Source organism: Chiloscyllium plagiosum, unplaced genomic scaffold (assembly GCF_037043375.1).
Source record: "Chiloscyllium plagiosum isolate Xiang-an unplaced genomic scaffold, Cpla_swu_hap1 HiC_scaffold_48, whole genome shotgun sequence".
In the NCBI taxonomy this organism is placed as follows: Eukaryota; Metazoa; Chordata; class Chondrichthyes; order Orectolobiformes; family Hemiscylliidae; genus Chiloscyllium; species Chiloscyllium plagiosum.
In genome coordinates, this window is record NW_028270186.1 from 21,357,501 (window position 1) to 21,486,027 (window position 128,527).

The following is a 128,527-nucleotide window of genomic DNA, read 5'->3' on the forward strand; positions in this document are numbered from 1 at the left end:
ATAAAGGAAATTAAGGAAGACCGATGTAATTGTCCATACATGGAACGCTGGTCAAAAAATTGGAGAATATATATGAAAAAAGACACAAAAGAGAACCAAAGATAAAATTGACAGCAATGTATAATTGATAGTAAGAGACTATATTAAAATGATGAAAGAAGAAAACATTTCGCAAGATGGTCGTGGGCTCTCTGTAAACATGAGACTTGAGAGTAAATATTGGAAAGCATGAAAAGACAGGTGAATTGAATTGATATTTTCGATCAGCCTTCCCTCTATTGGACCGAAATTACATTGAATAAATAACAATGAAATAATAAGAGAAGACATTGAGCAATTCAGAAAAGGTGCAAAGACCAGTTCCATGGCACAGAGGTAAAAATTACGTGTGAAATAGATAATGTATTGTTTTAAGTATTCACGTTATCCTTGTTCTGGGGAGGTCCAATGTTATTAGAAGATAGCTATTGTGACTCGTTCATTCCAAAAGGGAGACATAAATTTGCAAGTTAGTGTACAGTTGGCTCCAAACAGCCGATAGGATTCTCTGACATGGAAAGTGTATTTGACAATTGACATAAAGATCAAAATAGTTAATGTTTGGAGGGATATGGCCAAGCGTTGGCAGGTAGGAGTAATTTAGTTTGAGATGATGGTCGGTGTGGGCTGGTTGGACTGAAGGACATTTTTCTCTGCTGTATAACACAATGTATCAATCACATGTAGTGCTTTGTGATGGGAACTGATGTTGTGGTCAGAGTGACTGAATGGATGGACTGAATATTGACTTGTAGAAGAGACTTCATCATAATGTATTGCCGAAATTAGCCTCTCAAATTACAGTTGTTCATATGGATTTATAATTGGCTGGCCACAAGTAGAAATGTATGTTCAATTGTGTATTTCTCATTGTAGCAAGACATAATGAGTTACTTGTGCAGGAAATGGGATCCCAACTGCTTATAATCTATATAAGTGAAGAGATGAACACAGCAACAATACAATAGTCAAATTTCCTGCTGACTGAAAGTTGATCGTGTGAAGAGGATATAAGAAGGCTAAAAAGAAGTGCAGATAGGCAACATGAATAGGCAATGATATGGGAAATCGCATACAATATTCAAAATTTGTGGTTGTCAAATTTAGCAAGAGGTATACAAAGAACTGCGCATTTTCCGAATGCTTAGAGCTTGCAGGACACTGAGAGGCAGATAGTGGTGATTGTCCTCATTTACGAACCACAAATTGTTCATGTGCGTTTACCACATGTATTTTCGGAATGATGGTGATATATCATCTGCACTGGTCGCATTTGTTTGTTTTGCGTGTGTGAATATTATGGATGAAAGAGACAAAGGACTGTTTTAAATCACTGAAATTTAAGAGGTGGCTGAAAGTAACAAACCTGGCAGGCATTGCAGGTATTGTCCAAACAATACTTTTGAACAGACATCACTTGAACTTTGAGTTGCAGATGATTTGTATGCAAGCAGCTATAGAGATACAGCTTTCTCTGGCAATCAGAAGTCCATTGATTTCTGGACGAGTGACCATTTGTAAATTGCAGAGATCTTTTGTCTGTCAACAAAGTTGTAACTGATTCGAATGTGTTGATCCTCTTGGGGCTAGGAAGAAATCGCAAAGGACAGTTCTTCACCAGCTCAGAGAAGACGTTTTTAATTACTACTACCACAATTCACTGGAAATCCGAGGACAATAAGTAATATTTTTTGCAATAATTGCTTTAAACTCTGAGTTTAGCTGACGAATCAGAGAAGTTTCAATAAGTGATCTGGCTACCTTGTTTCTGTTACCAAGCAGTGAAAGCATTAAGGTGAAGATAGCTGTAGAAATACGCTGGACAGCAGAAGAGTCATACTCGTCATCGCACAACACATGTGAGATCAAAAACAACTGGACTGTAATATCCGTTCACTAGCTATTTCTGAAAACTATGTGTTCTGTTGTGAATGTAAACCTAAATTTATAAATTGTTAATACGAGATTATAGTGTTCATTCGTCATCTTAAGTACTGACTGCGTATAAATTTTACCTGTAACTTGCATCCATTTCATAGAATGCATGCAGTACAGATGGACGCAATGCTATTTACTGACCGTTCAAAGTGCCTCCTGTCACCTTTCCATAGCTTAATCCACATGCACATTCCTGGATTAGACTCGGAAATTTAGAGTGGTCAATCTACCGAAACTGTACATCTTTCCAGTGTGGGAGCAAACCAAGCACCCATGCAACCACATATAAATTCCACACTGACACTCATGCAAGGCTGGAATTGAACCTGCATTCCTGGTATTGTAAGACAGGTAATGTGCTGCGCAGGGCACCCCGTTATGAAACAACACTCCCTTTCACAAGAGAAACTTTGTCAGTGATTTATAATAGGAAAAAGTGAGGATTGCAGATTCTGGAGATCAGAGTCGAGAATGGGGAACTGGAAAAGCACAGCATATCAGGCAGAATCCGAAGAGCAGGAGAATCGACGTTTCATGCACAAGCGCTTCATCAGGATGTTTTATATTAACCTGGGTTTGAAAATCAGGCAAACTGGGTAACATTTCGTATGTTCCAACATCTTTAAATCGTATGTTGACACTGTGAACAGGGGAGTTTCATTGCCAGTGAATGTGACACATTATATACTGAATCCTATTGCATCATGTTGAAATCTGTAGTTATACAGAGCATTGATGAGACTACACTATGATACTGGGCTCATATTGTTAACATTGTTCAAGGCAGGAGTAAATGCAAAGAATACCACTTAATAAGTTTTATCATATTAATACCGAAAAAGAGTGGATTATCCATTTTGGACACATCTTGTACACTAAAAACTTAATTGTTGCAGTAAGATATGATATAATTCTGAGATTTATGACATTCTGGCGTCTTGATTGAAACATGCACTATCCTTGACGGCAGTTTAGAGGAATAAAGGTGAAGAGAATATTTTCACTTACAGGCACTTCTGCAGCCTAAATGACTATGTTCTACAAATTAGGGTTTCACCTATTTAAAGAAAAATAAATGGTGTTAACCCTCTTAACTCGTTAATATTTGGATTTGTCTTTCTGAAGATATGGTGAAAGTGAATTCCTTAACTGTGGATAAAATCTCGTCAAACAAGTGGAGACAATAACGTTGATTTAAGTTACAACCAGATCAGCCATATACCGAATGAATGACAGAGCAGCCTGCACGATCTGAATATAATGGGGCTGATTCCGATTCCTATGTCTTTAAATTCCAAGGGACAATTTGATCTCGGATCATTTTAAAAATTGACAGGATATTTTATGTTTTTTTTTATTTTCAGAACACACCTTGCAAAAATTGCTTGATATCGCAGGCAGTTGTTTCATTTTCTCTCCATGTAAAGCATCATTTCAATTTGCAAGTATCAGTTCATGTTGACAATCTGTTTCTCTGCTTTTCAGTTTCATACTGTTTATGGAACTTGCAAAGGACAATGGATTCATCGCCATTCCTTGCAGAACAGAACATCTTATTTCCTGTCAAGCAGATTGTGTACAGTTAAAGCCATTTCACTCTGTGTTGTTTTTGGATTAACGATCAGTTCATTTTAACATATCCTTCTATCGCATATTTTTGTCATAACTCATGAAGGTTTCATAAATAAGAATAAACTACAATCACTCTATTAGTTCTCTTCACTCATTATCATGTTCAAACAAATAAATTAAGGTGAACGCTACCTTCTACAGGCTCTCAAAACATCACCATGAATGACCCTGAACATAAGAGAATCAGCTTTCACTGTCTAGGCCTTGTATAGTATACAATTACAATCTGAAAACGTTTCACTTTATTCTGTTAATGTGTGTTTCATGGATGTATGACATTTCACACAGATTTTGCAAAGTGTAAGTTGTGATCAAACAGAGCCAATGAGAGTGTTGCATTGTTGTCACAGTGAGTGGTTTCACAAAGAGTTCGGTTGTTTCTCTCTTTCTTTTACAGTTAATTTAGTGGCGATTTTGATCTTGTCCCGTGGAAAATGTGGTCTATCAACATGTACTACTCGCTACCTGGTGGCTATGGCAATGGCGGATTTTCTATTCATTATTACAGAGGTCATACTGTGGCGGGTCACTTATTTTTATTTCCCATCGTCTTTACTTCTCATTACACCTGTGTGCAGTGTTGTCCATGCTCTACGTCGGGCAACTGAGGAATGGTCAGTCTGGTTCACGGTTACTTTCACCTTTGATCGATTTGTCGCCATTTGTTGTCAGTGTCTAAGGGCAAAGTATTGCACTGAGAGAACTGCAGGTCGAGTTCTAGCAATAACTGGTGTTCTCTTCTGTTTAAAAAGCATACCGCACTACTTTATACAGGAACCGGGATATATAATTGACAATGTGCCATGGCTCTGTTACGTAAAACCAAGCTATTATACTGATCACAGTTGGATATTCTTTAATTATTTCAATATGGTTTCAACTCCATTGCTCCCATTTGTTTTAATTTTGTTGCTGAACGCTTTGACTATTAGACACATATTAGTAAGTAATCGCATCCGCAAGAGACTGAGAGGTCAGAATAACAAAGATAAACATAATGACGCAGAAATGGAGAGCAGGAGGAGGTCTGTGGTTTTACTATTCAGCATATCGATCAGCTTCATTTTGCTATGGTTGGTGCATGTTATAGATTTCTTATATTATAGCACAACAGGAAAAAGTACAAGAGATTATAACAATACTGAATTCATATTACAAAGAGTTGGATTCATGTTACGCAGTTTGAGTTGTTGCACGAACACATTTATTTATGGAGCAACTCAGTCCAAATTCAGAATGCAGCTCAAGAGTGCAATACAATATCCCGTGAAAGCAGTGCTTCATCTCATTAAGAAATAGAACAATTGAAAGAAGCCTAGAGACATATTCTAGTGCTTTTAGTCTATTACTTTCAAACATGTCACAAACTCTCAATTAAATGTATGACAAAGAGTTCTGCAAATCCATTAAAATATGATTGGCGACCTGATGATACTCATCGAACCTTTCTGTGAGAACTTCCAAAAACTCCAGTAATTTTGAAGATACAAATTTCATTTTGGAAATCCATGCCATGTCTTTCTGATCAATATGTCGTTTTTTATGTGACTACTGATTCTTTCCTCAATTAAAATTTCTGTAAGTTTCTGAAGTTTATTAAATTATCCGGCCTGTAACTTATGATCTCACATTTGCATTTTTTCTTGAACAAGGCAGCTGAAATATTCCACTCTTTTGACACATCTCCCATATCTGTGGAATATCAAAAGTTCTGTGGCGTAATCCTTTCAGTCTACTTACGTTTATTCAAAATCCTTGAATGATTGTTTCCTGAAACAAATGTGTTGTCAATTTTGCGCATATTTTTCTGTCCAACACTTCCTTCTCATCAAATTTTATCCATTCATGATAAATTGTTTCCTCCAGTTACGAGGGCTTAGTTAGCATCTCTGTCTTTGATAAGTAGTCGTGCAACAGTTCACATAGCATGAAAACGAATGGTGACATTCTTAAAAAGCAAACGTTTCTTTTCAAATCAGACAAGCACTGAATCACAGAAAAAGATAACTCTAGTTACACGCTGACCATTACAAATCTCCCTTTAAGGATAGCTGTATGCTTTTACTGAAGTGTAAAACCATCCTTAACTGAAATCCAGCAATGCTAATCCAATCTTCTAATTGCAACTGAAAGTCTAATTTGATCCTCATGGCAGCTTCCATACGAATTGAAATGAATCAAATGCTAAATGTAACGGCTAAAGCGAATCAAACAACAAACTTATTTGTAATTTTATCCAATATCCAAAACATAAAAACTCAGTCAACATCTTCCTGGCCCTCAACTTAACGTTTATGTTTATTCAATTGGTAATTCTAAATCTATGTGAAATGTAATGTTAACTGTGAGCAGAACTCAATTCCTAATTATTCCCCTTAAACTAGTTATTTCATTGCGCATGCATTTTGGAAGTCTAATCTGTAATTGATTATGAAACGTTAATATTTACTCTAGCCTTCACTAAATGTGATTCATCCCTCAAGCGATCGGCCTGCAAGTCTGACTATGAACAGCAAAATTAGATTTCAGTGCAATGTACACAGACGAGATATTGAGACACTGTCATTCAGAATAAATATGATATTTTCTCTCATCTGCCTGTCAGTTATTTGCTAATGACGAGGCGAATGTGTGGTGGCTGGTAGCGACTGTGGGGATAGAGCTGGAAAAAATATGCATTGTCTGGATTTCACTTCTGTAGATGAGATCACATTGCACAGACTGCACCCTGCTCCACTCACTGCAACCCCACGTTCCGGGTTGTTTCACTTTCTCAAGGAGTGACAGGATTTTGCATGCATTGCAACATGGACTCCTTCCCATGTGAAGCAACTGAAATGCACACCATGTATATGGAACAGTGATGAAGATGGAATGGAGTGACGGGTTAAATGTAAAATAGAATAGCTGAGGTGTTTTGAAGGTGATTGAGAAGCTTTTTAGACAAGCAACAGAGTTAGTTCTAGATTTGGCTTGAATGCCCGAGAGACGTTTGATCACGCATTATGTTTAGAAAGTGAGGTCTGCAGATGCTGGAGATCAGAGCTGAAAATGTGTTGCTGGAAAAGCGCAGCAGGTCAGGCAGCATCCAGGGAACAGGAGAGTCGACGTTTCAGGCATAAGCCCTTCTTCAGGGCTTATGCTTTCCTGAAGAAGGGCTTATGCCCGAAACGTCGATTCTCCTGTTCCCTGGATGCTGCCTGACCTGCTGCGCTTTTCCAGCAACACATTTTCAGCACGCATTATGTGTCCAGACTACAGCAAATATACTTGCAATGTGAGATGGAAGAGTGAAGATTTAACGGTTCCCCTTTTCCCACTCCAGTCATGTGGTCCTGCCTGAAGGACTTTGTCTGAAGGCAGAAGTTCACTTGTCATTTCTATTCTTATGGAATAAAGCAGAACAGACGATAACTTTGTGACTACCTCAATGAATTCGAATAAGAAATGACCTTCCCTGCATAGAGCCATATTGCCTATCACTAATAAGTTTTGTTTCCAAATGGGAGTATATCCTATCCCTCAATATCTTCTTCAGCAGCTTCCCTACCACTGCGTGAGGCTCAAGGGTTTACATTGCCTCGATTATCCCTGGTACACTTCTTAAACAGGTGGAACACTTGAGCAACCTTCCAGTCCTCGGGGACATCACACGTGTTCAATGATGCTGCAACACACTCTGTTACGGCCTCAACCCTGTTCTCTCTGATTTCCATCAACAACTTGAAATAGTTTCTATCCAGGCCTGGAGACTTGTCCATCTTAATACCTTTTAGAACACCAACCATCTCCTTCCTCCTTAAGCCGACTTATTAAATTAATCAAACATCTATCCCTAATCTCAACATCTGCCATGTCCCACTCCTCGGCGAATACTGATGCAAAAGTATTCTTTTCGAATCTCACCAATTTTCTCTGACTTCACAGATAACTTTCCTTCTTTGTCCTTGAGTGGGAAATGCTTTCACTACTTACCATCTTTATGCTTATGTATGAATAAAATGCTTTGCAATTTTCTTTAAACCTGTTTGCTAATGTTATTTCAGGATCCCTTTTAGGCATCTTCATTCCTCATTTCAAATTGGTCCAACATTCCTTTATTCTTCCAAAGCCTAGTCACTGTTCAGTCGCCTAGACTGTTTCCTTTTGCCTCTTGGCTAGTTTCAGAATTTAACCTGTCATCCATGGTTCCCTTACCTTACCATTTGTATTCCTCATTTTCACAGAAACGTATCTCTCCTATTCTCAAAGTAACTTCTCTTTAAAAGCCTGCACCATATCACGTGAGGATTTACCTTCTAACCGCTGCTCCCAATACTGGAGACACGGATGGATGAATTGACCCATACAGCCACATTCCAGGTGTGATAGCAATTCCTCGGGAAGGAGTTATCTCCTGAAGGAGTTCAGCGCTGTCAGTTTGCTAATCTGCGATCGGGTGTGCAATAGACTCCTGCCTTCAGTTGGACAGGAGTAATTGTATTTATTGATCATTCATTTTGTTGTCAAACGCGACATTTCAAGAACTGTTGTTATTGGTTAAGTGTCAGGGCTATTCATATGGCTCTTCCACTTCTCCTGTCATTCAAAGATTTCAAGTAAAGAATTAATTCCTCTGTTTAACATGACATTTGTTCATTTGTTTGTGCCTGGACAAAGTCAGAGTGGGCATCAGGGGAATGTGAAATGGAGTCACGTTCTAATACACCTGATGAGCTGAAAAAAGTGAAAAGGCCTCCAAGCCAGTGTCTCAGCAGGTCATCCCCTCGATACAGTGACCGCCTGATGCAGCCACTCGCTGACATGAATTCTCTGAAATGAGTCTCACTTTGAATGAAAGAATGAAGAAGTGGTGATTCACAGTCTCATTGTCTATCACTGTGTGCATCCCTCTTGTGTTTAATATGATGTGGAGGAGCCAGGTTTGGACTGGATTGGTCCAGGTTAATAATCACAACACCAGATTATAGTCCATCAGGTTTATCTGGAAGCTCAGTAGTTTTCGAGTACTGCTCCTTCATCCCCTAAAGATTGTTCGAGAATGTGCCTTAATAGAAGTTCTGGCATTTACATCTTAATGAACTGAAGCATGCAACCCGTTGAAAAGATGAAAGACTCGGCACAAAGCTAGATTTAGAAAAACTCAGCCGGCCAGGCAGCATCCAAGGAACAGAAAAATCGACGTTTCGGGCTAAAGCAATCTTTCAGCTCTAATTTGCAGTACTCATTTTTTTCCTGACCGACCTGGATTTGTACAATACATCATTTCAGTTCCATGAAACTCTGTATTTTTCATATCTACTTGATGATGGAGCAGTGCTCCAAAAGCTAGTGCTTCAAAATTAACCTGCTTCACAATAATTTTGTGTTGTGTAACTTTTAACATTGTTTACTGTGAAACAATGCCCTCCTCCTTCTGGCTGACAAGACCTACTGCACAAGTAAATAATATATTTTCGGCAGAGAGCATGAAAAGCAGGGAACTCTCATTGATCAACCAGTCCTCCAGTGGGTTCTTCATCAATGCCTAACTTCATTGATGAGCCACTCCCCGGGGAATGCGGCAACACCCATCAAACTTTTTGCAAGGTTGTGAAGGTTTGTAGCTCAGGTTGAGGTTTAGGGTGTAGGTTTGCTCGCTGAGCTGTAGGTTTGATATCCAGACGTTTCATTACCTGACGAGGTAACATCATCAGTGGCGACCTGCAAGTGAAGCGAAGCTGTTGTTTCCTGCTTTCTATTTATATCTTTTTATGAAAGATATCTTATTAAAGATATAAATGGAAAGCAGGAGATAACAGCTGAATATCAAACGTCTGGATATTAAACCTACAGTTCAGCGAGTAAACCTACACCCTAAACCCATAAAAATGGGTCATAATAGGCCATTAAGGATTCATGATGGGACTCAAAATAACGGGTAATAAATGAAATCGCAATGGCCATATAACTCAACATTTCCCATTCCAACTTTTTTTTGTCATGAGAACTATACTTAGCTCCTCTTGCAAACATTGAATGTTTTGCCCCGACTGCTTTCTATTGCTCAGAAGTCAACAGGCTCCTGCACTCTCTCTTTGGAGACATTTCCCCTCATTTCATTCCGCCCCCATATTCTTCCACTATGATCCACCAGTTCTGCACTTTCCCCTCCTGGTCATCAGGAACACCCTTCCTGCATTTACGTTTAGAACAAGTTCCATCAAACGCATGATACATTATCATTAAGGTATTTACCTGTTGGCAATATGAAAACAGCAAGAAAACTCGGAAAGGTTAAATTAACAAATGTATTGGGTTAATAGATAAATCTGCGTAAAAGGATGTGACAGCAATTTTCTAACTATTGTCTGAGGTTAGTCTGAGTCACTGTATAAAGTACAGTAATGGTGCAGGAACTGAGAAGCTGCAGCACAAAACTCACTTCCTGCAGCTTATATGGGCAGATGCAGAGACGGTATCAGCATGGAGTCCAACCGCCAGCATTTGGAATAATACACATGCAATGAATCTAACTTGCAACATAAAAACCAGCAGAGATTTCCAAACACTGTTTCCCCTTTACTGACTCGAATACGGTGTTTCAGTCTCACAATGCTTATATCTTACACATTATGGAATATAAGCTAATGGTCAGCGTCTACTCTGTCAGAAACCCGTGAGTAACAGCCTCATATATTGAAACTGCCCGTGTGTATCTGGTGCAGGTTAGATTCATCCAAGTGTGTGTGTGTGTGTGTGTGTGTGTGTGTGTGTGTGTGTGTGTGTGTGTGTGTGTGTGTGTGTGTGTGTGTGTGTGTGTGTGTGTGTGTGTGTGTGTGTGTGTGTGTGTGTGTGTGTGTGTGTGTGTGTGTGTGTGTGTGTGAGAGAGAGAGAGAGGGAGGGAGAGAGAGAGAAAGAGAGAAAGAATTGGAAAATACAATGCATAGAATATTTAAAATACTTCATAATACCGAAGAAAGGGGTGAGTTTCAGTGCTCAGAGAATCAGACAGGGATTTGGGTGAAAAGGGGACTGACAGTGGAGCTGAGAGGTGGCGGACCTGGGAGTAATTGGAAGCCAGGCTTCAGAATGGAGCAGCGTGTGACAGAGGGGCTCAGGTCAGAAATCCTGTTGTTCTGGGCGTGGTACAGGAATGTCTGGTGATAGCAGAACTGCAAATGGTAGGGGAGTACGGAGCTAGAAAAGTGTTGCAAATGCAAGCAGGGCTCTCAGCGAAGTGGATTTACAGATTGAAAATGCAGCGTGGACGAAGATAAGTAGGATTATTCAGCTAATTTATTAAGCTGCAGGGGAGAATGTAAGGAGAGGGAGTCTAGTTAAAGGGACGTTTTGAGTAGCAGAGGGAAGTGTGCAATCTTAGAAAGTTAGTTCCCTTGAATTTGCATCGCTAAGATCTCTCATACAGATGCAATGTTTCACACAGATTTTCTTGGTACAAGTTTGGGCTAATAAGGAAAGGACGTAAAGAAAATCACACCATTAATCACAAAATGAAAAAAAATATTGAGTCAAGAATTCAGACTCAGAAATGTACAGTTGGGAGACGTTATATTTCAAATCTGATCAGATTTTTCATGCTATTTCAATGAGACAAACATTGCTCTGTAGCTGACCGAGATTTAGACATTTTCCACTTACTGACCGGCATAGCAAAAACATTCCGTGTTTTTGCACTCCCTTTGTCTAAATCCATGCATGTAACGTAGGCAGCAGACGTCAGTCCTAAAGTTTTCTTTTCATCAATTCATAATTACACAGAGGCAGTTACTACACTATGATATCATTTTAAGTCTGAATTCATGTGTAGGTCAGACCAAATAACAATGGCAGATTTCCTTCCACAAAGGACAACAGTGAATCACATGGGTTGTCATCCAACAATTGGTGATGGACTCGTAGCCATCATTAGACTCTAAATTCCTAGATTTTCATCTCGTTGAGTTCAAATCGCACTATGTGTAAAGGTAGGCCTTGAATCGTTGATGAAAAATGTGTTGCTAGAAAAGCACAGCAGGTCAGGCAGCATCCAAGGAGCAGGAGAATCGATGTTTCAGGCATAAGCCCTTCTCCAGGACCTGGGTCACAGGAACAACCATTAAGTGATATGACCACTAACACGTCATGTCCCATTTACTAACAAAACATAAATCGAAATTATCACTCTCCAAAGCGCACTGCAGAAGAGAGATTGCTGCCAGGCCATGGCAGTACAGATCATTGGACATCTGTCCAAATACTAAATAAATAACGTATCACATTTAAATAACTCCTGGGCATCTTTCCACAAAGTCATCTGATATCCGATGAAAGACAAATTAAATCAGAGGTCTCGTTAGTTTTTCTGACTTGCCAGTTTCATAAAGTTCACCAGAAGTATACTTCTCAACACAGGAATGCCTAATTTCCTGCTCAGTGTTCAAAAATATACATAAAACGGCATGGAACATTGGTTGGGACAAGCGCCCAAGTATTGTTCAGAATGCCTTGACAGAAAGTTAAACACGGGAGATTGATGAGGATGGTGCACAAGACCCCAGAGTTATTGATATGAAGAGAAGTTTCAGAGACTGGACTAGTTTCTGTTTCTCGGTGTAGCAGAAGACCGGGGTATCGCCCACTGCTTAAAGAAATAACGGGAGTGAGATAGTAACTGGAATCATTAAAATATTTTCGGTTAAAATACCTACGTTTTTGATAGGGGGCATGGTGGCACAGTGGCAGAGTGATTAGCACTACTGCCTCACAGCGCCAGAGACCGGGGTTCAATTCCTGCCTCAGGCAACTGTCTGTGTGGAGTTTGCACATTCTCCCCGTGTCTGCGTTGGTTTCCTCCTGCAGTCCAAAGATGTGCAGGTTAGGTGAATTGGCCATGCTAAATTGCCTGTAGTGTTAGGTGAAGGCGTAAATGTAGGGGAATGGGTCTGGGTGGGTTGCTCTTCGGAGGGTTGGTGTAGACTTGTTGGGCTGAAGGGCCTTTTTCCACACTGTAAGTAATCTAATCTATTAAAATATAGTTTTTCAGCGATCAAGATAGTGATCAAGGAATCTGTGAATAATCTGCAGATAATTTGCAAATCACACAAAGTAGTGGCGGGATTGTGGTTGGAAAAGTGGGCATGTTGTGTTCATTAATGTTGACAGAAGTATCTAGATGGGACAATTGATAAAAGCATTTAGGAAGCAGAAGGTGAAACGAAAGCGGGAGAATATCTTAATTCCTGAACAGGCAGCATCCGAGAGCAAGGGAGTTGGCGTTTCGGGCAGCAGCCCGAAACATTGACTCTCCTGCTCCTCTGATGCTGCCTGAATGGCTGTGCTTTTCCCAAACTGCACTTTTCAACTCTGATCTCCAGCTTCTGCTGTCCTCACTTTCTAGTAATATCTTAGTTCCTGCAGAATTCATTGCCGTACCAATGTGCACCCATACGACGAGCAGACGTTTTCTAATGCTGCAGCATGGGTTCACTGCAGAGTCAGAGAATGAGTGGAAAGAATCGAAAAATCACTGAGGCTCAATCGTATCAACACCAGCAAGGAGAGTGGCAGAACGAATGATCAGGCAAACACTATGGTTAGCAATCAATAGCTATATGGGAAACTTACCAGGGACGGCAACAAAAGCCAGGATGGGAAGGAAATGTACTGGTCAGGAAAGTAAAACTTTAGAACCAGTATTCTGATACAGGCTCCGAAGGAAGAATGTAATGAGACCAGAATTACCCCTATTCAGTTGATAGTACATTCCAAACACTTTTTCTCAGATTCGGATCTCCACCCTCCCTTTCTCTGGAGCTGCTAAAGGTGATGCTCTCGCTGTCACTCTGCGATAACACGCTGAAACCCATCTCTTAAGGAAGAGGGAAACCCTCCAGTGACACAATTAGGATCCACGGAGGCTGACATTGATCACTTACAAAAGGGGATTTCGGTCACAGCAAACATTGCATTTCAGACCTGTATTTACATCAAAAAGCATAAAAACTCCTACTCCTGAAATACATAAAATTTCACAGCATGCAAGCAGACCGAATGGCTTACCTGCTGGTCAACAGTTATGCCTGTATGGCAGAAAGTTCTTATCAATATATTACTAAATGAGCTTTTTATCTCTCCCTCTGTATCTTCCTTTCTCTCCCTCACCTGTGCATGAATGTTTCTGCTGTCTCTGAAAATGTGTTACCATCATTTGATGGCAACTAAATGTCAGCTAAACCACCTCACATTAATTGGAATTATTTCTCTCTCATTGAAAACAGCAACGTACGTGTCAATTTCTTCAAAGTCAGACCTGAGTTTCATTGTAACTGTACTCGTATAATGTAGCATTTACCAGATATACGGTGATTCAATGTTCCGCACTGATACATCACAGCGCCAGAGATACGGGTTCTGAACCAGCCTTGGGTAACTATCTGCGTGGAGCTTGCACGTTTCCCCGTGTCTTTGTGGGTTACCTTTGGGTCCTCCGGTTCCATCCCTCAATCCAAAGAAGTGCAAGTTAGGTGACTTAGCCGTGCTAATTTGTCCAAAGTGTTCAGGGATAAGTAGGCTAGTTGTATTGGTCTGGGCTACATGTACAGTGACAGGGTAGGGGAAATGGGTGTGGAGGGTTTACTCTTCGATTGGTTGGTGTGGATTTGCTGGACGCGTGCCGCAAACTGTCAGGAATTCTATGTTCAGAAGTTCACAGTCGATACAAGAAATGATTGGCACAAGGAGAGATAGCAATTGGGTTTAGAGAGAGAGAGAGAGAGAGAGAGAGAGAGATCTTCTCTTCTGATTCTTTCAGAGATCGATAACTGAAACATTGCTGTATCAAGCCTCCACCAATAGCACACCTGTCTCGAAAATTAAATGTGTTGCTTCTCTCTCTGGAAGAAACTTCCCCTTTCGTGAAGGGAATTCAGTTGTACTGAAGATAATGCAAACTTGATAGTTCACTCTGCTTAGATTCGCAATTTGGATTCTGCCATGGTCATTGATAGATAATATTCACAGGAGGTTGACAATTTACTCGTAAAAATGAGTATCAGTTAATATCGTCCCTTTGTTCAGCAAAAAAATGCTATTTCAACCAAAGTTAAAATTAATTGCGATGGTCTCACGAATGCACCAGCAATGAGCAAGAGGAAGCCTCTCGGCTCTTTAGGCCTTCTCCAGACTTCAATAAGATAGTGGCTTATCTAATTTATAACTCAATTCTGCACTCCTGCGGTGCCCAGATGACATTTCATTGCCATTGTCATTGAGACCTCACTCCCTCTGCCGTGCAAACGTTGGAAGATTTTGCTTCCACTCACGTTTGAGGAAAGAATTGCACGAGTGTTCCAGCCTGGAGAGAGAGAAGAATGTTTCCTCGCCTCAGTCTTAAATGGTCAAGTCCTCCTTTTGAACGTGGACCCTGGTACTAGATTTCATCATAAGCGGAAATATCATCTCCCAGCCAACACATTCCGCTCTGCTCAGGATCATGTGCATTTCTGTTATGTCACCATTTATTTTCCTGAACCACAACGACACAGGTCCGTTTGCTTTTCCTGATATGGAAAACAGATCATTTGATTGTTGTCACAAATATTAGATATGGAGGTGCCACAGTTTTCTTCTCAACAGCAACCACACAGATAGCCAAAGTTGTACTGCATCCACCTTTTCCCTACTATCAACGGTTAACTTGATTCCAGTAGAAAATTTATTTTTCGGAGAACACGGCTCAAGTTGGATTGTTTTGACTCGTACCTGCATTAAATTTATGATATTGCTTAGTTACAGTCTCGTTTCTAGACCAGTATGAATTAACATTGATGCTTGAACCCCGCTTCTACAGTCTTCGGTTCCTTCATTTTTTTCACTTAGGAATTGCTTTCGTGTGTTCAAGTGTACTGAAGACTGGCAGATTGCATTGGTTCTACATCAGCAGTCAAACCCCATGCCTGACAAATTCATATTCTCTCTCTCTCTTTCACTGATACAATGTAAGTCATTAAGGACTGAGATGGCAAGAAATATCATGACTGAGGGAATTGGTCGCCTGTGGAATTCTCTGCCAGAAAAGTTTAGAATAAGAGTGCGTATGTCTTGGAGAAGGCTGAAATACGCTTCTTGTGGTCTTGGAGATCGTTGGGTAAGAGGGAGAACATGCGAACATGGGACGGAGTTGATCGTTGAGCCAGAAACATATGGAATGGCAGAGCAGGTTTGAAGGTCTGAGGCGCTTGCGCCTATTCCTATGTTCAATGTATTTGTTTCTGGTAATTGGGTATCCCAATTGTTTATCGAGTAATTAGTCTGAGTTTATTCGAAACTATCTTTGATATTGTTTTTAATCTTGTCACTAAAAAAGGTTCGAATCAATCTCAGCAAATATAAGAATCAAGCATACTTATGGCACTGTCCACTTACATTTTGTCAACAGGAATATAATTCTGTGAACAATTGACTGAATGCAGTAGGGCTACGGATGGATGGTTGCATTTTTCTATATTATCATAGTCCTCCATGGGTGAATGCATTTCTCTTTATTTCAGTATTCAATACCCCACTGTGTATCCTCAGACTGTGACCCTTGGTTTGTACTCCTTGATCATTGGTAACATCCGTCCTGCATTTACCTGATTTGTTCCGATCGGAATTTTGTAACTTTCTATGAGATCACCCCTTCATTCGTATAAAGTGCAATGAATATAGTCGTCAGTGAATTCTTCATTCATTTGTCCTGCCATCGCAGGGGTCACGCTGCTAAATCTTTGTTGATGTCCACCTATCCTCCACAAATCACTCCTCAGATAAGGGTAACATAATGTGGGCGGCACGGTGGCACAGTGGTTAGCACTGCTGCCTCGCAGCGCCAGAGACCCGGGTTCAATTCCCGACTCAGGCGACTGACTGTGTGGAGTTTGCATGTTCTCCCCGTGTCTGCGTGGGTTTCCTCCGGGTGCTCCGGTTTCCTCCCACAGTCACAAAGATGTGCAGGTTAGGTGAATTGGCCATACTAAATTGCCCGTAGTGTTAGGCAAGGGGTAAATGTAGGGGTATGGGTGGGTTTCGCTTCGGCGGGTCGGTGTGGACTTGTTGGGCCGAAGGGCCTGTTTCCACACTGTAATCTAATCTAATCTAATCTAATCTAATGTGCAACATTGTACAACTGCAGCAAGACATCCCCGCTCTGTACTTTAATCCTCTTACGATGAAGGTCAACGTACCTTCATCACAACCCGCTGCTCCTATAATGCTGACTTCAGCCCCAGATGTAAGAGGGGCATCCTGGTCTTCGTGCAGATCATTATTTCCAAAGCTATGACCGCTCAGATAATAATATGCCTTCCTGTTTTTTCATCTAAAACCTCACATTGAACCATATTATACCTTCCCCGCTGCGATGCATTCCCCCTCCTCCTCACACAAACCGGACAGAAGTATCTCTGTATCATTCTCATAACTTTGTATTGTCTGAAAATTGGTGAAATGGTTTTGAGATCTTGCCTCTAATCATGAACGATTAATGTGAACAGTTTAGTTTCTAACACTTGCCCCGGGAAATCCGGCACTGATCCAGGCGTAATGTCACTCAAAACCAACTGCAACACAGAAAATGATTGGATCATTCCCACTCTTTGTTCCCTATGTGCCAGTCCATTCTCTACCCATGTCAGTGCACAACACGGGTTTCAATGTTAAATCCCAGCCATTTCTTGGGAACTTATCGAATACCTTCTCAAAGAAATAGCTTTCCGTTAGCATCTCTAATAGTTGCATACTTAAAATAAAGCTCCTGTGGATGTGCCAAGTGTGATTGCCGTTTTGAAAATTCGTGCTGATTCTGTTGGATTCTTTAAATTTTCAAGGTGTTCTTCTCTTAAAACATTTATCGTGGACTCTAGCCTGTTCCCTCATGACTGATATCATGAGGGATATGATATCAGGCTGTCCCCCAGCCTAACAGATCGATAATTCCCTGTTTTCAGCCTATCTTCTTTAAAAAAAGGAGTGTTTACTTGACCTCACCTCCAATATTTGGGAAACTTTCCAGAGCCTACGTCTTCTAATATGACCACCAGCACGGGATTTCCAGAACCTTAACAACTCATAAGGGGATGCAGATTAATGTGCTGACAATAATAAAAAAAAGGATAACTTGATGTTACTTGAATTGTAGAAGAACTCCATAAACAATGCGGAATAATTTCATAATGCATATTTTTACTTATGGTGTGCTCATCAAGTAAGTACACGAGTCTGAGGGGGGAATTCACTGGGACTCATTAGACAGTTGGGACTTGTATCGATTGAATGTTGGGACCTATCCCAACTGAATAAATCTTGTCTCACACGAATTTAGAATATCGTCTTTGTGCACTAATGCTGGTGGAGGACGTTGTCCCCAAATGCCAGGAGTACTGAGGATAACAATTAGTGACCTCTGCTGGGCAGACTGAGTTAGGATTATTGTCTTGCGATACTATCATTCAGGCATCCACTCTCATTGCATTTCCCTGTTGCACCATCACCCTTCCCAGTATTCAGGGCTAAATACCAGTTTGTTATGGAATAGACCGAACCACACAAGATATGTCAAGGAGATAGCCTGAACTAGAACTTCGACTTGAAGACACGTGCCAGGCCCTGGACTGATTTAATTGGTCCCTCATTCGTATTTAAGCAAAATACACTTCTAAACTATGTTATGATTATTCTTATCTTTCTAAATTATAGTGAGTCCAGGGCTAAACTGCTCAATCTTTCATTGAAAGGCAAGTTTTCAACTCGACAGTCAATTGTGTAACTCTTCCTCGGATTGTCTCGAACAAACAAGATGAACGCTGATGGGAATGTTGGAGACCATAATGTTTGCACAGTCTCATTAAGTTATATTAGTAACGAATGTTGCAGTCGTGTGTAGCTTCAAATTCACAAATGGATTCAGTGTTCGTGCTCACAAGGAGTGATTTGGAGGTAATAATTAGGAAAGTGATTAAAACGCTTGAAAACGGCGATCTCAGCTTCGCGAGCATTATTTTGGGGAAGACCGGTAATTATCCAGGACACCCGTCATTTTGATAATTTACAAAGTGACAGAACAGACAGAGATGCTTGTAAGGCTCAAATTTGATCCTGGCCACTTGAAGTCAGGCGCTTTTCTATTGAATACTGACACTGAGGGAGAATTTTTAATTCAGTATCAGAAATACGACATCTCTGAGGATTGATTCCTGAGTGGGTCCACATGATCCATCACTTTATTTACATCAGAGTAAAAATCATGATGTAGTTTTTGTTTATGTAAGCAATCGTAATGGTCAGGGGAATACTAGTGATAATAGAGTCAATAAAGAGTAGGTCTGTTTCAAGTATATCATTTCATTTACGCGGAAGGTTGGCATTGTAGGCGGGAACAGCTCCCCTTTTTTTCCCACACGGACATGGGAAGACCACTTATCCGTCAAGCAGAGGACATTTTCTACCCTCTTCTGGCAGCGGTTGGTGTTCTTGGTAAGCCCTGATTTCAGCAATGAATCGTATAAATTTGACATTGTGTCTGGAAGGATTCCTGCTTGTATTCATAAACACGTTGTACATTTTTCTTTCTCTCCATTGAAAGCAGTTGCATGACACTTCCCATAGCTGTTGATTATAGAAAGAGTGCATATTTTCTTATTAGCAACCATCAATGCTTGCTTTCTCAATGTTTTATTCTGTATTACAATTTTGTGAACATGAATTCTCCAGTTTAAAACTCTGCATCAGATTCCAATGTCTATTATAAACATTATTTTTGGAACAGATCTGTCTTGTCAGTGATGGAGTTAATGAATGGATGTTGATGCCGTGCCAATGAAGTAGGCTTCTTCACCCTGCATAGTAAAATTTGTTGAGTGTTGTGGAACTGCACTCGTCCAGGCAAGTGCGAAGTATTACATCACACTCCTGGCTTATTTTTTGTTGATGGCAGACATAGTTTGTGGAGTCAGGAGTCTGTTATTCAGTGATGGATTCCAAATTTCTGATGTTCACTTTTCGTACTGGACTTTGACTTAAGAACAGAAGAAATAAGCCACTCAGCTACTTGATAAGAACATGGCTGATCCTTTTGTGGACTCAGTTCCCCTTACCCGCCCATGCACCAGAACTCGGAATTCCTGTACCCTTCAAAAGTCTAACTTAATTTGCTTAAGAAAACAATTAACGATGTGGCCTCAATTGCCTCACTCGACATGGCAATTCCACAGGTCGAAATAATACGTGTCGTCCAGTTCAGTGTCTGACCACTGACCACCCGCAGGCCATTGATACTGGAGTAATTCAGAGAAATAACTGGGATAATGAGCTAATATGTGGATTCTCTCATACTGGACCTGGTATTTGGCTGAGACATATGTGGTGACGATGTGTTTTCTTCTCACCTTTCATCATTGCTCAAAAAGTCATTTCTTTTGGAGAGTGTAATGACCAATGATCAAATGACCATGATTAACTGCATTATTCTAAAGGGATACCTGATGTAATACCGTTCTCTCACCCTTTGTGTTTATCTGAGCTGCAGAATTATAGCAGGCAAAAGGGATTCCCTCAGTTTTCAAAAATCGGCGACATGGAAGGGTTGGGGGAAAGGGCCTGTTTCCACATTGTAAATGTCTATGACTCAATGCCTGTATGAAATGTATCGATAGATCAAGTGTCGCAAATTTGCGACGTTGACATTCATCAATAAACATTTGAAAGGCCAAAGTGTCATGAATACACCCGCTTGAGATACTTGAGGTTCGTAGGATAACGGAACTTTGTGCACAAATGATTCTGCAGGAAATGACAGCATAAATAATAGGAGCAACAATTGGACATCTGCCCCATTAAGCCTGCGGTGCCATTCAATCAGATCATGGTTCTTTTTTGTTCGTGGACACAGCTCCACTTACCTGCAAGCTCACCATCGCTATTCATTCAGTTACTGTTCAAACGTCCATCTGTCTTTGCCATAAAAACATTCAAAAATGTGCCCTCAACTGTTTCACTAGGCAGGGAATTCCACAGATTCACAATCCTTTGGAGAAGAAATGTCTTCTCACTTTATTCCCCAATCTGCTTGTCCGTATTTTGAATGACTTCTCCCACTGAAAGCAACCTCCCTACCTGCTTCTATATTGTCTGTTCCCTTCCCAATATTACATGCTTCTGTAAGATCCGACCTCATTATTTTAAATTCCAATGATTATAGATCAAGCTACTCACTTTCTGCACATAAGCCAACTCTGGAATCTTCTGAATGAAAGTCTTCTGCACTCTTCCTGTGCCATTATGCCCTTTCTCAATTAAGGTGACCATACCTGTGCACAGTACTCCAGTTGTAGCCTCACCAGCAATCTGTACAGCTACAGCATAACCTGTTCGCTTTTAAACACCATCTTTGTAGTAATGAAGAAAAATATTCAATTTCCCTTCTTAAATTACTTGCTGTTACTGAAAACCACCATTTTGTGATTCATGCATAGGCATGCATAGGTCCTTCAGCATAGCACTATGCTGCAATTAGTCATTTTACTCAGAAATAAATAAAGTATTTTGCCACTTTCCCGAACAAAGCGGGTGAGCTCACGTGTACCAATATTGCACTCCATTGGCGAGACAATTGCCCACTCAATCAGCATTGCCAAAACCCTCTCCTGTCTTCCACTGTCCTCTGCACATTTCTTCTACTATTCATCTTAGTGTCACCTGCGAACTTTCACACACTAGGATTGGCCCTGAAATCCCAATCATTCACGGAAATTGTGAATAATTGCGATCCAACACTGGTCCCTGAGAGAAAGCACCAGCCACTGATCTTTAACTAGGAAACACCCATTTATACCGACTCATTGCTTTCTGTTAGTTCACCAAACTTCTAACTATGCTAATCCAGTAACACACTGACTCTTGATCTTATGCAGAAGCTTTTTGTGTGGCACCTGTTGAAATCCTTCTGGATCACCATATCCACCAGTTCCACCACACCCATAATATCTTCAAAGAATAACTGTAAAGCAGTTAAACATCACTTAACTTTCATGAACTCATGCTGCTTCTGTCAGATGGGGCAATTACGGTCCAGATGTTCGTCTATTCTTTTCCTCAATGAATGATTCGGACGTTTTCCTTGTGACAGATGTTAAGCTAACGGGACGATGCTTTTCCCCCTTTGTCTGCCTCTTTTGTTAAACAGTGGACTCACATTTTCTATTTTACAAACTGTCAGAATCGGCCTAGAGTCCAACAGATTATTACTAAATTACTAGAAGCGCATTTGTTATTTCGCCTACTATCTCTTCTAATACCCGAGATGCATTCTGTTGGGGTGAGGAGACTTGTCTATCTTTAGCTTGATGAACACTTCTGGTTTAGTGATAATGATCTTTTCTGCATCCTAACCTGCCATCACATCCTTATCATCAATTATTACCATTTTGTTGTGTCTTCAGCTGTGAACACCGACAGAAAACAACTGTTCAACCTATCGGCCATTTCTGCATTTCCCATTTTTACATCCCCACTTCTATCCTCTGAACGACAAACGCTTACCTTAGCCAGTTGCTTTTGTGTCATGTAATTGTGGGAAGTTCTGCTCACATGCTTTCGATATTCTGTGCGATTTTACTCTCGTACAATATCTGACCTTTCTTTATGCCTTTGTTTTTGTTAATTTCTGTTGACTTTTGAAGATTTACCAATCGTATAGTTTCTCAGTAATCTTAGTCACTTTGTGTGCATTAACTTTCCATTTGATACCTTCATTCATTTCTTTAGTTTTCCATATTTAATTACCGCTTTTCTGACAGTCCTTACTTTCTTTAGTATGTACTTTGTTGAGCACTGTGAAAAATTGCTTTGGAAGTCCTCCATTGTTCCTCAGTTGTCCTACCATATAGCCTTTGCTCCCATTCTGCCTTAATCAATTCCTCCCTCATCCCATTGTTATCTTCTTTGTTTAAGCACAAGGAATTGGTATTGGATTTCACCTTCTCAGCCTTCACCTGTATTTTATTTAAATTCGCTTGTTAATGCTTCTTCTGAGAGGATCCCTAACTATGACATCGTTAATTATTCCTGCGTCATTACACATGGCCAGATCTAGGATACCTTCCTTCCTCATAGGTTCGCATCCATACTGTTCGATGAAACGAGCACGGATGCATTCTATTAAATCTTCATAGAATACAGTCAATATGTAGATTCAAATGTCCAATGGTAATTGCCGTACCATTTTTATATTGATCAGTTATTTCTTTGTTATTGTTCGTCCGTTATGATGCTATATTTTGGTGGTCCATAGATTAAAAATCGCAAGGGATAACAGTCACTGACAAGCTAATCCACTGGCAAAGTTTCTGCCATTTTCTCCATAGAAATTGTACTGCGCTGATAGCATCCTTAAATATCAGAACTACACAACTTCTGTTTCATTCCCCTCTGTTCTTCCGAATAGTCTGATACCTTTGAATGTTTGACTCCCAGTCATGGCCACCCTACAACCATGTCTCTGCAATGGCCACAGAATTATGCATATTCACGATGATTTATATCGTCAACTCGTTTCCCTTGTTTAGAATGCTGTGGTGCTGCTGGATTTGATATGGCTGCGATTCCCTGAGTCATGGTCAGAACGCAACTGAGAGCACCAGTTGGCTATTGGGATAACCTTACAGGACTCCTGTTCCACCCTGCCTCGCCAAATGCTTGCATTCGCTGGGCACCCAATCACTATCCTCCTGTATCCTTTTAAACCGAGGATAACTACTACCTTGTACGTGCCATTCACATAAATCCCGTCCTCCCAGGTGCTCCTCGATGCCTCCAGACCTCGCCCAAGCTCCCTAACCAGGCACTTGGGGTGTAGGCATGCAAAGAACGACCTGCACACCAGTTGATCTTCGATGCAATCAGAACGGAAAAGCTCCTAAATGTCACAGCTGGAGCATACTGCTTGAAGGAGCTAGCCTTTTGTTAACCTAAAAAATTACTCTCGAAAAATAATGAATCGTGGTATCAATGAAACATACTAACAGTTAATATTAAGTCTGGTCATTTGAGCAGGTGATTTATCTGGAATAAGAAAATGAAAGATATCTACTCAAAACTCCAAAGGCCAGTAAATTACTGACTTTCCACTCTGGATCCTCACGCTTCCTCGGACCAGAAGCTGTTCAGGCTTGTCATTCTCTAATCGCGCCCTTGTTGTTGCCATATAGAAACTGTTGTTGTGATATCACGCAGGATCAAAGGAATTTAAATTACTCAAGGAATATAAGGCAGGGTGGGAACTGGGAATGGTTAAACATTACTGAAGAAGAATTTGCTGGACTAGAAAAACAGTTTCTTCTCAATAGTCTGTATAAGATGAAGATCCAAAATATATGCTTAACTCTGTTCAGGTACTGCTCTCAATATAAGAAGTGAAACTGGCATTCTTAATGCAGAATCAATCAATTACTTTGCGATTTCTTGAGCTGATCAGGAATAAAAACAAAAGTTTCTTTCTCTGTTGCAGTTAATGTTGTGGCTATTGCGATCTTATGCCAGGGAAGGTGTGGTCTTCTCGTCGTCATCTCAGACCCCGTGTTGAACTGGATAGGTACCATTTATTTCCCACTCTCATTCCTGAACATCACCACCGTTTGCTCTTTAGTAATATTTTTGCTATATGCGACCCGAGTGATATCTGTTTGGCTCACTGTGGCTTTCACATTAGATCGATTTGTAGCCATATGTTGGGAGAAATTGAAAACAAAATATTGCACTGGAAAAACAGCAGCTACGATCATTGGAGCAATATGTGTTCTGGGCTGTTTGGAGGCTATCCCTTGGTACTTTGTATCTGAACCACAATACACGATTGATAATGTTCCATGGAAGTGTGTTTTTAAACTGAGTTTCTATACATCGTCGAATTGGATTGCCTTTGACATGTTCCACCTAATTTTAACACCCAGTATCCCGTTCTTTCTTATATTTCTGCTCAACGTTCTGACAGTCAGACGAATTTTAGTGGCAAGTAGAGTCCGCTCTGGATTTTCGAACAGGAAGATCGGAGAAAACCAGAAAGATCCAGAGATGGAGAGCAGAAAGAAGTCAATCATTTTGCTCTTCAGTATATCCAGTAGTTTCATACTGTTGTGGGCAACGCAGGTTCAGTTCTGCATTTATCGCAGAATTACAAAAACACATTCGTACTCCCACTCAAATGACCTCTATGCTATCGAATCTGTGGCGACTATGCTGCAACTCCTTAGTACGTGCACTAACACATGCATTTATGTACTAACTCAGTCTAAATTCCGAGAGCAGTTGACGAATATGGTGAAATGCCCCCTTAATATAATCACTAAGTTAATGAAATAATCAAAATCGCTCAAACGTTTCAAACACTTACACCAAGGCTTATTTCATTCCACACCCACTGGACTAAAAATATACTTTTCAACTGAAGCCATGAGTCATGCAATGATATTATAGCTCTATCTAATACAGGTTAATCCAAATTCTCATTAAATGGTTTGCATGCCAATTCATAACATTAGGTTTTGTTAAAGATACAGCATTAACTCGGTATGCTGTGCATGAAAAAAACACTGCCCTGCGCTCAAAGTAACATCGGAAATCATCAACAACAAAAACACATCTCCGCAAAAACACAGCAGTTTTTCCTTTTCTGAGTCTGCAAAGAAAAAAAGAGTCAAAGTTTCTCTCGACATATCCTGCAAAAACCTGCTCTGCATTTCCAGCAATTTCTGTTTTTGATTGCTAACATCTGTAATCGTTTGGAGTTTTTTTTTGGTTTGTTTCATGGAAACTATTCGAATTCCTAACAGCCGTGAACAATTTTGGGTGTGCGACACGATAGGAACAAAAAATACAGATGAAACTCTCGTACACATAGCAACAAGGATAAATATATTGGAGAAATCGCACAGGCATATCAGCAACCTGCACACAGGCAGGAAAAACTATTAACTAAAGAAATCGCGGGTGGAAGGAAATAGGAAAATTTCAGGCTGAAAGTAAGATTTATAATTAGAGTTGTAGCAGAAACTGGAAGGGAATAACGAGAGGCACAAAGTTTACTGAAGCCAAAAGGATGTAGACGCTTTGGAGAAGGTGCAGAGAAAGTCTACGAGAATGTTGCCTGTTATGGAAGGTGCTAGCTATGAAGAGAGGTTGAGTAGGTTAGGTTTATTTTCACTCGAATAAAAGGAGATTGTGGGGGTCCTGATTGAGGTTTACAAAATCATGAAGGGTATAGACAGGATGGATAGAAACACGCTTTTTCGCGGGCTGAAGGATTCAATAAAGAGAGGTCATGCTTTCAAGGTGAGAGGTGGAACGTTTAAGGGGGATACACGCGACAAGTACTTAACACAGAGGGTGATGGGCGTTTGAAACGCGTTGCTGGCAGAGGTGGTAGAGGCAGGCACCGTAGATTCACTTAAGATGTGTCTGGACAGATGCATGAGTAGGTGGGGAGCAGAGGGATACAAATGCTTAGGAATTGACCGACAGGTTTAGACAGTACATTTGGATCGGTTCAGACTTGGAGGGCAGAAGGGCCTGTTCCTGGCCTGTAAATTTTCTTTGTTCTTTGTTCTATTATTTGAACTGCAGAAAAGATACGATATGGGGACATTCAAGCAGTTCACAATTAAGAGAAATAATAAGACAGCGTTGAAATCATATATTGATGCACAGAAATGGATGACCGAGAAAGGAACAGAAAGGTGACAGAGTAAATTAGAATGATAACTCCTCCACAAGATAACGAGGGAATGGATGTACAGAATGCATGCTCCTTCGTGACTTTCATCTCCTCTATCCAGTTGTATAATTTTGATTTTTCACTGTGATTTTCCTTGGGTTAATCTACTTATCCTAACTGAGGCGCGCGTTTCTACAGCAGCGCCGAAAAGGTCTTGGAAAAGACCAGGCCAGCCCGAGCATCACAAGCCCAAAGAGGTGGTGCGAGAGACCCTTGGTGTGGATGGCCATTATATGGACCATCGGTGACAGCAGGAATGGTCGGCGGCGAGAGTAGGACCAGGCCGCCTCCAGCAACAGCGGGAGCAGGAACAGGTTGTCAGAGTGGTGGGGCCAAGGTTGAGACTGGAAGGGTTGGGGAGGGGGAACGGAAGCAAACCGATCATGACGAGACGCTTATGGACTACGCTGCTAAACATTTAACTATGTATCTTTGTTTTTCAACATTTTAGAGAAAAAAACCGATTACTTTTGTTTTACTTTGTTTCTTTAGTTATTTTATTTGTTCGTAAGATTCTGTGCCTCTGCATCTTTTTACCTATGAAAGCGCCAAAAGTGGCGACCTGTAAAACATTTAGAGTACTCACCTGTTTGCATATAACATTAAAACTGAAACTAATTCTATTTTTGTAAGTATGCCTCAGTTGTATATTTCCTAAAGATGAACAGAAACGCTGCCCTTGAAAGTATGTTAAAAATGAAAGGAAGTCTATATGTGTCTGAGCGAAAGGAAACCATTAAGTCATTCGACTCCGCTCCAGCAATCATGATAATCATGGCTCATCCTATCTTCGTTAATTCTACATCTCTGCTTGTTGCAGCTGCTGAAGTCAAGTTTCCTCCTGACATTTTAGGCATGAACATGAAGAACAACGGTAAGAATGGTGGTAATACAGGTTTCTTACAGAGAGTATTGGGGCTTCTTTTGGAAATGACACATTTCACGTGAAACACAAGAAACTGGAAGGGTTTATGAGAGAACTTTCAAGGATCGCAAACCCAACATTTTCCTTTTGTCCAAGCTCAGGTAATGATGTGCTTCAGGAAATGGGATGAATTGTGTGAAGACTTGCAAGTAGAGTAAACCTAATGTAAAACTGAAGGGTGAGTTTGCGTGTTGTACAGGCTATTACAAATACGTTTAATACAGACCGCTTAAGATACATGCACAGATATATTCAATGAATATTAACAGGAGAAAATTAAAAGAAAAATAAAGTCTGAAAATTCAACAACTTGAGCAGGGAAAGACAAATATTTCTCATACAGTTGTGAAAGGACAGTACTGTCAATAGTTAGTGGCTCTAAGTTTTAAAGAATCGTTGTATCCAATGAGCAATATTAATTCTACTAAAAGAAATATTCACAATTATTGCATACCCTTTTTTTTTAATCCTGTGGTTTCTGTCATCTACGTGGTGTGGGAATTATAACCCTTTATTAGAAGAGTCGATGCAGAGAAAAATGAAGAAATGATAGAGCAGCTATCATGACAGAAGTGTGATATGGGAAATGTGTCCATACACTGAAAAAATAGTAAAAGGGCATGCTGCAAATTGTAACAAACTTCCGTCCAGTAGTGGCAGTTTGAAGAAATTACAATAGGAAATTATACATACTTCAGAGTTTTGATATTTCTACGTTGATATTTCAATGGAATACCAAACCAATCGAGGTAACATATTATGGCTATGAAAACATTTAGTGAATAGTGCAATTCAACTTACTGAACATGAATACACTTCATTACTGAGGTATTATATTATCAACGATTATGGGTGGATTTCCAGACGATAAACAGGGTTTAGGAAAAAAAAGGCCAATTCAAGCATGACAGCAAACATTTAACGTTGTGTCACAAGCTCGGGGAATTTTTACTTTAATACTTTAACTCTGTAACGATTACGGAGATTGGACTTCCTACTGGACATTTTTCAAGTTCTACATATTAAATCAAGTGTATGTATAAGTCTTTGTTAAGGCAGTTGGCATATTTGCCTATATTAGCCATGGCACAGAATTTAAGAGCAGGGAGGTAATGTAAGGACTTATAAAAATGTTCTTAGACCACAGCTAGAATTTCATACGCACTTCTCGATTCCAAATTATAGGGTCATCAGACCATATATTTAGCAGCAGACTTAACCCATTTTTCTGCTCGGACATTGGCAACATTGATTGCTTTTGAAAAATTGCATTCTCCGGCGTTACCCCCTTTGTGGAGGAGCACTGGAATGCTCCACAGGAGTTTAACCAACATGTTGTCGCTCCTATAATGGTCTGTAGTGGACCAGACTAAGGTGTAGTGTTCTGAAAGCTTCTGATTTCAAATGAACCTGTCGGAAAATAATCTGCAACTTCTGACCTTGTCCATCACAGTCCAATGCCGGCATCTCCCTAACACAAATAACATATATGAACAAACACTGGTTCATCACAGAACAGTCCAGCACAGGAACGGTGCCTTTAGCAACGAGGCTGTGCTGAACATGATGTAAACTGAACCTAATCCCGTCTGTCTGCGCTTGGTCTACATTTCTCCAAACCTTGCATATTCATGTACTTATCTCAATGTCTTTTAAATTCCCTTACTGTACCTTCCTCCACCACCACTCTGGTACTGAGTTCCACACTCCAAACACTATCAGTGCAAAGTAAACTTACACTGCAATTTTCATTTAAACTTTCTCCATCTCACCTTAAATATATGCCCCGAATACAACAATTTTGAAATCTGGGAATAGAATTCTGTCTATTAACCCTATCAGTGCATCTCATAATTTGATAGATGTCTATCAAGTGTTAGTTTGCTTGCTGTGCTTGGACGTTCATTTCCAGGTTGAACCTCCACGCACAGCGAGCAAACTTACATCCAAAACCTCAACCTGAGCTACAAATCTTCTCAAAATTCTATCAAATCTGCCACTGCCTTCACGGCTTAAGAGGAAACACCCAAGTTTTTGCAGCCTTTCTTTTCAGCTCATACCTTCTAATCCAGGCAGCATTCTGGTAAACCTCCTTTGCACAATCTCCAAGCATCCAATATGCTTCCTGTGATGTGATATGCAGAAAGATTGAATGCAATACACTAACTGTGGTCTAACCAAAGTCTTAAAGGTTCCAGCATAACATTACGATTCTTGTACTTAATTCCAAGACTAAGAAAGGCAAGCATGTGATACACCTTCCTAACCACCCTGTCTACTTACGTGGCTACTTTCAGGGAACTATGGACTTAAACACCGAAATCCTTTTGCATATTAATGCAGTTTAGAATCCTGCCATGAACAGTGTACTTATCTTTAACATTTGATCTCCCAAAGTGCAGCACGTCACACTTACCCGGATTAAACTCTGCCTGATGTTTCTCTGCACATATCTACATCGAATCTATAACACACTATGTGGTCACAATTGCAATTTTGCGTTCAGTTCTGTTCAACAAAGTTCAAAAAGCATATAGATGCTTTGGAGAGGGTAAAGAGAAGGTTTACCAGGATGTTGTCTGGTATGGAAGAGTTTGACCATTGTGACAGATTGGATATACTGTCCGTTTTATTGGAATTCAGGAGGTTGAAGGCCGACCTCATAGAAGTTGAGAAGGTTATGAATGGCATGGATACAATGGAAATCATGGGATCTTTTGGCAGGGCGGAAGGGTCAATTACTCGGGGAGACAGCTTTGATGGGCGGGGGAGTCTGGGTCTTGGTCAGAAGCGTAAATGAGATGTGCGAGGCACATTTTCAGAGTGGCTAGTGCCTGGAACGCACTTCCAGAGGAGGTGGGGAATCAGCCACTATGGACGAAGACGTGAATGGAAGAGAGTGTCAGGATAACGGATCTTGAAAATATAGACTGTTTTTGTATGGAAGTGAAAAATGTGTCAGTGATGGCTTGGAGGTTCAAAGTAATGGTTCCTGTGCTGTACTTTCTTTCTTCTTTGTAATAAATCTACAATGACCCAAATAAGTGCACCAAGGACAAGGGTACTTATGCGGTGAGATAGTGAGTGAATCTTCTTTGACACTGTCCTCATCAAACTTTCCAGATCAGTATCAACGTCACATTAAAAACAGATTATATTTTCTTGACACTCACTTCATCAAATACTATTACGATACACTGGGTTGGACACAATATATATTACCTCTACAATGTCCTCAACGAACACTCCAATTACAGGGACAGATGTAGTTGGTATAGATAAAAGCAGTCTCATCGCCGTCCCTATCAAATACAACCAGTAGTGGATAGCACAGGGTTCGATGGACAGTAAACTTGTCTCCATGCTGATGCATTCAACCAACTGAGTACAGGGACAACACGATATTAGAAACAGAGAAAATCTCCCTCTGCACTGTCCCCATTGAAGACTGCCATTAATGGGACAGTACGGCTAAAACTGTTTCAATAATCTCCTCATCACATTCACCGAGTATAGGCAGAGTAGGAGATTACAAGCAGTGTACAATTTGGTCTACAGTGTCCTCAGTAAACATTCCCAGGATTCATGAAATGCCAGGTTAGAACCAGATAAAAGCACTTTCCAAAACACAACTCTTCTCGGCCTCCATTTTTGCAGCAACAGCTGTAGTGGTCAGACTGAGAAACGGGGACTGCCTTTCACAACTTATCTCGTGAATAGGCAGAGTGAACTAATCTCGGCCCTATCCCCTCCCCGATTATTATCTTAATCCTCATGCAAGTGCAGAACCCTTTGATTTTTCTTTCCCTAATTCTTCCCATCAAGGCGTATTCATGTCCGCTCCTTGCTCTCCTCTGTCCATTTTTGAGTTCTTTATTAATTAAACTGTAATCCTCTAATGCTGTGCCAAATCTTTGCTCCCTGAACGTTAAGTAAGCTTTCCTCTTCCTCTTGACGAGAAGGTATTCTTATTTTATCATTCAATGATCCTTCACCCTACGATTCCTTGCCTGTCTCAGTGAGACAAAGTTATACAACATTCGCAATGAGCGCTCCTTAAACAGACTCCATATTTCTGTTGTGCATTTCCCGTAGAATAGTTGCCCCAAGTTTACACTCCACAGTTCCTGTCGGATGTCAGTATAATTGCATTCCTCCAGTTAAATAACTTCCCATACTGTCTGTTTCTATTCCTCTCCTTGGCTATGGTCAAGGTTAGGCAGTTGCGGTCACTTTCACTGAACTGTCTCCCCTGAAGTGATCTGGCAACTAGCTTGGCTCGTTGTCTTGCACAAAATTCAAAATGGCCTCCCCCGAGTCGGCCTATCGACATAGTGAGTCCAGAATCCTTCCTGCCACACCTGACAAAATCGGCCCCGTCCAGACCATTTGAATGAAGGATGTTCCAAATAATTTTGGGTAAGATAAAGACATCCAGAACAACAACTCTGTTACATCGGCAGCTTTCCAATATCTGTTTTTCGACCGAGCACGAGTACGCTTTGTTGGGAATGATTGGTGAAAGTTCTGCACTTGCATGAGGAAGAGAAAATGATCAGAGAGAGGGTAGGGTCGGTCAGGCATAGTGGAGGGAACCTGCCCCTGCAGACTGAAGAGTTAGGTGAGGCAATAAGTGAGGATTTTTTCCTTCTGTCTTTACTAGAGCGAGGGAGTTTTTGATAGCAAGCACACAGTGGAACATGTTAGTATGCTTGGACAGACTGATATTAAAAACGTGGATGTGGTGGAAATTCTGGGAAGCTGAATATAGATAAGTAAACTGCAACAGAACAATATATCCAATGTGACTTCAGGAAGTGAGGAACGGGATTGCCTTTTGACTCCTCAGTCTCCACGGGAGATGATTAGATTACTTACACTGTGGAAACAGGCCCTGCAGCACAACAAGTCCACACCAACCCGCCGAAGCACAACCCACCGAGACCCATTCCCCTACATTTACCACTTCACCTAACACTACGGGCAATTAAGCATGACCAATTCACATAACCTGCACATCTTTGGACTGTGGGAGGAAACCGGAGCTCCCGGAGGAAACCCACGCAGACACGGGGAGAATGTGTAAACTCCACACAGTCAGTCGCCTGAGGCGGGAATTAAACCCGGGTCTCTGGCGCTGTGAGGTAGCAGTGCTAACCACTGTGCCACTGTGCCGCCCACAAAGTAGCAGATGATTAGAAAGAGGCGAATTTGTTCTGGAAAAGGACTAAGGAAATTCGTGGAAATTACAGGCCATTCAAACTTACGTTTGTGGAAAGCAAAATTCTGGAAAAGATTTTGAAAGAACGGATTTTTATGACTAATTGGAAAGGCAAAGTTTGATTAAAGATAGTCAGCATGGTTTTGTGAATGGGAGGTAATGCCTCAGGAGCTGTTCTGAGTTATTTGCGGATGTTACAAGACAACTTGATCAAGGTCGAGCAGTGAATATGGTATATTTGCATTTTAATAAGGTATTTGAAAAGGTTCCCCATGGAAGACTCATCCAGACGGTTAGGAGATATGGGATACAGGGACATTTGGCTGTCTGCATACAGAATTGGCTGGCGTAATGAAGACTGCGCACGCTGTTGCATGGGAAGTATTCTGCCTGGACTTCGGTGACCAGTGGTGTTCAGTAGCGAGGTGTTCTCGTCGTCTGTTCTTTCCAAATTTTATAATTGACTTGGTTGGAAACGTGGAAGGTTGGGCTAGAACCAAAACAGAAAATGCTGGAAAATCTCGCAGGTCTGGCAGCATCTGTAAGCACAGAGTCCAACTGACCCTTTGTCAAAGGTTAGGCTAGTACATTTGCTGATGATGTAAAGGTCGGCAGTGTTGTAGATAGTGTCGAGGGCTGTTGCTGGCTACAACAATACTTTGAGAGGATGCAGAGCTGTGCTGTGAACTGCCTGATGGAGTTCAACTCGGATAAATGCGATGTGATTCATTTTGGGAGGTTAAATTTGAATGCTGAATACAAGGATAAAGACAGGGTTCTTGGCAGTGTGGAGGAATCTCTTAAGGTTGCCATCCAATTTGACAGAGTTGTTAAGAGGTGGAAGATATTTTGACTGCCATTAACAGGGAGATTGAGTTTAAAGGACATGAGGTTTTGCTGCAGCTTTATAAAATCCTGGCAAATTTAGAGCAAATTTGGAGCATTGTGTCTAGTTCAGGTCGCCTCATTACAGGAGGAATGTCTATGCTTTAGATAGGGTGCAGAGGAGATTTATCAGGATGCCGCCTGCTTTGGAGGGTTTCAATTCCGAAGAGAGATTGTGTGAACTAGGGTTTTCACCCTGGATGGAAGACGGAAGAGCGTTGACTTGATAGAGGTGTACAATGTAATGAGAGTCAGAAGCGATTGCCAGAGACTTTTCACCAGGGCAAAAAAAGACTGTCACGATAGCTCATAATATTAAGATGATTTGAGGAATTTATAGAGAGATGATAGAGGCAGGTTCTTTCTGCAGAGTGGCCAGTGCTTGGAAGAGTCGGAGGCTTTTGGAATATGGACGGCAGCAATTTGAGGGGCATGTCGGTTAGATTGAGCCCAGATTAAGACAAATGCTCAATAAAACATCGTGGCCCAAAGGACCTGTACTGTGCTGTATTTTTTTTTTATGATTGGTATGACCCTATGAAGCACCGAAGTTCGGAGGGAGCTTGGTGTGGATGTCCACCAGTGGCTTCTGGTAGTCTCACAAGGAGACAAAATGATTTACCTGGCATATGGGATGTAACATTTAAAATAGTGCATCAGAGCGCAGTGCAGGCCCTCCCACTCTCGATGTAGTGCCTCCCTGTGAAACCAAGCTGAAGCCCATCTAACTGACACTACTCTATTCTCATCCATACGCATATCCAATGGACATTTAAATGCCCGTAGATTTGGTGAGTCTACAATTGTTGCAGGCAGTGTGTTCCATGCCCCTATGTCTCTCTGAGTAAAGACACTGTCTCCAACATCTGTCCTACATTTATCTCCCCTCAATCTGAAGCTATGCCCCCTCGTACTATCCACTACTGTCCTAGGAAAAGGTCTCTCATTGTTCACCTGATCTAAATCTCTGATCATCTTCCACTTCTCAGTTAAGTCACAATTCAACGTTCTTCTATCCGACAAAAACAGCCTCAAGTCTCTCAACCTTCCCTCCATACCAGGCAACTATGGTAAGTCTTCTCTGGACTTTTTCCAAAGCTTCCACATCCTTCCTATAATGCAGTGACCAGAACTGCATGCAATACTCCGCGTGCGGCTGCAAAAAACGTTTGTACAGATGCAGAATGAAACCTCATCCATCTACTATTAAAAGCTAACATACCATATGCCTTCTTAACATCAACCTGTTTGGCAACTTTGAGGGATCAATGTACATGGATCTCTCTGCTCATCTACACTACCAAGAATCTTGTCATTCGCCCAGTACTTTGCATTCCTGTTACTGCTTAAAAAGTAAATCAACTCACACTTTTCTGCATAAAATCCATTTTCCATCTTTCAGCCCAGCTCTGCAACTTATCGCTGTCCCTTTTGTAACCTACAACATCTTTCTGCACTATCTACAACTGTACCGAACTTAGTATCATCTGCAAATTTACTAATCATTTATTAGCCAAGACATCGCATTTCGCAGTGGGAACGCTTTGTTGAGCTTTGTATGAAACATTGCTTAGAAGACAAATCTAGAGTGTTACGTGCATTTCTGGAATCTATATTCTGGAGGAATGCGAGGAAGCGATGTGGGTGTGTGCTCAGGAGAATTACAATGATAGTTTGATTGAATGAATGGTCGATTTATAGTTATTATATTACCAAGATAGATTGAAAAGTGTTGTTCAGCTTGCTATGCAAGGAGATCATAGCATGCAAAATGCTTCACAATAGCAGGACAGAGTGCAGAATGCCATGTTATCATCACATAGAATGTGCAGAGACAGATGGGAAAACATAAAAACGTTGCAGAAGTTCCACTAAAAGTCCGATAACAGCTGTGAAGAATCAATTCTTGAATCGATTCGTACATGTGTACAAACGTTTGTATCTTCTGCCTAACAGAAGAGGGTGGAAGAGAACAGATCGGGGAGGGCGGGGATTATAATTAATTTGGAGGAATTAAGGACCGCAGTTGCTGACTATCAGAGTCGAGAATGTGGTGCTGGAAGAGGACAACGGGTCAGGCAGCATCTGAGGAGTTGGAGAGTCGACATTTCGGACACTCACCCTTCATCAGGAATGACATTCAAGGACTTATGCCCGAAACGTCGTTTCTCCCGCTCCTCCAATGCTGCCTGATCTGCGATGCTTTGTCCAGCACCATAGTCTCGATATTTAATTAAATTGTTTTCTTTCCGGATGTAGCAGGAAGTATGAATGGGTTCAACAGGCAGAAGGCTGTTTTCCTGATGACCTGGGCTCTGTTCACGTCTGCCTGCAATTTAGTGCGATGTTGAGCAGACAGACTGGTTTCTTTACTGAATTTAGATAAATTCGTAAGAATCGTTGTGGACATGCCAAATTTCTTAGTCTCCAGGGAAAGTAGAGACGTTGCTATTCTTTCGAGCTTTGCTTTGACATGCTTGCACCAGGACGATTATTACTCCCAAGCTCTTGACCCATCGACCATCCCCAGCTCAGCACCATATGTGACAACACTGGCGCTCTTCACTCTACTTCCTGAAGTCAGTCACCAGATCCTTCCCTTTGCTGATACTGATGGAGAAAATGCTGGCTTTGCACTATGCTGCTAAGCACTCAATCATTTTTTCTGCATTCCGTCTCGTCTTTTTTTTGCTATCATCAGCAAACTGGTAAATGAAGTTAGAGCAGACACTGACCACACATTTGAGAGTGCAGAAGAAGTATTCTATGAGGGCGAGTTCGCAACGTTGCAGGGCATGGCTGTTAATATTAATTGCGGAGGCAGTGTATTTGCATCTTCTTCCGGATTGTGGATTTATAGATCCAACAGCGATCACTCAGGCCCTTTGGTCGAAACTGGTATTTGCCAACCAAAATGTCCACCTATGCAAACCGAATTTCCTTACACTTATCTCATATCCTTCTAAACCTTTCTTTTTCATGCATTTGTCCAAATCCCTTTTAAAAGTTCTTTGTGTACCAGTCAACAACTTGCGCTGGCAGTTCATTCTATATGGGTACCACTCCTTGTGTAAAACCGTTTCCAATCAGGTTCACTTTTACTATTTCCCATCTAACCTTAAACTAATGTCCTGTAGTCCTTGATTCCCCAAACCTGGGGAAAAGACTGAGTGCATTCATCCTATCCATGCCTTTTATGATCTTATATACCTCTATAAGATTTCCTACGCTCTGAAGAAATAAGTCCTAACTTGTCCTAACTGTCCCTATAAGTCAGACTACTGAGACAAGATAACGTCCTTGGAAATTTGTTCTTCAGGATTTCCAGTTTAGGAACTTCCTTCTTATAACAAGGTGATCAAAAATGAATGCAATACACCATTCAGACTGACCAAATCCCTGCACAACTGCAACAAAACTTCTGAACTTTGACACTCAATGCCCAAAGAAAAGAATGTTTCCCCTTGATAGAGGAATTTGATAAGGTGGGTTGGGAGTGGCTTTAAGGAAAGGGATTGGCATTTTCACGGGACTGGGGAAAAATGTTTCCGTTCAGTAGGAATTAGAAACTCAGTGACTGGCAGGGTGGATGAGGCAACATCCCTAAACACATTGAGGAAATATATAGATATACACTTGCGAAGCCAAGCCAATGGGCAAGGTTTTCCGAATGGAATTAGAAAAGTAAGGTGGTTGTTATTGTTTTGCACAGTCTAATAGGCTGAATGGATTAGTTACTGTTTTACCGTGTTGTGGAGCTCTGTATCCAAAATACTTTCTCTGTCCACCTTTTGCAAGGACTTTCAAGTCTCCTCCGGCAGAGGGCGTGGTTATTTGCTGATGAAGTCAATCTCACAAAATGGATTGAAACTTGGGAAGTCTTCATCTCGTGAGATCATCTCTCATATGTACTTGAATTCGATTTTCAAGCGCCTTTACAGATCCGGTGGCACTAGCACCACCCTCCCCCACCAAAGCATGCCATCACCAGCCCAACCCACTCCTCCCGTCTACCCCTTGCCTTCTGATCACATTCTCGAGATCGCAAAACACTTCGGATACATCTTCATCGCTAACCAGCAGACGACAAAATGTTAGATGCAGACCCAACGAGTCTGCTTCATCATCGAAAGGATAATTTGACAAAGCTCAACTCACTCAACTCACTGTTTAGTCTGTACTTCTTTATTCCATTTCTGATTTGAAATATCTATCTGTATTACCCTTGAAAATGCTCCATGAACAATCTAAACTGCTCTGTACAGTAAAGACTTTCACAAATTCATTAACCTCTGAGCAACGAAATTCGTCTTCATCTCTATCTTAGAATTTGCTCACTGCTCATCGACCTTCCATCAAGGGGAAGCAATCACTCTTTATTTTGTATGTCATACTCCCTTGTGAGAACCTCAATATTATTCTCTGTTAGTTTTCTACATTCCAATGACTGCACACACAAACTTTCCAAGGTATCCTCATAACGAGTTCGGATTACTTCAGGCAGTGAATTGTTGAAATCCTCCAAAATAATTACCTCTATAAGAGCATCATAGGTATGTTCGTTTTTGAAAGCTCTTGACCACCTATCGAAATTACTCTGTTTGATACTTTCAAACTCAAAATAGGTGTGACCAAGGACCCTCCTTCGATTCCTGAAACGTTGTCTGTAGGCTTCTTGTACAAGTTCTTAAAATGGCTTTTTCCACCACCACATATGTCCCGGATATCCCATCTGATAGTGATGCGAATACCTCATCAGCTCTACCTCAAGTTTCGTTTGGATCAACAAAACCCACGTTGCCATTGGCCGCTATATCTGTTTAGCCACCTTTTCAAATGAGACTAAAAAGTGTTCCACATTTTTTCTCATCAAATTTAGGCAATGCTTGAACATACTTAAACAAATTCTCACTAGGCTTCTGACGAGCAGGGGCTTGCTCATCCTCACTCTTTTCCTCACTAAGCCTACCCTCAGCGTTTTATCTCCAGCCTTTTTAGCCAACTTTCCTTATTAAGTGTCAGTCTTTGAACTTCAAAAGCTCTCTCTTTTTCTTTCTCTGCTCTCTCTTGATTCCCTCTCTGCTGCTCTCTCTTTTTCCTTCTGTTCTGTTGCTCTCTCATTTTCCCTCTCTTCTGCTTTTAATCATAACTCAAACTGTTTCATTTCTGCCGCCCTTTCACTACCTCTCGCCTCAAACGCAAGCTACTTCATTTGCAATCAAATTCTTGCCATCTCTATAGATTCTGGTGGTTTCTCCGGCAAGTTTAAATGCTGAGGTACTGTAATTATCTCTCCTTTCCTCACAAAAGCCGACAGTTCCAATTCCAGCTTCTCTGCTAATTTCTGCAGCTTGGTCTTATATTCACTTTTTCCAAAACTTCCAAAGTCACCGCATTCACATCCAGAAAACCTTTGGCGACTGAAACAGCCATTGCTATCCCAAACTTTGTCTACCCAACCAAACAACCACCCGAAATAAAGATACTAGCACCTACCTCTCGCTGTTTAATGTCCTGAAAAGAGCCCCCAATCTGTTAAAGACTAGGCCAGACCACTCAAAAAGTTCGTAAACTGATAGCCCAGACCATGGCTTTGCAATTTGTTTCATGAAGCGTACAGTGAAAATTACCCTGTTAAGATAGCGAGCTTAACCACCAGGCCTAAAATAGACAAATATGTATTCACAAAACTGTATAATGAAACACGAAGAACAGAATAAAGAACCCCTTCAGAACTCCATCCAACCAAACTAGACTTAAGTATGCTGTTCTGAATATACCCAACAGTCCATATAAGAAAACCTCATTTAAACAGAGTACAAAAAAGGTTCAGATGCTTAGAGGATGAGGTTAGAAGGGCAGAACAGAATGTTTCCACACAGCTCACTGCTGAACTCCCAACCGTCACTTCTAAAACATGACGACTTTGGCCTGGAGTTTCATCTGCTTACACATAACCAGAAGGCCTCTCAAAACCATTTATATCTCTGTTCCAAACCAGCCTGATCGGAACTTGTCCTGGTTTATTACGCATCTGAAAAATCATCAAGTACAGAGTATCCTTGAGGCAAGGAACAGCTTTTAGGAAATGTATCACTAGCTTTGCGACAGACTGAAGTTAATTCCTTTGAATGCTCAGAAATTCTACTTTATATCTCACAAGGTAAGGAACTAACATGCAAACAAATAAATGATATTGCATCTTGTTCAAATGCAAAAGGAGTAGTGATATTGCACACCAAGAAAGATTGCACATGAATGTTTCTTCGAAAGGAATTGAATAAGTGCGTTAAACATAATTATTTTGAATAGATACCTTTGAGCTGGCAACTATGAATCAGAGAAAGTGATAACTAACCTATTACAACGGGGCTCTTCTGCAAATGTTACAGTGTTAGAGATATGCATTGGAGTAAAATGGAATTCCAGCCTATCGAGTCTTCTGAAATCATTAAAAAAGATACACCGAAAACTACCTAATCCCGTTTCCAGCTTCTCGTCACAGCCTGGTCTGTCTTGATCTTGGAGAACTGAAAGCTTTTAAGTTAAAGCGTAATTACGTTTGTTATATAGGAGCAAACTTAGTGCATTCGCCCCATTGAAGGAATTTTCAGAACTGAAAGAGAACAGAGATCCAGTGAGGGGCGGGCCGGTGAGGTCAAAGATGGCTGCTCCTGGTCTAAGTGCAGAAATCCGGGAATTTTTTTTTCTGTGCTTGCGACCTAGCACGCCAGTAATATGTATCTCCATTTCAAACTCCTGGTAGGGCGAGGATTCGGAACGGTGCTGGTACACAGAGGGACGTCAATGAGACCAAGGAATCATGGGTGAAACAGACGGAGAGGACGTATTGGTGAAACCACGGTGGAATAATTCTAGTGCAGCAAAGGAAATGGCAGAATGAGCTGACTAGCGGGAACACAGACCCGTTGTGGCCATTCCCCACAGAAATAGAGACACCGTTTTTGATCCTGGTCGAGTTCCAAAGGACTATGGGTGTGTGTGTATGCGTGTGTGAGTGGGCGGGGGGCGGCGGGGGGAGTGGTGACGAGCAGCAACCGCCCATAAAGATCCGCCTCATCTTCCGTTCTGCTGCACGAGGAGAAGTGCAAAAAAGTTTGAAAAAGGTGATCCAAATGTATTGGGAACAGATAGGCATTTCCATGCTTACAAACTGGATCCCAGCAAGTTATAATGCCTCCTTGGTAATAAGGTCAAGGTGGTCTCAGAGAAGTTACAGGATATTCTAAGGGAGTGGGGAGTTGGGGGGACGGTGTGAGATGAATAGCCAGTGGTGGGGGGAACGCATTAGCATTGACAATACGTTTAGAAATTCAAGGACGAGGCCGCAAAAGCGTGTTAGCAACGTCGACCAACAGTTGCATCCCAAAGGGTGTGATTTCAGATGCCTCCTTTCCATTTCTCAAACAGTGCCTCCTTCTGAATTTCCTCAAGTGAAACTGCCATCCCCACATGTCCAGGCTGTACACTCCAAATCATAATCCTCGCCTCGACATCCATTAAAAATCCTTATAAATCGAGCTGTTTCATTCCTCTTTCGTGCACTGGATGTGGAGACAGCATTTCCCTGGCTTTTATGTGCCGAGACATCCTGGTGTTGGAAATCTCAATCTAATGTCCACTTGCCTTTCAGCCTCCCACCCCCCACCGCCAAGTTAAACAGTGCCTCATTTTCCAATCTCTCTTTTGGCACGTTCTCTTAATCCGCTAATGGACTTTCTCTCCAATATCATTCCAAAAAAGCCTTACCCAGAACTGCACATAGAATTCCCAGAAGAACGGATTGGTATGGAGAGTTCGGGCGAGGCAATAATCTTTGTTCGTAATCTATCTTCACTGCAAATGTCACAATAGCAATTCATCACAAAGTGTAAGCACATGCAAATGAAAATAAATAAAAGCGTACAAAGGACAGTTCGACTGAACTATTCATGTTGATTCTTTATGACAGTCCGAATATATATAAATTTGATTCAATGCCGTTCTGATACATTGTGAGAGAGATGTATTTTTAAATTTGCAGTATGCTGTTAGTTGCAGCCTTGCCACTCACAAAAAGAAGCTTTCTGAAAGAGAAAGGAAAGGTCAAAATGCAGACAGTTGTGCAAAATGCAGAACTGATTTGCGAATGACAAATGTTCTCCGAAATCCTTGCTTTTGAGAATAATGTAAAGATTGGAAAACTGGGCTGGAAGGTGCAATAATTTCGGAGCAATGAGCAGTTTAAGTGACCCAAAGAGATTGAAAAGTCACTTCAGACGTGGGTTTAAAACGAGCCACTCCTCACCCACATCTGTGGTATCAATGTCATTGGGAACTGTTTTCGCCGTGGGTTACCCATTCGGGTGAAGCTTTTACCAATTCTTATCCTTGGGATGAACACATGAGATTCATAGTGATCATGTTGAGATGATGCGCAGTTCTCCGTCAGAGCGATGGTTGAGGTGAATGCAGTGGCACGGGAAGGAGATGCGTGGGTGTGTTAGAGGCAGACAATTTGATATTCTGATCCTGGGCTTAGTGAAGAACGGCAATCACAGGGTTGAAGAGTAGGGAAGGGGGCTGTGCTTTTCTGGGGTCCGGGGTGAGGGGCAAGTTAGCAGAAGGGACAGAGGTGCTGAACGAGAGTGTGCGCAAAGGTTTGCGTTGTCAAGGTTCGGGGCTCCCATATGTCGGATTTGGAGGGGCAGTCACAAAGTCGGAGGGTGAGGTGGTGGATTCATTTGGAAGGCACAGTCGAGAGCTAGGGTATGTCTAATGGGATGGACATAAAAACGCATGCAGGAGGCAGTCGGGACAGTTCAATGTTTGAGTTGGCATAGGGATAGCCACAGGAAGAGTCTCAAAGATGGAGAATGGCAAAGGGAATTGTGAGAGAGTCCAGAGTGCTTCGGGGTTTTAGGTACATAGAAAGAAGGCATAAAGTGGATTCAAATATGTCAAAGTTGATGGTGGGGTCAGAGTACTGAGGGCGAAGAGACAGGAACCCATCTCAAAGGCCAAAAGCTCCATGTTGAGTGGTTTGATGCAAATGCTGGGGTAGTTCCTGTAGTAACCCACATCCAATGGGTTTCCATTGACCTAAGATTTCTGCAAGAGACAAAGCGAAAGGAAAGAGGCAAATGCAGGCAGCGTCACTGACGATTTTCTGGGAGACGGTTTGCACTGGTGATGAGGGGGAGCAAAGGCTCCTGCAGATGTCACAGAAGTGGGACCATCAGCGCCAGAGGGAATGACCATGGAGATATGCCAATACAGAACTTGTTGGTGACCACGATGCTCAACTGTGGGTTTGTTAGCAATGCCTGGAAACATCACATTTCTACAGCTATCATGTGTGAAGTTATCACCAGTGTCCACTTTCATTGTGCCCATTAACTGATTTTGCCCATTTCACCAGGAAGGGAGGGCAGTCGGGAGGTGACAAGACAAGTTCACGTGCTACACTGTTCCTCGGTTTCCGAGTACCAATTGTCACTGACTGGACTCCTAAATATGAGCGCCCCCTTGGAATGATCCAATCACTTTTAAATAGTGATGGATTTCCCCTTCCGAAGGTAGAAACTGTTGCACAGCCGCAGAAGATTGATGCTGATCTGTTTTCCTTATTCGGAGATTGATTGCACCAATCATGGCTCTTATTGCTGAAATGTCAAGTCCAATGAATATATCCTAGAGTTATACAGCAAACGAACAGGCTGTTCAGCCAATCTCATCCATGGCAAAATAGTTTCTTAATTACAACCAAGTTATTGGCCATGCTAAATTGCCCCTAGTGTTAGGTGAAGGGGTAAACATAGGGGAATGGACCTGGGTGGGTTGCCCTTCGGAGGGTCGGTGTGGACTTGTTGGGCCGAAGGACCTGTTTCCATACTGTAAGTAATCTAATCTAATCTAATCTAATCTGCCTGTAGCTAGCATGTAACATTTTAACCCTTTCCTAATAAATACCGTATCAGATCGTACAGTAAATTTTGGTGTCAGGCTGCAGCCCATAAATATTCCATATTCTACACAATGAATGGTAGTGAATTACTTCACACTGGGTTTGCCTTCCATCGATGAAATTCATGAGGAAAGTCTCCATTTTTAAGAATGGAAATAGGGAAATCCCCGGCAATTACAGACCAGTAAGTCTCACGTCTGTCATCTGCAAAGTGTTAGAAAGGATTCTGAGAGATAGGATTTATGACCACCTGGAAGAGCATGGCTTGATTAAATGCAGTCAACATGGCTTTGTGAGGGGCAGGTCATGCCTCACAAACCTTATCGAGTTCTTTCAGGATGTGATTAGAAAAGTTGATGAGGGTCGAGCTGTGGATGTGGTGTATATGGACTTCAGCAAGGCATTTGATAAGGTTCCCCATGGTAGGCTCATTCAGGAGATCAGGAGGAATGGGATACAAGGGAACTTAGCTGTCTGGATACAGAATTGGCTGGCCAACAGAAGACAGCTAGTGGTAGTAGAAGGAAAATATTCTGCCAGGAAGTCTATGGTGAGTGGTGTTCCACAGGGATCTGTCCTTGGGCTTGTACTGTTTGTAATTTTTATTAATGACTTGGATGAGGGGATTGAAGGATGGGTCAGCAAGTTTGCAGATGACACAAATGTTGGAGGTGTCGTTGACAGTATAGAGGGCTGTTGTAGCCTGCAGGGGGACATTGACAGGATGCAGAGGTGGGCTGAGAGGTGGCAGTCAGAGTTCAACCTGGATAAATGCGAGGTGATGCATTTTGGAATGTCGAATTTGAGAGCTGAATACAGGATTAAGGATAGGACTTTTGGCAGTGTGGAGGAACAGAGGGATCGTGGTGTGCAGGTACATAGTTCCCTTAAAATGGCCACCCAAGTGGACAGGGTTGTAAAGAAAGCATATGGTGTTTTGGCTTTCATGAACAGGGGGATTGAGTTTAAGAGTCATGAGATCTTGTTGCAGCTCTATTAAACTTTGGTTAGACCGCACTTGGAATACTGCGTCCAGTTCTGGTCGCACTATTATAGGAAAGATGTGGATGCTTTGGAGAGGGTTCAGAGGATGTTTACCAGGATGCTGCCTGGACTGGAGGGCTAATCTTATGAAGAGAGGTTGACTGAGCTCGGACTTTTTTCATTGGAGAAAAGGAGGAGGAGAGGGGACCTAATTGGGGTATACAAGATAATGAGGGGCATAGATAGAGTCAATAGCCAGAGACTATTTCCCAGGGCAGAAATGACGAACACGAGGGGTCATAGATTTAAGCTGGTTGGAGGAAAGTATAGAGGGAATGTCAGAGGCGGGTTCTTTACACAGAGAGTTGCGAGAGCATGAAATGCGTTGCCAGCACCAGTTGTGGAAGCAAGGTCATTGGGGACATTTAAGAGACTACTGGACATGCATATGGTCATAGAAATTTGAGGGTGCATACATGAGGATCAGTGGTCGGCACAACATCGTGGGCTGAAGGGCCTGTTCTGTGCTGTACTGTTCTATGTTCTATGTTCTAATATTCTAAAATAGACACAGGTTCAAAAAAGATTGAAAGCATGTTCACTGAAAGTTCAACAGTTGAATGCAGAGACTCTAGCCCACAGATACTCCCTGTCCTGGGAAAGCGTGCCATTTGCTCTGTGTGGTTGACTACACAGTTGTGTTTCTTTTCTTGTCACCTTTGTGGGCTTGCTCACAGAAATTGGAATTCAGTGCTTTGATAGAGTATGCAGGTATGGTTGGACATATCAAGGAAAATGGAGACTTTCCTCATGAATTTCATCGATGGAAGGCAAACCCAGTGTGAAGTAATTCACTACCATTCATTGTGTAGAATATGGAATATTTATGGGCTGCAGCCTGACACCAAAATTTACTGTACGATCTGATACGGTATTTTTTAGGAAAGGGTTAAAACGTTAAATGCTAGCTACAGGCAGATTAGATTAGATTAGATTAGATTAGATTAGATTAGATTAGATTAGATTAGATTAGATTACTTACAGTAAGGAAACAGGTCCTTCGGCCCAACAAGTCCACACTGACTCTCCGAAGGGCAACCCATCCAGACCCATTCCCCTACATTTACCCCTTCACCTAACACTACGGGCAATTTAACATGGCTAATTCACCTAACCTGTACATGTTTGTACTGTGGGAGGAAACCAGAGCTGAAAATGTGTTGCTGGAAAAGCGCAGCAGGTCAGGCAGCATCCAAGGAACAGGAGAATCGACATTTCGGGCATAAGCCCTTCTTCAGATTTGCAGATGCAGCAAAGCAAATTGAAAATTGTCCTTCATTGTGAGAGGGCTATATTCACAGGAGTCCAGAACAATAAGATCGGGGATTCTTCTAACAATGTCTAATGTTAAAACAGGATATTTATTCTAATGTGAACAATATTTCAGAAGACGGGGTAAGTCCAGATGTTGGGATCACGGTTTATTAATCGTGGAAAGAGATTTTGTACTGAGCTGAGGAGCAGTTTCTTCAACCAGAGAGAGGTAGATCTTTCAAATCCCTTCACACAGACAGCGGTTCAGGTCAAAACATTGAATGTGTTCAAGAAAGAGGAATGAACAATGAAGCAGTGTAAAGAAGGAATATGGAACTGATTTGAATGATCAGCCTTGATCACATTGAATGGGTTTGAGGATCAAATTGACTATTGCTGCATTCATTTTCTATGTTTTTGCCAGAAAATGTTGCTTTCACAACATTTACTGCCTCCTGCATCTGAATGTTGATTGTGAAGCTTTGAGGCTGGTGGATCACAGTGTGTGCCATGATATTTATCTTGCCTTGCCAAACTGCAAATTAGTAATTAAGCCGAATTCTCTGTTTCACGTCAGATAGTCTGAATTCGACCCAATGTGACGTTTGCCTCCCAACATCATAGATTGTTTTCTGAAGGAACTGCTTACTTGGCATCTTGTTGAGTGCTTCTTTTCAAAAATCCAAATGCACACTTCACCCCAATATCCACTGTGATAAACAACATTCTCAATAGTGTCGGGTTTCAAATGTATTCCAAGTGACACCAGTTTTAGAAAGCATTTTGCATCTACCTCATGGCAGTCTAACGTTTCAAACATCAAGCATCAATCACCAATAATTTAAATGCTTTGCGTTTTTGGATTTAATTTAATACTTCAAAGGATCAGGCTTGAAGCAAAATAAACTTTCTTCATGCACTGTATTTAAAATGCAGATGGAATAAAATAAAACAAATGAGCAGCTTAGCTGCAGTTCTATAGAAATACTTAGCGAAATAAGTAAGGAAATAATTCCACAGAGGCCTGTTTCTGTCACCAAGCCACACTTAATTCTCATTTCCACGGCACTTGCCACTGATCTGGCGTCCTCAGAACCAGCTTTCAGAATGCACAGATCCTCTGACACCCCTCAAACATTCCAGAAGATTCCCCTGGCCTCGGAAACGCCAATAGCCATGCGACTGATGCAGCTACCACCCCCACGCTGATTGATGATGTCACTTCTGCCCCCATCATGGCCACTAGCACAGCCACTTCCGGCCCTCACATCATCGCCGATGCCACACGCTCAGTGACTTCCGCCACCCCTACTGCCGTGTCTGCCACAACTTCCGACCCCACCAGCGCCACTCACCTGTATTCTGCTGACACGCCCCCCACAGACCCCACTGTCACTATCCCCATCCCCCAGAACCCCGAGGGGAACACTACCCCTGCTCATGCCTCCACCCCCATTCCCCCCACCATCACACCCACTCCAGGTACTGGCTCCGACCCCACTCCCAGCTCCACACCCACACACCAGATCCCAGCTCCCAGCCCTGCCGAGTTTTCACCATCCCTCCAGACTTCCCACTCACTGAGGACGAACGATCAGTCCTCAGCAAAGGACTCACCTTCATTCCCCACCGTCCACACATCAATGAACTTAATACACGCCGTGACATCGAACACTTCTTCCATCGCCTCCACCTCCAAGCTTACTTTCACAATCAGGACTCCCGCCCACCTTCTGAGGACCCCTTCGCCCACCTCCAACACACTGCATCCATCTGGATAACCCGCGCTGGCCTATTACCTGCCCTCAACCTCTTCATTTCCAACTGCCGCCAGGACATTAACGGCTCAACCTATCGACCCCCCTCCCCCACTCCAACCTCTCACCCTCACAACGCGCAACCCTCCAATCCCTCTGCTCTAATCTCAACCTCACCATTAAGCCAGCGGATAAAGGGGGCGCAGTGGTAGTTTGGCGCACTGACCTCTACACCGCTGAAACCAAACGCCAACTCGAGGACACCTCTTCCTACTGCCCCTCGACCATGACCCCACCCCCCATCACCAAACCATAATCTCCCAGACCATACAGAACCTCATCACCTCAGGAGATCTCCCACCCACAGCTTCCAACCTCATAGTCCGGGAACCCCTGTCCAGTTCTACCTCCTTCCCAAAATCCACAAGCCTGACCACCCCAGCCGACCCATTGTCTCAGCATGCTCCTGCCCCACTGAACTCATTTCTACCTACCTCAACACTGTCCTATCCCCCCAGTCCAGGAACTCCCCACATACGATCAAGACACCACCCACGCCCTCCACCTCCTCCAAGACTTCCGTTTCCCCGGCCCCCAACGCCTCATCTTCACCATGGATATCCAATCCCTCTACACCTTCATCCGCCATGACCAGGGCCTCCAAGCCCTCCGTTTTTTCCTCTCCAGACGTCCCCAACATTACCCTTCCACCGACACTCTCATTCGTTTGGCCGAACTGGTCCTCACCCTTAACAATTTCTCCTTTGAATCCTCCCACTGCCTCTAGACCAAAGGGGTAGCCATGGGCACACCTATGGGCCCCAGCTATGCCTGTCTCTTTGTTGGCTACGTAGAACAGTTGATCTTCCGTAATTACACCAGCACCACTCCCCACCTCTTCCTCCGTTACATTGATGACTGCATTGGCGCCACCTCGTGCTCCCGCAAGGAGGTTGAGCAATTCATCAACTTCACCAACACATTCCACCCTGACCTTAAATTTATCTGGACCATCTCTGACACCTTCCTCCCCTTCCTGGACCTCTCCATCTCCATTAGTGACGACCGACTTGACACTGACATTTTTTACAAACCCACCGACTCCCACAGCTACCTGGATTACACCTCTTCCCACCCTATCTCTTGCAAAAATGCCATCCCGTATTCCCAATTCCTCCACCTCCGCCGTATCTGCTCCCAGGAGGACCAGTTCCACCATAGAACACACCAGATGGCCTCCATCTTTAGAGACCGCAATTTCCCTTCCCACGTGGTTAAAGATGCCCTCCAACGCATCTCATCCACATCCCGCACCTCCGCCCTCAGACCGCACCCCTCCAACCGTAACAAGGACAGAACGCCTCTGGTGCTCACCTTCCACCCTACAAACCTCCGCATAGACCAAATCATCCACCGACGTTTCCGCCACCTCCAAAAAGACCCCACCACCAGGGATATATTTCCCTCCCCACCCCTTTCCGCCTTCCGCAAAGACCGTTCCCTCCGTGACTACCTGGTCAGGTCCACGCCCCCCTACGACCCACCCTCCCATCCTGGCACTTTCCCCTGCCACCGAAGGAACTGGAGCCTTCCACATCCATCAAAGTTTTACCTGCACATCCACTAATATCATTTATTGTATCCGTTGCTCCCGATGTGGTCTCCTCTACATTGGGGAGACTGGGCGCCTCCTAGCAGAGCACTTTAGGGAACATCTCCGGGACACCCGCACCAATCAACCAAACCGCCTCGTGGCCCAACATTTCAACTCCCCCTCCCACTCTGCCGAGGACATGGAGGTCCTTGGCCTCCTTCACCGCCGCTCCCTCACCACCAGACGCCTGGAGGAAGAACGCCTCATCTTCCGCCTCGGAACACTTCAACCCCAGGGCATCAATGTGGACTTCAACAGCTTCCTCATTTCCCCTTCCCCCACCTCATCCTAGTTTCAAACTTCCAGCTCCGCACTGTCCCCTTGACTTGTCCGGACTTGTCCGACCTGCCTAGCGCATTTTCTACCTATCCACTCCACCCTCTCCTCCCTGACCTATCACCTTCATCTCCTCCCCCACTCACCTATTGTACTCTATGCTACTTTCTCCCCACCCCCCCCCTCCTCTAGCTTATTCTCCACGCTTCAGGCTCTCTGCCTTTATTCCTGATGAAGGGCTTTTGCCCGAAACGTCGATTTTGCTGCTCGTCAGATGCTGCCTGAATTGTTGTGCTCTTCCAGCACCACTGATCCAGAATCTGGTTTCCAGCATCTACCTCTGACACTCCTATTTACGCTTGTGAGGAGGGCTCCCAGATTGGACCAGGATTACAGTCCCAGTTAGGGAAATCATATTCGATGAAGTCTAACTGGCTGAACTTGCTACATCACTACATCCCTCCCCCTTTAATTCAGAGGACGTATATGTGTTAATTTTCTTGTATCCAATTTTGGGGTGTTCTCATACTGGACATGAGTCCTCTGAGTCTGCTTCAGTAACGGGTGCTGTATGTCACACTGATGACTGCCTCTTACAGCTGGAATGTATTGGAAGAAATCCATCCTGTTCTTCAAGCACTAAAGGCATTGAGGGTGCGACATCCGCTGTGTGCATCTCAGATTCCGAGGTTACTTTGACTTTCGGCAGAGAATGAGAACCCATAGTTTCTGACCTCGTTTCTTGTTGTTCTGAGGGACCGTGTATGTTTTGTTCCTGCACTGTTTGCGAGAGAACAGCTTTGTTGTAATCCATGCGCTGAGGACTGACTCAGGTACCTGATTTTAGTAATTAGGCCAGACACTCTTAAAGGATTTCAAGAAAGTTGCCTCGACGCTAGCTTTGCTACTTGTTTTAAGCACATGCAGTGTGCACATTTCAGGAGAGATGCAACTGGTCAAACCACTGAGTTTCAAACAAACCTAAATTTATTTACAAGATTACAGAATTAAACACAAACAAAAAAAAACAGAATACCGAATACCTTGGCATATTTGAAAACCTAACAGATCATCCCAACTTCATAATGCAGTTCGAAATACTTGCAACAATCCCCATAAACACTCCTTGGGAGAAAAGGTAAAGACAGACACATGGTCTTACAGGAGTGATGTCAGAGAGACAGGTGGCAACATGGTATACCCTACTCCATTTAGCTGTTTCTTGGATGAGCAACCTCAAACACTGCTACTTGCTAACCAAACAAACAAGACAAAAGCTAAACTGGGAGAACAGGTCACCGATCCCTACACCCAATCATTCAATGTTTTTAGACTTGAAAGTCTTTTTTCTTGAGGCAGTATCTGTTAGCTATCGTCAAACTGGCCCTAAAATCCATTAAACCCCAAATTTATCATAACCTGTGTCTTTGTGGTATCTTGAGAAAAATAACAAGGACAACACAACCTTGTTAACCAGCGGCATCATCAGACGCATTAAAAAAAAACTATTAATGTCCAAAGGTGGCTTCATTTGAATACCCCTTGAACTCAAGTTGTTAATACATTAGAACACTCATATACATTGCATTGACATTGGGGCGGCACAGTGGCTCAGTGATTAGCACTGCTGCCTCGCAGCACGAAAGACCCAGGTTTGATTCCAGCCTCGGGTGACTGTCTGTGTGGAGTTTGTACATTTTCTGTGTCTGCGTGGGTTTCTTCGGGGTGCTTCGGTTTCCTCCCACAGTCCAAAGAGACGTGTGGGTCAGGTGAATTTGCCACGCTAAATTGCCCATAGTGATAGGTGCATCGGTAGGGAGTAGGTGAATGGGTCTGGGTGGGTTACTCTTCGGAGGGTCGGTGGGGACTTGTTGAGCCGAAGTGCCTGTTTCTACACCGTGAGGAATCTATCTAAGAATCTATCTATCTAATAATCATACAAACACGCACTCTTACATTACGTTTCAGTCTGTTTTACTCCTGCCACCAAGCACCTCAGTTTCTCATTCAAGTCTCGACAATATGTTGTCATTCAAGCTTTCTTGTACTTACACATTCAAAATTTACAAGTAAATAGCTGTGACAACAAGCTCCATCTAAACAGTCTGGCATATCTGTCCTTCTATAGTCTTCACAATCGTCAATGGGATATGGTCACTATATATGCATGACTGATGACATAAAGATTGAAGTGTTGTAACGCCAAGACGTGACAGGTTTAGGACAGATATTAGGGGAAGTTCCTTAACTCAGAGAGTAGAATGGGCGTGTAACGGTCAGCCTACAACGGTAGTAGGTTCCCCAACGTTAAGGGCATTTAAGTGGGCATCAGACATGCATATGGATAATAATGGAACAGTGCAAGTTAGATGGGCATCAGATTATTTTCACAATTTGGCGCAACATCTAGGGCTGAAGGGTCTGTACTGTACTGCAATGTTCTATGTTCTATGTTCTAACACCAAGACCAAATTTTGGTTCATAACTGTCAAATTTTTCTGCAAATGAATGTTCAATTTCCTGCAGAAATAAGTGGAGAAATGGTGCACTGAGAACAACCTAGCTCTCAATGCCAGCAAAACCAAGGAAATCATTATTGACTTTTGGCAGCATGTTACTCATGCCCCCCTTTACATTTTAGCACAGAGGTGGAACAAGTGGAGAGTGTCAATTGGTCAATGGTCATCCACAACAAGTTTTATTGGACTCTTCATGTAGACGTTCTAGTTTCAAAAGCCTAACAATGTCTCTTCTTCCTCTGGCAGCTGAGGAAATTTGACATGAAGGTGAATACCCATGCCAACTTTTATAAGTGTGCCTTCGAGAGCATTCTGACTGGATGTATCACTACCTCGTATGGCAACTGTAGCATTCAAGATCAGAGATAGTTACAGAGAGTGGTGAACTCGGCCCAAACAATCACAAAGGCAGATTCTACAGATGGATTCTGTAGAATCCATCTACCAGGCCCACTGTCAAGGAAAGGCCGCCAGCATTTTCAAAAATCCATCCCAACCTGGCAATACTTTTCTACAACCTCTGCCATCGGGAAGAAGATACGAACGCCTGAACACACGCACCAGCCGGTTTCAAAACAGTTTCTACACAACTGTTGTAAGAATACTGAATGGACTCACTAACTCTTAACATTTGCCTGTACCTGTGATTTTGTTTTTGCCACTTTTTACCTATTATTTACTTATCAATGCTACTTAACTCTGTGATCTGCCTATATTGCTTGAAATGTTTTCATTGTTCTTCAGTACACGTGACATTAAATTCAATTCAATTCAATTCTATAGTCTTTCTATCTTCTCATCGTCTTCCTGCAAGAGCACAACACTGCTAGCCACATCACTTGCATTGATAGCCATCTAGAATGGGTTTGCTTAATTAGGTATGGCTAACACTGGGGTAATGGTCAATACTACTTTCAGGCTGCCAAATGCCTTGTGACAGTCCGCTGTCCACTAAAACTCTTGCCTGTCTTTAGCAATTCAGTGAGTGGAGAAACCACATTGGTAAAATCCCGTATGATCTTTCAATAGAATCCACTCAATCCTCGGCACCATAAGGACTGCTGTTTAGTTGATCTTATGGGAAGCTTCCCAATTATCTTCGAATGTGCATTCCGTGGAGCCGTTTGTCCATATCCAATAACATGGCTCAGGAAGGTGACTTGGATTGTGGAAAATTCACTTTAAGCTAACTTTATCATCAATTCTGCCTTCCTGATCGATCGAACAAGTTTTATAAATGTTGAAAGTGTTTCTTTCATGTATGAGTAAAAATCGTAAGGTCATCAATTTTTTTTCATTAGATTAGATTACTTACAGCGTGGAAACAGGCCCTTTAGCCCAACAAGTCCACATCGACCTGCCGAAACACAACCCACCCAGACCCATTCCCCTACATTTACCCCTTCACGTAACACTACGGGCAACTTATCATGGCCAATTCACCTAACCTGCACATTTTTGGATTGTGGGAGGAAACCGGAGCACATCCACACAGACATAGGGAGAATGCGCAACACTCCACACAGAGTCGCCTGAGGTGGGAATTGAATCCAGATCCCTGGCACTGGGAGGCAACAGTGCTAACCACTGTGCCACCATGCCGCCTTAATACATACAACATAATTGAGTAATGCAGCAATGACCTTACTGGTGAGTCTCTGTAATGTGGCTGGTGCATTTTGCATACCATAGGCATGACTTAATTGAGAGAGTCACTTTGGCGCTATGAAAGCCACAATTATCTTTGCTCTTTCTGACAGTCAGTCTTTGTTACTGTATTGTCTATAGTTCACACATAATCGTTGGGTATGATCTGGTTTTGTCATCATTACTATGGGCGACCTCCAATCACTGTAACTTACTTCGATTATGTCGTCTTGGAGCAGGTATTCAATTTCCTTTTGAACCTTTGCCAACATTACAGCTTATGCCTAGAGGGATGTTGTTTAATCAGAACAGCATGTCCTATCTTTAAATCGTGCATAATTAGGAAAGTACTGCCCAGCTTATTTCTGCACATTGATAGTCAGAACTCTTCCAGGTCATTTTGATTTTCCTTTGGAAGGTAGCTTAATAATTTATCCTAATCTTTGACAAATTTTCATTATCCATTTTAACTTGAGAAGCGTCCAATTTAGAATTTTCTGATCCTTGTTATTCACTCTGACTTGAAACCAACGATGCATTCTTCTTTGGCTTTCCTTTCCTGTCTTTCGAGCATGATCACATGACACACTTTGCGAGATTACATTCTGTCTGGAGTCCTTATCAAATAGTTTACTTATTAAATTTCCTTTCCACTTGATAAGGTCCACTAAATCTTGCTTTGAAAGGTTCACCTATCACTGGAAGGAAAACTCAAACCTTAACCTCGGTAGCAATATTACAAGTTTTTGACTTCTTGTCTGCTTCCTGTTTCATGATATGATGTGAGAGTTTTAAATTCTGTCGAGCTGACTCCGCCACTGTATTTCATTGCTCCCAAAATTTTACATTTAGTCCAAATATGTAGTCTCTGAATTCTGACCTACAAGTTTCTCCTTAATCAAATTCAGTGGTCCTCTCTCTTCCTGCCCGTAAACCAATTCAAATAGACTGAATTTTGTTGAGTCATTGATGCATCTCTGACCAAAAAAATTACAAAAGCAATTCCCTCATCCAGTCATCTGGATATTCTTGACTTTCAGCACTCAACATGGACTGTAATGTCTGACATCACCTTCCTAATGTTCCCTGTAATTCTCGGTGGTATGCAATAGATTTTGAATTATTTTATGTCTAAGCTCTACGTTACTACCTTGAATAATTTCGATATAAAATTTGACCCTTGATCTTATTGAATCTCTATGAGTAGTCCATATCTCTTGAAACTTTGAGTAAGTCCTCCACAGTCCTTTTATCTGTGATTTCGCAGAATGGATGAGACTCTGAAAATTTGGTGGATAAGTCCATTATTTTTATCAATTACTGATTCCCACCTTTTGTTGAGGTAGGGGTTCTACACAAACAATTAAGACTCTTTAAAATGTTCCTCAAATGCAGAAGTATGTATTGAAGATGCATGTTTTATTACTGCCTGCAATTTTCCAATGAGCTGACAGGTGTGACATATCAAGCAAATGTCAACTGCATCTTTGTGCCGTCGAGGCCATGAAAAGTATTTTTGAGTTTTAGCATGGGTTTTTCTCACTCCTTAATGATCCCCTCGGCGTTGCTCATGTGTTATTCACAACACCTTTTTGTAACCCAGTCACAGTATGATTCATGGACCTCTGCCCATTTCTCAGCTGCCAAAAGATATGATGCCCTTCATTTCTCATGAAGACATTATTTTTAAGATACTAACATTCAGAGATGCATTCGAATTCTTTTTCAGCGTATGGCTTTTGATACAATTGCTTTAAATTTTCATTTTTCTCCCATAGCTCCGTTAATTTATTTAATCTAATGATGCCTGCCTTGTAATCTATTTTGTCTCCAACATCTGATCAATTATAGTTGAAATGACTGATAATTATGAATTAGTTCATAAAGCAAAGCTTGGATTCCAAGATCAATTTCAGTACATGAAATGGTGGAAAAGAGAAATCCTCACGTGGCAAGAGAAAAGTAGATCTTGGTGACGATCATAAGGATAACTTAGGATAAGTTGAAAAGAAACCTTTTCAAGAAAAGCGAAGTTAAAAAGCTCTGGTGTTTTCATTGATGGGTCTCTGCAAATTCCATTGCAACTTTCTTATCTGTATTATTTAATCTGTCTTATTTCACCTGGTGAGTTTGTGACCTCATCACCACACAGTCCATAAAAAAATCCCAGGATACGTGTCCTCAATACTTCAGTTCCCTGAGCTTTTACTGGCTTTTCAACCATGGTCGGCAGCACTCCAACATATGAACCAGCTATACCATTGCCAAGGAGAATTCTACTACTGGAGCTGAGAGTTTGTCCAGTACTCCTGCCATTACTTTTACGCTGTTCACTGGACACCCTAGCCTCACTCTGAATAATTAAGAGCTTCATGTTTCACTGTAAATTCCCGTTGATAGCACGTTTTCTGGCAATAGCCCTTTAGAAGTATGCATCTCCTCATCTTTACAAGTCAGAGACTAAATGAAGTCTTTGTCTCTTAGAATTGTAATCTCTTTGAATGCTGGTCCTGGCCTATGTGAGTAAACGTTACCTTTGCAGGTATATGGTTTAAGAAGCGAGTCAAAGTTAGAGTGGTGCTAGAAAACCACAGCAGGTCAGGCAGCATCTGATGAGCAGAAAAATCGACGTTTTGGGCAAACGCCCTTTATCAGGCTTTTTTTGTTTCTGACATCCGGGTTCTCAGTACTCTTGACGTTTCGGGCATAAGCCCTTCTTCAGGATTCCTGAAGAAGGGCTTATGCCCGAAACATCGATTCTCCTGTTCCCTGGATGCTACCTGACCTGCTGCGCTTTTCCAGCAACACATTTTCAGCTCTGATCTCCAGCATCTGCAGACCTCACTTTCTCCTTCTCAGTACTCTTCTAAATCCAACAAGATTAATTCAGTTTAGAATACTGCATTGCAGCGAAATCACCAGAGCATTTTAACATCTCTTTCCCCTTCACGGGTTTTCTTTTTAACCTGTGGTAAGTCATCCTTATGTTTTTTTTTACTGAAATCTACCTTTGCTTTTCCATCCGAGGATTTCTCTTTTCTCCAATTTCAATCCGTCACAGATTTAAAATGATGCTTGAAATGAAACTTTGATTGATGAACCAATTCATAATCGTCAGCCATATCAGCTGCTAATGTTGTGGTTTTAACATGAGTTCTCATTGCCTCACTTAGCTTACCTTCTGTCTTCACCTCCATCATTTTAAGCCGTGTTTCCTGTCTGAGTACCAATGTCGGAAGTTCAAACTCTTGCTCCTTTTTCTTTTTGTTCTGCTATGGCCTTTCGTTTTTTTCCTCATTCTTCTGATTTTAATCGTAATTCAATCAGTTTCAATGTGTCTTCTCTTTCTATTTCCTTTGCATCTAACTCAAGCTGCTTCATTTTCAATTAAATTTTAGCAATCGCCAATGTTTCAGATGGCGTTTCCAGCAACTTTAAATGCTGAGCTGTTGCTTTATTAACTCCATTCTTTTTTTCGGAGACACAGTCAAATTCAACTATAACAAGCTTGCCAACTCCAGAAGTTTTTCCTTCTTCACCTTTTCTAAAGCCCCCGAAGTCACTTCTTCTCTCCTAGAAATTTCTTAGTGACTGAAAGAAACATTACTACACCAAGCACTGCTCAAACAAAACAAATACCATAACCGTAACAAAATACATAAATACCTAACAGTTGCTGCCTTTAAGCCCAACATCCCTAATCCCAAATTGGGACTACAGAACAAATCACACAAATCCCTTGTGGACCACACCATCCCCCTTCAACACATTTTAAGAAGATAAGCCAGACTCTAACTTTCATAGTTGTTTTAACCACGTGTAAGATTAATATTCCAGGAGTGATGTAGCTGGTCAAAACAACCAGGTTAAACAAAACAGAATTTATTTACAAAATAGCAAACGAAACATAAACAAAAAAAAGTATAAAGTGAATTAACGTATCGGAAAACCCAACTGACTCTATCCCAACTTAATGATACTATTCCAATGTCCTACAATATCCCGTTAAATGCACCTTTGGCAAGAAAAGGTAAAATCAAACTCTGGATCTTACAGGAGGGATAACAGAGAAGGAGTCAGCCAGAAAACCGCTGTTGAGTCCAGAAATCTTTTTATTCAGTAGAGTTTCATTGACCAGTAGCTTCAAACTAAACCAAACTATATAAAAAACTGAGATCGAAGACCTGGCAACTCGCCCTTTCATTGTACAAGTGTTTTTATTTAAAAAAAAACTATAAACGCCTCCTCTGATTGTTGACTTAGGCCGTTTCAGTTAGCCATTTTAAAGTAGCCAGTACCCCTGTGCTTCTGACCAGCCCCGAAAAATAACAAGGGCAAAATAATTTTATTTACGGGGCAGCACCATCTCAAACTGAATTAACCAGGAAGGTCAGATTATAACAGTATGCAGCAAAGAAAGCTCTCTCAAGGAGCTGGACAGATGTGATAATTAGTGACTCAACAGTCTCAGCAAGATGGAAGTAATCTCTGTAATGAATATGAAAACATGTTTAGATATTGATGTGAATGAAAGTGCCTAAAATATTGCAAGTGGTGCTGCTTGAAGACAAATTGCAAATAACCTTTGAGGATCTGGATCGGGTTAATCAGTTCCTTAGGGTATACATATACTAACTGAAATCTAAATTTAACACACCACACCTTTAGGCTAAACCTGTCGTAATTTTTTTTCAAAATGACAAAAGAAATTCAAGTGTGATCATAGGTTCCCATCGGAGATAACACACAACATAAAGTATCACCTCTGAACTGGCTCATCAACAGTTGCAGGAAGATTTCTTCAAATCCGAAAGATTTCCAGCAGCAGGGAGAGATTGTTTCATCAACAAGAATGGTCGCAAAAGTGTATTACACTATTCTTGCTATTGTTGGTATTCCTGGTAGGTGTTGTAACAATCTACTTTGTATAATTCAGTGCATTGAATCATAGTCATTTTCACTCTCGGACTGATAATTTGTTTATTTACATTCAGGAAATTAAATGGCAATTGCAAGAAATAGTGTCCTCATTTCTTAAGTTTCAAGTGTATTGTTTATCGTTCAGGAGACTCGACAGTAATGTGCAGCATTGCCTCTTTTTTCTGTATTGTACAGGATGTGCTTGCATTGACACCTCATTGACAGAGTTTGGCTGAACATCAGTACTGCTTTGTCAAAAAAAACTGTTCAGCAAGATTGATCTCTCAGTGGAATTGCAAAGCTTGCGATCGCTGAAGTGGGTTTTATAACAATTACTTTATAGTCACATCAAATATTTCCAATGCCTTGATCTGAATGAAATTTGACCAGACGTAACATATACAAAACTTGGTTGAGAACGTGGTTATGGAGAGATAGTGAAGGTCAGCATGGATAGCTTTGAATACCCCGTGACTGAGTCAGTGGATGCGTGGGGACATGTGTGAGGACAGATAGCTGGGATGAGTGCTGAGCACAAGGTTCCAATTAAAATGTAAAATTGAAATTAAAAGTGTATTGTTCAAATTACTTGAACTCAAATTGACGTGTTAGTTGTGGTATGTATAATATGCGGCACACATTTAACAGGACAATTATTGACAGTGCAGTGGCAACAGTGCCCCCAAATTGGTTCAAACAAGTTTAACAAACATGATGTTTCTCACCCTTCCCATTGTTGCTGTTCAATTTGATGTTCTCAGAATGCTGTTGGTTCACGTAAAGTTCCTCCCAGATCGTATGTTTTGGAATATGATTTTGTGCTTAGTTAGCACTGTGTATTTGGTTAACACTGCTGTCTCACAGCACCAGAGTCCCAGGTACAATTGTAGCCTTGGCCAACTGCACAGAGTTTGCACATTTGCCAGTTGTCCGCATTGGCTTTCACTGTGTGCTCTACTTTCCTCCCACAATCCAAATACGTGCAGATTAGATGGATTGGCCATGGTGGTTGCAGGATTAAGGAGATAGGATGAGGAATGTGTCTGAGTGGTTTGTTCTTTGCAGGTTCAATGTTTCAAATGGCCTCTATCTCCACCATAGGGGTTCTATTATTCTATTAATTTATTATTATTATTATTTTTATTGCTTCGATGTTGCTGCCAATGATTTTGGTGTGACATTTTGTCGTTGAAGACGCTGGCTATATTTGTAGACCGATTTACAGTGAGACTCACGGTGTTAGAACACGACTGTGGGAGGAAACCGGCGCACCCACAGGAAACTCACGCAGACACGTGGAGAATGTGCAAACTCCACCCAGTCAGTCGCCTGAGGCAGGAATGAACCCAGGTCTCTGGCGCTGTGAGGCAGCAGTGCTAACCACTGTGCTACTGTGCTGCCCACATATGATATTTTATTTCATCATATTCGGATCACTGTACATTGTAAGGTTGTTTATTGAAGATTACATTTAGGTGCTGAGTCAGCCAAAACATTGGTTGATTACTGAAGAATCTAAATTATTTTGGGATGGGAGTGAAGAAGTATTCAAATTACTTGCTGCTGTCCGCTAGCATGTGGAAGTTGATAAAATGTTTGTACTGACGGTAAGGCTAAGCTGAACATGGTCACATTACATTGCCACCACATGTTGCATCAATAGTGCCGTGTGGCCATGTCTGGCTTAGCTGTATTTTACATGACAGGAGTTAAACCATTAATAACAATCATTGATACAATAACATTCTGTTTATTCAATTCCACAATGAAAGAAAATGATTTGTTGGAGTGTTGGGTGGAAGCTTTCATTTGGCAGCAGATAAGACTTTGGAGGATTCAGAGAACATGCACTATTGCCATAAAGCCAGAGGTTATTATAATACTCAAGCCTGACCTTTCTGGGATACTAGTCTTCTTTCATGCCTCTCTTGGAGTCCTTTATTCTGCCCTTGAAGTTTAGTCTTTACTTCCCTAGAGGATCTCTAAAATTAGAACAACAGTTAGTATGGGTTACTAAATGAAGGTGAACAACATTCCACAGTGCCTTTCTGTGTGTCAAAGCATCTCTGATTTCAGAATGTAACAATTTGTGAACAACTGAATGAAATAGAATTTCGGACCCCAGAAGTAAGCAGGACCAAGAATCATCGTGTGATACGCTTATATAGCATTTTTATATCTATTCTGCCCAATAGTGCAGTCGTCAAAGTGGATTGGTCACACAATGGACTGCAGCTGGGAAATTGTCTCAGTTTATTCAATTTTCTGGCACTACATTTACAATGTAGTATATTCCATTGGTGACAAACGGATGTCCTTTTTTTAATGACAAAACGAAACAGCACAGCAACAACGTTGTTTCAATGAAATGTAATACAGCCATGTTTTCTCCAAAAGTATGTGGTACATAGCAACTTCAATCTAATACTTGCACATTAATAAGAATGGACATAAAGCTGGAAATATTGACAGTATTTCATATCTGTGTCTGATTAGATTCTGATAAACTATTTTCAAATCAGGAAATCATAACGCTTCCACAGTTATTTTCCACTGATTGTTGTGGTTCTCTGTGATGTGGGTCCTCCTGGTGAAGTTCGTTTGATGAGAATTGTGCATCAACCAGTATTAAGACAATATATAAAAAATGAAAATGAGAATATTAATGGGAATAAAAATGACTTTTAACGAATGTTCGGGTTTAGTGCTTGTAATATAATTTCTGGATTATTAATGGAATTGATGAACATTTTATGGAATCAACAGTGCAGAACACAGAACATTAATATAACATTTTAATGTAACCTACGCATCTCTGCCATTCCTATTTGTTCCAAGCTGTAATGCATATTTCATATTCATAAACTCCAGTCGTGGTCTTTCTCATTTGTTGAAGTTTCATGCCCAACATGAGAGCTGTACTTAACATTCTCTCAGCGAAATTCAAGAGCAATGCAAGTTTGTCCATGTGTGTCGAACATGTAAATGAGCTATGTTTTCTGCAACATATTGAGTCGATTCTGCCCGCCACCTTCGTACTTCATGTCACTAACACTACATTTGAAAGTTCACAAGTTAAATTTTCAGAATTGTTAGCTTTTCACTTTATTTAATGTGATAATGGCAAACATGTTGACTCTGCCCTGGTCTTCAAACTTTGTCAGAACCTTTTTTTTTGGGTAATACGATCTCTGACCTGTGAATACCATCGCATGTTAACTGTAAATTGTGACATACTCAGGCTTGATTTACTGGAATTGACAGATAGATTGATAAACTGAACCTCAACCAGCTGCACTTGTTTTTTTTTTACAGTTTTGTTTCATTGCTGAAAAAAATGCTTCGCTCATAGACATGAACATTTTTAACATATATTCACAACTAGGAGTCGTTGTAAAACTGGGCTCAATCAAATTCTAACATTTTTTCATTTCCCGCTGAATTTGGTTCCAGCAGTTTTAAGTGAATCGGCTAAGCCACCATTGTTGTCTGCAGGAGTTCGTCAGGGTATGTCCTAGAGCATAACATCTCTAGTGAGCTCATCACTGTCCTTTCTTCCAGCATCATTTTCAAAGTGATATTTCCTAGCGATTGTGCATAGATAATGAAGATGTCTCTATCCATATACAGTAACATAACATCTATTTGGGCTGAATGTAACATTCACATGTGACAGAGTCACACATTGACCAGCTTCAAATTGTTAGAATCTACCAGTTTGCTATTGGCTTGCTATGACATTGCCATCACTGAGTGCCTGACCATCCATACTCCGAGCCAATCATTGAAAGGAAAATAAACTGATTCAGCCGTATCTGTGCTGTGCACACAGGTGTGCATCAGACACTAATTTTCAGTGGCAAGGAACCTCTGCCTGCTGATAAATTCATTTCCACTACCAGGAAAGCATAACTCAAGAACTGAATGCTGTTCATTTTCCTGGATGATTGCAGCTCCAACAACAGTCATGAAGCTGGACATTCTACAAGGCAAGTTGTCAATTGACTAGGGTGCCATCCACTACAGTTGGTACTCACACATTTCACCAACAGCACTAACGACTATCAATTAATAGCAACTATAAGATGCAAAGCAGTAACACACCAAGTCCCTTCTGACATCACCTCGGACAACCATGACCTCCAGCACATAAAAGAATAAAAATAACAGATGCATAGAAACAACATCACATACAAGCTCCCATTCAAACCAGATTTCATTCTGACTTAGATTTATATCATTGTTTCATCACTGCTGCTGAGCAGAAATTCCAAAAACGGTTTTCTGCATCCCAGTTAATGCAAGTGGTCAGAAAGTCAGATGTCCATTGCCATCACGTAGGTGTTTAGAACTGAGCAGCGATCACTGGCCTAACATCAAAGCTCACTTTCCAAGAACAAGATTTAAAATGTTCACTATTTGCAAATAAGACAGAGGATATTTCTGAATCTGAGTGTGATTTAACGTCCATGTGTAGTGCTGAGGTCTTCCCAAATTCAAGGCGTCAGCTATCCCAGAGAATAGTCTGTGTCATGAGTTATTTTGCATGATGCACTGAATTTCCGAACTCTTGCTGGTCTGAAAGCCAGGATACGCATCCTTTCATTCTGCGTTGTCAGTGCTGCTGTGTGTACTTGGTTTTCCATACTCGAATAGTCAATTTGACTGGAAAATCTTATGACTTTGAAAGCAAGCCCATTTTGTGAATCTCATATCAGTGTCTACAATTGTTGTGGCACTCTAAGCTGTGAAGGCTAGGCAACAGAAAACGGAAATTTTGTAAACCATATCTGTGTTAGGTGCTTCCTATTCTTTGTTTTGCCAATTCATTTTGCCTCGAATGTTGTCATCTGAAGGGCAATTCAAGCCAGTCAAAACAAACTATAAAACAGAGGAACTCAGCTATTGCATACACCAGAAGTAACCCACTACTCATGTTGTACACGATATCTGTAATTTAAAAGAATACAATGGATTCCTTCTGTGAAGGTTTTCTGCTGTGTTTCAATTTTTTAAAAAAATTTATGTGACACTGAACAACAATGTTTATGCTAAAATCCATCACTTACAGTCTGGTTCAGGTACAGAGAATACATTATCTGTAACTTCAAGTCTATCTTACTTTTCTATCTCTTACAGTTAATCTAGTGGCGTTTGTATTTTTGTCTGGGGGTAAGTGTGGGCTTTCTACCTGCACCACTCGATATTTGGTGGCTATGGCAGCATCAGATCTTCTGTTCATTGTCTTCGACGTCATACTTGGTCAGTTCAGTTACTATTATTATCCACGGTGTTTCCTTGACATCACTCCTGTTTGTACTATTATTTATGCCCTGAATCGTTCATCTATTGACTGTTCTGTCTGGTTAACTGTCGCTTTCTCTTTTGATCGTTTTGTTGCCATTTGCATTCATCAAATGAAAACTAATTATTGCACTGAGAAAACGGCGATGAAAGTAATAACAACAATATGCATTTTCTTCGTTTTAAAGAATATTCCTATTTACTTTCGATTTGAGCCTAAAATGTTTATCAACAATGTTCCATGGTACTGTTCTAACAGGGAAAGTTATCATTATCACCCTCAATGGGTTAGTTTTCGATATTTTGAAAAATTTCTAACACCAATTTTGCCATTTGCTTTCATTCTCTTGCTCAATGCTCTGACAGTGAGACACATCTTTGAGGCAATAAAGGTGCGTCAGGGAGTCAGGGATCAGAGAAAAACAGAGAATGATCCAGAGATAGAGAGCAGAAAGAACTCTGTGATTTTATTGTTTGCCATATCAGGCAGCTTCCTACTTCTCTGGTTGATGTATATTTTGTATTTCTTTGATGTCTCTTATCACTTGGATTATGCTGCTTATGATCTCTTTGAACAAGTCGCATATATGCTACGAAACTTAAGTTGTTGCACAAATGCATTTATTTATGTGGTGACACAAAATAATTTCAGACACCAGATAAAGAATGCTGCAAAATATCCATTTGTAAAAATGTATCAGTTGGTGTTTAAATCCAAGTGACTGAGAGTCAACATTTGATGCAGCTTATAATGGAACGAGGTGTCCAGGTGAGGAACTGAACGAACAGAAAAGGAGAACACGCAATTTGTCAGTACTTGTCTTCAGTTGGGCGAAGAATGAATCTGAGGAGAAAGAAACGAGAGAATTAAATGAAGTATAAAGCTACTACATGAAGAACAGTTAGTAAAAAGGTGAACAGCAGCAAGTATAACTGAATGTGGTATCAGATATTTCAATAATAGAATTCTTGCCATGCAATCAGTTGTCAGAGAACGAACAAGATACAGAAAAAAAACTGACCCAAAGCAAAGTATCATTGTTCACTGCAGGCAAGAGTTGAACAGGCAAATCCAGGATTATCTTCACTCATTCTTGCTGAATTGTCTGATCCAAACATCTATACGAATACAAAAAGAAAGCAGAACACACATCTGTTATAAAAATGTTAAAAATGCATGTGCAGAGACTGCAACCATTCCGGTGATTGACAACGTATTTTCAGTAATAATTTACTTTGTATGTTTGCACTCGATTCACGCTGGCTCTGGATGAAATCAGAAGGACATTCACACCATCACAAAGACGTATTGTTTGAATCGTCAAACCAGCTCCTGACATCGTTTTTGCCTCATAATCGATTATTCAGTAATTAATTCCAGCTGTCCGAAATCCACTGCATGTATCACAACATTCCTGCAACTTATTGATACAGGCATGGAGCACTACTCTGTCTTTTGGTCCTTCTCGAGTAGAATCTTCTGCAGCTGCACTCTGATATCATTGCCCCAGTGTGACATTGCTGCTTCGTTAAAAAGGTTATGTTGTCCTTAGTTTTTTTTTCAAGAGTGATTTTAAAAGACATGGGTTTCGATTTGACTGAGTACGGGACATAACAGATCCTGCCAAAGGAAACAATAGGAAAATGGTTTTTAGCTGTTTTTTTCAAACTCTTATACAATGAAAGGGAAGTGAACAGTTCTCTTAGTTCAGGGATTTTTCCAAATGGTTTTTGATTTTAGCTGGGCATCCAGAGGAGCTACAACAGCAGGAAGAGTGTCCATCCTTCAGCAAATGGAACATAGCTGATCCTCTCTCTCGCTGAAATCTACCCTGTCAGAAACTGTGCCTGAATTTAACTTGTTTTCACCAAGGAGCATGTTTATGGGAATGTCGCAGGAAATTGGAACAGCTCCTTTGTTAAGTTACGGGGGATGTCATGTCGTTTGGGTTTTCAAATTGCTGTTATTCTAAATTATGTTTTCTTTTGTTTGAGTTTTCTTCGGTGGTATGTAAATAAGTTTGGCGACATTAAGTGCCAAGTGTTTTGGTATACTGTATCAATCTTGGGATAGCAACCTTACATCTGCCTAAAACAACGGGAAAATCTAGGGTCAGAGCTAACTTCTTAAAATGTCTTGAGGATGTCTGGCCTTTTCTGTAACACCAGGCAGCAGGGATGTGGACATGGCATCCTGAAGACATGTTTATCAACTTGGAAATGCCAGCCCCGTTACTCTACAGGAAGTCTCCTTTCCTGATGAACGGCTTTTGCTCGAAACATCGATCTTCCTGCTCCTCGGATGCTGCCTGGCCTGTTATGCTTTTCCAGCACCACTCTGATCTAAACTCTGGTTTCCAGCGTATGCAATCCTCGCTTTTGCCAATTGATTTTAATCTTACTGCGAATCCTCTACCTTGAAGAAGTTCTCCTCCTCTCTCCACAAGAATCTCAGTGAGTCTCTCTCTCACTGCAACCCCCAGGTCATCTCCTTATTCAAAAATCCCTGAAGGGCTTTTGCCCAAAACGGCGATTTTCCTGCTCCTCGGATACTGCCTGACCTGCTGTGCTTTTCCAGCACCACTCTGATCTAAACTCAAGAATCCTTCATGAGTTCAGCATGTCTACTGTTCTTCTTAAATTAGAAAAAAATTGAAAGAACTGCAGATTTCAGAAATCAAAAACAAAAGAAAAGCCAAAATTACTGAGCCTGTGACACATAACATAGTTCTGAAGAAGGGCCATGATGTGAATCATTATCTCTGCGTTCTCTCCACAGATGCAGCCAGACGTGCTGATCTTTTCGAGTAATTTCTGATTTTTGCCTCCTCCCACATTCCTCTCCAGCTGTGATACACATAGATCTGTCCTGACTCCTCTGATGAATCATCTGCATCACAATTCTACAAACCAACACCATCTCAAAGGACTCCTGAACAGCTTGGCTTTCACATGTTCCTTATTTGCCTGCACACTGACTATGGATTCACTTTTCCCAAAATGTGAGATGTACTAGTTCCAGGCTTTCTAGATGGCCCATAGTTACTCCAATTATGAAAACTGGAGCCCCAGTGCATGCAGGCGGTGACGTTTCATGCAGATAGGTTTTGCGCGAACACCTTGCCCATTTCCGTAACTTGCATTTCACAGACTGACCTTTTCTTTTTGATTTGAAAGTTATTGAACAGCTCATCAGTTGCTCCAAAAAATTTCCTTCCATTGCTCCAGAATAAAAATATTTCATTCCCTCTTTCACACAAACTACGATTACTGAACCATTCTCTGAGAGATAATTGCTTGAAGCTATGTGAATACCTTGTTGCGTTTGTGCTGTACTAATTTCATTGCACAAAATGCAGGTTAAATGCACTTGACAAGCTTTGCTACCTGCCATTTCGAACTTGCAGAGGGAAATAGATAGACAACATTCTGATACTAAATCTGCACGCAGCCTGCCGTGGGAATGTTGAGTACTTCAAAAAAAAACTTGCACTTTATACAATTTGTACTGTGCCTGTCTTGGGAAAGTCTGATCGTGAAAGTGCGGGTGGAGTTTTATTCTGTAGTCAAAAAATGTTGTACTTTGCAGGCAGTGCTATGCCCGAAATGTCGATTCTCCGGATCCCTGGATGCTGCCTGACCTGCAGCACTGTTCCAGCAACACATTTTCAGCTTATTATCTAAGGAAATCTAACATGCTCACTCTATTCTTGGCCCCTGCATGATCCACCAGCGTGAATTTTCCAGCAGGACATAGCTTCTCTAACTTTCTAGGACACAGTGCAGTAATAATATTCTGTGATCAGTCTAGCTATCTTACAATTCTTGGGTAAGTTACCTTTTATTGGTGTTGATTATCTGACCATTTCTTTGCCATGGGATAACCACACATGTCTTAGGATAATTATTGCCACCATGCCCCCCTCATCTGACAGAAAAATCATTCTTGCTGAGAACAAATGCATCTTATTCTCGAAAACAGAACACTAATATTATTGGCAACAGATGGATTTGCAACCTGATGTTATCCATTTAATGTCATTAGGCCCGAGGCATCATGAGTACAAGTTGAATAACGGGGAAAACTCATGTCTGTATTTCATTGAAAGCTAGAATACAAATAAACTTTTGTAAACCAACAGTTGGTGAGAACATTAAAAAATGTAAATACACGAGAAAGCATCACATTCAGAATGCAGGTTTTATGAGCAAACCCAGCATTTATTTGTCATTCCTCATGGTACTCAAGGTGGTATCACTAGGCTACATTATTTTTCATTGTAATGCATGCCAGAAAAAATACTCCAAAGGTAGTACAGTTGTGAAGGAATTCTGAGCTAGCTATATGGAGGGGAGAGTTTGAACAGGAAGCAACAAAATACTTACACATTTCCTGAGGTTATATCACAGAAATCTACTGAAAGGTTAAGCCAATCTTCCAATCAAGCTTGCTCCATCATTCTCTCTCTCACAAGGTCAGAACTGGGGATTTTCACTGATGGTTGTACCACGTTCAGCACTATTCACAACTCCTTAAATACTTTATTCAAATATAGCAAGAACGGGATGATATCCAAATAAAAAATGTGCTTGACAAGAGCATAGAACATAGAACATTACAGCGCAGTGCTGGCCCTTCAGTACTCGATGTTGCACTGACCTGTGAAACCAATCTGAAGCTGATCTATCCAACACTAATCCATTTTCATTTTGTATGCTTACCAAATGACCATTTAAATGCTGCTAAAGTTGGCGAGTCTGCGACTGTTGCAGGCAGGGCTCTTACTACTGTCTGAGTGAAGAAACTACTTCTGACCTCTGTCGTATATCTATCACCCCGCAATATAAAGTTGTGTCCACTCGTTCTACCCATCACCATCCGAGGAACACGTCTCTCTCTGTCCACCCTGCCTAATCCTCAGATTATCTTCTCTGTCTCTATTAAGTCATCTCTCAATCTTTTTCTTCCCATCGAAATCAGCCTCAAGTTCCTCAGCCTTTCTGTATCAGACATTCCCTCCATAACAAGTAACATCCTGGTAACTCTCCACTAGACCCTTTCCACATTCTTCCAATAATACGGTAACCACATTACTCCAAGTGCGGCAGTTTTGTACAGCTGCAAAATGACCTCATGGCTCCGAAACTCAACCATTCTACCAATAAAAGCTGACACACTGTGTATCTTCTTAACAACCCTATCCACCTGGGATCTATGTAAATGGACACTGAGAGCTGTCTGCTTACCCATACTGCCAAGAATCTTATGATTCACCCAATACTCTGTGTTCCTGTTACTCATTCCAAAGCAAATTACCTCAACCTTTTCTGCATTAAACTCATTTTCCCACTTCTCGGCCCAGCTCTGCAGCTTATGTGTGAACCTCTGTAACCTGCAACATCCTTCGGTGATGTCCACAACTCCACTGACCTCAGTGTCATGCACAAACTTCCTAACCAATCCCTCTACGCCGTCATCCAGGATATTTATAAAAATGACATACAGCAACGCCTCCAAAACAGATTCCTGTGGGAAGTCACAAGCAACTGAACAGTGGAATGAGAAGTTTCCATCAACCATAGCCTCCGTCTTCTTTCAGCTAGCTATTTTCTGATCAAAACCATTAAATCACCCTCAATCCCATACATCCACATTTTCTGCAATAGCCTACCATGGGGAACCTTATCAAACGCTTTCTTGAAATCCATATACACTACGTTAACCGGTTTACATGCATTCACCTGCTTGGTCGCCTTCTGAAAAACTTAATAAGCGTGGGCGACACGGTGGCACAGTGGTTAGCACTGCTGCCTCACAGCGCCAGAGACCCGGGTTCAATTCCCGCCTCAGGCGACTGACTGTGTGGAGTTTGCACGTTCTCCCCGTGTCTGCGTGGGTTTCCTCCGGGTGCTCCGGTTTCCTCCCACAGTCCAAAGATGTGCAGGGTCAGGTGAATTGGCCATGCTAAATTGCCCATAGTGTTAGGTAAGGGGTAAATGTAGGGGTATGGGTGGGTTTCGCTTCGGCGGGTCGGTGTGGACTTGTTGGGCCGAAGGGCCTGTTTCCACACTGTAATCTAATCTAAAATCTAAAATCTTTGTGAGGCACGACCTACACTTGACAAAACCGTGTTAACTATCCCTAATCAAATTAATTGTTTACAGATTGATTATAAATCTTATCTCTTATAATCCTTTCCCACACTTTACCCACAACTGAAGAAAGGTTCACTGGTCTATAATTACTAGGATTGTCCCTACGCCCCTTTATCATCAAGGGGATAACATTTGCTGTCCTCTAGTCTCCTGGCACTATTCCTATAGACAATTATGAAATAAAGATCAAAGTCAAAGATTCTGCAATTTTCTCTCTAGATTCCCAAAGAATCCAAAGATAAATAGCATCTGGCCCAAGGGACTTATCTATTTTTACACTCTCTAGAATTGCTAACACCTCCTCCTTACGACCCCCAATCCTATCCAGTCTAATGGCCTGTATCTCAGTATTATCCTCAACAATATTATAATTTTCCAGTGTGACGAAAAATATTCATTTAGCGACTCTCCTATCTCCTCCCACTCCACACACCATTCCCCACTGTTGTGTTTGTCCCTATTCTTACTCTTGTTATTCTTTTATTCCTGACATACCTACAGAAAACTTCAGGGTTTTCTTTGATCCTGCCTGACGAAGACTTCTCCTGTCATCTCCTTGCTCTTTTCAACTCTGATCCTTACTGGCTGACTATTGACACATGAGTGTCCTAACTGGGCCTTCATGTCTCATCCTCGCATAAGTCTCATTCTTTCTCTTGAGATTCAACTTCTTTAGTTAAACCACATTTCCTTCACTTGACCATCTCCTCTCTGTCTGACAGGTTTATACTTATCAAGGACACTCAGTAACTGTTCCTTGAACAAGCTCCACATTTCAATTGTGCTAATCCACTGCAGCTTTCCCCATTCGATGCATCCGAAATCTTGCCTAATCTTATCATAATTGTCTTTCCCCCAGCTTTAACTCCTGCTCTGTGGTACATACCTACTCTTTTCCATCGCTAAAATAAGTGTAATCAAATTGTGGTAACAATCACCAAAGTGCTCACTTATGTCCAAACCTAACACCTCACCTGGTTCATTACCCACTGCCAAATCCAATGTGGTTTTGCCTCTTATTCACCTATCGACAAACTGTGTCAGGAAACACTCCTGAACACATTGGACAAAAACTGACCCACCTAATGTACCACAAGCACAGCATTTCCAGTTAATATTTAGAAATTTAAAATCCTCCTTAAAAAAAAATTACTGGCCAGTTTCGCTCCCATCCACAATCATCTTTGCAATCCTTTTCTCTACATCACTAGAAATTTTTGGATGCCTTTAGAAATCTTCTAACAGGGTGATCTGTCCTTTCCTGGAAAAGTGCAAGGCAATGGACATCACCAACAAAAGAAAATCTGTCCTCTATCCATTGGCTTCGAATAGCAATAGCATCACCAAATCTTCATTGAAGTTCACAGTGCCAAAGTGCTAGGGATTATGATTGCCGAGCAACTGACCTGAATCAATCACGCAAGTGCCAGGGCGAGAAGCATAAGTCCGAGGCTGGGAGGTCTATGGAGAGCAACTCGCCATCTGACTCCGCAAGATCTGCCCATAATCTAAAAGGTTTGAGCCAGGTTTGAGGTGGATTATTTGCCAGTTGCCTCTATGAGCGCAGTTCCCCAACAGCCTAAATCCTTGACAGTACATTTGACAAAACCACTCACGCAATTGATATTACAGACGTCACCTTCAATATTCATGCCCTCCACTTTGATACTTAGGCAGCAGTGTGTTACATCTACAAGATAAACTGCAGCCTCAACAAGGCTCCCCAGATAGCACCATCTGAGCGCACAAAGCCTGCTACCCACAATCACAACAGCAGCAAAGAAAAGGGAGCACTGTCTTCAAGTTCGTTACCAAGAAACATCGTATTCCCAGTTGGAACTGCACTGGCAAATATTTTGGGACAACTGTTCAGCAACATGTTCAAGGACTGTTATAGACTGAAAAGGAATGCTGGCCTAGTCAATAACACTAACATGCCAGAAATTAATACAAAATAAAAAGGACGATTTGATTGTGATCTGTGAAGTTTTTCATTTCCTTCCCGTCATTATTGAGGAACCATTTGTAGAAAACTAAGCTTGTCGAACTCAAGATTAACGCTGTTCATTGACCGACTCCCCACACTATCAAGTGAAGGAAATTTGAAAGAGCTGATGACATACAATATAAATATTCTCCCAAAAATTCCTCTTAAATGGATGCAAGGTGGAAATCCACCAGGTCCAGATTAGATGCTCATAAGAAGTTCCCCGTTTCCTATTCAATTGCTATAGAGCACTTCTTATGATTAAGTAGGTAACTTGGTATAACGTTGCTTATTCCACACAAGTACTCAGATGGTGAGTCATTTCTATTTCAGTTCAGTGCTGTGTTACAATTTCATTGCTTCTACAATATTATTCTTAATAGGAAAATCCATTAATTCAATCTAAGTCAGAATCTCTGAGGAGATGTTACTGTACAGTTTTATTTGAAAAAAAAACATGATTCTATAACTTCTCTGAAAAGTGAGAAAAAAACCACGTTAGTGTACGGTTTCAAGCATTTGCTTTTTTTTTCAAAAGAGAAAATTGCATTTCCTTCAACAGTAACTGGTAATTTATGTGTTACTTTATACATTTCATAATCATCCCACACTCAACATGGCATCGATGTACTTAAGGATTTCTTCTTGTCCTCGAGATTTGATTGTGGAAAGTTTAAACTAGTTTTGCAAGGGGGACTAGAACCCCAAGCAGTCGTGGGATGAGAGAATTGGTTGATGTGGTAGTGATAGAGAACAACTTAAATAGGCGAGGCAAGCAAGAGCATGACAGAGAAGAAGGGAAGATGGTGAACTGAGCGGCATTTATTTCCCACCATTCGGTCTTGCTCAGTTTTGTTCTCTATGTGTCTCTGTCTCTCTTTCAGTCTTTCTCTCTCTCTCTCTCTCTCACTCACTCTCTTTCCATTTTGCTTCATCGCTCTCTCTTTCTCTCAATCTATATCTCACACAAATCGCACCACGCTAATCTCAAAGAGCTGAAACCAGTACATCTAAGGGAAAGTTTTAACTTCCACCAGGTCCTTTGCCGGGACAGGTCTCAGACCTTTAGAATGTCATTATCAGAATGTTGAAGAAAAGGGGCTGCTTTCAGGCTCCCGAAAAGCCACTGGATATTTATATTTTGCACGCTTCAGGACACAATCACAAGAATCCAAACCTATGGGGGGATGGAGAGAAGGACAAAACAGTACTTTATATGGCACGTGTGCCACATGGCTGGACAATGGGCTCCAGTTATTATGGGTACAGATAATGCATGAGGCAGGATGGCTAACTGCATTAATTTGATTCAATTAAAATCAGGCCCAGTGGGCAGTTGTTGTTTAGTCACTGTCTTTGAAATTGTTAACCCTCATGGACATGATGGATAGGGTAGTGGAAGCTTGTTTTTGCAGGTTTATTCCTGGTGCTGTCACACGTCAGCATATGCAACCTTGCACAGAATGGATCTTAGCTTCCTTCATGCCATGCTCTCCTCAGTCATGTCCAGTTAGGTTGCCATAGTCACTTGGTAACTTCACCTAGCTCCAGTGGAACATTCAAGTAGGGCATGCGGGCCCACAGTATGTCAAGAACAGCCAACCTTTATTTGTGCCTGCTTGTAATAGAGGAAGCGCAGTGGCCAATGTACCCACAGCAAGTTCCTGTAAACATCAATTAGACTTTTTCCATCCCATTTTTTGGGATTTGGGTTGGACCCTATATTTATTGCCCCTTGAGGCACAATCTTTAACTGCTGCCGTTGATGTGGTGTAGGGACACAGTGCCATTAGGGAGTGAGCTGCTGGATCTTGACACAGTGACACTGATAAAATGGCAGATAAATCTCCAAGTGGGGATGGTGAGTGGCTCAGATGGGACCTTACAGGGGGTGGGGTTCACTGATATATCCTGCTTTTGACCTTCTCCTTGGAAGTGGTCGTGGGTTTGGAAAGTGCTGACTAAGGATCATTGTTGTATTTCTGCTGTGCATCTTGGCAGTGAAACACACCACTGCTACTGGGTGTTTGCGAATGTGGTGCAAATCAAGCGGTCTGTTTTGCCCCAATTGGAGTTAAGCCCTTGTGTGTTGTTGGAGCTACGCCCATCCGGGACAAGTGGGGAGCATTCCCTCACACTCCTGATTTGTGCCATGTCGATGGCAGGACACGATTGGGGAGTTAGAAAGTGAGTTCCTCGCTGCAGGATTCCCAGCTTCTGACCTGCTCTTGTAGCCATTTGTTTATATGAGCTGGATGAGTTCAGTGTCTTGTCAATTCTATCATCGATCTGACGGGTAGAGTGCGCTGGTGACCAAATGCAATTGTTCTGAGGGCTATCAGTGCTGTGTAAGTTGCCAATTTTTATCACTAAGATGCTTAATTATGCCCACAGTCTGACACAAATAAACGATCAGACTTCAGGTTTCATCAATAGAACCACTGCAAAATTTTGTTTTAATTAAGAAACATATCCTTTTCTATGTGACAGCATAGAATCTAAATTATTCTTGTGCAAGTAAAATGATATTTCCCTCTAAATCCCAAACACATGCAACACACAGCAACATGCACACGTGCACATCCACACACTCACTCACTCATGTATACACACACATACATTCACAAATCCAATGGTCAAGACACAGGTCTCTGTCAAAATGTAATGTGCAGAAAAAATTAGTACAGAGGCAAATTTGTGGATTATGAGTCGGATTGCAAGATTGGAATTAGATGACTTTTGCACACTCCTTCTGGCTTTAAGTGGCACTGTCAGATTGTTGACATCATGTCAGTAGCCGGACAGTTGGAACGAGGTCTTGACTTCAGATAGATGTTCTTCCTTGCCAAGCATTTCAGAGCTCCACTCACAGAAAATTTTAACTAAAGAAAAAGAGCAAGAGAAACCTGTAGCAACTTCAAGACAAAAGTAGTCCCTCTGCGGTTTCTGTTTCCAAAAAAAAAGTATTCAGTTTATCCGAGAACAGCATGACCTTGTGTTGCCAAAATGTATACAGTTTAGTATAATCGAGGTAACGAATTGATTCTATAGAATGTAACATAACAGCACTCAATCCAGAGCATATTGTGAAAATGAGCATTCACTGGGATTCTATTCCCAAATGCAAAGTGCGTAATCCTGGCAGTGCTAATCGCCAGGATATTAACAAATGTGATACTGATTTGAAAAGTGGTTGATGGTCACGTGCCTGACTGCATTAATTCCCATCTGTTCTGTTGCAGTAATCGTTTCATGCTGCTGATTTTCCAAGCTATCATGCAAAGGTTGGGACTGCCGAGAATATACCATGACATTACCATTGTCAAAGAGGTGTGAGGCGTGGTTGCCCAGCTCTGTCGTACAGATTTGGCAATTATGGTGGACAAGATCCGGGAGAAACAAAATATAAAATGTGTCTGGGGAGGATTGACGGCACCTGTTACAAACTGCACCCACAGTAATTCTAATCCGGCTGGGGTGACACCTCTGTCGGGGTTAGGTAACAGAGAGCGGAGTGTGAGTGTCATCAGCGGGTAGGGGAGCTCACTGCATTGGTAATTAAGGGTCACAGACTGGAGGGACATGGGCTAAAATCCCATGCCCCCACAGCTGGGAAATGTTTTGTTCAGTTTCACAACAAGAAATGCTTAAGAAAGAGAGAGAGAGAGAGAGAGAGAGAGAGAGAGAGAGAGAGAGAGAGAGAGAGAGAGAGAAAGAGAGAGACAGAGACAGAGCAGAATTCACATTTTGGCTGAGTCATTCATAGTTAATTGTGTAATGTCAGCATGACTGAGGCTGCACCTTTACTCAAAGTCAAGGGCAGTATGTGATTTATTCACTGCCCTTTCACGGAAGCAGAGAGGATGGCAATGGACAAGCTTTGCCATGTGGAACTCGCCCCATGTACGTGCATTTGACCCATATCCTTCTTAACAGTTCCTCTTCATGTACCCATGTAGTTGCCTTTTATATATAGTAATGTTACACTCCTCCACCACTTTCTCTGATAGATGATTCCATTCATGCACCACTCTCTGCATGGAAAGGTTGCCCAAGATGCCTTATAAATCTTTCCCTTCTCATTTTAAACCTGGCCCTCTCGTTTTGGACTTCTCTCCGCTGTGAAGACGACCTTTGGCTATTAATATCCCTCATGATTTCATAAACATTTATAAGGTCGCCGTTAGCCTCCAAAGTTTCTTTAGTCAGGTGGTGGTAAATCTTTTGAATTCATTGAGAGATAAGACTGTGCAGCCCAGGTCAATGACTATATTAAAACAGAGATAGATAAGTTCATGAATGCGAACGGGATCCAAGTTTCGGGGAGAAAGCGGGAAAATAGTGTTGAAAAACCTATTTGCCATGATTAAATACTGAAGAGGACCCGTTGGACCGAAATGCCTAATGCCAGCTCCTATGTCATTATGGTCATATCATTTTATGGTCCCAGTCTCTCCAGTCTTTCTCTAGAACTCAAATCCTCCAGAATCAGTAACATCCATGAAACCTTTCCATGTTAACGACGCCCTTCCTGTAGGAGGGAGAGCAGAACAGTACACAGGACTACAAAAAGTAGCCTTATCAATGTCCTGGGAGCAGGATAATCGACATTTAGAACATAAGCTCTTCATCAGGATTCCTCGAAATGTCGATTCGCCTGATATCTGATCTGCTGTGCTTTTCCAGCACCATACTTTTCGACTCTGATCGGCTGTCCACACTTTCTCCCTTGCCAATGCCCTGTACAGCCGCAATGTGATGTCTCAACTCCTATACTCTGTACTTAGCAAAGAAAAAAGAATGCCAAATATCTTCTTCCCTGTCTATGTGTGATGCAAATTTCAAGGAACTATGTACCTGAACCCGTAAGTTTCTTTGTACAGCCAGACTCCCCAGGGCCTGTGTCCCCACTCCCCTGTGTCAGTCCTGCCAGTCCTTCCCAACATCTCGCACTTCTCTGCATGAAACTCCATCTGCCACTCTTCAGCTCATTATGCATACAGCTCCACCTACTCCTGAACACTGTGCCATTAAGTCCAAGGTGTCAAAGAGGTGAATTTATTAATATTTTCCAAATTTTTTGAGAGGGTAAACCATGAGGAAACCTTCCTTCAGGATCTGAGTCTCATACTATCAGTGTTTGAAACACATACCAAGGGCAAAACTGAGAGGAACGGGGTCGAAGTGCAGGCAAGACAATAAATTCTTTTCAGGGTCAAAGGTCAGAATTGTGGAGCGGCCAGAAGCCTTGCAGTCTGGGTAGTTAGATAAACTTGACGATACAATGGATGTGCTCCGATGCCGCCAATGATGGTCATTGTGTTGTTTGTTTAAACTCCAGGCGTGAGGCTTTGGTGCGCCTCTCTTTGCTTTGGTGAACAGACTCGTACAGAGCAGCTTGACAACATGCATCACTTGCACTGGGCACATTAAGCTTGTTTTGGTGCCTTTTATATCCGATGCTACTTCTTGGCACACGGTTGCCAGTCGACTCCAGGCAAAAGCAGAGCAGTGTTCAATCAAGCACGGTAAGGATTAAATGATGAACACTAGGACTATGGAAAGTACAGAGGGATCTTGGTGTACGTGAACATCTCTCCCTGAAGGTAGCAGGACAGGAGAGATAAAGAGTTTCAGAAGGATTATGGGATACTTTCCTTCAGTAACCAAGACATCGAGTTTAAGAGGTGAGTTTGGCTGGCAACCTTATACAAAGTCGGTGTGGCCACTCAACAAGAGTATTCTGGAATTTACATAATAGGAGGGATGTGACAGTACCGGCAGAGAAGGCAGAGGGAGATTTAACAGGATGTCGTCTGGTGCTGGAGAGTTTCAGTTATCAAAGAGAGATTGTGGAATATTTCCCTTAGGGCAGTGGAGTTTGACAGGGGATGTGACTGAAATAGATAAAATGAAGTGGACCATCGATAGGGTAGATAGGAAGGACGTTTTTCCCCTTGGTGTAGGGTTCAGTGATTTGGAGAAGGGGGCAGATGATGGGGGGATTCTGGAACTTGCTCATATTAAGTGGGGGGGGGGGGCAGTGAAGAGGCAGAACTTTGAAGGAGGATTTAGTTGTGGCACTTGCCATGCCAAGGATATGTGCCACATGCTGTAGAAACGGGGATTGGAATATGGAGGTGGTTGGCACAGACACGATATGCTGAAGGGTATTTCACTGTGCTATGGACCACTGTTTGCCTCCTTGGGTATCTCCATTTAGTCCCCTATCCAACTGGGAGTGAGAAATCCACAGACACACGTCGCTGGGATTCAAAGACATATCCACTACTTCCTCCCAGAAGTGTAGCTCTGGAGTCACATGTAGGCCAGACAAGGTAAGGATGGAATATTTTCTTTTCTAAACGGGCGTGGGTGAACCCAATTAGGTTTTTACGCCAACTGATGATCCACTCAACTGCCGTCATTACTGAGATTCAGTTTATATTCCAGGTTTCTGAATCGTTTCCCATTCCATTCCAAGGGCTGAGTTTAGATTTGATCCCGTGTCATTGGAACATTGGCCGACATCCCCACCATTCCCCATTGAATTCCTCCAATCGAATCATTTTTGTAAATTTTTTGGGCAGAAACAAAGTCTTCAGTCACGGTGGAGATGTGCCTTGATTCCAAAACTGTCTCTCCAACATGGAGCCTCTTATCATCTCTCTAATCGAGAACCCTGAGTTTCGGGGTGCTCAAGGAGATTGATCACAATCAGATTGAATGATGGGACAGGCTCAAGGTTTTGGCAAATGACTGAATCCTTCTCCAATTTGGCCCCTGGCTTCCCCTCTTTCGATGTATGGGTTTGGTCCGGGATCTGTGTTCTGTTGCAAGCTGATCTGCTCTTCTCTTTTGGCAGCTTCTCCTTGATAATGCACGAGACAGTGGCACGCTCGAGTTCCCAATGTGATGTGTTGTACATGAATTATATCTTCAAGGAGGAGTGGGATGGAACTTGCCTGACAAATGGGCACTGTGTTGGCATTAGCACCGCAGGTGGGCACGCAGGCTAGACCAGAAGGAATATGGGCTCAGCACATCTTTGTGCCTATTCAGGACAAGTTTGTAACACTTGGCTAGGGAGGTGGAGAGTGGCTCAACGGTTTGGTGAATGACTGAATCCTTCACTTGTTTGGCCCGAGTTCCCCTTTTCCGATGGAGGTGTTTGGGCTGGGATCTGTGATCTGTTGTAAGCTTATCTGCTCTTCTCTTTTGGCAGCTTCTCCTCAGTAATGAACAAGACAGTGGCATGCTTGACTTTCCAATGCGATGTGTTACACATGTATCATATCTCATTATCTGAGAAGAGTGGGATGGAATTTGGAACAACCTCGGCTGACTGAGGAGAACGATCATCATCCCCCTGCTGGCCAGACTGAGCGAAGATAATACTCTAGCGATCACACCACTCATTAGCATTTGAATTCCAAAATGAAACAGTCTGAACAGTTTCAAAATATGGATGCAAAAGACAGGGAATGGTCACTCCTCAAAGTGGAAGTTGCATGACATCAGGTTATAGTTCATACAGTTCATTTGAAATCATAACATTTTGGAGCGCTGCCTCTTCGTTCCCTTATCTTGTTTAAGGATTAGCATTCCAAAAGCGTGCGACTTGAAATAAATCTGTTGGATTATGACCTCGTGTTGTATGACTTCTGAACTTGTCCACCCAGTCCAAAAGCAGCATGTCCACATCATTATTTGTCATACTAACAGATACATATTTATAAGCTGAATATATGAGGCTGCCACCCACGAGATCACCACAGAGTAGACGCTGATCATTACTTTATATTTCCTAATGTGGACGATATAAACTTTGTGAGACTGAAATATCTTATTAGAGTCACTAAAAGACAAACGGTGCTTGGAAATTTCTGACCGTATTTTGTTGCAAAATAGATGCGTGTGTGTGTGTGTGTATGTGTGAGAGAGTGAGAGAGAGAGCGCGCGAGACAGAGCGCGAGAAAATTGGAAAATACAATATATAGAACATTTAGTATAGTTTATAATACTGAAGTGGGGGTGAGATTCAGTGCTGACAGAGAATCGGGGAGGGATTTGGGGAAAACGTGAATGGCAGTGGAGCTGAGAGGTAACGGGACTTGGGAGTGCTTGGAAGCCAGGATTCACAAAAGAGCAGGGAGTGACAGAGGTCAGAAGTTCCTGAGACTGATGGGGGTGCTAGAGTATGTAGTGTGACAACAGAACTGCAAGTCGTAGGGTAGTACGGAGTTAGAACGGAGCTGCAAGTACCAGAGGTGCATGAAATAACAGCAGTGATGAGGAACTAGCGAGTGAAAAAAGGAGAGTGGACGAAGATGAGTAGAATTACTCAGCTATGGTATTTAGCTTCAGAGGAGTGTGTAAGGAGATGTAGTGTGGAGTTCGAGGGAAGTATGAGGTAGCGGATGATTATGTAGTGAGAGGGGAATGTTCAGTCTCAGAAAAGTTAATTCCCTTGAATTCCATGCTTACATTCAAATCGATAAGATCTCTCAAACTGACTCAACGCTCCACACAAATTTTCTTGTTGGGAGAAATACGCTATAAATAAGGAAGAAAGAAAAGAAAATGAAGGAAATTACAGACCATTAAGCACAAAATGGGAAATGAAATGGTATGGACAATTTGTTGGACCAACCGCTAGAGCCTTGCTCGGAATCTACTGAGAGGAGGAAGCACAGTGGAAAGAGTGCAGAGGAGATTGATCAAGATGATGCTTGGAACTATAGAGTTTTTGATGTGAAGTGAGGTTTCATAAACTGGACTAAGTATTTTGCTTATAGCAGCTGAAGACTGAGGTGTTGACCACTGCTCAACAAAATAAGGAGGGTGCAATAGTAATTTGGATCATTAAAATATTATCGATTATTAAAATATAGTCTTTCAGTGATCAAGAAAGTGACAGGGCATCTGTGAATAACCTGTAGGATACTTTCAAACACAAAACAGTGGCTGGATTCTGGTTGGAAAAGTTGGGTGAGGATGTGGTGTTAATTAATATGGAGTGAAGCGGCATGGTGGCTCATGGCGCCAGGGACCTGGGTTCAATTCCCTCCTTGGCCAACTGCCTGCACGGAGTTTGCACATTCTCCCCGTGTCCGTGTGGGCTTCATCCGTGTGCTCCGGTTTCCTCTCACAATCCAAAGAATGACTAGGGTAGGAATAGGTCCAGTCAAGGATAGTAGTGGGAAGTTGCGTGTGGAGGCTGAAGAGATTGGGGAGACACTGAAGGAATACTTTTCGTCAGTATTCAATCAGGAACAGGACATTGTCGTCGATGTGAATACTGAGTCACAATTAAGTAGAATGGATGGCTTTGAGGTATGTCGAGAAGAGGTGTTGGAAATTCTGGAAAGGGTGAAAATAGATAAGTCCCCTGGGCCTGATGGCATTTATCCTAGGATTCTCTGGGAAGCAAGGGAGGAGATTGCAGAGCCATTGGCCTTGATTTTTATGTCCTCGTTGTCTACAGGAGGAGTGCCAGAAGATTGGAGGCGAGCAAATGTGGTTCCCTTGTTCAAGAAGGGGAGTAGGGATAACCCTAGTAACTATAGGCCGGTGAGTCTCACTTCTGTTGTGGGCAAAATCTTAGAGAGAATTGTAAGGGATAGGATTTATGAACATCTGGATAGGAATAATGTGATCAAGGATAGTCAGCATGGTTTTGTGAAGGGCAGGTCGTGCCTCACAAACCTTATTGAATTCTTTGAGAAGGTGACTAAGGAGGTGGACGAGGGGAAAGCGGTAGATGCGGTGTATATGGATTTTAGTAAGGCGTTTGATAAGGTTCCCCATGGTAGACTACTGCAAAAAATACGGAGGTATGGCATTGAGGGTGAGTTGGAGGTTTGGATTAGGAGTTGGCTGGCTGGAAGAAGACAGAGGGTAGTAGCTGATGGCAAAGGTTCATCTTGGAGTGCTGTCACTAGCGGTGTTCCGCAAGGATCTGTTTTGGGACCATTGCTGTTTGTCATTTTTATAAATGACCTGGAGGAGGGGTTAGAAGGTTGGGTGAGCAAGTTTGCGGATGATACGAAAGTCGGAGGAGTTGTAGACAGTGAGGAAGGATGTGGCAGGTTACAGCGGGATATAGATAAGCTGCAGAACTGGGCAGAAAGGTGGCAAATGGAGTTCAATGTAGCTAAGTGTGAGGTGATTCACTTTGGTAAGAGTAATAAAAAGATGGCGTACTGGGCTAACGGTCGGATACTTGGTAGTGTGGATGAGCAGAGGGATCTTGGTGTCCATGTACACAAATCTATGCAAGTTGCCACCCAGGTAAATAGTGCGGTGAAGAAGGCATATGGCGTACTGGCTTTTATTGGTAGAGGAATTGAGTTCCGGAGTACTGAGGTCATGTTGCAGTTGTATAAGACTCTGGTGCGGCCACATCTGGAGTATTGTGTGCAGTTTTGGTCGCCATACTATAGGAAGGATGTGGAGGCACTGGAACGGGTGCAGAGGAGGTTTACCAGGATGTTGCCTGGTATGGTAGAAATATCGTATGAGGAAAGGCTGAGGCACTTGGGATTGTTTTCATTGGAGAAAAGAAGGTTTAGGGGTGACTTGATAGAGGTGCACAAGATGATTCGGGGTTTAGATAGGGTCGACAGTGAGAATCTTTTTCCACGTGTGGAGTCAGCTATTACAAGGGGGCATAGCTTTAAATTAAGGGGGGGTAGGTATAGGACAGATGTTCGGGGTAGGTTCTTTACTCAGCGAGTCGTGAGTTCATGGAATGCCCTGCCAGTAGCAGTGGTGGACTCTCCCTCATTATGGGCATTTAAGCGGGCATTGGATAGGCATATGGAGGATAGTGGGCTAGTGTAGGTTAGGTGGGCTTGGATCGGCGCAACATCGAGGGCCGAAGGGCCTGTACTGCGCTGTATTCTTCTATGTTCTATGTGCAGGTCAGGTGAATTGGCCAAGCTAAGTTGCCCATAGTGTTAGGTGCATTAGTTGAAGGGGTGGGGGGTGGGGGGAATGGGTCGGTGTGGATTTGTTGGGCCAAAAAGTCTGTTTCCATGCTGTAAGAAAGCTAATCCAATGAATTTAGATAGGACAATTAGGAAAGCACTTATGAAGCAGCAGGTGAAAGGACAGTCAGCCAATATCTTAATTCATGTTCAGGCAGCATCCGAGGAGCAGGTGAGTCAACTTTTCGGGCATAAACCGGAAACATCGACTCTCCTGTTCCTTGGATGTTGACTGTCTGGCTGCGCTTTTCCAGCTCCACACTCCAACTCTGTAGTCTTCACTTTCGCCAAATATGTTAATTCCTGCATTGTTCATTGTTGTAATGTCATAGACCCGGAGGATGAACAGACGTTCTCTGATGTTTGTCTCGTGGGTTGAAAGCAGAGGCAGGGAATGAGGGAGAGAAATTGAAAAACTGCTGAGGCTCAATCAGAATAACATGAACATGGAGAGTGACAGAAAGAAAGATCGGTAAATTACTACTGTTAAACAATCAATAGCCACATGGGAGGCTTACCCATGGGGATGGGATCCGGACTTGTAGTCTAGCAAGTAGGCTAGCTGTTTGTCAGGATGTCCAAGTGTGTGGGGAGGCTGTGAAGAAGGTAGCACTGACAGGGAATACTTGCAGACACAGAGATAGGTTCAAGTGCGTATACTTCAACGCAAGGAGTATCAGAAATAAGGTCGGTGAACTTAAGGCGTGGATAGGTACCTGGGACTACGATGTTGTGGCCATCACAGAAACGTGGATAGAAGAGGGACAGGAATGGTTGTTGGGAGGTTCCTGGTTACAGATGTTTCAGTAGGATTAGGGAGGGTGGTAAAAAAGGAGGGGGGGGTGGCGTTGCTAATTAGAAATGGTATAACAACTGCAGAAAGGCAGTTCGAGGGGGATCTGCCTTTAGAGGTAGTATGGGCTGAAGTCAGAAATAGGAAAGGTGCAGTCACCTTGTTGGGTGTTTACTATAGGCCCCCCAGTAGCAGCAGAGATGTGGAGAAACAGATTGGAAAACAGATTTTGGAAAGGTGCAGAAGCCACAGGGCGATTGAAGTCATGGGCGATTTCAACTTCCCAAATATTGATTGGAAGCTCTTTAGATCTAGTAGATTGGATGGGGCGGTGTTTGTGCAGTGTGTCCAGGAAGCTTTTCTAACACAGTATGTAGATTGTGCGACCAGAGGGGAGGCCATTTTGGATTTGGTACTCGGTAATGAACCGGGACAAGTGATGGGCTTGTTAGTGGGTGAACATTTTGGTGATGGTGACCACAATTCTGTGACTTTCACCTTGGTTATGGAGAGAGATAGGTGCGTGCAACAGGGTAGGTTTTACAATTGGGGGAAGGGTAATTACGATGCCGCAAGACAGGATCTGAGGAGCATAGGTTGGGAGCATAGGCTGTCGGGGAAGGATGTCGTGGAAATGTGGAACTTTTTCAAGGAGCAGATACGACGTGTCCTTGATATGTATGTACTTGTCAGGCAGGAAAGAAATGGTCGTGTGAGGGAACCTTGGTTGACGAGGGAGGTTGAATGTCTTGTAAAGAGGAAGAAGGAGGCTTACATAAGGTTGAGGAAACAGGGTTCAGACAGAGCAGTGGAGGGATACAGGATAGCCAGAAGGGACCTGAAGAAAGGGATTAGGAGAGCTAAGAGAGGGCATGAAAAATTTTTGGCGGATAGGATCAAGGCTTTTTATGCGTATGTGAGAAACATGAGAATGACGAGAACGAGGGTAGGTCCGATCAAGGACAGTAGTGGGAGACTGTGTATTGAATCGGAAGAGATAGGAGAGGTCTTGAATGAGTACTTTTCTTCAGTATTTACGAATGAGAGGAACCGTATTGTTGAAGAAGAGAGTGTGAAACGGACTGGTAAGCTAGAGGAGATACATGTTAGGAAGGAAGATGTGTTGGATATTTTGAACAACTTGAGGATAGACAAGTCCCCCGGGCCTGATGAGATATATCCGAGGATTATGTGGGAAGCAAGAGAGGAAATTGTAGTACCGTTGGCAATGATCTTTTCATCTTCACTGTCAACAGGGGTGGTACCAGGGGACTGGAGAGTGGCGAATGTTGTGCCCCTGTTCAAAAAAGGGAATAGGGATAACCCCGGGAATTACAGGCCAGTTAGTCTTACTTCAGTGGTAGGTAAAGTAATGGAAAGGGTACTGAGGGATAGGATTTATGAGTATCTGGAAAGGCACTGCTTGATTAGGGATAGCCAGCACGGATTTGTGAAGGGTAGGTCTTGCCTTACAAGTCTGATTGAATTCTTTGAGGAGGTGACCAAGCATGTGGATGAGGGTAGAGCAGTGGATGTAGTATACATGGATTTTAGTAAGGCATTTGATAAGGTTCCCCATGGTAGGCTTATGCGGAAAGTCAGGAGGAATGGGATAGAGGGAAATTTGGCCAATTGGATAGAAAACTGGCTAACCGGTCGAAGTCAGAGAGTGGTGGGAGATGGTAAATATTCAGCCAGGAGCCCAGTTACAAGTGGAGTTCCGCAGGGATCAGTTCTGGGTCCTCTGCTGTTCGTAATTTTTATTAATGACTTGGATGAGGGAGTCAAAGGGTGGGTCAGTAAATTTGCAGATGATACGAAGATTGGTGGAGTTGTGGATAGTGAGGAGGGCTCTTGTCGGCTGCAAAGGGACTTGGATATGATGCAGAGCTGGGCTGAGGAGTGGCAGATGGAGTTCAACCCTGCCAAGTGTGAGGTTGTCCATTTTGGAAAGACAAATAAGAATGCAATATAGGGTTAACGGTAGGGTTCTTAGTGAGGTGGAGGAGCAGAGGGATCTTGGGGTCTATGTTCATAGGTCTTTGAAAGTTGCTACTCAGGTGGATAGAGCTTGTAAGAAGGCCTATGGTGTATTAGCGTTCATTAGCAGAGGGATTGAATTCAAGAGTCGTGAAGTGATGTTGCAACTGTACAGGTTTAGTTAGGCCACATTTGGAGTACTGTGTGCAGTTCTGGTCGCCTCACTTTAGGAAAGATGTGGAAGCTTTGGAGAGGGTGCAGAGAAGATTTACCAGGATATTGCCTGGAAGGGAGAATAGGTCGTACGAGGATAGGTTGAGAGTGCTAGCCCTTTTCTCGTTGGAACGGCGAAGGATAAGGGGTGACTTGATAGAGGTTTATAAGATGATCAGAGGAATAGATAGAGTAGACAGTCAGATACTTTTTCCCCGGGTACAACAGAGTGTTACAAGGGGACATAAAATTAAGGTGAAGGGTGGAAGGTATAGGGGAGATGTCAGGGGCGGGTTCTTTACCCAGAGAGTGGTGGGGGCATGAAATGCGCTGCCTGTGGGAGTGGTACAGTCAGAATCTTTGGTGACCTTTAAGCGGCAATTGGATAGGTACATGGATGGGTGCTTAAGCCAGGACAAATGTTCGGCACAACATCATGGGCCGAAGGGCCTGTTCTGTGCTGTATTGTTCTATGTTCTATGTTCTAGATGAGCTGCAGAACTGGGCAGAAAGGTGGCAAATGGAGTTCAATGTAGCTAAGTGTGAGGTGATTCACTTTGGTAAGAGTAATAAAAAGATGGGGTACTGGGCTAATGGTCGGATTCTTGGTAGTGTGGATGAGCAGAGGGATCTTGGTGTCCATGTACACAGATCTTTGCAAGTTGCCACCCAGTTAAATAGTGCGGTGAAGAAGGCATATGGCGTACTGGCTTTTATTGGTAGAGGAATTGAGTTCCGGAGTACTGAGGTCATGTTGCAGTTGTATAAGACTCTGGTGCGGCCACATCTGGAGTATTGTGTGCAGTTTTGGTCGCCATACTATAGGAAGGATGTGGAAGCACTGGAACGGGTGCAGAGGAGGTTTACCAGGATGTTGCCTGGTATGGTAGAAAGATCGTATGAGGAAAGGCTGAGGCACTTGGGGTTGTTTTCATTGGAGAAAAGAAGGTTTAGGGGTGACTTGATAGAGGTGCACAAGATGATTCGGGGTTTAGATAGGGTCGACAGTGAGAATCTTTTTCCACGTATGGAGTCAGCTATTACAAGGGGGCATAGCTTTAAATTACGGGGGGGTAGGTATAGGACAGATGTTAGGGGTAGGTTCTTTACTCAGAGAGTCGTGAGTTCATGGAATGCCCTGCCAGTAGCAGTGGTGGACTCTCCCTCATTATGGGCATTTAAGCGGGCATTGGATAGGCATATGGAGGATAGTGGGCTAGTGTAGGTTGGGTGGGCTTGGATCGGTGCAACATCGAGGGCCGAAGGGCCTGTACTGCGCTGTATTCTTCTATGTTCTATGTTCTATGGAAGGTTGACCCTACGGAACGCAAAGACGAAGGCCATCGAGGAATTTCCATTTCCATGACCAAGCACTAAAAAAAAGGTGCTTCAGACTCAGCGGATTCTATCGGAAATTTGTTCCAAACTTCAGAAGTGTAGTGGCAACATTAACCAATTTGCTTAAGAACAACATAAAGTTTCGGTGGTGAGAGCCATGCGACCATTAGAAATCTATATTAAACATCAAACCAGATTTAGCAACACCAAACATTTCAAAACCTTTTAAATGCTAGTGACATTGGTGTTGGAGTAGTACTGCTCAGGAAAATGAGAACGGGATTGAACTTGGTTACTTTTCGAAGAAGATCAACATCCACCAGAGGGAATATTCTACAATCGAAAATGAAATTTTGAGTACGGTACAGGTCTTGCAATATTTCGATGTGTATTCTGAAGTAGAGTGGTGCTGGAAAAGCACAGCAGTTCAGGCAGCATCCGAGGAGCAGGAAAATCAATGTTTCGGGCAAAAGCCCTTCATCAGGAATACAGGCAGAGTGCCTGAAGGGTGGAGAGATATTTTGATGTGTATGTCAACAGCAATGTGCCAGAGATCATTGTGTACACCGACCACAATGCACTTACATGTTTACAACATTTTAAAGATGAGAACATTTTACATGAGAGATTATTTCGTTGGAGTCTTATGTTACAGACTAATAATTTAAAAATCATGCACATTGTGATTACATTATGAATGTAATCACAGATGCGTTATTGCGGATTTAACTAACAGAGTTTGGATGAGATTTGCCTCTATTTAACGTTTGGTGTATATATACAGGGGTAAATGGGAAGGCGTTAAGGTGAACTTATATTAAAGTTATCTGTATGTTCTGGTAGCATGTTTAAAAAAGTAGAGAAAAAAATGAAGCCATCTTTTCATTATGATGGCTCATTTTTTCTTAAGGGGAGGAGGTGTTATGAAGATGTGGGTATACTTTTAAGAGAGTTAAAAGCAGCAGAACCACCAGACAGCACTAAGTGTTCTCAATAAGGCAGCGATGTATGTAACACTGCGTTGAACAACTCGAGTAGTTTGTTGCCTGGAGACAAAAACGAAATCGATTCCGGTCAATCAATTTAAATTATACGACAATAAAAATACCAATTTCTAATCAAGTTTGAATTGAGTATATTGACAATCTTAAAAGCCAATGACACAACCCGATACTCTGGGTTATAATACAGAGGGAAAATTGAAGAGTTGCTAGGAGAACTGCCACAGCCCAGCATGTAAACAAATTGCTTTAAAATAGCTCTCTCTTAAAAGTATCTTTTTGATCAGTAACCTGTGACGCATAAATTCTGAGCAAAGAGAAAAGAAAACACAAGGAGATCCAAAGATAAGAATCTACAGCTGCCTGGTTTTGAGATAAGAGATGTGGTTTTCTAAATTTTAATTGGGAGTTTTATCGGACTAGTATTGTAGAAGGGAAGCTAAACGATAGGTTTGAGAAACAAATTGTAAACCGTGGTTTGTTAGTTATTCTCTGTTCTACTTTAGGAAATAAAGTGGTTAATCTTTACTTTAAATAGTCCTTGGCAACTTGATTTTTACAGATTTTCTGGATCTATCTTTCTGTATCTATCTGGTCTTAAGATAAGCAGGAAGGTTTACCCAGTGTCATAACTATAATAACACTATTACTGATACAAATTAAATACAGTTGTAATAGCAACCCTATACTGATGCTCATACTGGAATGTGTTTTTTAAACATTTACTGGCATGACTAATGTTCAGCCATTTTGAAGAACAGTTATTATAAACATTTTCAGAGAGTCTGGTACTTACTCGTGTCTATATTGTGCAACCCTGATTTTTCCAAACCGGCAACTGTAGCTTCATTCCTGGATCTCTCAGTTTATCATTACCCGCATTCAGATACATCAGCAATCAGCACTGAGAGCCAAGGTGAGATCCTCAGCACAAGCATCTGTGATACCATTGTTATAGAGTCTGAGGATCAGATATAAAGATAAAAGAGAAACAGAAAATAAAAGCAGAAGTCAGAACAAACCCCAGTGAATAGTAATAGCACTGTGCTTGATATCAGTAATAATACGCAGTGTCAAACATTCAGTTATTATAAAAACAGTTACAGTCAGGTACTTAGTGCAGTTTCTGTATCTTACAGTCTGGATTTCTCAGAGACACAGAAAGCACTTTCACTCCTGAATCTCTTAGTTCATTGTAACCCAGTCTAAACAAATTGAATGAGAAACAACATGAATCAAGCCTCCCTTCTGGCAACATCATTTTTTGCCGTTACAGAGATTAGAATGCACAATAATACGGAAAATACAAGTTTGGGAAATGAATGGAATAGATTTCTCCATTGTTGACAACGAATCTCACTCTGTTCGAGTATGTTTAGTGACGGACAGTAAATAGACTGCTGCCTCTAGGAAGCTCCAGTCCCATCTTTTTTTTTGATTAGATTAGATTACAGTGTGGAAACAGGCCCTTCGGCCCAACAAGTCCACACCGCCCCGCCGAAGCGAAACCCACCCATACTCCTACATTTACCCCTTACCTAACACTACGGGCAATTTAGTATGGCCAATTCACCTGACCCTGCACATCTTTGGACTGTCGGAGGAAACCGGAGCACCCGGAGGAAACCCACGCAGACACGGGGAGAACGTGCAAACTCCACACAGTCAGTCGCCTGAGTCGGGAATTGAACCCGGGTCTCAGGCGCTGTGAGGCAGCAGTGCTAACCACTGTGCCACCATATTGTGGCTCTGAGTCCCGCAAAAATCAAAATTGCTGCCTGTGAGCTTTCACTGTTTGTTAAATTCTGCACTCCCAGGGGGTTCTCGCATTACTCCTCATTCAACAGGCTTTATGTTATAGTAACTTTAGGTGGAGAAGTCAGATCTATTAACTATTTCCCAAACATTCTTTCCGGAGAGGTGTCTCGGATGTGAAATGGATTAAAAGAAATGCCTGGTGACACTGGCAGCACTCTTCCCATGTCCTGCCCATTGTTGGTGAAGCCTTGCCACTTACTGCTGTGTGCCTGCACTCTAGGACTAATGTCTCACAATACTTTAGCTTTAAGGGTTTAAAGTTTAAGAATGTGAGCCCTCAAGACTGTGAATAATGCTAACCATTGCAGTTAAACGAATTTCCCTTTTCCCAAACCAGAAATCTTCCTTTGACAAGACATACTCAATTGGATTTAAGCACGTAATGATTATGAATCTAAATTCAACTTGTGTTTTCTCATTTCTAAACAAAATGACAGTTGAAAAAATTGCTTTTTTTTGTTAGCTTATACATTATACAGGTACAGCATGCTTTGTTTTACCAGACATCTTATGAGCCAGCACTCTTGCGAAACTGGGAAAAACCTTACCCCCGAAATGACGGATGTTTACTGTATTATCACCATCTCAATGTAGTCAGTTAAGAGTCCACTCTGCGGAGAAGTTTTAAAGGCAAGTAGCATTATTATTTCAGGGGATTTATGACATAAATAATGTGATGTGTATGCCCCTGTATTATGTTTCTTGTACTTATTGTGTGTTTTTTACATTTTGGACCAATTGATCATCTGACATACGTACTGATGAATAAAATGTTTGTTGTATTTATATTTCATTATTTAGCCTTATTAGCTGAATTACAGTAAAAATCACGCAGATCAGCCACATCGAGTGATCTCTACTTACTGATTGAACAGAGACTGTAAAATCCCTCCTGATCCAAAAGGATCGATTTTAGATTCTCCAGTCGTGACAAAATTATGAACTGAGTCCTTACATTATTGATATAGTGTGTTTTGAATCTCCTTCTGTCGTTTAACTGAGCAGCTTGTTCCTTTTATGTCAGAGCAACAACATAAAGCATGTCTGCTCACTGAATCAACCACCAGTTAGAAATCAGGAATTGCCTCAACTTCTGGCATTTGTGCAGTACACATCATAGTCATTGCAGACCTTCGTAACCAACGAATCATCTTTCTAAATCAAGCTATTTTACTGTCGCTCAGCCATCAATGGCCTGAGACAGGACCGCACAATCAGGGTCAGTTACAGCTTTTTAAATGCAAGTGTTTGCATAGATTCTACTGTGGTCTGAGCCAGTGCTTTATTCTGAGACAAGATGAAAATTGTTGTTGTGTTGGCTAAAAGCAAGGAAAAAAACAAAACACTAGGCATTGGCTAATAGGAGAAGACATCAGTTTGATTCAAAATCTGTTGAGATTTTCACATATGCTCTTCTATGGAAATGATTGCATTTGAATTACAAAAAGAAAGAGTCTGAACTATCTCAAAACATGAAATGCAAAGGCCAGCGAAAACACATTCCTCAAACTGGATTTGCATGACACCAATCAGTTTATCTGAAATCATAACCTTTTGGAATGCTGCTCCTACAATGCCTTAATCTGTCTAATGACCAGCTCTCCAAAAGCTTGTGATTTCAAATAACCCTGTTGACTTTAACCTGATGTCGTATGACTTCTGACTTTGTTCATCCTAGTCCAATAGCAGCACATCCACATCATCATTCCTCATACCAAAAGATACATATGTGTAAGCTCAGTGCATGAAGCTACATTCATGAGATCACCACAGAATAGAGACTGATCTTTCTTTTATATTCCATAATGTGAGATTGAAACATCCTACATCAATCACGAAAAGACAAACATTGCTTCTAAATTTCTAACAATTTTTTGTTGCAAAACTGATTCATTCCAGGTACGTGTGTGTGTGCCTGTGTGAGACAGAGAGAATTAGAAAATAGTCTGTATAGAATATTTAACATAGTTCATAATACTGAAAAAAGTGGTGGGTTTCAGTGCTCGGGGAGAGATTTCGAGAAAACGGGTTTGACAATGGAGCTGAGAGGTAGCGGAGTTGAGAGTGATTTGAAGCCAAGATCCACAATTGAGCAGCAAGTGACAGAGGGGCTGAAGTCATGAGGTCCTCAGATTAATGGTGGTGCCAGGAGTGCTAGGAGTATGTACAGTTACAACAGAACTGCAAGTGGTAGGGGAGTCTGGAGTAAGAACTGCGCTGCTGGTTCCAGGAGAGTATGAAGTGGCAGCAGAATTAGCAGCACTGGGCAATAGGTGTAATAGATGAATGTGGAGTGACAAGTACATAGGATTACTCAGCTATGGATTAAACATCAGGGGAATATGTACGGACATGGAGTAGGTCAAAGTGAAGTTTGGAATAGCGGAGGATTATCGAGTGAGAGGAGAGTGCGCAGACTCAAAAGGTAGCTCCCTTGAACTCTTATGCTTACATTCAAATCGTTAAGCCCTTTCAAACAGACATAAAGATATACACAGATTTTCTTTGTTGGAAATGTATGGGCTAAATAAGGGAGAACTAAAAGAAAACGAATGAAATGTAAAAGCATTAAACACAAAATGGAGAAAAAGATTTTGAGTGAAGGCTTCAGACTGAGAGGTGCGCAATTGGGAGACCTGATACACTGTGGGCTCAGTGGTAAGCACTGATACCTCTCAGCACCACGTACCCGGGTTCAATTCCTGCCTCGGGCAACTGTATGTGTGGAGTTTGCACATTCTCCCCATGTCTGCATGGGTTTCCTCCGGGTACTCCGGTTTCTTCCCACAATCCAAAAATGTGCAGGTTAGGTGGATTGGCTATGCTAAATTGCCCATAGTTACAGGGTTAATGTAGGGGAATGGGTCTGGGTGGGTTACTCTTCGGAGGGTCGGTGTGGACTTGTTGGGCTAAAGAGCCTATTTCCACACTGTAGGTAATCTAAACTAATCAAAATCAGAACAGATATCTCATGCTAGTTCAATGAGACAATCTTGAGCTGATCTGGATTTAAACATGTTCCACTGACTGAACGAAATAGAAATAGAATTGTGTGCTTTAGCACTCCCTTTGTTTTAAATCATTCATGCAACATAGGCCAACAGGAGAAGACATCAGTTCGATTGAAAACCAGTTGACCAGGGATTCTACTTCCTTAGTACATTCGCCTTCTTGACCACTCTATCCACCTGTGCAGCAACCTTCAGGGTACAATGGACCTGCACTCCCGGATCTCTCTGCCCATCAACTTTTCTCAAGGCTCTTCCATTTACTGTATAATTCGCTTTAGAAATGCATTAGCTCACATTTGCCTTGATTGAATGCCATTTGCGCCACTTCTCCGCCCAACTCTCCAGTCTATCTATATTCTCCTGTATTCTTTAACAGTCCCCTATGCTTTCTGCTACTCCACCAATCTTAGTGTCAACTGCAGACTTGCTGATCATACCAACAGTGCCCTCTTCCACATCATTATATACATCTTCACACACACACACACACCACAAACAACAGTGGCCCCAGCACTGATACCTGTGGAACACCACTGGTCACATCTCTCCATTTCGAGAAACTCCCTTCAACTACTATTCTGTCTCCTGTTGCTCAACCAGTTCATTATTCACCTAACTCCACTTTCTCCATGAGTTTACTATGAGGAACCTTATCAAACGCCTGACTAAAGTCCATATATATGACATCTACAGTCCGTCCTTCATCTATCAACTTGGTTACTTCCTCAAAGAACTCTATAAAGTTGCTAAGGCACGATGCACGCCCCCGCGCCCCCTGAAAAAAAGCCCATTTTTTTCCCAAATATAAATAGATTTTATCCCGTAGTACCTTCTCCTTTCCTGCCACTGATGTCAGGCTCACTGATCTGAATATCCCTACTACCCTTCTTGTAGAGGGGACAACATGAGCATCCTTCCAGTCCTCCGGCACCTCACCTGTATTTAAGGATGCTACAAAAATATCCTTAAATATATCTTTAAGGGCCCCAGCTATTTCTCTCTCGCCTCCCTCAGCAACCTGGGATAGATCCCATCCGGTCCTGGGGATTTGTCCACCTTAATAACCTGTAGCCTACCCAACACATCTTCCCTACTTATGTCCACGTGATCCAAGGTAATCAATCTTCTATCTCTAATCTGAACATTCATCCTGTTCCTCTCCTCAGTGAACACTGATGCAAAGTAATCATTCAGAATCTCCCCCATTTTCTCAGGTTCGACACACAACCTTCCTTCCTTATCTTTTAGTGGACCAATCCTTTCTCCAGTTGCCTGCTTGATTCTTATACAAGAATAAAAGGCTATGGGGTTCTCCTTAATTCTGCAAGCTAAAGCTATTTCATGACCCTTTTTAGCCCGCTTGATTCCTCGTTTAAGACTGGTCCTACTCTCTCGATATTCCTCCAGGGCCCATTCTATTCTTAGTTGCCTGGACCTTATTGTACGCTTCCTTTTTCCTCTTGACTAGTCGTACAATTTCTCCTGTCATCACGGTTCACAAATCTTGCCTTTCCTATCCTTTGCTTTCAATGCGACATGACTATCCTGCACTATCTTTCATCTATCTTTGAAAGCCTCTCACATCTCAAATGTGGACTTCCCTTCAAATAGCTGTGTCCAATCCACATTTCCCAGCTCCTGCCTAATTTTGATATAATTGGCCTTGGCCCAGTTTAGTACTCTTCCCTGAGGACCACTCTCATCTTTGTCTACGAGTATTCTAAAACTTACAGAATTGTGGTCACTGTTCCCAAACAAATCCCCCATCACAACTTCTCCCACTTGGCCTGGCTCATTCCCCAGTATCAGGTCCAACATGGCCCCTTCCCTTATTGGACTACTGACATACTGTTCTAGAAAACTCTCCTGGACGCTTCTTACAAATTCCGCCCCATCCAGACCTCTGACACTAAGCGTATCCCAGTAAATGCTGAGAAAATTAAACACTCCCATCAGCACCACCCTATTGCCTCTACAGCTTTCCATAATCTGCTTCCATATTTGCTCTTCTACATCACACTCACTGTTGGGAGACATGTAATACAGCCCCAACAATGTAACTGCACCCATATTTCTCAGATCCACCCATAATGGCTCACTACTCAAGCCCTCCATAGTGACCAGCAATGCAACTCCTCCCCCCTTTTACTTCCCTCCCTATCCTGTTTGAAGCGTCTATATACTGGAACGTTTAGCTGCCAATCCTGCCCTTCCTTCAATCAAGTCTCTGTGATTACAATAACTTCATACTCCCAGGCACCAATCAAAGCCTTACCTACTATACTCCTTGCACTGAAGAATATGCAGGCTACCAGTTCTTTTGCATTCACCTGCTCTCTGCCTACTCTTCCCCTAACTTCATGATTCTTATAGTCTCCAGTTTCCACCTCGCTGTCCACTTGTCTTGTCTCCTTGTTCCCAGCCACCTAGAACATTAGTTTAAAATCTCCCCAACAGCAGTAGCAAAAACTCCGGCAAGGACATTAGTTCCAGTCTGCTTCAGGTGTAGACCATTCAATTTGTAGTAGTCCCACCTTCCGCAGAACCAATCCCAATGTCCAACAAATCTGAACCCCTCCCTCCTACACCATTCCTCAAGCCACGTGTTCATCCTGCCTATTCTTTCATTTCTACACTGACTAGCATGTGGCACTGGTAGAAATCCTGAGATCACTACCTTTGAGGTCAATCTTTTTAACTTCTCTCCTAGATCACTGAATTCTACTTTCAGGACCTCATCTCGTTTTTTAACTTAGATAATCGATGTCTATGTCCACCAAGACTGTTCACCCTTCCCTTTTCGAATGCTCTGCAGCCGGCCGTATGAGTCTTTTTCACGCCCTTCTGAACAACAGTGCCCGCCATGGTGCCATGATACTGGCAACTGCTGCCCTACCCTGGTGAGCCATCTCCCCCAACAGTATCCAAAATGTTATACCTGTTCTGGAGGGAGATGACCGCAGGGGACACCTGCTCTGCCTTCCTACTCTTTTTCTGCCTTTTGGTCACCCATTCACTATCTCCCTCAGCAATTCTAACCTGCAGTGTGACCAGTTCACTAAACGTGCTATCCACAACGTCCTTCGCATTGTAGATGCTCCACAGTGAATCCATCCGCAGCTCCAGAGCCGTCATAAGGTCGAACAAGAGTTGCAGCTGGACACACTTCTTGCAAGTGTAAGAACATCAGCCTGAGGTCCCATATCAAGCAAGAGGCACATGCCCCGGGTCTGAGGTCCCATGCCATTGTAAGCATTAGCTTTATATCAACTAACTAAAACGAAACAATGCACTCAAATATATGCATTCATGTAATGTTATATTTAAACTTGCAGTGTTTGAATCTGACATTGACGTCACTTTGATCTTAGTGCACCAAGTTCTTTCAGTATCTTGCCCAGCTTTGGGATCCTGTGGTGCATTTACACAAAGGATTCCCACATCACCTTACGAAGCTGAGAGCCTTTCTCCATCACCAGTTTAAGGAGAAGTTTGGAATTGTCTGCTCAGTTTCCTTTCTCTACAAGCTCAATGATTTTCTGTAATGAATTATGAAGAATATATGGAGGGGTGAAGTGAAAAGATAAAGTTGAATTTAGTGGAAGGTTGTGCTCTGCAAGACCTAGCAAGTTTTCTCATCCTACTGTCACAAAACTGCCTATGTTGCCCTCATATTGAGCTTGAATCTCCGGCTAGACTCTCACTTTAATGTTGCTGCGACACCCATCTCCCACCAAGGCTTCACCCGTGCACCGCTTTTTACCATGACTGCACACAACATGTTGCCTCACTTACTTTCACCCACTCCAGCACTCAGACTACTAACCTTGCATGCTCTCTGCATAACCAATGGACTCAGTCAGGTCCACCTCTTGCAGGTAACAGTGGTATCTCCAGAGTATCAGTTATCAAGCGGGCTGTTCCGCAAGACATTTGCTCCCGCACCTTCAAGGGAGTAGTGTCCTCGTAGGATGTACCAGCAATGCTTCCCCTTTCATGCCCTGCCAGGTCACATACTGACACCTCAGTGGGAAGGTAACATTAGTGGCACAAGCACCAACTGGTCAGTACATCACTGCAACATCTGTGCAGCTGGCCAAGGAGGAAATATGGCAGGCACTCAGAACTGCGAGAGACAAAGCACAAGTACAGCACCAAGGAGAAGAGGAGTCTAGTATCAGCAATTAAACATGCACAAAAAGGTACAAATGCAGCAGAGAGATGTGCCATGGCTTGGGTGTAGGTTGAGGGGGGCAATTTCTACCATAGTGTGGAGGTTTGCAGGATTACAGAAATGCTATCGGGCCACATTTGCCTCCATGGATAGGTTATCAGTTGCCATGGAGATCCAAGTTCAACAGGCTCAGAGTCTGCGAGATATGTACGCAGACTCCAACCCTTTACCATTGGGCCTCAGCAGTGATAGCGCAGAGAGAGGAAAAGTGAGAAAACTTGATGTCACGAGCAATAACGTCGCTAGGTTTTTGCCTCCCCATCATCTCGCATGTGACACCTTGGTCCTTGGGACTTCAAGGAGGGAGAAGGATGGGTGGGTTCTTTGTCTGAAATTTGCATTGGCCACTAGACAGAGATTCAAACAAATTTTGTGTGGACAATACCTACATATCAAAGAATATGGGGAGAAAGCAGGAGCAGAGCACTGATTTAGATGATCAACTATGATCTGTACGGATGGCAAAGCAGGCTCAAAGATCGGAATGGTCTACTCCTGCTCCTATTTCCTGTCTCCTCATACTTTCAAACATCAGGAAACCTCTCTGGGCAGTCCTAAATTCTGTAATTGAATGCTCTCCAGTGAAGGTTTTGGGAGTCAAAAACCGTTCTAAACCTGAAGAAAACCAGTTCATCTTGCCTTCAGTAGTTGCTCTAAGTTGTGATTTTTGACTGATAAGTTAAAGATCTTTCACAAATGAACCAGCTACCCAGCGTCCCTTGGAAATCAGTGGAAGCATCCATTAGGGATAGAGTTCCAGTATTTTAGCCAGAGAAAAAGAAGGAACAGTGATATAGTCCCAAGTAAGGATGGGGAGTAGCATGCAGTGCCGACGCATCTGCTGCATTTGTAATGCTAGATGGCAGTGGTCGTGTGTTTGGAAGCTTCTATTGAAGGAGAGTTGAAGGATTTCTGCAGTGCATTTTGTAAATAGTACACACTGCTGCTTCAAAGCATCAATGGTGATAAGAGTGGATGTTGAGTGGGGTGTCAATCAAGTGAGCTGCTTTGTCAAAGAGATCTACAGCACAGTAAAAGGCCTTTCAGCCTATCATATCAATTTCCTTTTCCAGCACCTAGCTGATAACATTGTATGCCTTGGCATCACAAGTGTATACCTAAATACTTAACTGTTATGAGGGACTCGGTCTCTGCCACTTTTACTGAAAGCCAGTTTCAGATTCCCAGCACTCTGGGTGAAAAAAGTTTTTCTTACATCTCCTCTAAACCTGCTGCACCTTCACCTTAAATATAAAGGTCCCTGCTCATTGATCCTTCCATCAAGGGGCAAGGTTTCTTCCTGTCAAGCCTATCTATTTCTTCTTAACTTTTATATATCTCAATCATGAGCCCTCTGAATTTCCTCTGCACTAAGGAAAACAACCCGGTCTGTCCAAGCTCTCTTCATAACTGAAAATTCCCAGCCCAGGCGACATCCTGGTATACCTGGACAGCCTCTCCACTGTACATCCTGTGTTATCCTGGATGGTGTTGATCAGGGTTAATCCTACGGCTTTCCAATAGGATCAGGGTTAATCCTAAGGCTTTCCATAGGTATGTCAGGAATAAAAGAATAACGAGAGTTAAATTAGGGCCAATCAAGGATAGTAGTGGGAAGTTGTGTGTGGAGGCAGAGGAGATAGGGGAAACACTAAATAAATATTTTCCAACAGAGTTCAACATAGAAAATGACAATGTTGGCAAGGAAGATACAGAGATACTTTCATCTAGACTAGAAGAGATTGAGGTTCACAAGGAAGAGGTATTGGAATTGTTACAGAATGTGAAAATAGACAAGTCCCCTGGGCCAGATGGGATGTATCCTAGGATCCTCTGGAAAGCAAGGGAAGAGGTTGCCGAGCCTTTGGCATTGATCTTCAAATCATCATTGTCTGCAGGAATAGTGCCTGAGGACTGGAGGATAGCAAATGTGATTCCCCTGTTCAAAAAGGGCAGTAGAGACAACGCTGGTAATTACAGACCAGTGAGTCTCACTTCAGTTGTTGGTAAAGTGTTGGAAAAGGTTATAAGAGATAGGATTTATAACCATCCAGAAAAGAATAATCTGATCAGGGACAGTCAGCACGGTTTTGTGAAGGGTAGGTCGTGCCTAATGAATCTTATTGAGTTTTTTGATAAAGTGACCAAACAGGTAGATGAGAGTAAACCGGTTGATGTGGTGTATATGGATTTGAGCAAGGCATTCGATAAAGTTCCCCACAGTCGGCTATTATACAAAATGCGGAGAAATGGGATTGTGGGAGACATAGCAGTTTGGATAAGTAATTGGCTTACTGAAAGAAAACAGAGGGTTGTAGTAAATGGAACATGTTCATCTTGGTGTCCAGTTACTAGCGGCGTACCACAAGGGTCAGTGTTAGGTCTACTGCTGTTCATCATTTTTATAAAAGACCTGGATGAAGGCATGGAAGGGTGGGTTAGCAAATTTGCGGACGACACTAAGGTAGGTGCAGTTGTGGATAGTAATGAAGGATGTAGTAGGTTGCAGAGAGCCATAGATAGGATGCAGAGCTGGGCTGAGAGGTGACAAATGGAATTTAATGTGGGCAAGTGTGAGGTGATACACTTTGGACTGAGTAATCAGAATGCAGAGTACTGGGCTAATGGTAGGATTCTAGGGAGTGTGGATGAGCAGAGGGATCTCGGTGTCCATGTACACAGATCCCTGAAAGTTGCTATCCAGATTGACAGGGTTGTTAAGAAGGCATACAGTGTTTTGGCCTTTATTAATAGAGGGATTGAGTTCCGGAACCAGGAGCTTATGCTGCAGCTGTACAAAGCTCTGGTGTGGCCACACTTGGAGTATTGTGTACAGTTCTGGTCACCGCATTATAAGAAGGATGCTTAAGCTTTGGAGAGGGTGCAGAAGAGATTTACTAGGATGTTGCCTGATACGAAGGGAATGTCTTACGAGGAAAGGCTGAGGGCCTTGAGGCTGTTCTCGCTAGAGAGGAGAAGGTTGAGAGGTGACTTAATAGATACATACAAGATAATCAGAGGGTTAGATAGGGTGGACAGAGAGAGCCTTTTTCGAAGCATGGGGAAGGCAAACACAAGGGGACACAGCTTTAAAGTGAGGGGAGATAGGTATAAGACAGATGTCAGAGGTAGTTTCTTTACTCAGAGATTAGTAAGGATATGGAATGCATTGCCTGCAATGGTAGTAGATTCGTCAAGTTTAAGTCTTCATTGGACAGGCATATAGATGTAAATGGAATAGTGTAGATGGATGGGCTTCAGATTAGTATGACAGGACGGCGCAACATCAAGGGCCCAAGGGCCTGTACTGCGCTGTAATGTTCTATGTTCTTGAGTATTGCTGAAAATGCACCCAGCCAATCAAGTGGAAAAAATCTGATCTTTCTTTTTATAAACAAAAATAATCCAGGCATTTCTGCATTGTTTTTCACTCAAGTCCACAAAATATGGAATACGAACCTTTCATAACAACAGACTTTGGTCTTTTTCTTTAGCAAACAATGCATTTATTATCAGTATTGTTCATTCAGTTCTCTGATTTCTGCATTCCTGTCACTTACTTGATGTTCTTGTCCATTGATGATTCTCTCATATGTTAACAATGAGCTGACTCCATCCATCACTCTTTCAATCTCTCGTTTAAGTCTGTCCCTAAAGAATTTTGTCAAGTGGAGCAAATTAAAATCTTCACACTTTTACAGGAACTCAAATGATTACAGAGTTCAAATCTATGAACATGTTCGAAGACAAACACATCATTCTCTTCTAAACACCCTACAAACCATATTGTATCATAGAATGTTCTTGCTTTCGCATTGTATCAACCTATATAGTCGCTTCTTAAAAAATGGGGCAGTTTTATAAGCTGATTCTTATGTTCCACTACTTGGAATACCTGGCGGCCTCTGAGCCTTAATTAAACTTAAACATTGTTTTTGTCCTTCTGTTATTTCCGTCCTATTGGATACTTTTGACAGGAAAGCAAAATTTTCTGTATTTCAGCTGCTGTCTACAATTCTGATAAATCTGCACACTTTGACCCAATATCTACCAGTAACCTTGTGAATAGATGAGACTCCAGCATAAATTCTCTTGCAGAAACTTAAATGTGGTGTGAGAAAATGACAAAGCCCTGGCAGGATCTGTTGTGCTGGCACTGTTCTACAACCTTGTTGATAGTTACCCAGAGACAAACACTTGCTCCAATATTAAAGGTGTTATATTGTCATGTAGCATGGAAACAGTCCCTTCAATCAAAACCAGTTCTTGCTTACCATAATCCCAAACATAACCAGCCCTAGCTGCCTGCGCTTGGCCCATATCCCTTCAAACATTTCTCTAAAGTCTTTTAAATGTTGTAATTGTACAGCATCCACCACTTCCTCTGCAAGTTCATTCCACATGGAAACCACTGCATAAAAGAAATCTTTGCTCTCCCCTTAAATACATGCCCTCTAGTCTTGAAATCCCCTACTCAGGGGAAAATGCACCTACCATCCATCATTTATCCATCATTACTTTATAAACGCCAACAAGGTCACCCCTCAACCTCTTGCACTCTATTGAAAAAGTCCGAACTTATCCTTATAACTCAAAGCATCCTTTCCCAGCATCCTGGTACACCTCTTCTGTACCCTTTCCAGCTCAAAAATATCGTGCTTATCAGCCAGAACTGGACACAGTATTCCAGAAGAGGTCTCACCAATGATCTGTACAAGCTCAATCTAACATTCCAACCCCTAGTCTCAACTGTCTGACAACGAAGACAAGTACATTAAAATGGCGTTTTAAGCACCCCTGTCTATATGTGATGCAAACTTCAAAGAATTATGTACCTGAACCCTTAGGTTACTCTGCTCTGAAACACTGCCCAAGGCACAATTTTTAATGGTATATGTCTTGTCTATGTTTACATAGAACATAGACCATTACAGCGCATTACAGGTGCTTCCATCCTCGATGTGTTTCACAGGTCGGTGCAACCATTTGAAGCCCATCTAACGAACACAACTGCATTTTTGTCCATATGACTATACAACAATCATATAAATGCCCTTAACTTTGGTGAGTCTACTACTGTTACAGGCAGTGTGTTCAACTCCCCAACTACTCTGAGCAAAGAAACAACCTCTGACATCTGCCCAATATCGATCACCCCTCAATTTAAAGCTATGCCCCCTCGTGCCAGCCATTACCATCCAAGGAAAAAGGCTGTCACTGTCCACCCTAACTCTATGGTTATCTTATATGTCTCAATTAAGTCACCTCTCAACCTTCTTCTCTCCAATGAAAACAGCCTCAAGTCCCTCAGATTTTCCTCAAAAGACCTTCCCTCCATCCAACAGAACAATTCACTTGATTATATTAGATTACTTACAGTGTGAAAACAGGCCATTCGGCCCAACAAGTCCAAACCGACCGTCCGAAAAGCAACCCACCCAGACCCATTCCCCTACATTTACCCCTCCCTATAGCAGGGCAACCAGACTGCACACAATACTCAAAAAATGGCCACACCAACGGCTTGCATAACCTTAACATGACATTCCAACTCAATGTTTTTAAGCAACGAAGGCAAGCATGCTGAACACCTTCTTAACTACCTGTGACACAACTTTCTAAGAATTATGTGCCTGAGCCCCTCTGTCTCTCAGTTCTACACCACTGTCCAGGGCCCTACCATTTACTGCGTAAATTCTCCCTTGCTTATTTAGCAAAAAAAACACTCAATTATCAAAATTAAACTCCATCTGCCACTCCTCAGCCCACTGGACTAACTGATTAAAGATCCTGATGTCATTTTATTCACTGTCCACTATCACCAATTTTGGTGTCATCTACAAACTTACTAACCATGCCACAAAGCATAGGGAAAACCTGAGGACTACAGATCAGAATCAAGAGTGATGTGCTGAAAAAGCATAGCAGGTCAGGCAGCATCCGAGGAGCAGGAGAATCAACATTTTGGGCATAAGTCCATCACCAGGAATGAGGCTTGTGGGCCAGGGGCTGAGAAATATATGGGAGAGGGGTGGGGCTGATGAAGGGAGCGTGATAGGTCGATGAAGATGAAGGAAAGGTGATAGGTCGGAGAGGAGGGTGGCACAGATAGACGGGAAGGAAGATGAGCAGGTCAAGAGGACGGTGCCAAGTTGGAGGTTTGGGGTTGGGAAAAGGTGGTGGGAGGGGAAATGAGGAAAGTGGTGAAATCCACATTGATCACATGTGGTTGCAGGGCCCCAAGGCGGAAGATGAAGCATGCTTCTTCCAGGGGTCAGGTGGTTTGGGTTTGGCAATGGAGGAAGCCCAGGACGTGCATGTCCTTGGTGGAGTGGGAGGGGGAGTTAAAGTGTTTGGGCATGGGGCATTGGGTTTGGTTTGTGCGGGTGTCCCAGAGATGTTCTCTGAAGTGATCTGCAAGTTGGCTTCCTGTTCTCCGATGTAGAGGAGACCACATCGGGTACAACGGTTACATTAGATGACGTGTGTGAAAGTACAGGTAAATTTCTGTCAGATGTGGGAAGATCTTTTGGGGCCTTGGACGGAGTTGACGGGGGAGGCATGAGCACAGTTTTTCCACTTGTTGCAAAGCCAACAGAAATTTACCTGTAAACCTTCCACGTCCGACAGAAATTTACCTGTAAACATGCAGGTCCTCGGCCGCCTCCCTTGCTAAACCCTAACTACCCGACGTCTGGAGGAAAAACGGCTCATCTTCCGCCTTGGGACCCTGCAACCACACGGGATCAATATGGATTTCACCAGTTTCCTAATTTCTCCTCCCCCCAACTTATCCTAGTGCAAAGCTTCCAATTCAGTACCGCCCTCTTGACCTGCCCGTCTTCCTTCCCACCTATCCGTTCTACCCTCCTCTCTGGCCTATCACCTTTCCCCCCAACTTCATCTACCTATCACATTCCCAGCTACGTTCCACCACCACCCCCCACACCACTCCCTCTTATTTATCTCTCACCCCTCTCCACAAGCCTCATGACTGATGAAGGGCTTATGCCCGAAACATCGATTCTCATGCTTCTTGGATGCTGCCTGACATGCTGTGCTTTTGCAGTACTACACTCTCATGCCTCAAATCACAGAATCCCTAGTGTAGGAACAGGCCTAACAAGTCCACACCAACCCTCTGAAGAGTATCCCACCCAGACTCAGTCCCCTACTCTTTTACTGTACATTGCGCCTGACTTATGCACCTCACCTACACATCCCTGAACACCATGGGTAATTTTAGCATGGCCGATTCATCTAGCCTACACATCTTTGGGAGGAAACCGGAGCAGATTTATATAACTGACCATTATAAGCTGCCATTTACATCAATAAATGACCAACAACAGTGGATCCTGCACCAATCCCTGCAGAACACTGCTGGACACGGGTCTCCAGTCCAAAAAAATGCTCCTCTATCACCACTCTCGGTCCCTTACCTTTAAACAATTTTGCATGCAGTTTGCAAGCTCTCAATGAATCCCATGCAATCTAAGAGTACTCACCAGTCTCCGAGGCAGAACCTTCTCAATGCAGGCAGTGTCGACTACTCTGTCCTCATCTATCTTTTTTGCTTTCAAAAATAGAACTCAACTTCGTGAGACACGATGTCCAATACACACAGGCACATCGACTCTCCCTTAATCGTCTCTCCAAATGCAATAAATCCTCTCTCTGAATCCATCCAACGCGGCTTCCAGACTCATTAGTCCCAGGCTTTGCATCAAAAACGCCACTTGAATTCCTCTCTTGCCTCCCTTGGTGCAGCATTGAAATCCAGGAACACCGAGCTGCCAGTCCTCCCCTCCCCTCAAGCAAAAGTGAGGACTGCAGATGCTGGAAACCAGAGTTTAGATCATGGCTTTGCTGGTGGTGAGAAGGGCTCTGCCTGTGAGATCCTTTATGCACGCCCGGACTCTCAGCCGCACCGCACGCTGCCCTCGAAGCGACTGCGGGGGGGGACGAGACTGTCACACACCTCCTTCTGGAATGTGCCTACGCAGAAGAAGTCTGGAGAGGAATGCAGTGGTGTTTGTCGAGATTCATCCCGAGCAGCGCCCTAATGCGGGACTCAGTGCTCTATGGTGTGTTCCCCTGGACGCACACCGAGATGAACATCAACTGTGCCTGGAGGATCATCAACTCGCTCTCTGGGCGATCCGAGACCTATTGATCTTCCAGCTGAAGGAGTTGACCCCGACTGAGTGTTGCAGACTGGCACATTCTAAGGTCCAGGACTACGTGCTGAGGGACGCGCTGAAGCTTGGGGCAGCTGACGCCAAGGCGCGGTGGGGAAAGACCACCGTGTAACATCTGCCTGCCTAAGAAGAACAGGGGGCCCACGCAGTCATTTGTATTCTGCTGACGCCTCAGCTAAATATTTGGATACATGATTGATAAATGTACAGACCTGTATATACAAATGATAAATTCTGATCTCTGTATGCAAAGAAATGGAATGTTCACGTATGTATGGCATGACCAACTGTACAGACCATCAAAATATTTTATGAATAAAGTATATTTTTGAAATAAAAAAGAGTTTAGATCAGAGTGGTGCTGGATTCCCGTCATTTTTCCTGCTCCTCGGATGCCAGGAGGGATGCCTTCCCTCAGTCATGTTGCTGCGATACCTTTGATATCCCAGTCCACAGTTCCCATACATGCCTCTGCATTCTCGACCCGAAACGCTATTTCCATGATTTCTTCCCACAGGCGTTTTTTTGCAATTCCAATTTTAGTTTGGGAATTGCAGCGTCCGCAGTCCTTTCGGATTTTCGGAGAAAGTTGCGCGTGTTAAACCGTTTCCTCACAAAACACATCAGGAAACCGGGTTCCTTTGGTTGGGACGGCGAAGGGAAACGGGCTTATGCAGAAGGATCCTCGAACCCAAAGCGTTACCTCAGCTTTCTCCTCACAGAACGTAGAGTTTCTCCAGAAAAACGTCCCTTTTTTAAAAAAAAATGCAATAGCCGGATACTTGCTTCCTGCGTTTACTGGGGGAAGGGAAACGCCGCGAACACGCACAGAGTCATTGCCGTCCCGCGCCGCGACGGTTGGCTGGGGTGCAGCCGCGCACGTGGGCGGGACTACCGCGCCAGGCCAACGTCCATTCGCCAGAGCGGCCGCCGCTCAGCTGCCCTCAGCCATTAGGAAGCAAAGCCGCCTCGCTCAGCCGAGGAGTCGGAGAGAATGTGCGATCTGATTGGTCGCCTCCGGAAAAGGGGGTGGGAAGAGGAAACGGATTTGAATTTGGGAAGGTTAAAACTCACACAACACCAGGTTATAGTCCAACAGGTTTAGGTGGAAGCACTAGCTTTGGGAGGTGGGAGTGGAGGGCTCAATCCTAACACAGAATTTATAGCAAAAGTTTACAGTGTGATGTAACTGAAATTATACATTGAAAAATCGATTGTCTGTTTCGCCTTTCATCTGTTAGAATACAGTGATAGTTTCACTTCTTTCATGTGTAAATCACAAACCCTTTTTTAAAAAATGTTGCATTCTCGGGTTAGCTGTTAACAAAGGTGACAGTATGTTGAAGGTGTCACCATTGTCTTTTCTTGCCTAGTTTATGTGTTTCAGCTATCTCAGCTATTTTGCTGAAGGCCCCCTGTGTTCTCTCTCTCTATGCCATGATGCTGAGATTGATTCTAATCTAAAAAGTGAGATAACAGAGTTTTACATAAATTCATGCAGTTTTTGAGGTCAGAGTTCTACATGAATGCACGCAGTTTTTGAGCAAAGTACTGTTAGAAACAGGTTTTAATAAAATTAGACGAGACCACCAAAACTGGAAACAAGACTTTATTCTACGATCTTGCAAGAAAGGGCATCAAATGCAGAAGCAAATGAGCAATGAACATTCAAACTAGTACACCGTTATACTTTTGAGCTGCGTGAGGTCACCTCTTCTGACTCCTACATTACCCAATCAACTTTATTCTCTGACTAACTTGCAATCTGGTCTTATTATTCCCCCCCTTCTCCAAGTTGGCGACCCTTCCCTCTGTAAGTGCTGACATAAGGAAGATTCTGCTAAACTTGGATCTTGATGTTCGTTTCACTTTTGTCTGTTTTGCTTGTAACATCTTCCATTCATAGGTATATTCCATTCCTGAGTATACATTTTAACAATGTCTTTTCTTGCCTAGTTTATGTGTTTCAGCTATCTCAGCTATTTTGCTGAGACTAAATTATTTAAACTATCATGATGAAAGAAATTATTTACTAGAATAATTATGCACTAAGGATTATGCACTAATTATACACTAGAATAATTATGCACTTCGACATTCCTGAAGAAGGGCTCATGCCCGAAACGTCGATTCTCCTGCTCCATGGATGCTGCCTGACTTGCTGCGCTTTTCCAGCAACACATTTTCAGCTCTAATTATGCACTAAAGTTAGTACCCAATTATACATTTCCCCAGAGCTTGTTGATTTAATCATTGTCTGCAGCTGCCCTTTACACTTGATTTATCAGCACTATACTTAAGCTTATTATCACTACCTTTTTGCGAAAACAACACACTTCCCCATTTCTTACAACTCCCCCATTTCTTTTCTTTTACTATTTGTTGTTTTTGAAATTTTATTATCTGCCCGCTTTTCACCCTAAGGTGCAGAGGTCCACAATCTTGCCATTTCTGCCCTCCTAAGTCTGCCTTTTTACAAACTCTAGGAGTAATCTGCCACTCCTAGAGGCAAAATGGGAGGATATTTAATTGGGGAAGAGGAAACTATGATGCGATTAGACATGAGTTCGGAAGCATGGATTGGGAGCAGTTGTTCCATGGTAAAGGCACTCTAGACATGTGGAGACTGTTTAAGGAAAAGTTGTTGCAAGTGATGAATAAATATGTCCCTCTGAGACAGGCAAGAAGTGGTAAGATAAAGGAACCTTGGATGACGAGAGCGGTGGAGCTTCTTGTCAAAAGGAAAAAGGTAGCTTACGTAAGATGGAGGAAGCTAGGGTCAAGCTCAGCTCTACAGGATTACAGACAGGCAAGGAAGGAGCTTAAAAATGATCTGAGGTGAGCCAGGAGGGGGCACGAGAAAGGCTTGGCAGAACGGATTAGGGAGAACACAAAGGCATTTTACACTTATGTGAGGAATAAGAGAATGGTCAAAGAAAGAGTAGGCCCGATCAGGGAGTGTGTGGAGTCTGAGGAGGTAGGGGAAGCCCAAATGAGTTTTTTGCTTCTGTCTTTATGAAAGAAACGAACTTTGTAGTGAATGAAACCTTTGAAGAGCAGGCGTGCATGCTGAAATGGATAGAGATAGAGGAAGCTGATGTGCTGAAAATTTTGTCAAACATTAAGATTGACAAGTCGCCAGGCCCGGACCAGATTTGTCCTCGGCTGCTTTGGGAAATGAGAAATGCAATTGCTTCGCCACTTGCGAAGATCTTTTCATCCTCGCTCCCCACTGGAGTCGTACCTGAGGACTGGAGAGAGGCAAATGTAATTCCTCTCTTCAAGAAAGAAAATAGGGAAATCTCCGGCACTTACAGACCAGTAAGTCTCACGTCTGTCGTCTGCAAGGTGTTAGAAAGGATTCTGAGCATGGCTTGATTAAATGCAGTCAACACGGCTTTGTGAGGGGCAGGTCATGCCTCACAAACCTTATCAAGTTCTTTGAGGATGTGACTAGAAAAGTTGATAAGGGTCGAGCTGTGGATGTGGTGTATATGGACTTTATCAAGGCATTTGATAAGGTTCCCATGGTAGGCTCATTCAGAAGGTCAGGAGGAATGGGATTCAGGGGAACATAGCTGTCTGGATACAGAATTGGCTGGCCAACAGAAGACAGCAAGTGGTAGTAGAAGGAAAATATTCTGCCTGGAAGTCTGTGGTGAGTGGTGTTCCACAGAGATCTGTCCTTGGGCCTCTATTGTTTGTAATTTTTATTAATGACTTGGATGAGGGGATTGAAGGATGGGTCAGTAAGTTTGCAGATGACACAAAGGTTGGAGTTGTCGTTGACAATATAGAGGGCTGTTGTAGGCTGCAGCGGGACATTGACAGGATGCAGAGATGGGCTGAGAGGTGGCAGATGGATTTCAACCTGGATAAATGCGAGGTGATGCATTTTGGAAGGTTGAATTTGAAAGTTGAGTACAGGATTAAGGATAGGATTCTTGGTAGTGTGGAGGAACAGAGGGATCTTGGGGTGCAGGTACATAGTTCCCTTAAAATGGCCACCCAAGTGGACAGGGTTGTTAAGAAAGCATATGGTGTTTTGGCTTTCATTATCAGGGGGATTGAGTTTAAGAGTTGTGAGATCTTGTTGCAGCTCTATAAAACTTTGGTTAGACCGCACTTGGAATACTGCGTCCAGTTCTGGTGGCCCTATTATAGGAAAGATGTGGATGCTTTGGAGCGGGTTCAGAGGAGGTTTACCAGGATGCTGCCTGGACTGGAGGGCTTATCTTATAAGGAGAGGTTGACTGAGCTCGGACATTTTTCATTGGAGAAAAGGAGGAGAAGAGGGGACCTAATTGAGGTATACAAGGTACTGAGAGGCATAGATAGAGTCGATAGCCAGAGACTATTTCCCACGGCAGAAATGACGAACACGAGGGGTCATAGATTTAAGCTGGTTGGAGGAAAGTATAGAGGGGATGTCAGAGGCGGGTTCTTTACACAGAGAGTTGTGAGAGCATGGAATGCGTTGCCAGCAGCAGTTGTGGAGGCAGGGTCATTGGGGACATTTAAGAGATCCTCGACATACATATGGCCACAGAAATTTGAGGGTGCATACATGAGGATCAGTGGTCGGCACAACATCGTGGGCTGAAGGGCCTGTTCTGTGCTGTACTGTTCTATGTTCTATGTTCTATGTTGTGCATGCGCTGTTGTCATGACCAACATTGATTGTTGTCCTCCTAAAGACATTACCAACTTACTCATTATCCAATTTAACATGTTCAATCCTATCATTAGACTTACTATTATCAGTAATACATAAATGCCTAAATTAACTGGCCACTTTCCCCAAACAGTCGCCCGATCCCCATCCCTCATCTTTTCGAAGTTCATCCCCAATTTCTCTTATATTCTTTATCTTTTTCTTTACTATTTCTTCCTTATCTTCCACTGTGGAAAAGGTGTCTGGGATGAAGGTGCAGCATTCCTTACCAATCAGAGTACAGGTTCCCCCTTTTTCGGCCAAGAGATAGCCTAAAGTCATTCGATTCTGAAAGGCTGTTAGTCTTGTGGCAGCCATTTCGGTGGTTATGGCCGATATTTGTGACTGAGTTTCTCCCATTACGTCGACGGTTTCATTAATTAACTTCTCAAGGGCAGCCGCCAGTTTCTGTATTTCTACACCTGCCCTTGCAGTGCCGTAGTTTGGGAATAGTGTCCACAACAGATGGTCTCCTTCAGAGACCTCTCGGGCCTTACGTCTTATTCCCCCCTCGTTTCTCAGGTTGTGCTCATGTTTTCCTAATCGGAGGTGAGAAACTATATAAGCGAGGTAACAGCAGCCACTCCAGCCTTTCTGACTTTGAGGCAATGTTTCATCAACATTATAACATGCATGCATTCCTATACATTCGATTACGCGAATGTATTTTTCCCCGGGAATAAATGGATAGGCCTTCTTGCCGCATATCCAATATGTTCCGTTTAATATAAGGGGAACGATAGTGGCAGTGGCTTGGCTGGTGTAGACACAAGATGATTTTCCTAATTAGAAGGGTGCGGCGTTATTCTGATTACAGAAACGGCTGGTATTTACTGCTCCTTTCGGTGGGGAAACTCTCAGGCTTTTTGGGGCTGGTCTAGGGAACCATCCCGCAAAGTTATATTCACCCCTGTCAAAACTCCACTTTGTACCATTTGAGCCCGAGTCAAATTGTTGTACATCGTACACCTCTCTTTTGGTGAGCGGTATTACCGAGGTAGCGATCCCAGATTCGCCATGGTGTGGGACCTCTGCACAGACCCAACAGTTGGCAAGTCCTTTTTGTTCAGCATAATTTTAGCATAGTGAAGTGAAGTGATTTTTTCCACCTCCTTGAACAGTTAATACTACTAACATTATAATGCTATAAAAGTACCCGTCTATTTCTGACCCCTGCCCACCGTCCTGTCTATCTGTCTGAATCTTTTAGGCACCAGGGAGAGGTGAGTCCACGCAGCCCTTACAATCAGTAACAATCAAACGTTAAAAAAGTCTTTTGTCTCAGTTCATTCCTCCTTTCTCAGCTTAACTTTCAGAGAGTTGTCTGTCGGATGAGCTTGCTACTCCGCCGATGGGGCCTTCACAGGACCTTTGACACAAGTGTGATGACTCCACCCTTTCTCAGCAGTCTGGATAGCTGTCTCAGTAGTCAGGAGGGTTAGGAATGGTTCCTCCCAGCTCGGGTGCAGTTTGGTATCTTTCCAGGTCTTGATCATGACCCAATCACCCAGTCGTATCCGATGTGCTGCAAACTCAAGTGGCGGTGTCTGTACCAAAGGCCTTTATTCCTAAGAATAGATAATGAAGAGCCAAGTGCCACAATATAATTTTTCAAAAACTTGTCATTAAACTTAGCTGTAGGCACTTCTCTTTTCCCTCCCAGGAATGGTAGCCCAATCATCATTTCATAAGGAGAAAGGCCGATATCTTGCCTTGGGGCACTCCGAACGTGTAATAACGCAATAGGCAAACATTTGGTCCATAGTAATCGAGTGTCTAGGACTAGCTTGGATAATTGTTTCTTTAAGGTCTGATTCATTCGTTCCACCCGTCCAGAGGAAGGTGGGTGCAAGGGATGTGGAATACCCAAGAGATCTCTAATCCTGCCATTACTCCTTGTAGAATCTTGGAAGTAAAATGGCTACCTTGGTCTGAATCTATACTTTCCACTATTCCATATCGTAGGATGATATGTTCAAGGAGGGTTTTCGCCACTCCTTTTGAGGTGGCCGATGACATTGGGAAAGCTTCCACCCACCCGGTTAGGTGGTCTACCAGGACCAACAGGTACTTCTGTTTTCCCACTGGGGTAGTTCAGTGTAATCCACCTGTATACTTTGTCAGGGTCTCACCCCTGGGTTTCTCCCTCCTTTGGGCCCTTCCCTTGTTACTTTCTTATTGATCTTCTGACAAGTTGTACACCCTGTGCATTTCTGTTTTGCCAACATATATATTCCCTTACATCCATATTTCCTTCATACTATGTCACACATAGCTTGGGAGCCCCAACGACTACCCTGGTCATTGGCTAAGATGTTTCTCATGACTGGTTTACTCAACAATTCCCTCCCATCTGGGAGGATCCACCTTCCTTCGGTTGTGTTAGTGGCTCCTATTTCCTGGAATTCTTTTTCCTCTTCCTCTGTGTACACGGGGTTCACAGAAGAAGAGTCGACTAGGGGTGTATAAAATCTGCATCTTTGTTACTGTATGGTTCATAGCTGCCTCTTTGGCTGTCTCGTCTGCTAGTCTGTTTCCCCTTGTTTCTAGAGTGTTCCCTTTCTGATGTCCGGGTATATGGACTATAGCTATTTCCTGGGGTAATTCCAAACTTTTCAATACTTGTCCTATCAACTCCTCGTGTACTAATTCCTTTCCCCGACTATTGATTAGTCCTCGTTCTTGCCATATCTTTCCGAAGGTATGGGCTATCCCGTAAGCGTATTTAGAGTCGGTGTAAATTGTCCCATCTCGATTCTCTAAGTATTTTAAAGCTTGGTTTAATGCGTACCGTTCACAAGTCTGGGCCGACCATGTGTTAGGCAGCTGGTCAGCTTCCACTGTTCGGTTCTCATCACCATCTACTACTGCATATCCATTGTGTCTTTTTCCTTCCATTACCCTCGATGATAAACAATTTGTCCCCGTCATGTAAGAGGATATCTCTTAGGTCCTGTCTAACTTTGGTTTTATACTCGATGATATCTGAACAGTCATGTTCTAATTCTCATTTGTCCAGAGGTTCTCCCTTCCATAGGAAGGTAGCTGGGTTTAGACAGGTGTCTGTTGCAAATACAAGGTCATCTCTCTCCATCAGGATGGCCTCATATTTTAAAATTCGCGAATCTGTCAACCACCTCCCTGCCTTTTAGTTTAACATGATTCTGACTTGATGGGGGGTACTAACGACTAGCGCCCCTCCAAAAGTAAGTTTCCGGCTTTCCTCTACCAGTATGGCAGTTGCTGTTACTGCCTGTATACATTCAGGCCATCCCCTCGAGACAAGGTCCAAGATCTTAGACAGGAAGGCTATGGGCTGCCACCTTCCCCCTCTTTTCTGAGTTAACACTCCTAAGGCTGCTCCATCATTTACTGTCACAAAAAGGTGAAATGATTTCTCTAGGGAGGGAAGGGCCAATACTGGAGCTTGTATTAGACTACCCTTCAACTCATGTAACCCTTCCTTCTCCTCTTCTGTCCAGTGCAGTCGTTTGTGTTCGGACTCTGTCAGTTTATAATATAACCCCTTCGTTTTCTGGGCGTATACTTCTATCCATAATCTACAATAGCCCACCAGCCCCAGGAACTTCCGTAATTCTCATTTTGTGGTCGGAAGGGGCAGTTCTACTATCCCTTGAATTCTATTGGGGTTAACACGCCTAGTTCCCTCGCTAATAAGGTGTCCTAAGTATTTCACCTCTTTCTCTACATATTGCAATTTATTCCTAGATACTCTTACATCCTGTTGCCTGAGGAAATATAACAGTCCATGGGTGGCCGAACTTACATCATTTCTCTTTCGTCCTGACACAAGTCCACATATTACAACAGTGATGTCTCTTGAGGCATTTTATATTGTTCCAGGACTTGTTCCAGTACTTATCCTAATAGATTAGGTGATTCTGTGAATCCCTGGGGAAGTACCGCCCATCGGAACTGTTGTTTTCTGCCAGTGTATGGGTATTCCCATTCAAAAGCGAACGTGTCGCGGCTTTCTGGGGCTAAAGGACAAGCCCAGAATGCATCTTTTAAATCTACTACACTAAACCAGCGGTGGTCACACGGTATCTTACTCAAAAGAGTGTATGGATTGGGTACCACTGGGTGCCATGTCCGGACCAGTTGGTTCACTGATCTGAGATCTTGTACCAGTCGGTAAGTTCCATCTGGCTTCCGGACGGGTAGTATTGGGGTTTTAAAGGGTGACATCCTTCTTTTACTAGGGAATCTATTATTGGTTGTAGACCCTTGCGTCCCTCTAATGAAACCGGATACTGTTTAAGTCTTACTGCCTTATTTTCTTGGGACAGTGTAATTACGATGGGATCAATGTTCAAATAACCTGTGTTCCCAGCTCTTGCCCACACATTGGGATTTATCTGTTCTTTGTCACTAATCATTAGTTTATTTATCGTCACAGCTACTGAATTATTCTCCACTCCAATCTTTAAATTTAACAAAAGTATCAAATCCCTACCCAAAAGATTGCTTCCAATGTCCGGAATATATAATAGTTGTCCCGTCACTTCTTCGCAATTTCCCCTTATTAGAGTCGGCTCGAAAATGGGCACTAAGAATTCTTCACCTTTTACTCCAGAAACCCTAAGACTCTTGTTAGTCAATTTAACACCGCTAGGTCTAAAACTTAGGGATGACCGTGCCACTCCCGTATCCACCAAAAATACTGCCTCCTCTCCTTCAGGTCCCACTTTTAAATTTATCAAGGGTTCCCCGTGGGTCTCTGGAGGAAGGAACCCCTGACTCCCCAATTCTTCATCAAAAGACATCAATGAAACTGCCTCTCTTTGTCGTCCTAGCTTTGGACATTGCCTTTTAAAATGCCCTACTTTTCCGCAGGAAAACATCCTGCCTGTTGCCTTCTTTCTCTACAATCTGGTCTCTGTCTCTCTTGTCCTCTCCTGTTGTTTTCTGGTTCTAACCTTTCCTTCGTAATTTCCTCAACCGCTGTAACCATTATTTTAGCTTTCTGTTTTTGTTTCTTGTCTTCTCTTTTCACATACACTTTCTGTGCCTCATGTAACAATTCTTCCATCTGTCTTTCACTCCATCCATCTAATTTCTGTAACTTCTTTTGTATGTCCGGCCATGATTTAGTCACAAACTGGACCTTTAAAAGTCCCTGAGCTACCGGATCATCAGGATCCATTCCCAAATATTTTCTAGTGGCCTCTTTTAGTCTCTGTAAGAATGCCGACGGGGTTTCATCTTTCTCCTGTCTCATTTCAAAGGCTTTCACAAAATTCTGAGATCTAGGTGCTACTTCTTTAATACCCAAAATGACCAATCCTCGAAAGTCTCTCATTTCTCCCCTATCGTATTCATCCAATGGGGGTCCACATTGGGGAATTTGTTTTCGGCTGGTATTACTCCCTTACCCACCGGATGTCTCTTTTCCCATTCCCTTAGAGCAGCTCTTCTAATCATACCCCTCTCTTCTCCTGAAAGTAGCGTCCCCAGAATGCTCATCAGTTCACTCCATGTATACAAACTCAGCCCCAAAAATTGATCCAACTATTCCGCCAATCCTACAGGGTCTTCACTCAAACTTTTCATTTCTTTTTTAAAGGTTCTAACGTCACTACTAGTCAGTGGTGCATTAACATATCCGATTTCGCCGTTACCGACGGGTACTTCTCTAAGGGGATATATTTGTGCTGCTGCACCGCCTATGTCCCTCTCTTCCCTCCTTTTCACTGTTGATCTAGTTTTAATCGGACTCACGGGGAAGTTTCTCTCCAGACCTTTTTCAAGCTCTTGTACTGGGGGGGGCGCTGTGGGAGAGGGGGACGATGACGACGACGGACCATTATTGTCATTGTCGTAAGGGGGAGGTAAACTTGACAAAGGATCCCAATGGGAAACCTTTGATTTCTCATCGCCTTCTTCTGTCTTTGACTTTTGCAAGACAAAGATTTTCAGACTCCCTATCCAACAGGTGGCGTAGTCAGGTTCTTTATGGGAGTACCTTTGTTTCTTATTTACATATATATTTAACTCTTGACATAGCCAGTCCTCATCTGACCCATATTTAGGCCAAAAAACACTTGGAGGTTTAATGCTTTCCTTTGTCCAGACGAAACAACAACATTTTATCGTTTGTTTTTTATCCTTTCCTCGCGTCCGAGGATTGTACTTCCAATCTCTTAACATTTTTCCTAAAGGACTGTCCATTGGGATGTGGTCCTCGGACGTCCCTCTCATGTCTCCTTCAACACTTAAACGAATATTCTTATTTCCCATTTTAATACTCGGCCATTTTAATACTTCATGTAATTTAATTAACCTTACTGAGGTCCAGTGTCACCTTCTTCCACACCCACTCCAGGGTCCTGACCTTCGCGTGGGGGGATTTTGCCTCTTAACAACCGGTCTAAGGCTAGGTGGTTGAATCAGGTAGATACCTTACTCATCAGATTAATCTAGCCAATTAAATACTTTATTTTATATGTTGCCAATTCCCCGTACTTCTCGTACGTCCCCAACCACCAAGGCAATAATTAAAGGTCCATTTTCTTTACCTTGGTCTGTGCACAGAGTTACCTGGTCATTTCAGCGCGCCCTGTCCCGCGGCAATTCCCGGATATATCCACCTGGCAGCAATTACCGCTGCCTACCCTGGTCAACCGGATTCGCCTAACCCGGTCACCCAGAACCCCGGTTCCCCGGATATATCCAACTGGCAGCAAGTACTGCTGCCGCTCACCCGGATATATCCACCTGGAAGCAACTACCGCTGCCTACCCCAGTCGCCCGTATCCCCGGATATATCCAACTGGCAGCAAATACCGCTGGAGAAAGTGAGGACTGCAGATGCTGGTGCTCAGAGCTGAAAATGTGTTGCTGGAAAAGCGCAGCAGGTCAGGCATAGAACATAGAACATAGAAAAATACAGCGCAGTACAGGCCCTTCGGCCCTCGATGTTGCGCCGATCCAAGCCCACCTAACCTACACTAGCCCACTATCCTCCATATGCCTATCCAATGCCCGCTTAAATGCCCATAATGAGGGAGAGTCCACCACTGCTACTGGCAGGGCATTCCATGAACTCACGACTCGCTGAGTAAAGAACCTACCCCTAACATCTGTCCTATACCTACCCCCCCTTAATTTAAAGCTATGCCCCCTTGTAATAGCTGACTCCATACGTGGAAAAAGATTCTCACTGTCGACCCTATCTAAACCCCTAATCATCTTGTACACCTCTATCAAGTCACCCCTAAACCTTCTTTTCTCCAATGAAAACAACCCCAAGTGCCTCAGCCTTTCCACATACGATCTTTCTACCATACCAGGCAACATCCTGGTAAACCTCCTCTGCACCCGTTCCAGTGCCTCCACATCCTTCCTATAATATGGCGACCAAAACTGCACACAATACTCCAGATGCGGCCGCACCAGAGTCTTATACAACTGCAACATGACCTCAGTACTCCGGAACTCAATTCCTCTACCAATAAAAGCCAGTACACCATATGCCTTCTTCACTGCACTATTTACCTGGGTGGCAACTTTCAAAGATCTGTGTACAGCATCCAAGGAACAGGAGAATCGATGTCTCGGGCATAAGCCCTTCTTCAGGAATGAGGAAAGTGTGTCCAGCAGGCTAAGATAAAAGGTAGGGAGGAGAGACTTGGGGGAGGGGCGTTGGAATTGCGATTGGTGGAGGGAGGTCAAGGTGAGGGTGATAGGCCGGAGTGGGTGGGGGCGGAGAGGTCAGGAAGAAGATTGCAGGTTAGGAAGGCCGTGCTGAGTTCAAGGGATTTGACTGAGACAAGGTGGGGGGAGGGGAAATGAGGAAACTGGAGAAATCTGAGTTCATCCCTTGTGGTTGGAGGGTTCCCAGGCAGAGGATGAGGCACTCTTCCTCCAACCGTCGTGTTGCCATGGTCTGGCGATGAAGGAGTCCAAGGACCTGCATGTCCTTGGTGGAGTGGGAGGAGGAGTTAAAGTGTTGGGCTACGGGGTGGTTGGGTTGGTTGGTCCGGGTGTCCCAGAGGTGTTCTCTGAAACGCTCCGCAAGTAGGCGGCCTGTTTCCCCAATATAGAGGAGGCCACATCGGGTGCAGCGGATGCAATAGATGATGTGTGTGGAGGTGCAGGTGAATTTGTGGCGGATATGGAAGTGTCCCTTGGGGCCTTGGAGGGAAGTAAGGGGGGAGGTGTGGGCGCAAGTTTTTCATTTCTTGCGGTTGCAGGGGAAGGTGCCGGGAGTGGAGGTTGGGTTGGTGGGGGGTGTGGACCTGACAAGGGAGGGGAGGGAAATATATCCCTGGTGGTGGGGTCCGTTTGGAGGTGGCAGAAATGACGGCGGATGATACGTTGTACATGGAGGTTGGTGTGGTGGTAGGTGAGGACCAGTGGGGTGGTGATTGGAGGGGCGGGGCTCAAGGGCGGAGGAGCGGGAAGTGGAAGAGATGCGGTGGAGGGCATCGTCGACAACATCTGGCAGGAAAGTGCAGTCCTTGAAGAAGGAGGCCATCTGGGTTGTACGGTATTGGAACTGGTCCTCCTGGGAGCAGATGCAGCGGAGACGAAGGAATTGGGAATATGGGATGGCGTTTTTACAGGGGGCAGGGTGGGAGGAGGTGTAGTCTAGGTAGCTGTGGGAGTCGGTCGGTTTATAGTAAATGTCCGTGTCGATTCGGTCACCCGAGATAGAAATGGAAAGGTCTAGGAAGGGGAGGGAGGAATCTGAGACTGTCCAGGTGAATTTGAGGTCGGGGTGGAAGGTGTTGGTAAAGTGGATGAACTGTTCAACCTCCTCGTGGGAGCACGAGGCAGCGCCGATACAGTCATCGATGTAGCGGAGGTAAAGGTGGGGGGTGGTGCCAGTGTAGCTGCGGAAGATGGACTGTTCCACATATCCTACGAAGAGGCAGGCATAGCTGGGGCCCATGCCGGTGCCCATAGCTACTCCTTTGGTTTGGAGGAAGTGGGAGGATTGGAAAGAGAAGTTGTTCAGGGTGAGGGCCAGTTCAGTCAGTCGAAGGAGGGTGTCGGTGGAAGGGTACTGGTTGGTACGGCGGGAAAGGAAGAAGCGGAGGACTTTAAGTCCTTCGTGATGGGGGATGGAGGTGTACAGGGACTAGATGTCCATGGTGAAGATAAGGCGTTGGGGACCGGGGAAGCAAAAATCATGGAGGAGGTGGAGGGCGTGGGTGGTATCCCGAACGTAGGTGGGGAGTTCTTGGACTAAGGGGGACAGGACCGTGTCGAGGTATGCAGAGATGAGTTCGGTGGGGCAGGAGCAGGCTGAGACGATGGGTCGGCCAGGGCAGTCAGGTTTGTGGATTTTGGGCAGGAGGTAGAAACGGGCGGTGCGGGGTTGTGGGACTATGAGGTTTGAGGCAGTGGATGGGAGATCCCCTGAGGTGATGAGGTTCTGGATGGTCTGGGAGATGATGGTTTGGTGGTGGGAGGTGGGGTCATGGTCAAGGCGGCAGTAGGAGGAGGTGTCCGCGAGCTGGCGTTTAGCCTCAGCGGTGTAAAGGTCGGTGCGCCAAACTACTACCGCGCCTCTCTTGTCTGCTGGTTTGATAGTGAGGTTGGGGTTGGAACGGAGGGAGTGGAGGGCTGCACGTTCCGAGGGTGAGAGGTTGGAGTGGGTGAGAGGGGTGGACAGGTTGAGGCGGTTAATGTCGCGGCGGCAGTTGGCTATGAAGAGATCGAGGGCGGGTAAGAGCAAATACCGCTGCCTACCCCGTCGCCCAGATAAATCTTTTAAGACCTTTCTTACCTGGGTCTTGTGCACACAAGAGTCACCCGACCGAACCCGCCGCGTCTGCCCGTCTTGTGTCCATGGTCTCTCAGTCCGGATCACGCTCGCCCAAGCCGCCGCGGCAAGGAGGGAAACTAGAGACCGCCAAAATCAGCGAGGTGCACCTTCTCCGTTTTCCCAAAAATGCCGAGCGACCGGAGCTTGGGATCCTGGGACGAGCCCCCATATCTGTTAGAAACAAGTTTTAATAAAATTAGACGAGACCACCAAAACTGGAAACAAGACTATTTATTCTACGATTTTGCAAGAAAGGGCATCAAATGCAGAAGCAAATGAGCAATGAACATTCAAACTAATACACAGTTATACTTTTGAGCTGCGTGAGGTCACCTCTTCTGACTCCTACATTACCCAATCAACTTTATTCTCTGACTAACTTGCGATCTGGTCTTATTATTCCCCCCCTTCTCCAAGTTGGCGACCCTTCCCTCTAAGTGCTGACATAAGGGAGATTCTGCTAAACTTGGATCTTGATGTTCCTTTCACTTTATCTGTTTTGCTTGTAACATCTTCCATTGTTCATAGGTACATTCCATTCTTGAATATACATTTTAACAATGTGTCTTGCCTAGTTTATGTGTTTCAGCTATCTCAGCTATTTTGCTGAGACTAAATTATTTAAACTATCATGATGAAACAAATTATTCACTAGAATAGTTATACATTAAAGTTAGTACCCAATTATACATTTCCCTAGTGCTTGCTGATTTAATCATTGTCTGCAGCTGCCCTTTACACTCGATTTATCAGCACTATACTTAAGCTTATTATCACTACCTTTTTGCGAAAACAACACACTTCTCCATTTCTTACAGTACAATGTAACCCTGCAAGTACAAATTCACCTCACAAAATATATGTGTGCATGTGGGTCTTTGTCTGTGTGTGTGTGTATGTGCGTCTATCTGGGTTGGGGGTTGCGAGTGTGAGAAAGTGTATATGTGTGTGTGTAGTGAGTGCAGAGTGTCTTAAGTCTGTGAGGGGGTGCATGTGTGAGTGTGGGAGCGTGTGTGTAAGGGTGTGTGTGCGCGTTCTGTGTTTATGTGTGTCCATGTGTATGTGTGTGAGAGTGTGTATGTGTAGGAGTATCTGTATGTGGTCACCTGTAATGTGACATGAACCCAAGGTCCAGGTTGAGGCCCTCCCTATGGGTACCGAACATAGCTATCAGCCTCTGCTCGGCCACTTTTCTCTGCTGCCTGTCCCGAAGTCCACCTTGGAGGATGGTCACCCGAAGGTCCGAAGCTGAATGTCCTGGACCACTGAAGTGTTCCCCAACTGGGAGGGAACCCTCCTGTCTGTTGATTGTTGTGCGGTGCCCATTCATCCGTTGTCGTGGCCTTTGCTCGGTTTCCCCAATGTACCATGTCTCCGGGCATTCCTGCCTGCAACTTATAAGATAGACAACGTTGTCTGAGTCACATGAGTATCTGCCATGTACAAAGTGGGAGGTGTCCCCTAGCGAAATGGTGGTATCTATGTCCACACTCTGACACATCTTGCAGTGTCTACCGTGACAGGCATACACACACAGACAGACAAAGTCCGAAATGCACACATATATTTTGTGGGGTGAATTTGTACTTGCAGGGTTACATTGTACTTTGCTCAAAAACTGCATGTATTCGTGCAGAACTCTGAGCTCAAAAACTGCATGAATTTATGTAAAATTCCGTTATCTCACTTTTTAGATTAGAATCAATCTAAACATCATGGCATAGACAGAGAACACAGGGGGCCAACACCTTCAACATATTGTCTAGCTATCACCTTTGTTAACAGCTAACCCAAGAATGCAACATTTTTTAAAAAAAGGTTTTGTGATTTACACATGAAAGAAGTGAAACTATCACTGTATTCTAACAGATGAAAGGCTTAACAGACAATTATTTTTTCACCGTATAATTTCAGTTACGTCACACTGCAAATTTTTGCTATAAATTCTGTGTTAGGATTGAGCTCTCCACTATCACCTGATGAAGGACCGTCGCTCGGAAAGCTAGTGTGCTTCCAATTAAACCTGTTGGACTATATCCTGGTGTTGTGTGATTTCAACTTTGTACACCCCAGTCCAACAGCGACATCTCCAAATCTTGAATTTGGGAGGTCGGATTTGGAAACGGAGAATTGAGAGAACATTGTGAGGAACTTGTTTTCCCTTTTGGTAGAGCGTTTACAGAAACAAAACCTGGTGTCGTGAATGCAAGTGGAGTGGCAGGAGGGGACGTGAAAAATATGTTTGTTTTTAAATGTAAAGGATAATGTTTGACTGGAGTTGCGCTGCCTGAGTGGGCTAGGGCACAGAAGCGAGACTCTTTTCTTCAAATAGAAAGTTGGGCTGGGTTGGATCAAGTTAAAAATCACACAACACCAGTTGTTATGGTTCTGTTCACCGAGCTGGGAATTTGTGTTGCAGACGTTTCATCCCCTGTCTAGGTGACATCTTCAGTGCTTGGGAGCCTCCTGTGAAGCCGTTATGTGATCTTTCCTCCTGCACTGAGGATGTCACCTAGACAGGGGACGAAACGGCTGCAACGCAAATTCCCAGCTCAGCGAACAGAACCACAACAACGAGCACCCGAGCTACAAATCTTTTCACAAACTTTGAACAGAACACCAGGTTATAACCCATTGGTTTATCTCAAACGACAAGCTTTGGGAGTGCTGCTCCTTCACTGGGGCAGGATTTGTATTTGCAGAAACACCCTATTTTGTTTTTTAAAAAAAACAGACAATCTGTAGGCACTCAGTACCTGCAATATTTTATATATTCCAACTTTGGAGATAGAACCGGTCTGACTCCAGGTTGGGATACAGATAGACTCTAACCTCACACTTTTAATGCATTGTCTGAGCTGAGGTGTTACTTTTTTTATACTGATAAAATCTTGTTATCTCGGGGCTGTGATTTAAAATAAGTTGTGGGATTTACATATTAATCACTTGAAACCTGCACCCCCATTTGAAGTGATTAAAGACTTAACAGCAATCTAATTTTGATCAATACATTGCATCAATTGTATGAGACTTTAATCTTTTACTATAAATTCTGTGTCCTATGATCTTGTCCCACTAGCTACCTGATGAAGAGGCAGTGGTCTGAAAGCTAGTACCTTCAAATAATCCTGTTGGACTATAACCTGGAGGTGTGTGAATTTTAAATTTGTCTATCCCAATCCAACATTGGCATCTCCACATCATTTTTAAAGGAAGTTTATCTGGATCCGCACCTTCAGTGCTGTAAGGTGCTGAGCTATGGCCTGTATGCAAGAAGGAGAGATGAGAAAAGGGCATCTGGATGTCTTTGGATCGGCATGGCCTAGAAGGAACAAATGGCTCCCTTCAGTGCTATGTCATTTCTGTGGGAGGGAGTGGCTCCTGGATCACACAATGTACCCATTAAATCTACATGTTAACTGATGATGAATATTGAAGGTGGTGTCTCTACCCGCCACCCCCACACTGCAGAATAACCATGATAAACCTATCTCTTCCTCTGGCCATTTGGGGAGGAGATTGAAGTGCTGGGGTGCAAAGGATGTTGATGAAGCTCAGCAGATCTGGCAGCATTTGTGAAGAGAATTTAAAACATCTAACAATAGTTGCATTTTAATGGTAGGACACTTTGGGTAAGATAGATAAAGTGTTGAGAAAGTATAATGTTTTGGGTCCAGTGACCCTTCCAGACATTAATTCTGATTTCTCTTCAACTGGTCACAGTATTGAGTACAGGAGTTGGAAGATCATGTTGCAGCTGTACAGGACATTGGTTAGACCATTGTTGGAATATTGCATGCAATTCTGGTCTCCTTCCTATGGGAAAGATGCTGTGAAACTTGAAAGGGTTCAGAAAAGATTTACAAGGACGTTGCCAGGGTTGGAGGATTTGAGCTATAGGGAGATGCTGAACAGTCTGGGGTTGTTTTCCTTGGAGCGTCAGAGGCTGAGGGGTGACTTTATAGAGGTTTACAATATTAAGAGGGGCATGAATAGGATAGGATAAATAGACAAAGTCTTTTCCCTGGTGTGCGGGAGTCCAGAACTAGAAGGCATAGGTTTAGGGTGAGAGGGGAAAGATATAAAAGAGACCTAAGGGGCATCGTTTTCACGCAGAGGGTGATGCGTGTGTGGAATGGGCTGCCAGAGGAAGTGGTGGAGGCTAGTAAATTGCAACATTTAAAAGGCATTTGGATGGGTATATGAATAGGAAGTGTTTGGAGGAATATGGGCCGGGTGCTGGCAGGTGGGACTAGATTGGGTTGGGGTATCTGGTTGGCATGGATGGGTTGGATCAAAGGGTCTTTTTCCGTGCTGTACTCTATTACTTTATGTTGCCATACCTCTGAGCTTTTCCAGCAGTCTTTGTTTTTGTTCCTTATTTACAGCATCCGCACTTCTTTCTGTTTGTTTTTGATGAAAGATGTTGACAGTTAACGAATAAGTGATGGGCAGAACAATGGTGAGTCTTAACTGTCAAACTGGAAGTCCCACTGGGGTGGGAAGAGAGGGTGACTGGGAAGGTAACAAGCAAAGGTTAGAGAAAGAGAAGGAATGAGTTCGCAATTTAAAGGTAGTAAACTCAGTCTGGAAGCTTGTAAAGTGCCAAATTTGAATAGTTATAGTCATAGAGATGGAAACAGACCCTTTAGTCCAACTTGTCCATGTGACCATTGTTTTTACGATGTGACCAGATATCCTAAATTAATCTAGTCCCATTTGCCATCATTTGGCCCATATCCCTCTGAACCCTTTCAATTCATATACCCATCCAGATGCCTTTTAAATTGTAATTGTCCCAGCCTCCACCCCATCCTCTGGCAGCTCATTCCATATACGCACCACCCTCTGCATGAACCATTGCCCCTTTGTCCCTTTTTAAATCTTTCCCCTCCCATCCTAAACTGATGCCCTCTAGTTCTGGACTCCCCCATTCCAGGGAATAGACCTTGTCTACTTGCTCTATCCATGTCCCTCCAGTTTTCGCTGTGATTCCCTGGAGCATTGCAGAATGCTGAGACCAGACAAATGAGCATGCGAACAGGACACTATATTAAAATGACCAGTTATGGGAAGGTCAGGGTCATGCTTACATATGAACCGAAGCAGTCACTCAGCCTGCTTTTGCTTTCTGTAATTTAGAGTAGGCCACACTGGTGCAGCAAATGAAATACACAAGACTGGCGGATAAACAGGTGGAATGCTGCTTCACCTGGAAAAACAGTGTAGGCCCTTGGATGGTAAGCAGGGAGGAGGTGAAGGAGCAAGTGTTGCACCTTCTGCGGTTACATGGGAAGGAGGGGTAGTATTGCAAGTTGCAAAATAGACTAGGCAGTCTCAGAGGGAACAATTCGTGCAAAGGCCGTGAGGCAAAGATGTGTTTGGTGGTAGCATTCTGCTGGAGTTGTCTGAAATGGCAGAGAATGATCCTTTGAATGTGGAGGCTGGTGAGGTGAACATTGAATAATAGTTGTGGATGTAGGATTGCTCGCTGAGCTAAAAGGTTAATTTCCAGACATTTCGTTACCTTACTAGGTAACTAGGTGGACCTCATGCAAAGCAATGCTGAAAATTCCTGCTTTCTATTTATATGTTTGGGTTCCTTTGGATTGGTGATGTCATTTCCGGTGGGGATGCCATTTCCTGTCATTTCAGCTCAGTGAGCAAACCTACACCGAAAACCTCAACCTGAGCTACAAATCTTCTCAAAACTCACTAAAATAATAGTCGTGTTTTAATGGTAGAGCACTTTGGGTAAGATAGATAAAAGGCTTAGCAAATTAGCACTTTTGTTATTAGTAATTCCTGTAAAATTAATCCAAGGAGTTTTTGATGAGATTCCGGAGCTTCTATAAACACAGAGTGAAGTGTTCATGGAGGGAGGGTGGATCAGAAATTGGAAAGTGAGAAAGGGGGAAGGATAAAAGGACATGGGGAGAAAGGGGACAGTGAGGGACTCAAGGAATTGAGACACTGAGGGAGAGACAGCCTTGCATTTTGGGCTCAGTGACCGATCTGGCATTGAATTTTCTTGAGGAGAAGTCAATGTTTACAGAGACAGGCAGGGCAAATAGATCTGAGCCAGAGCAGATTTCATTGACTGGCAGACTGGGCTTGAGGGACGGAATGGCCTCTCCTGGTCCTATAGCTTATGGAGGGAGAGTTCAGAGAGTGTGAAAGACATAGAAGCGTAAAGAGAATATGAAGTATAGAATGAGAGTCAGGAGAGTCAACAGGAAAAAAATGGATGATGAAAACAGGGAGATCCAGTGAGAAAAAGGAATGATGGCAACAGGCAGTGTAGGTGGGGAAAAGGGATGATGGAAACGCAGAGTGCCAATGGGGAAATGGATGATGGAATAGGGAGTACTGATGGGGAAAAGAGGTGGGAGAGGTTCATGGGAAGGGATGATGGAAATGGGAAAGAGGAGTTGGGTAAGAAGAATAAAGAAGATGTAAAAGTCAACAGGGAAAAGCTTTGATTGGGACAAGACAAAGTCAATGGAAAAAGGGATGATTGGGCTGGGGGAATGTTCATGGTGGAATAAAGATGGTTGAGACTGGAGACACTCGATGGATAAAGACAGAACTGAGATGAGAGACAGTAGATGGAGAAAAGAGATTGTGGAGATAGAGTACAGTTGACAGTAAGGTTAGGGTGACAACAGGTGGGAGTTCATGGGGAAAAGGATAATGGTGGAGACTCGATAGGAAAAATGATGATGTTGGTGGGGTGAAAGTTCATGGGGAGAAGGGATGGCTTACAGGTGAAGGTTCATTGAGAAAATATATAATGGAGACCGGGGAGAATTGAGAGTGAAAAGGGATGATGGCGACAGTGGAGGCCAGGCTCGCATAAAGAAATGATGGAGACAGGGCATAGTCAATAAGGGTTGATGGAAACAGGAAAAACTTCAGGGGGAGAAAGGGATAATGAAGACAGGCAAGAATTCATAGAGATAAGTGATGATCGAGATGGAGGTTGATGTTAGGCGTCATATGTCAAGCAATCAACTGCCAGTCTGTGTCTTTGTCCCCTTATTTGGACTGTTTTCATTAATTAAGGGAACTATGAAGTTATGAGGGAGGAGCTGGCCAAAGTACAATGGTGCAATACCTTAGCAGGGATGACAGTGGAGGAACAATGGCAGATATTTCTGTGGAAAATGCAGAAGACGCAAGATCAGTTCATTCCAAAAAGGAAGAAAGATCCTATGAGGAGGCATGGGTGGCCGTGGCTGACGAGGGAAGTTAAGAAACATATAAAGTTAAAAGAGAAAAAGTATAACATAGCAAAGATAAGTGGGTAAACGGAGGACTGGGAAGCTTTTAAAGAACAACAGAGGATTACTAAGAAGGAAATACGCAGAGAAAAAATGAGGTACGAAGGTAAACTGGCCAAAAATATAAAGGAGGATAGTAAAAACCTTTTTAGGTATGTGAAAGCCAAAAAAATGGTTAAGACAAAAATTGGGCCCTTGAAGACAGAAACAGGGGAATATATTACGGGGAACAAAGAAATGGCAGAAGAATTGAATTGGTACTTCAGATCTGTGTTCACTGGGGAAGACACAAGCAATCTCCCTGAGGTAACAGTGGCTGAAGGACCTGAACTGAAGGGAATTTATATTTGCCAGGAATTGGTGTTGGAGACACTGTTAGGTCTGAAGGTTGATAAGTCCCCGGGGCCTGATGGTCTACATCCCAGGGTACTGAAGGAGGTGGCTTGAGAAATCGTGGATGCGTTGGTGATTATTTTCCAGAGTTCGATAGATTCGGGATCAGTTCCTGCGGATTGGAGGGTGGTTAATGTTGTACCACTTTTTAAGAAAGATGGGAGAGAGAAAGCAGGAAATTATAGACCAGTTAGTCTGACCTCAGTGGTGGGAAGGATGCTGGAGTCTATTATAAAGGATGAAATTACGACCCATCTGGATAGTAGTAACAGGATAGGTCACAGTCAGCATGGATTTGTGAAGGGGAAATCATGCTTGACTAATCTTCTGGAATTTTTTGAGAATGTAACTCTGAAGATGGACGAGGGAGATCCAGTAGATGTAGTGTACCTGGACTTTCAGAAAGCTTTTGATAAAGTCCCACATAGGAGGTTAGTGAGCAAAATTAGGGCGCATGGTATTGGGGGCAAAGTACTAACTTGAATTGAAAGTTGGTTGGCTGACAGGAAACAAAGAGTAGTGATAAACGACTTCATTTCGGAATGGCAGGCAGTGACCAGTGAGCTACCGCAGGGATCAGTGCTGGGCCCCCAGCCTTTTACAATATATATATTAATGATATATATTAATGATACAGAAGATGGTATTAGCAAATTTGCTGATGATACTAAGCTGGGTGGCAGGGTGAAATGTGAGGAAGATGTTAGGAGATTACAGAGTGACCTGGACAGGTTAGGTGAGTGGTCAGATGCATGGCAGATGCAGTTTAATGTGGATAAGTGTATGGTTATCCACTTTGGTGGCAAGAACAGGAAGGCAGATTACTACATAAATGGAATCAATTTAGGTAAAG

At 42.8% G+C, this 128,527-nt stretch overlaps 1 long non-coding RNA gene across 1 annotated transcript; it reads right to left on the bottom strand.

Annotated features, from left to right (window-relative positions):
• Window positions 1-60,722: 60,722 nt before the first annotated feature.
• LOC122543204 (uncharacterized) lies at window positions 60,723-106,337 on the bottom strand. The gene is made up of 5 exons (XR_015754820.1): window positions 104,796-106,337; window positions 100,848-100,938; window positions 89,021-89,185; window positions 64,788-64,884; window positions 60,723-64,609 (listed from the first exon to the last, which is right to left on the bottom strand). It is a non-coding gene; the product is annotated as an uncharacterized LOC122543204 (long non-coding RNA).
• Window positions 106,338-128,527: the final 22,190 nt, after the last annotated feature.